The sequence below is a fragment of the Girardinichthys multiradiatus genome, chromosome 12 (genome assembly GCF_021462225.1).
Source record: "Girardinichthys multiradiatus isolate DD_20200921_A chromosome 12, DD_fGirMul_XY1, whole genome shotgun sequence".
Classification (NCBI taxonomy): domain Eukaryota; kingdom Metazoa; phylum Chordata; class Actinopteri; order Cyprinodontiformes; family Goodeidae; genus Girardinichthys; species Girardinichthys multiradiatus.
In genome coordinates, this window is record NC_061805.1 from 48,426,930 (window position 1) to 48,571,108 (window position 144,179).

General features: G+C 40.5%; 1 protein-coding gene and 1 long non-coding RNA gene across 2 annotated transcripts; one reads left to right on the forward strand and one right to left on the reverse strand.

The window, feature by feature from the left end:
• Positions 1–4,121: 4,121 nt before the first annotated feature.
• antxr2a (ANTXR cell adhesion molecule 2a) lies at positions 4,122–116,983 on the forward strand. The gene is made up of 17 exons (XM_047381668.1): positions 4,122–4,599; positions 14,732–14,803; positions 17,903–17,974; positions 18,746–18,827; positions 19,999–20,103; positions 20,264–20,332; positions 21,738–21,818; positions 24,933–24,993; positions 25,209–25,304; positions 29,267–29,336; positions 39,464–39,542; positions 43,824–43,919; positions 50,781–50,831; positions 51,971–52,060; positions 53,608–53,775; positions 54,748–54,828; positions 111,888–116,983. The coding sequence occupies exons 1-17, from the start codon at positions 4,427–4,429 to the stop codon at positions 111,945–111,947; spliced, it is 1,506 nt and encodes a 501-aa protein (XP_047237624.1). The 5' UTR covers positions 4,122–4,426; the 3' UTR covers positions 111,948–116,983.
• Positions 68,326–74,081, reverse strand: LOC124877977. Its single transcript, XR_007040639.1, has 3 exons — positions 73,900–74,081; positions 73,417–73,560; positions 68,326–68,590 (listed from the first exon to the last, which is right to left on the reverse strand). It is a non-coding gene; the product is annotated as an uncharacterized LOC124877977 (long non-coding RNA).
• Positions 116,984–144,179: the final 27,196 nt, after the last annotated feature.

Sequence of the window (144,179 nt, forward strand, 5' to 3'; positions counted from 1 at the left end):
GGTGCAGTGCCACATTCAAAGGGCTTAGTTCCCACTGTGGCTTATCGTCCAGGTTTGGGGATTTAACGTATCCAGAATAATGATAATGGAGGCACCTACAGCTCTTTAATGTGTTCGGACCATCTAGGCAAATACAGGTGCAGCTCAACAAATGAAAATATCATCAAAAGGGAATTTATTTCAGCAACTCAATCAAATCAGTTCACTCAAAAATGTTAAAACTGAAAGATCTGATTAAATAACATACAACTTTTACTAGAAAACATAAAACAATGTTTATTTAATAGGGAAGGGGGTCATAATGTAATTGGAAATATGAATTACAAAATTCATAGTCTCACTGCAAGGAGAAGTACAGGGGTTGACAATGAAACTGAAACACCTGTCATTTTAGTGTGGGAGGTTTCATGGCTAAATTGGACCAGCCTGGTAACCAGTCTTCATTGATTGCACATTGCACCAGTAAGAGCAGAGTGTGAAGGTTCAATTAGCAGGGTAAGAGCACAGTTTTGCACAAAATATTGAAATGCACACAACATTATGGGTGACATACCAGAGTTCAAAAGAGGACAAATTGTTGGTGCACGTCTTGCTGGCGCATCTGTGACCAAGACAGCAAGTCTTTGTGATGTATCAAGAGCCACGGTATCCAGGGTAATGTCAGCATACCACCAAGAAGGACGAACCACATCCAACAGGATTAACTGTGGACGCAAGAGGAAGCTGTCTGAAAGGGATGTTCGGGTGCTAACCCGGATTGTATCCAAAAAACACAGGGTCAATATACACGGCCGGGCTGCTAGAGCCAAACCTTTGGTCACTCATGCCAATGCCAAACGTCGGTTTCAATGGGGCAAGGAGCGCAAATCTTGGGCTGTGGACAATGTGAAACATGTATTGTTCTCTGATGAGTCCACCTTTACTGTTTTCCCCACATCCGGGAGAGTTACGGTGTGGAGAAGCCCCAAAGAAGCGTACCACCCAGACTGTTGCATGCCCAGAGTGAAGCATGGGGGTGGATCAGTGATGGTTTAGGCTGCCATATCATGGCATTCCCTTGGCCCAGTACTTGTGCTAGATGGGCGCGTCACTGCCAAGGACTAGCGAACCATTCTTGAGCACCATGTGCATCCCCTGGTTCAAACATTGTATCCTGAAGGCGGTGCCGTGTATCAGGATGACAATGCACCAATACACACAGTTAAACTGGTGAAAGATTGGTTTGATGAACATGAAAGTGAAGTTGAACATCTCCCATGGCCTGCACAGTCACCAGATCTAAATATTATTGAGCCACTTTGGGGTGTTTTGGAGGAGCGAGTCAGGAAACGTTTTCCTCCACCAGTATCACGTAGTGACCTGGCCACTATCCTGCAAGAAGAATGGCTTAAAATCCCTCTGACCACTGTGCAGGACTTGTATATGTCATTCCCAAGACGAATTGACGCTGTATTGGCCGCAAAAGGAGGCCCTACACCATACTAATAAATTATTGTGGTCGAAAACCAGGTGTTTCAGTTTCATTGTCCAACCCCTGTATGTGGTGTGAAGGTTGGGAACCTTCGCACTGCATGCACACCTTGGAAGTGGAGCAGAAAAATGCTCCAACATTTTAATTGAAAACAAATTTTTAGAGGCAGTCATCTCAAATTACAAGGATCAGAATTTTGCCCTGCACAAAATGCTCACAGATATAGGTAGAAAAAAGGAAATGGATGCAGATATTTAATAATATAAATGATAAATATATAAATAACTTTTATGAGTGTCCCAGGATCAGTAACAACTACATAGTGTTTAAGCAAGTCATGTAATAGGTTTAAAGTAAATGTTTAAGGCAAATACAGCATCTCACAACTAATTAACATGCATCTGATAAGTCACTGTGCAACAACCTAAAACGTTGTAAATAATCATTATAAAAATGTAGGCTGTGAAATTCACAAAATACATTTTTAGTCACTGTTTTCCTGCCTGGTTCAGCTTTTCTTGTTAGCATATTCCAAAGTTCATTGAATGCTTTGCGCAGCAGCTGATTTTCACTTTTTTGCCAAAGAAATGCATGTTAAAAACCCCAGAAATCTTCCCACATATTTGTCTGAACTTCACGTAGCCGACTTCACATCTGCAGTCTCTTCCTGCTCACAGTAGAGCTTTTTGCTTTCTTTACAGCGACTGGTTCCTCTGGAGGTGACATACAGTTCCTATCTGCCACGTCTTATGATCGTTTGCAATAAACCGTGTCATGGATGCTGCGCAAGCCAAGCTGCGATCAATATTTCCACATCAAACCTCGTTCTAGGATGTTATAAGGCTATGTTTTTGGAGGAGAGAGGGGATTGTGACATTGTGAGAAAAACAGAAGATACAAATTGTCATGTTTTGTGGATCATATTACTTGAAATCCAGCAAGATGGTTTGAAAATAGGAAATGGAAAAAATAAAAATCCCCTTTGTAAGGTGATCTCTGCTGCACATCAGGAGGTTTTGTTGTTTTTCAAGCTAAATACTAACCAAAAACATGCGGTTTTTGTTCCAACACAAATCAACTTCTTATTTTCCTTCTTTTTGTCAGAGGGAAAATCTGGCCTTTGGTAAAACTTTTCAACTTTTTTCTTTTTTCATAATAAAAATATAAACATTCAACACAAAAAAATTGAAATTTTTTTAATTTAGGAAATTCCAAATTATAAGAAGGCAATAGCTGGCATTATTGTTATTTTATGTTTGATTGTGAAGTTGGTCCAGATGTTGCTGGGCGTGTACATTTCACTGGGAATTCCACCAGGCATGCGCACCAGTGCAGAAACCCATGAGGCATTTGAAGGCTTTTGGAAATATGTGAACCAAAGCAAAGTTCAGCAAGCATCAACAAACCATCACCTTTCACCGTTTTCCCATCAAATTGCTGAGGTGAGGCGTTTAAGGACCTTTATATATGTCATAAAAATGGGTTGCAGACTGGGGTGAAGCTAATAAAGTGACTTGTAGTCATAAAGTACTTCCTGTTTAAGTTTGTTGGAGCTGTGACTCATTTTATCACCAGACTGATGTATGAAATTTGTACAAATGGAAAGAAACAGAGCTGATATTTGAAAGAGTTTAAGTTAGACTAAATGCAATGTCTCACAAGTCAAAGTTTTGTTTCCAGATTTTAAATCAGGCATGTTAAACCCATAAGGTTTTATCACAGTTAAAAATATTCTATAAATCATTACTGACTTCACACAAAACTTCAAGCAATGAAGTTTACCACCAGATTCTTGGGCCTTGATTTCCAAATGAAATACAAAATTTAATTTATTTCGGAAAGAGGACTTTGGACCACTGAGCAACAGGCCAGTCTTATTTTTTCTTAGCCCAAAATACTTTCGACGTTGTCACTGGTTCCGGAGTAGCTTAAGAAATAAATAATGCTACAGTTGGACCCCATGTCCATCTCCTGGATATATCTTTGTGTGGTTCCCCTTGGTGACTCTGACAGCAGGTGCACTCCATGCCTTGTGAATCTCCCCCAAACTCTTGAATGGGCTTCGCTTCACAATCAACAAATGAGCTTGTGCACCTTTTTCTATATCACTTTTTCCTTCCACTCAACTTTCCATTAATATATGTGAATTTAGCACTTTTTGGCGTAAATGAATTTTGTCTGCCGGACCAGCATTCCAGTAAGTAGTCTTCACCATGATTGTGTAGGCTGTAAGATAAAATGTTCAAATCAAAAATCATTTTTTACAGGTCTGATGTAACATTCTAAATTTCTGAGAAACTTTGTTTGGGATTTTTGTTAGCTGTAAGTCATAACCATAAAAATTACTATGTATAATATATATTCAGTTATATATTAATATATGATTGTTCTGAATAAGTTTGTAAAAAACATTATTTGAGTATACTCTACCTTTGGTATAGAGTGAAACACAAAGGCTGATGTAAATTTAGTTGACTAAATTAATTTGTTCTAAATCTTAAAACTTAAAGTTAATTCAACACGTGTATTTTTCGTTTGCTTATCAATAATAACAAAAGCCATAAATGAGTCATTTCGTAACAATAGCTGTTTCTCACTAACTGTTAACGAAGCTTAAAAACGCGAGCTTTCTGCTGGTCCTTGAAAGCAGCCTAACTTTTGCCCGGACTCTAAACTTCAGCGCCGATAAACTTGTGAAAAGCAGCTTTAATGTTGACTTTCTGAAGGTTTTGGGCCTGTTCGGGTTCGGGGTTTGGTTTTATTGAGGATGTGCTTGAGTGAGTCAGGAAGATGAGGACACCACAGCTGCTGACGTCGCTGCGGTAGTTTCCTTTATTTTGCAGCGCTATCACTGAACAGTGGAAGTTTTAACAAAGTAACAGCTGCAGTCTGCTTCTTTCTGCTGGGTGAGACTGTCCTGTTCAGCTTTCTGTGAAGGATAGTTGTGTGTGCAAAATGTTGGACAAGTCGTCTCGGTGTCCCACCGCGGAGGAGAACCTTCGTCAGGGGAGGAGGCTGTGGGTTGCAGCCGCTGTCGCGGTGACCTTCCTGGGCTTGTTTGCGGCGCCTGGGTGGGCAGAGGATGCCTCCTGTCACGGAGCTTACGACCTCTACTTTGTTTTAGACAGGTACGTTTAAAGGGGAAAAAATAAAGTTCTGACAGGATGGAGCAATGATCGTTATAAAAAGCAACAACTGAAGGCAGAAAATTAAGCCTTCCAATGTTATTTTTGTTCTAAATTGCTGCGTTTAACAGGGGCGTTTTTAGGGTCTCAAAACATTGGGGGCTTTAGCCCAAATACGAAATATTTAGATTTCAATAAGACAATTTATAAGTAATTTAAAGTTAAAATAATATAGGACATATTGTATCAGTTCCCTGTCTCGGGTGGTTTTAGATTGAATGTAAATTATTGTGAATCAAACAAAAAAGGTTTGCAATAATTTTACTTTTAATTTTTGTTAGAAGCTGAATGAAACTGAAACAGAGTTTAGGCCTGATGAAAAACCATTTTGCTGAAGCAAATAATGACACATTTTGAGGTATTTAGAAAAGAACATCATTTGAATTTTTCGGTAACAAAAGTTTTTCTTAAACTCAGAGATGTTTACTATTGGCCAGATAAATGTACTTCTTTTGTCATCTACATGAATTACCTTTTTAAACGTTATTCTCATCAAAGTGTTCCAATCCTGAGGCTCCATTGTCTTTATTCTTATATGTCAAAAAAGGAAAGTGGAATAAATTGGATTTTCCTAAATCTTAGTCAAACACATTTATTTTATTATGCCAAGAGCTTTCAAAACATTTTATTAAAATTGTTCCTTCTTTTATGAATCTTTTCAGCCCTTCATTCCACTTCTGGAGAAATTTGCCAAAAATAATAAATGAAACATTTTACAACAGTCTTTTGTTCGGCACTAAGAAAGTGAGACATTATTGTAGTTCTTACTATTAAACACTTTGAGAGGAAAGGTTGTTAAGTTGTGTTTAAAATATAGCATAAAGCCTCATCCTGGACCTTATCAGTACTAATATTACAGTTATTAATAACTGTATACATATGGTATGTATGTCTCACCTTAAGTAAAACTGTATCCTTGTTTAATGACTTTAGTTTATATAATATTACATGTGTAATTCAGAAAAATAAAATAGTTAACTAATCAATGGTCCGGTCCACCTGTGATTAATCACTATGATTTATTTCTTAATTATACTGCATCTTTAAAGCCAGAGCTGCATGTTTAGAATCAGCACAGAAGATATGAAAGAAAAGAGGGAGGCTTACTTTTATACTTTCTACTACGTCTTACTGGAACCAGGAGATATTTTCCTGGTTTATTTAGCAACACCTGGTTCTGTCTACATGTAGGACTGTAACACTGGCTGCTGCCATGAGATCAATGTGTTGATCTGAAGGACCTTTTAATGTGTTCAGATACGTTAGGATTAAATGCTTTTATTTTGACCAGATATTTTCACATTATGGTGCAAATCCGGCTAGAACGTCACAGTGAAGGTTGCTGCTGTTTTCTATCACAGACAGATCATTTAACTTCACCTGTAGCTCAGGTGGAAGTTCCTCATCATGACCCTGAAAAAGCTCATTAGAGTGAACCTCCGCCTCATGTCTTGCTGGGTGAATCAGTGATTAGCTCTAACTTACAATTAGCCCATTCCGAGCATTCAGGTTTTACCGCTATCTTCTCCTGGGTTCACCACTTGTTCCTGAACACACACCCACCAGGCTCCCACTCTCCGGTTGGCTCCGCAGTTGCTCTGAAATGAGCCCTGTTTGAGGCGCTCAGTGTAACTCTTCAGGGTAATGAAGGAGGCAGTTCGACCTGGAGTGAACTGCTGTTCTGGACTTCTCCAGAAAGGAGTCCGTCTCTGGTTGTGCGCGTAGTTGTGCATTCTTGGTGCTGTGAGTGCGCAAATAAAAAATTTTTGTCTTCTCCTTTTAACTCATTGTCAGGTTAGGTGGAGCGGGACCTGATTATATGGAAAAAATCTGATTGTTTTTAAATAAAAATGTGAAGTCCAATACCATTTTGTGGCTGCATCTTTTTAATACTTCCAAATTTCTTCTATCAAGAAGTCCGGGGCTATTCAGAAAACATCTGGGGCTTCCGCCCCAGAAGCCCATGTCTAACTACGCACCTAGCGTTTAAGTTAGAAAGCATTGGAGATGGGAGCTTCTGGAACAAATCCAAGGCCTCCTTTTCATGATTGTTTTGAATTATTAGGCTAAAGTCATGGATAAAAATGATTTGCGATTAAAATATTTGTATACTCCTTCCTGCACATAGCATACGGTGTAAGGCAAAGCAGGTTCATTTGTTGCTCCGTGCATATAGTGGTGATTTATGTTAAAAACTGCATTAAAAGTGTGAAATTAAAATTTAAGCACTTCATATAAAGAAAAACAGGGACAAAAGTTAATAAGTAGGTTGTTTAATTAGGCAGCATTTTTCAGTCCTATATTCACAGAACTAAGTAGTGTACCAATGCTGCCTTCAACCTCCTAGGTTGAAATCCCAGCCTGGATCCTTCCTGCGTGGATTTTGCATGTTCTTCCTGTGCAGGCGTGGGTTCTCTCTGGGAACTCCAGCTTCCTTCAAAGGCCAAAAAAAAAACATGACTGTTGGGTTAATTGGTCTCTCTAAATTGCCCTTCGGTATGTGAGTTTGAGTGGACAGTTGCTTGCCCTGTGTGTCTCTGTGTTGTTCTGTAACTGACAGAGGACCTGTCCAGGGTGTAGCCCACCTCTCACCCAATGGCCACTGGAAAAAGGCACCAGCCCCTCCACAACCTTGCAAGAATAAGTGGGTATAAACGATGGATGGATGGGTGGTCATATTGATAAGGAGGATAGAAACTAAATATCACCTCCTCTTTTTTTAGGTCTGGTTCTGTAAACACTGAATAAACATGTCTGATGGGCTTTGGGTTAATTCGCCCTTTACCCAATTCATTCCTCCACTTCATACAATAGCATTCCGATTTTGTACCCCCCAGTTAAATTTCATATCCAGAAATGAATCCTTTCATTCCCATTAATTAAAGTACCACTTTCTTTTTCTTTGTAGATAGGCATGTTTTCACAAATTTTGGAAATTAAATGGTCATCAAAATGCTAGAATCTAATATGTAGTTTAATTAACTGTATATTATTTGTTAAAAACTTTGTATTATACCCTATTTCCATATGTTTGGGTCAGCTAATAAGATATACAATTGTGACTTCTAATCGAACAATATGACGTTAAACTTAAACTTCCTGCTTATGAGTACCGTTTATTGGAATCATACTACAACTTGTTGTCAAAGCAGGTGTGAAAAGTCCCCCTGGTGGGTATGAACTAATGCATGTGTTATGCTATGCTCTTTAATCTGTAGAGGGGGAAACATTTAGGTATTTGATAAAATTGGCACGAGAATGTAGCCCTGAGGAACCCCGATGTGTTCTCTCAGAATTTAGCCAAATTATCCAAAGTAGTCAAATTCTGCTAAGATTTGAACAATTTTAATTCAGTTCAGTGGATTTATAAAGCGTAAATTCACAACACATATCATCTCAAGGGACTTTACAAAACAAAGTTAGTTCAATCAAATCATGCTGAATTGATCCTAGTTATCAAACAATGCAGTCAAGGTTAGTTTATAATTCAAATTATCTTAGGAAACCCAGCAGATTGCATCAAGTCAGTGACTTGCAGCATTCACTCCTCCCGGATGAGCATGTAGAGACAGTGGACAGTTGCTTGCATTGACTTTGCAGCAATCGCTCATACTGAGCATGCATGTAGCACATTGGAAAGAAGACTCTCCTTTAACTGGAAGAAACCTCCAGCAGAACCAGAACCAGGCTTTGTGTGAGCTGCCATCTGCTACGACCGACTGGTTTGAGAAGACGGAGCATACACACAAAAAGATTCAGGAGTGCTTTCTAGGCACTGTACCAGAGAATCCCACCCACTGTTCCAGTCTAGCAATCAGTACATTAGGATCTGCAGTCTCAAAAGCAGCACTGAGATCCAGTAATACAAAAACAGATGTTTGTCACGTATGTCATTTAAAACTTTTGGAAGTGCATTCTCCTTGCTGTGAAATGTCGTAAATCTTTCTGGAAGATGTTCTTCAGGATTTCAGCTGAATATTTCTTTATGAACATCCTGCTCAAGGAAGGATCTGACAGTCCCTAACAGAACCCTATCATCTGGTTATCCTCAACCCAGATATTGAATGGTAATTAGACTGAATTTATACAGTGCTTTTCTAGTCATACCGACCACTCAAAGCGCTTTACACTAGAGTTGCACTCACCCGGTCCCACTCACTAACACATACACACATCGGTAGGCAACTTGGGGTTAAGTGCCTTGCACATCGACATGTGAAGCTGGAGTCGAACTCACAACCTTTAAATTGCAAGACGACTACTCATTCTTCGCTGTCTGAAACATCTGAGGGATGGTTCCATTTCCCTGTGTTAAACCTTTTTCTCTCATTAGATGGGATACAAACCGGTTTCCTTAAAACTGCTCCTTACTGGTGTCTCAGCATAGGTTCCCCTTAGAAGCATCCAGATGTCAGTTTGTAGCCATCTAGCTGAACAATTAGAATGTTTTAACCTGATTGCAGCAAGAATCTGGACATGGTTTTTACAGACTTTTTCCAATCTTTAATTTGTTTTTGTGGAAAAGAACCAACGTGAGTGACTGCCCTTGGTTGCACCACTCTGGAACGTTGAAATCTGATTTCCACAGCTGCATATGAAGTATTTAAGTTTTTACCTAATTTTGCTGTGATGTTACAGTGAGTTGGGAATGATGCTGGCGCTGCTTTTAAATGCCAAACAGAACCTGAAATCTGTCTTCAGATGCAGGGATGATTGGTAGGGTCCACTGCCTCCAGGTTTTCAGAAGGTTTGTTCAGAAAGTCTTTCAAAATTGTTAAAATGTTGCCTTTAAACAGTTCACAGGTATGTGGAATACTGATGAAGATCTTAGGACCAATCTGATACATTTAGGCTCTTGTATGCATTGTTGCTGCTTACGACATGCAGGAAAGCCTTTTGAAATCACACAGGCTTTATCTTGACCTCATTCTAACCCCACTCAGAAGTTATCCAACCCCAACCAGCACTGGGTTTAGAGAACTTCTCTATTCTTTTCATCTGCATGTTATTGCCTTTATAAATGTGTGGTTGCATTTTTCTCAACTTCCATCTAGTTATTTGAAACAATCTTTTCAAATCAAAAGAAAGTTTGAATCAAGTCTGTTTCCTTTAACTTCTTTAGAGGAAATAAACCCCCACAGGAAGTGGCGATGAAGGGTGTGTTATTTAGATTGCTAATGCTGCATTACATGTATGTTTTAAGTCATATAAATCAACTGATACACTCCCAAAGCTGAAGTTTTATCCCCAGCCCTGGCCTCAGTATCCAGCATGGCTGCTGCATGTCTAAAAATGTTGGAAAAGCTGCAAAAAGTAAATGTTTCTTTGCACTTTAGGTGGTTTGTATTTCACAAAATCAGAAACATTGTGCTGTAAGCTTTTTTTATTGTGGCTTTGATTGGTTGAATGCATCAAATGCAGATACCGTACATGCACTGTCATTGGTTTGTGTTGCCAATAGTAGTTAGCCTGGAACACATTGATCACTTCTAGATCCAAGCGCTGATTTTCAAAGCAAATCAATTGCAGCTTTATTTTTACCTGGAAACCAAACTCAAAAATTAAGTTCTTTTCTCTCCTTCATGATTTTGCATTTCGCCCATATTTCCTCATCCAGATGTGTTTAAAGAGTAATGAGTAAAGTGTTCATTGTGTCACAACTTTACAAAAAATGTCTCCTGTTAAGTTTCTAAAAACAAAGCATGTAAAAATGTTCCTAAAATATAAAAAAATATATCTTGAACAGTTGAGGTGAAGATGGGAAATGAAATGGTGCTGATTTCTCATGTGCTTATCATTACAGTGTATGATTAGTCAAGTTACAAATGACAAAAAAATAAAAAAAAGTTTTGATCTAGCTCCGAATACGTTCTGGTAACGTTTAGCTGTGAATCTCTTTCTTTTGGCACAGCACCACTTCCTGTGTCTTTCATGCACTCTGAGTGCTGCTTCAAAGACTTCCCAGTCAGATTCAGTCAGGTCAGCAAAATGCGGCAGCAGCGTCATGTTAGTGGAAGTTTACAGCTTGACAGCAACTGTTTTTAATCTTGTCCTCCTCTGACTTGGAGACGTGCTATCAAGAGGGGACTGCCGAGTTAAACACTGCTCCCCTGACCCACTTCCAAAGTTTCTTGCTCTCATCTAAATTACAAAAAATTACTGGATGATGACCAAGATTGCTGAGCGTGTCTTAGTCTGACTTCGGTCTGGATTTCTTGTGTGAAAGGACTTGTTCTTCATGTTTGTCCTTCTTTGTGAGAGACTGGCCCAGCATTTCTGCAAAAAAAAAAAAAAAAAACGATGTATTTTTTTTACTTTCTGATACCATGCAGATGTTTCTCAATCTTGAACTTCCTGGCTTTTAATAACGAACAAAATCCTGCAAAGTTGTGCTTTACTTTATTTCAGATCACTCTGGATTTAATTTACATCCAGTTTTTGCGGCCCACAATATTTAAAATCTGCTGATTTCAAATGACATTTTGATTAGTTTTTAAAAAGTGTTGAACAGTACATCCACCAAATTTCATAGGGTTCTTCGTATACACAGGTTCCAGCCCCAAAATAACTTAAATATTACACAACTGAATAAACAAACAGCAAAAATACAGTAACTCTTTTTCATCTGCTCTTATCTTGTCAGTGGTTGGTTAAACTAATCAACTATTTGTAGTCACTGTTGACTTTCATAGTTTCTTTCTGGTGCAACCATAAATGCAACAACTAGGGATGCACCAATCAGGTTTTTCCTGGCTGAAACCGATTTTCTTTGAGGTGTACCTGCAGACTCAGTTTTCAAAGGCTTTAAAAGATGAAGAACGGTTCTATGATGGATGTAGTAGTTTTGCATCCCACAGAAAATGAAGGAATTAAAAGATCTAAGCAAAGTCCTGTATATTTATCTGATTTCTATGACAGTACCTGCTGTCGGTTGATGCATTTATTAAACAAAAATGGTGGCACTTCTTCAAAGTTTTCACTATTTGACCCACGGATTGCTGATCAGAGCAAATCAATGGAAAATTGGCCAATTTGGATCCACGTCAGAATTACTTGCGTATCTATTTCTGAAACTGTCCGTACCTGGATCCAATATCTGGTCAGAACAGGGGTGGTAGTTACAATGGTTGGTTGTACCTTCTCTGTCTGTGTTTGTGAAGCACTGATATTAACAAAAATTTCTCTTTAAAGCGAAATCTTGTGAGGTTAAATTATATGTTTGGTCTGTAGGGATGGCTTTACACTTGCTTGTTAGTATTCTGGCAGGAATGTGAATTGTTGCAGCGTTCTTTCAAGCGATCATACCTATGATTTATCTAAAACCAGGGGAAGAAAGAAAGGCTTCCCCACCAAATAAAATGTTCTTCACAAAACGTTTTAGGTCTTTATTACAAGTTCTCACCACTGCCATTAGAATGTCTAAAAGTGTAACTGTTGCTGCAACATAGCGCTGCTTTTCACAGACTGAAGGCTGTGTTTTGTCAACTTGTGGCTTACTTTTCCTTCACCTTGTCCACTTCCGTGACCTTGTCTTTACGGAGCGGGGAGGAGAAAGAGGTGCCATGAAAGATGAGCTGCCTAATAGTCAAACTCTTCTATTTTATGTTCTCCATGCATACAAGGATTTGTAATTATTGATTTAATTACCTCTCTGTCATTACACCAAGGGCACGTTTTACACACTGTGGTCAGACTAACACTCCATTGTTAGGCATCTAAATGAGCGCATTGTGGTCTTGTAGTTTTCAAGTTCTTATTGGTTTTAACAAGAGAAATATGTCTTTCTTTAGAGCCTAGCTACAGTTGATGAAGTAGTTATTCATACCCTGCTGATGGTAAATTAATTTTAATGTGGAGAAACGAAATATCACCCAAATATCCACAATAAAAGTGCAATAGTACTTTATCTCTACCAAATAAGTTCAGACTTTTTCTCTAAGGTGGACAAAAAATAAAACAATGCCTTTGGCTGGAACTTTGCATAAAAAGGAGTTTAAAATAATAAAGTGTACAATGCAAACAAAATCACTCTAATGATAATAATCACTCTAATAAATAAAAAGATAAACCCACATTCAGAGTTTAACACATTAAATCTACATTAGGAAATGAGTTCATTCAAAAAGTAAACACCTTGGCACATATTCAGACAAGACCTCATTTCAGCAAAAACCTTAAGGAATAAAGAAATCATATGTTGAAGGCTCAGGACAGAGCAAATCTGGGAAATATGAGGGGGATTTTGGAAATATCCCAAATTGGATACTATCCTTGGAAATCATGGGAATTGATGACAATTGACTCGAAATTGGCGGTAGTTTAAATCAACTATCATATCCAAACCTACACATATTGATCTGCATAGGCAGAAATGTATCTAATATTTGCATTAACATTAATCAATTACAAATTTGTACCTAATAAATATCAAAATTTGTCACTTTTTTTAGTCAATAGGTTGAAATGTGTGCCTTATTCGAAGAGGAATGCACAGTGCATGTAGGAGGCGGGGCCTAAATACCCCTGCCGTAAGCAGGTTTTCTTGTGCATTGGATGGAGGAAAGATATACTTGGGTGTAGTTGTATAAGGATTGGTTGTTTTACCAAAGGGCATGCCAAAATATAAACATTCCTCAACTGTATTTAAAATAGCAGCTTATTCCCAAATTGCTGTGAATTCCCATGAAAAGTATTAAAATTTGAAAATTTCGGAGTCGGGGTTCCTTTATTAGGGGCCATCCGCTCTCTGTACAAGCGAAGCAGGTGCTTGGTTCGCATTGCTGGCACTAAGTCGGACCTGTTCCCGGTGCATGTTGGACTCCGGCAGGGTTGCCCTTTGTCACCGGTCCTGTTCATAACTTTCATGGACGGGATTTCTAGGCGCAGTCAAGGGCCAGAGGGGGTCTGCTTTGGGGACCAGAAGATTTTGTCTCTTCTCTTTGCAGATGACGTGGTCCTGCTGGCCCCCATTAGCCAAGACCTACAGCATACACTGGGGCAGTTCGCAGCCAGCTGGGATAAGGATTAGCTCCTCCAAGTCCGAGGCAATGCTTCCCCCCGGAAAACGGTGGCTTGGGCTCTTCATGTTGGAGAGGAGTTCCTGTGTCTTCAAGTGTCTCAGGGTCTTGTTCACGAGTGAAGGGAGAATGGAATGGGAGCTCGACAGACAGATCGGTGCAGCTGTTGCAGTAATGAGGACGCTGTGCCAAACCGTTGTCGTGAAGCGAGAGTTGAGTCGAAAAGCGAAGCTCTCGATTTACTAGTTGGTCTACGTTTCTACCCTCACCGATAGGCATGAACTGTGGGTCATGACCAAAAGAACGAGATCCTGGATACAAGTGGCTAAAATGAGCTTCCTCCGAAGGGTGGCCGGGCACTCCCTTTGAGATAGGGAGAGGAACTCGCCCATCCGGGAGGAGCTTGGAGTAGCCCACAACTGACTCCTCCACATCGAGAGGAGTCAGTTGAGGTGGCTCGGGCATCTATACCGGATTCCTCCTGGACGCCTCCCCCTAGAGGTGTTCCACGCACATCCCATCGGGAGGAGGCCCAGGGGACGGCCCAGGACATGCTGGAGGAAGTGTCTGGCGGCTGGCCTGGGAACGTCTTGGGCTCCCCCCAGAGGAGTTGGAGGAGGTATCTGGGGAGAGGAAAATCTTGCCATCTTTACTAAGTCTGCTGCCCCTGCGACCTGGTCCTGGATAAAGTGGAAGACGGCCAGTACTAGTATTGAAATTTGAGATTTTATTTTGCAACCATTTTGCAGGGCTGTTTGTTGAAAAAGTGAGACATGTGGTATTTTGATCATGGAAATGACCAGAATTGAGGATTTTGTTGCTTATATTGCTGGAGCAGCTAACTGAATCTTTACAAATACAAACACCCCACTCATTAACATTTTGTAACAGCTGAGGTGACTGTGTTAGCGCAAAGGTCCACCAGTGCAATATTCCAGCATGTGGCTGGCTTTAATGTCCGACTGTAAGTGTTATACAACCATGTACAGTATTTGACCTACCAGCCCTCAGTCTTTAACTTGCTGTGTGCTCATAGCTGTTTTTTTTTCTTACTTCAGGTCTGGAAGTGTTGCCAGAGACTGGAAGGAGATCTACTCCTTTGTCAAGAACCTTACGGACCGATTCGTGAGGCAAGTATGGAGGCTCTTGTGCGAATGCCAAATATTTCAATAGGAAATGTTATTTTAACGTTTATGTCCTAAAAATAATTAGATAAGAAAAACTGACTTAATGATTAATGCACTAGGCTTAAATGTGCAGATAATGCATGAAGCAATAATTAATTGTTACTAGGTGGCATTGAGTCATGTTGAAATAGATGCAATAACATTAAAATGCAGAAGAGACGTCCCTCTCCAGGAAAAATAAAACTGTCATAAGTTTGGAAAATTGAGTACTTTAACAGATTTCTAAGCTAAGTGCTTTTATTGGATGAATGACATCATTATTTGCCGTCTGCCGCACAGATTTAAAGGACTTCTCACCTGCTTCCCAAACTATCTTTTCTCATCCTTTTCTAGTCCTAATTAATAAAAGACAAAAGCGTTAAAACGGACTTGAAGCGCTCAGCTTGTATAATGTTTGAGTCAAATGGCGCCTGCCAGCACAGTACAGACGGTGGCGCCGCAGCCAGAATGAAGTGGTTGGTTGAAAAAAATAGCAAAGGCACCAGGTGGGAGTGGGTGGCAGAGAGGAGCAGTCTTCTGGGCTGTGAGAATGGCCATTTGCACCGGGGGGGTCCAGCTCCACACTTATCCCCTGCTTCCACCACAGAACGGCTGACAGGCAGACAATGTACAGTAAAGCAAAAGAACACGGGAAGGCGACGGGGACAATCTGCTAAACAATGCTCGCTCACCAAGAGCACTTCTGTTCTGCCATGTGGAGCAAACTGGACTCCTTCGCCACCACCCCTTCTCACAGAGGAACAAACCCAGCACCATCCTCTGATTTGTCCTTGGCTTTGGCATCAGTACCTCTTCATCCCAAGTCTTTCTTAGAAACAGAAAATATCTCAGTGGTCATTTTACATCACGACCCCGCCCACGCTCTTCATCCGTGGTTTGTTTTAGGTCCACATATGAACGCATATACGTGCCTGTTTCTGCTCCTGCCTCCGTGATCTGGTCTAAAGATTGAGCGTGTGGTAGTGGGGGAGGATGGCGACTGGGCCATGTGTCATGTGGTTGAGAAATATCAGCACCTCTCCTTATGCTCCGAAGGCTTCACATCTCTGAAGGAAACACTTGTGTTACTTAATTATTCAAAGTTTTAACTCGCTCTGTTGGAGGCTGCTGGTGTCTGTAGCAAAGGTAGGGAGTTACTGAGGACAATTACCAAACTACTTATTGCTTATCGTACATTACATCATTAATTCTAGTTTTGGGGAACTTGCACAATTCTTGTTTTTGTAGTTTTTTTTTTTTTTTTGGAAAGACAAATCTGGGACTTGACATTTTTAGCTATTTCAGCAAATTAACCTCCCATTTTATGGCATATTTTCTTTATATAGCCATTCTTAGACAGTAGCTGCAGTGTAGAGCTGACAGGAATCAACTGTCACTTTAATAAGAAACTAAAAATAAGAAATTCTCTTATCAGGCAGAGATGTGGCTTTTCATGCTATGCTATTTCTTTTTTTTAATGCGCAGGAGATGTCCACTAGCAGCAGCTCTAGTGACTCATTCAGCTTTATTCTGAAATTAAATTGTTTGTGTTTTTAGAGCTTGAAAAACTGATGGCATTTTGTGTTTGTAATATGCATTATATCTGCTGAGGACTTTGCTTCTGTTCTACCTGGTGGTGCAGAAAGTGTTTTGAAACAAGAAGAGCTGATGTTATGCAGTTTTTAAGTCTCTCTTTGTGACTCGAACCTGGGACGTACCGGGGGTATATGGGTCGAGTGTCCCCAGTTTGCTTACATATCTATAATCCAAGACTTTTCCCTGTTTTGGGAATATCTTCCCTTTAAACATCCATATAATTTGGCTAAAATATGTTACTGTTATTCTTTGTTTGTATGGATTTTCCTCAAGTAAAGCTGGATATTTACACAGAAACCACTTGTTTTTGAAGCAGAAATCTGTGAACATGTTCGCTAATGTGACTGAGGTTTATTGAATGTAAACAGCGCTGGTGGACGGGGTGGAGGACTGAAGGCAGGTTCTGTGGTCAGTATAAAGTGACAGGTACAGGGTGTATAGATAGTGTTTGTCCAGCAGGATGTTTCTGTGACTCTTCATCATCACAACATGTTTCCTGTCTGATTAATCACTTCCTCAGTGGCTCAGAAACTGCTTCAAGTCATGCACTAAAATTAGCTGACATTAAAAGAGCTCCTCCTGTTTGCATCATTATTTGTGGTTTAATATCTGAACTTAAAATCCTGAAATAAATCACCAGCAACTCTACAGATGTTTGGCGATGGATGGATGGATAATAGATGGATGGATGGATGGATGGATAGATGGAGGATGCATGGATGGATGGATGGATGGATATTAGATGGATGGATGGATGGATAATAGATGGATGGATGGATAGATGGAGGATGCATGGATGGATGGATAGATGGATGGATGGATGGATGGATGGATGGATGGATAATAGATGGATGGATGGATGGATAATAGATGGATGGATGGATGGATGGATGGATGGATGGATGGATAATAGATGGATGGATGGATGGATAATAGATGGATGGATGGATAGATGGAGGATGCATGGATGGATGGATAGATGGATGGATGGATGGATGGATGGATGGATGGATGGATAATAGATGGATGGATGGATGGATAATAGATGGATGGATGGATGGATGGATGGAAAAGGCCAGACATCCCATCTCAGTTAGGGAGGGATGGATGGAGGGATGGATGGAGGGAGGGAGGGAGGGAGGGAGGGAGGGAGGGAGGGATGGATGGATGGATGGATGGATGGATGGATGGATGGATGGATAATAGATGGATGGATGGATGGATAATAGATGGATGGATGGATGGATGGATGGAAAAGGCCAGACATCCCATCTCAGTTAGGGAGGGATGGATGGAGGGATGGATGGAGGGAGGGAGGGAGGGAGGGAGGGAGGGATGGATGGATGACATTTAAGTCAGAATCTTGCTCTGATTCTCAGTCTGAAGCTTCATGCTTGGTGTTGTGATGAATTGAACCAGTTTCCAGGTTTTAACTGAATTTCTCGTGACTTTTGTTTTTCTCCCCAGCCCACGAATGAGAGTCTCATTCATAGTTTTTTCGGCCCATGCTGATGTTCTGCTTCCTCTGACTGGAAACAGGTAATGATGAAATAAATGACGATATTTCATCTAACTAAGTCAACTGTTTTAATTGATTTTGGAAAAACAGACACACATGAAAAGTAGCACTTTAAGTTTACAGTTTTTTAACTTTAATGCCTTAAAATGAAGTTATTCATTTAATATTAAACACTGACAGCTATCAGAACTTTATTTCTTTTTTAATGTGGAGGAGATGTCCAATAGCAGTAGCTTTAGTGACTCTTTCAGCTTTATTCTGAAATTAAAATGTTAACTCTTTTAGAGCTTGTAAAGCTGGCAGTATTTTATGTTTATAATATACTTTTCTCCAAAATTAACTCTCAAACCTAAAAAATGTTCACATAACCATGTATTTATTGAACTTCTGATGCAGCATACCTGCAAGTGCAGAGAGACATGTGAGCAGTGACGATTCATGCAAGTCATTTAACGTTTGTCGGATTGTCTTTTCCTGTAACCAGCAGAGCAAACACTGATGTATGATATCACATTTTTAAAAACAACTTAATTATTAGCTATACTACTATATTATGAATTACTCTTTACAAACACAATAGGAATTTTCTTGCAAAGCACGATGTGGCACAACAATTTTAATAATAATCATTTATTTTATTCCACTGTTGCAGTGACTTCAGCTTTCCACCGACCGTGCAAATCATTAAAACTAAAGCCACTGACATTGAATTTTTCATAATAAAACAGAAACAGGAACAACTTAGCTTTGGAAGAAAACTGTACCCACATTTGTGGCATGTGTCCATTCAGGTATGAAATAGAAGAAGGCCTGAGACGCCTGAGCGACGTAAAGCCAGCAGGTGAAACGTACATGCACGAAGGAATAAAACAGGTGGGTTCACCCTTCAGTTTTCTTGTGTTTAGTTAATTAAAACTGAGATCTGATTAACTCTTTAAAACAGCACAAATAACATTCTTAGCAACAAGAAATTTATTTTCCAATTTAAGAAGAATGGGGACATCATTTGAGAGCGGAACTGAATCCAATGTGTATTTCATCCTTAGGAATAAAAGGATGGAAAAATCTAACAGATGAATGTAAGCAAAGGAGAAAACATAAATCATTAAAGAAGGATATAACAATTTCTTCCATCCATTGTTTGTACTCGCTCTTCCTGGAAGTGTCGCAGGGGGGATGGTTCCGATGTGACCATCGGGCTAGAGGCGGGGTAAACCCTGGACGGGTTGCCAGTCCATCACAAGGCAGCACAGAGACACACAGGACAAACAACCAAGCACACACACTCATACCTACAGGCAATTTACAGAGACCCATCAATCTAACAGTCACGGTTTTAGGCTGTGGGAGGAAACCAGAGTACACGGGGAGAACCCACGCATGTACGGGGAGAACATGTAAACTCCATGCAGAAAGAGCCCAGGACCTTCTGGCTGCAAGCCAACAGTGGTACCAACTGAGTCACCAAGCGGCTCTAATGCAGAATACATATTTTAGGCATAAATACAAAGATAAAGAGCTGTATTTTAATCCTGGACAGACAGTAATGGCTCTGGGAAAAATATAGATATATTGCAGTTAAATTGTTGTTTTTGTTGTTACACTTTCACAAAAAGTTGTTGCTATTTTACATGTTTGGCAAAAACACAGCTAAATATTGTTTTGAAATCAGTAATAGTGTGAAATAGTGTAAATAATTCAGTAGTATTTGACTGAGTTTGTATTGAGGTAGGAATATACAGTACTGTGCAAAAGTTTTAGGCAGGTGTGAAAAAATGCTGTAAACAAAAAATGCTTTCAGAAATATAAAAGATGTTTGTTTATTTTTATTAATTTACAAAATGCTAAGTGAAAGCATTATCTGTTTACAGCATTTTTTCACATCTGCCTAAAACTTTTGCACAGTACTGTATATGTTTATACCTCCTCCTACTCCGTTATTTAATGTGGAAAAGAGAGATGTAATATGTGAAGAGGTGAGTTGTTAATAATGTGAATGTATTTGATCATGTTTGAAATAAACTTGCTGTATTTAACACTGAAGGCTTCAGCTCAGATAGAGCAGCAGTCCACCAAGTCCTCCAGCATCATCCTGGCTCTGACCGATGGGAAGCTGCAAGTTTATGTCCATGAGCTCACCGTGAAGCAGGTGACTGACGCACATTAAATCTTTTTGCCTTCGTTTCATTTAAACGGCAAACATATTTCACATTTCGACCAGAAGCCCTCTTTTCTCGTTTAATTTCACTCTGACATGCGTGTTTTTACATGGAGCTTTCTCTGTCTTTTTACCTTCACCTGAGCTGCAGGCTGATGAAGCCAGGAAATATGGTGCTCGTGTTTACTGTGTTGGTATCAAGGACTTTGATGAGCAGCAGGTAAGCGAGCTTTAGTCCTAATCTGCAGCATCAAAATGCCAGAGAAGCTTGTTGCTGAATGTGTGCACAGTGATTAGAGTTTTTATATAGGAGAACATTGAGAAAGGTAAACATCTAAACCTGCGTTTTACCTGTGAGGAAAAGCCTTGTTAAGTAGTTCTGCATTTAAAACTGTTAATATGTAGCTTTGTAGACCTTAACTTAAACCTTAACTTCATTCTAGTGAATAAGACACTTTATTTGGTTTTAAATATTCTAAAATAAGGGTGAAGGATGTTGCAGTTAGTGATTTTACAAAGTTTTTCTGGGATTAAAAATACACCTATTTACTGCGTGGGTAAATACATGTTTACACACCAGAAACAAATGAAAATAATAACCTAAGATAAACAGCAACACAGTTTCCTGAATAATTTCATAAACACTACATAAAAATGCAGCAGCAGTGGGTGGAATCCTACATCCTGAGCTTGACTGGACAGCTTCAGCAGCAGAAAGTGTCATCTGAAATTTATCTCACATCACTGTGGAGGAATTTCTCTCCTAATCTTTATTTTAATAAAAAATATCCATACAAAAGAAGATGTAGCTGTTTCCAGTTTGAAAAGAATCTCAGTCGTAACCCTACTTCACTCCTGATTGGATGACCTCAAGGACGTCCCAACCACACAAACACTGAAAAGTTCAGAAAAATAAGGAGGTGCGAGGCCGTTAAGACATTTAACTTTAAACTGAGCAGATACCTACCAATGCTAACACATTTCTGTCAAGGCTGGACTGTAACCAGGCCATTGTATCACCTTTACTGTTTTTGTATACATTCAGTCTGTTTCAGACTTGCCGCAGTTTTTAAGGTATTGTTTATAAATGAATAAAAACGAGGTAGAATGTGTCAACTGAGATATAATATATTCTTTATATGTAACACAGCAGTATATAAAGTACAATCTACATTTCACATGATGGTTACAGGTTAGATGCTCCGTCGTTGTTCCTTGCAGTTTATTCCGGATTTTTATGTAATTTCATTCACACTGTATCTTTAAGTGTCATCAGGCCATATCAGCGGTGCACAGGTCCAACTGTGTCCTCCTCTTGTCAGACATGTCTGGAGTTTCTCAATTTCTCTTCCAACGTGGTGGCCCATCCCTTGTAACCAATGGTAACCATCCTGCCACAAGCACTTATTAAGTCAGAAAAACAAAGGCAGTTTGTGCTGCAATAATTTTTTTTAATAGTTGAGCAAAGTGTTTGTCACAGTCCTGCCATCTGCTTCGTCTCCTCCTGCCCGCGATACGAGAGGAAAGACGGCGTTCAGTCATAAAGAGGAAAACAGAAAAAGGCAGAGAGCAGTGTTAGATCAGCAGCGCTCCTTGTTTACTCCTCTTTTCCATGATTCCAACAGCTTGCTGATATCGCGGACTCCAAAGACAACGTGTTTCCTGTCAAAGATGGCTTCCACGCTCTCAAAGGCATTGTCAACTCTGTAAGTTTGGCTGCTCTCTGTTTCTTTCTGAGTCTTTGCTTTTCTATATGAAGAGAATCGAGTGAGGTAAATCTCTCTCCACCCCAATGAGACACAACCTTTCCACAAACATTTAGATGAGCTGCATGAAAAATGCATGTTGAAATCATATCCGAATTAGACTATATGGAAAAATAAGAGCTGGGGTGACATAAAAACTCATTTAGTGAAGAGCTGTCAGAGAGTAAGAGTCCCTTACAGCGTTAACGACCAGGCTCCTCGTCCTCTGCCAGCCAATTAGTGATACTTTCCATTTGCTGCAGCATTCAGACTGAGTACTGACAGCCAAGGTGGAGCTTTGTTAGAACCCACTGCCCTATAGAGCACCTTGGCCCGAGTGAAGCTTTGCATTTGCAGACAAGGCCAGCAGTGTTTAGGAGAAGGCCAGAACTACACAGAGCTGTCAGACATGCAGCTGGGGGGACCCAGAGCCAAAGGGTGGGACTTGTTTCTCATGTATGGTACAGAAAGCGGTGAACTGTGATTTACTGAATGCTTTCAAAGGGACCCACACGTGCATACGGGTCTAAAATTGTTGCTTTCAATCCTTGTCTTGCAAGAGAAAAGTGACACTTGTTCTAAAAATTGAGAGCTTTTGTGCCAAGTGGTATTTTTAATGACTTTCAAGATGGAAATGTTTCTATAATCAATCCACTGATTTCTCATTACAATTCATGCAAATCTATAGGCATCAAAAATCCTTTTGAATGCACTGATTTTAGGTACTCTAGAACTCTAGAATATTGTGGAGCTGAATCTTGTGCTGCAGTTTTAACACTAAAACTAGGACAGTTAAAAGCTTCTCATAATCAACATCACCATCAGGGATAATAGTTAGTGCAAAGTTTGATCAGACAGGCTTTGAAGCCTTTTTGAGAACATTCAGAGCAACGGTGATAAAGACCAGCTCCCCCGTCCCGTTCCCTCTGTAGATGCTGAGATCTGGATTGCTTCCAGAATCCAAACGAAACAGGCAGCATTCCTCTCTGATTAGTAATCCTGGATTCCTCAGTTGTTGGCCTCGTCACTTCTCTGTTGGATTGGGAGGATTTGGGATCATCTGTGCTGCCTTTTGCCTCAGGATCCCCGTTGCCTCTGCGACCTGCCTAACAAAACTCACAGAATGAGATCAGCAACGTTTAAGGCTCTGGAAGGCTGTTTATATTTTGCTGCATTCTGTTTGACCTTTTGAATCTGAATTCACGACATTAGTTTTGCAACCTATGTGGATCTTAGAAAACTTTAGGCTATTTATTTTGGCTCTCTAAACGTTGCCACCCGTGATTATTGGTAAAGATGTGGAAAAAGTTAGAATAAATGTATCTTAAATTGCAGTGACAAAATCAAAACTTTCATTTGAGTACATGTAAAAACTCACATCAAGAAATATATATATTTTTTTTGATCAAAATCACCTGGAAATGTTCCTATAAATTAAATTTAACTAAAGCAAATTTTTTCCTGTGTACTTTTTTAAGTTTAACAGAGTGTCTTTAAGTTTAACTAGTAATTAAGAACTTAATCTTCAATGTTTACTGTTAGGGAACTGCAACAAAATGTAGCTGCTGTGGTCAAGCAGTCTCCATAACAATCATCAGATGTTGCCTACATGCAACCAGTAATTGTGAGGCATGACAGGAACACGTGTTTTCTGTTCTAACACCACAAATGTAAACATGTGGACTTTGCTAAATGCTACAGAGACTTTAACTGAAACCGTGAGCTTTGGTTCAGATTGAGCTTCCTTGCATTAAGCACTCCTGGAGGTCCTGACATGAAACAAAGGCTGACTATGTGAAAAGCTCTGAATGTCTAGTGTTAAGTACGGTGGAGGATCTGTAATGCTGTGGGCCTGTTTCTCTTCCACATTGGGTCTGTCAGCAGGATGATGATCCAAAACATGTGAATCATCATCTCAAACGAGACACCAGAGCAGACAGTAATTGGACTTTTCTAACAACTCTGACCATCGAAGGCTCGATTTTTTATTTCTTTTTCCAAATTTTGAAAGATTAAATTAACTTTAACAAGGGTGCCACAAATTGTTGAGGGTGCTGTAACGTTTCCCCTACATTAGTTTCCTATTCATCTGTCAAACAAGCCTAATTTATAAAGTGTCTTTAGTTACAACGCTGGCTGGGATGTTTGAATGACTTCTCCCTTTCGTAGCCCATAAATAATGTTTGCTGTCAGATCCTGCAGAAATGACACCAAACTGAGACGTCTAATTTCCACATTCAGTGTTTATTTTAATATCCCAAAAGGGCTCCCAGTCACATTCATTAATCCTCTAACTAAATGGTTAACTTACAAAAAAAACATGCTCTATAAATCAGTCGTATTTCTATTATTTTCCACCAAAAATGTTTTTACTCCTAAAGGGGAAAACGTCTCACAGTTTGAAGCCTAAGCAGGCAAACAGTTTTCCTATATTCACCCTTTTTATTCCCCTCTTGTACACTGCCAAAGAAGTAATTAGAGTGGGAAAATAGAGGCACAGAAGAAGAGCAGCAGATCCATTTCCTCCCAGCTGTCATACAACCCCGTATCAAACCATCATCCCTAACAAGGCTGCTGTAAACACTTCCATCTTCCACTTCTCAGATTAAGCTTCTGTCCAACATCAAATGAAAGGCTCAAATGTCCTCCACTGCCATTAATATGCTTCTTCTTACCCACCCTGAACTGGGATTTGCATAGTTTTTTCTTTGTTGATTTATTGAATCGTAGTGGGAAGTGCAGCTCCATGACAGTGCGCTCACACAGGCCTCTTTATATGATAATGCAAGATCCCTGAGAGGTTTTTAATAGAACTGAGGATCAGTAATAGTCTTGCATAATTTTCCCATAAAGGCTGACACAGCTGCTGTTTTACCTCCCGTTCTCCTCGCCGCTCTCCTCCTCCTGCCTGGAGCCAATCAGGAGCGGGACGTTTCTCAGGTGTTGCTACTTGATCTGTTTTCTAAACTTGACAGAGCCAATAACAGTCAGGGACTGATGTATTTATTCCTGCCATGTCCAAGCAACAGCAAATGCATTTTAAGTTTTTTGTTTTTTTATGTCTTCATCCCACAGATATTAAAGCGATCGTGCACAGAGATCCTGACTGTGGAGCCCTCCACCGTGTGTGTGAATCGTAAGTGGATCCTGTTGTAGAAGTTTGTTCCTCTGCTCTGCACAGACTCATTTATATTGGGCAAATATTCCACTCACCAGCACTCGCATTCAGACATTTTTCCAAGAAAACTTGCAAATATCTCTCAGAGATGAGATCATAGAAAAGGAGACTCTGAAACCCAGAAAGTGACTCCTCCTCCTCGCAATCTTATCTCACATTTGTTGACATTCCAGAGTCCTTCGACATCGTCCTCAGAGGGAACGGCTTCTCCGTCGGACAGAGCAGCGAAGGCGTAGTCTGCACCTTTATAGTTAATCAGCAAACCATCAGTAAGTAAATGTTCTCACGATCAACTGTGGATCCACAACGTTGCTTTACATTATATGTGCAGGAAGTATTGAACACTTTTTAATCAACAATTAACATTATTTATGTCTCAACTACAGCCTTTGTTCCTCTGGAACATTTAAAAACAGTACCATAATGACACATTACCTGTTCTTGCAAAATCTTTACTTCATCTTTTTTGTTCAGCTCACCAAATATAGTCATCCTTTAAAAGATATTTCACTTGTAAAGTCCAAAATTGCAGAAAACATTATAGCAGCCAGCCAGGAGCTGTTTGGATTCAGGACAATTTTTTGTTAAATAAGAACCGTTATTATTATCTCAGTTAATTCATATGATCCTAATTTATAAAACTTGTGTGTCTTTCAAAAGTATTTACAGTATTTTCCCTGACATTCATCACATTTAGTCATTTTAAAACCCAAACCTCCATAGATTTTATCCGACAGACCAAGTTGAAGGATAAATTATCCATAGTTTTCAAAATGTTTAGCAAATAAAAATCTGAAAAGTGTGGTGTGCCTTTATATTCAGCCCCCCCAGTCAATAGTTTGTAGAACAGCCATACTTTGCTGTAATTACAGTAGCGACTTAATTGATCCCTATCTACACTAGCTTTGCACATCTACAGATGTTAAATTTTGCCCATTTTTCTCTGAAAACTACAGCGTCTGTGAATATTAGTTTCCATGTATTGCCACAGGTTCTGAGTCATATTTTCGGTCTAGGCCGCCCTAACACATGAACCTCCTTCAAGAACATGCTTCCCTCAGGATGATGCTGCTTCCACCATGTTTCATGACCAGGACGGTGTGTTCAGGCTGTGTAATTTCTGTCACACATGCTGTTTTGTAATTCAACAATCTCTCTCATCCATAGAGGCCAGATTTGTTCTAGTAGTTGTTGAAGCAATAGATTCACCCACCCGAGCTGAGGATCTTAGCAGCTCCTCCAGCGTTGCAATGGCTGTTATCTAGAAGTAAAGGAGAAAAAGTGGCTGAATGCATACGTTTGTTGCATAGTGTTGTAAAATTGAACAAAACAATTTTTGAGTTGGTCAGTTTTAAAAATCCCAATAAAATGAACTGAAGTAGGATAAAGTATTCAAAATAAGAGAAACGGTCTGATATGTTCAAATAATTATTTAATTTAGGTCAACTAAGTGTATTTTCTCTGGATTGAAACAAACCTCAGAGTTAAAGGAATGTAAATAAAAATAAGCAGAGAGCTGAGGTGAAATAATCTCATGTTGGATCATCTGAGTTAATCTGGTTGAATTTTTCTCAGACAAACTTGGACAAAGGAATCCCCCTCCGTCTCCTCCTTCAGCACTGGTCTGTGGCTGCTTTAGTTTTCATTTATAGTGACAAAACTAAGTGGATCTATTGCCCCTTCATTTGATTAATAGTGTTTCATTTTCAGATAAATATTTGATTTGTTACAGCATAAAATGTTTTTGAGGTTGGACGTGGCTGAACGACGCCCCAATCGAGGCGTATCTACATCGTCTGAATTCATCAGAAGAAAAAGGGCTATGTAGGTCACTGTGCTCCTTATTTTGAGCTTGCAGTCTGTTCTGTTGAAAAATCCTTTTTCAGGAAGCAAACGGGATTTGGCACGGAAACCAATCTTTTAAAGCTCTCATTTGGCCGTGGGATCTGTGGGATCGGCGGCTGCCAATGACAACACTTCCATCCCTGACAAGTTATTTTTGATTTTTCAGCATTTCATCTCAGCTAAAATACTTGAACATATTTTCTTTCTCCTTTAAAAAAAAAACAGCCCCTTATCTGAATTAGGGAAGTGGCCATTAGCAGATGTCTTCCTGTTAGTCCTTTCTCAGTTTAGGCTGTCTCACATTCGCCCACTTGGGGCTATTTATTCCCTTATTGGCTTTTGCATGTGTTCAGTCCAGACCTTTTTAACAGTGGGGCACCTTATAATTATGGACAAGCTTCATGGCAACTATGGACCACACGCCACATATGTGAAACAGATGCTACGGTCTTCTCCATCAGCAAACCAGTTGGAGGCATGTTCATAAAAAACCCATCAGTCATATAAATAATCTCAGTGGCTGCCTTTGTCAACCTTTCAGGACACACACAAGGGAACACACATGCACACACACTCTCTCACATACACACACACACAAATTATAATCCAATCTGCCCTCCCTTTGTTTTTCAACCACTACTCAGAGCTTTATAAAACATCAAACATATTAAAAAAGAATTGTGTTGCACTTTTATTATTATATTGTCAGAGTTTAAAACAAGTTAAACTTTCATGTTATCAGTTAGATATTGATCACATTTTTCACACTGAGTACATTTAAGGACTCATAGCCTGTTGTGGTGATAAGATTAAGGTTCAGAACTGATCCGGTAATGATGTTTGGATCTGACATGTATTTTATATTGAATATAAGATGTTCAGGGTTTTTTTCTGGATTACAAGTCTGTATTCTTTATTTTTACTTTATTTGGGACATCTGAAATGAAGCATCTCCTATTAGGCATGGGCTGGGTGTGGGACTAGTCTGTTGAAAGCACCTAATGAACAAAAGTACAAATTTCAGACATAACTACATTAATGTTCATGACATTTTAAGGGTTAAAATTTAGGTTATTTTTCACAAACATCCCAGCCACAGTACTGAAACTGCTCTTCTACAAATCAGCAACGATCTTTTGATGGCAGCTGACTCGGGCTGACTCTGCTTTCTCTTCTTGTTCTCTGTCCTGGGACCCCTACTCTTTAACATTTACCTTCTTCCCCTTGGCAACCTCTTCAGAAAATTTTCCATCAGTTTTCACTGTTATGCAGATGACACCCAGCTCTATTTATCTAGTAAGCCAAACTCTATACTCCCTCCTTCTTTCCTCACTTCCTGCTTCTCTGAAATTAAATCCTGGTAACTTCCAAAAACCTAACAGCGACAAAACTGAGATCCTCCTTGTAGGAACTAAATCTGTACTTTCCAAAGCTGACAGTTTCTCACTTTCAGTTGTCAATTCCTTTGCCTCTTACTTATCTCAGTTCAAGGGCCTGGGTGTCATTGATAGCGCTCTATCTTTCACCTCTCAAATCAGTAACATTACCCGTTCTGCATATTTCAGCCTCGCGTGGTTAATCGCCTTTGTCCCTCTCTTTTCCAACCCTCTGCCTCTATTCTTATCTTCAGTCTTGTAACATCCCTCATTGAGTACTGCAACTCTCTTCTCTTTGGTCTTCACCAAAATTCTCTCAATAAGCTTCAAATGGTTCAGAACTCAGCTGCTTGTATCATTACCAAAACCCCCTCATTTCAGCACGACCCCAGTCTTGCAGCAGCTCCACTAGCTCCCTGTTAAATTCCAAATCCAATTCAAAATCCTGCTGTATGCATTCAAGGCCATCCACAATCTCGCCCCTTCCTACCTTTCTGATCTTCTCGTTGCTACTCCCTCTCGGACCCTCAGATCTTCCTCCTCCATCCACCTTATTGAGCCCCCTGCCTGCCTCAGCACCATGGAGAGCAGAGCTTTCTTGCGCTCTGCTCCCAAACTCTGGAATTCCCTCCCTCTGGACATTTGTAATACTGGCACACACATCCAGTGCCTCTTTACTCCAAACAGGCTTAAATCCGACTAAATACAGCAAGAAGAAATTTCTTGTTTTTTGTGAACCTTTCTTTTATTAAGAGAACCTCTTTCAGACTTTGAAAAAATTAGTTATTTTTTTAATATTTTATGTTTAATTTATTGCTGAATGGTTAAAAAGAGAAAAATTCACAGTAATGTTTTTTCTTTCGTTTTTTTATTGAAAAGTATGGCCCTTAAGCGCTTTTAACCTGCTGATTTTCACCTATGATGTAAAAAACGGTTGGACATCATCTTTACGATTAAAGTAGTTTAATAAAATAAAAGTTGGCCTAAAAAATGTTCTGTTTGTTTTTCAGACAACAAGCCGAGCACTGTGCTCAGCAACTATCTGCTGTGTCCTGCTCCCATACTGTATGATGCTGGACAGTAAGTAAAAAGTAGATTTCCTTTTTTTATCTTTATTGTTGGAGGAACTGAGTGATGGAAATGCTGACTTCAATAATCAGGATTTATTACTTATTTCTCAGCTATGTGTAAATGTTTAGATCACAGTTTGCATGAAAACTTGATCTTTTCAAGCCTGATCTAATGAAAATTGTAGCTTTTTTTGTTCAAGAAAATGTCAAAAATAAATTACAGTTGAAAACTATTCTCTAAATGACACGGAGGTTCCTGCAAAATATAGTTACAGACATACAGCACCACTTAAACCCAAAATTAGACATGAAACAGATTAGTAATAAACAGGTTTCTGAATAGTTGCACAAGAAAGAAGTTGAACTCACAGAAACTTTAATTCTTATTGAATTTCTGCATAGAGATCAAACGTGAACATGAAGCTATAAATGAGCATAGTATGTGTAAATTAATTTAGCCCTACAGATATGTTCAGAAGCTTGTATGTAAGGTATGATGTTGGCAAGTTCACAAGAGAAGTGTGAAATCTCAATCATAGACATCACATCAACAGTTAGAAAAGGGAGCCTGGATATAGATTCAATATGCTGCTCTATAAATTGCATTGTTTTTTATAAACTGCGAAGGAAAGTAGCTGATTATCATGTGCTAAAAAGCATGTCTCAGAATTTCTTTTTGTTTTCTTAACACTCCAGATACTTCCTCCTTCTTACATTACAACTATCCAAACTGTTTCCTAAGAAATTTGTTGTTTTGTTTTTTAACCACAGACAATTTTTTGCTGATCTTCCTTGGTTTTGGTTCTTTCTTCATCTCCTTCAGCAGTGTCACTCCTCCGTTTAAGCAACTTGTTTCTCTCTTCAGATTTCCTGCTTGCTTTCTTTCTGCAAACAAGCGCTGCCTAAGTCTATAAATCATCCTGTGTATGTTAAAACTCCAGCGTGAAGTCGCTGTAAACAGAAAAACACTGCAAGCATGGGAACCACAGAGATTGAAGAGAAAACAGTGCAAACATGCGTTATATTCTCGACTGGGTGGTTATTTCTTGTTTTAACGGCATCTTTCATAATCCCAAACCGTAGCAGATGATTGCTAAGGCATTCTAGATGGAACAACAGATTTTTAATGTCCTTGCTGACTGCAATCCAATCAAAAATGTATGAATATGGGCGCTGCTGGCTCCTCAAGGCCTTTGAGCCCTAAAAGAGATTATACATCATACGATGATGCCGATGCTATAGCTGTTCCAAACCCGCTTAACCTCACCTCTGTTAATCTGCCTGTCATTAAAACACAAAACAGCTCATGAGATGACATGTTGTTTCAGCAGAAGCTGAGAAAACTGCTGGAACATGGATGTTTGAAAGGATTTTAGTTCGGTATATTTGCTCTGCTTCATGCTTATGCAGGATATCATAAAAACACCCATAATTCAGCTCCGTTTATTCATATTGCTCCAAATTGCAGCCGATGTCTTCTCAATTCACTTTACCAACAGGCCCAATTCATGTTTAGTTCGACAGAGTCCAGTCTGGTTCAGATTTAATTCAAATCAATCCACTTTGTTCCGGTGAGGTCCAATAATATGGTCGCTATTGTCAAGTTTAGATTCATTTACAAACTACAACATTTGCTCCCAGTTCCAATACATTTAAATCGTATTTATGTCGAAGAATCAAAAGCGATCTACCTAAGAAAGCCTAGCCATTTGCTTTTAGTTGTTACTGTTGCAGCAATACCTCATTCTGGGCAAGCATCCACTAAATATATCAGCCAGGAAGTGGTTTTCTCATCTTTTAATAACTAGCAATGGTTCAGTGGAAGCATGCTTACTGTATCCTTTAAGCAGCAGGCCTGCAGGACCTGATGCCCATATCAAGAACTGCCCCCTCCGCTTACAAAAGGACCTGCCTAATTAACTGTTGGCTGCCGATGCTGACCCATTAAGTAGTTAGCTGCTATGGGTGGTGAGTAAACACATCTGCTGGAGGGGCTCTAAAAGGATGTGCGACAGATGCAGCCATTCCCTTTTCCACACTCCCCAGTTAAATAATTCACCATGCTCTGACAATCCCTGCACCCCGGACCACCTGCATGGAACGGCGGAGCACAGAATCCTCCGTCTCCGTCCATCTGTCTGCTTCTGCTCCAGCAGCACTACAGGCACGCAGGATGCTCCTTGAACACAGCTCTACTCATCCGGAAAAGAATCTCTCCACACATTCCTTCTCTCAGATTGCACTTTGCATCCATGTTTTCGCCACACATGGGGCACTTTCCAAAAACACAATGTTTCTTTTCTGTATTGGGATTTTCTGGGTAAAATATTTTAGATACAGCAGTCCCTTGAGTTTTAATGCTCAGCTGCAGCATCCAGTCTGCTTCCAGGGGAGCAGGAGCACACAACCTCCAAATCCACCCTGGTTGTCGTGGAATCACTGTCCTCTGTTGGTCATCGAGCTGTGTGGGAGCACTCATGGTAGAGGCGTCATCTGTGCTGACATCTGTGGCATCAGGCTTGAAACGCAGGCATCTGCTGACCCCCTGCCGCCTCCTCCTCCCCATTAAGAGACCCTACAGAAGATGCTGGGGACCCATTTAGAGGTTAAGTGGCTGTGCTCTGGCAGCAGCATGTCCTCACCTGTGTTTTCACAGTTACGATAATGTGGCGAAGAAATAACTTAAAGGGAGGTGACACCTGCTTTACATAGCAGGTATAGTGTCCAATGTGAACGCTTGTTAATATTTAAACAGGCTGTCCCACAGAGGTACCAACCCATATGCTCCTCTGGGGGCATTAAATGTTTACGACACAAGTGTCTTGTTGTTTGATTGTTGAAACACAGCATGTGCAGAGATTTGAGGTTCAATGATGAGGCTGGAACCATATCTGTTGGCTTTAGGGATGCAAGTAGAACCTCTCTACAACTACGGCAGTTCAACGGCAAAAAAGCTACTCCACCACAGTCCAAAGAAAACTACAAAAAGCCGAAAGCTAAATAGAAAAAGGGGGATGGTTTACACCATTTGTGCCGTACTATTTGGTATAGGAATCTGTCTTCCTCCAAAATATGTACCATAATCTGATCAATCAAGCTTTGCTGAGTCCAGCTGGACAGCTGAGTCTTGAAATAAGGACATGGTTCTTCTGTATTGTTCGATGCGCTCATGAAACAACTTTTTATTTTGTCTATTTTATGGTTCTTCTCACTGCAGTCTACAGAACTGGGACTAAACCTCAGAAACAAGTTGATTTCCTGAAGGCTGCAATTAGTTAACTTTAAAAAACTAAAATCCCTAAAACATTACAGAACATCAAACATGCTGACACCACCTGTGATTAGTTTCAAATTAATGCCTTTTCCTGGCATTTTCCAACTCAGCTTGACTTTGTGTTTATTAGAACCACAGGTCCTCAAATGGCAAACCGTCAGAATCCTGACCCAAATGAGGTTTTATGCAGACCGGTTCATCCATTCCATGGGTTCAAATCCAGACGACAAGGATCCCTGTTCAAGATGAATGTTTTCTGTGTTGTAAACATATTTACTATCTGAATGATAAGCAGATTAATGGTTATAAAATGCTGGTAGAACAGTTTAACTTATTTTCTTTTCTGTAGGTCATATTAGTTTAAATATTGTCCGATATCTTAGCAGACTATTAGCAGCTTGAAATATTGTTAGCCTCCAACCAGCTGTGAGTCTCAGTGCAGGGAGCTCTAATGTGTTCACCTGGGGAATCCCTCTTCTTCGCAGGCCTTGTGGAGGCAAAGGAGGTCTGTAAAAGAAAGGTCAGCTAATGCATGAAACTGCATTCATTATTCAGTTCTTTATCAAGGAATATTCACATACTGATCTCTAATCCTATTGTTTCATCTCAAGAAACAAACTATAGATCATTGTCATGTTGCTAGGTCCAGTTCTGCTTCAGCTTTAATCTTTCATAGATGGTCTCACATTTTCCTCAACCTCCCTTTTATGCGCGATAGAATTGATGGTGGAATTTATGATGGTGTGCTGACCAGGTCTTGTTGCAGCAAAGCATCCAGAAACCATGACACATCCATCTTTATACTTCAGTTAGTATTTGGCTCTTTTCCTGGAATACTGTGTTTGGTGTACACCAAACAGGGCCTTTGTTTTGGTGTTCAGATTAGTCAATTTCAGACGCATCTGTCCTAAGAACATTATACCAGAAGTCTTTATCTTTGTCTAATTAAAAAAAAAAACATTCAGTTTAGTCTGAATGGTTTTCTAAGAAAGTAAACATTTCCTCTTCGAACAGCTCATTGAAGTTAAAGTAATTTGGACAGCCAGACCTGGGTGTGTAGGCAGTTGTTTTCAGTGTCCTCCACTTGTAGACTATTTTCTCTGCAGTGGAATGACTTATTCCAAATTTCTTTTGAGTCCTCTTTAAATCCCTGATCAATCAGAATAAATGTGGCGTCTCCTAATTTTTCAGAAATATTGTTTTTTTAGAAGATCTTTTATTTTTATATATTTCTTTATATATATATTTTTTAGAAAATCTTTTACAAGGTCTTCAGTTTTGATTTTTTGGTTTTGGTATTTGAATTATTCTGTTTTTCTAAAGAGATGTTCAATAACCTTATGTCTAGAAAAACACTCTTTCATCGGGTTTCTTTACTTCACTGTGTGTCTCTTATACCAGAGCTATGGAGGCAGAGCTTGGCTTCAGACAACTAGTTTCAGTCTGTTAGTACCTGAAGGTTTTGTGCCCTAAGGAATCGGCAAATTTATGATCCCCAAGTCAAAAAACTGATGTATGGAAAACATATTTACCAAATAGATGAAAATAACTGACCTGGAATATCGGACATTGATGGTCCTGATCTTTGTGTTGGTATTAGCATTAAAAAAAAACCTCAACACCACCCAGATCCCCTTTGGTGATGTTCAACCCACTGTGACATCTTGAACTGAACTTTTAGGGACCACTGACTTGTACAAAATGTGTATAGATTGAAATTTTACTTTGATTTATATTGTAGAAGGGAGTTTGAGGACTCTACATTTTGAAATTGATGAAAAAACCACGAACAGTTTGATCACTTTTTTATGAAAACCTCTGCCGAGTAGCAGCAGTCAGATTTCCCTAGTGTCTTTCACACCATGATCGGTTTGGATACAAATTTTTTACTCGAGTGCTCATCACTCTATCCAAATGGTGGATGTCTGTGTCGCGGAGACAGTTTCTCATCTGGTCACCAGGCTTCATGGGATGGTTTCCTCCCTGCCATCAAAAACTTCTGCCATGCAAACTCGTCCAGAGTGATGGCTGCTGGATGCCAAATGACAGGCCTTGCATATGCTGCATCGTGAATTATTCAACCGCCACAGTTTTCACATCTTTAAAAGAAGTTTGAAAGCCATTAGCGTCTCCATTGTCGGGCCGCTGCAGCTGTGTGGCATCATCAAAGCTTAGCGTCATGCCGGACCTACTTTTTGACAGATCATAACAAGCGATGGGACCAACTTTTTCCAACCGGGATCTGGTTATCTACAATGAAAGGACCCGTCCCTGAGAACCACTGTCTCTTCCTATTAGAGTGTTGACTTATCTCTGGGTCCTGTAACAAGGATCTGCCATTTATTCAGACATCATCACCGACCCGCCAAGCAGCTCTGGCTTCTGTGTCACTCACTGGCTTTCACTGCAGGAAAGTTAAATGACAGCCAACTCTTTTACTTCAAAGCCACTCATCCTTTTTATTCTTTTAAACCTTGGAGTTCATTTGTGTGTGGTCTTGTTGGTGTGGTATGTTAACTTTAATAAATTATTATATAACTGGAAAGTTCATTAGCTTCAGTAATTCAGTCCCAAAAAGGCAAATTGTATGGTATACTATATAATTTACTTATTTACATACAAACTAATACATTTCAAGTATTTCTGTTATTTTTGATGATTATGGCTTGGAACTTAGCCATCCATTCATCCATCTATCGGACGAGAGTTGGGGTTACACCATCGACAAATCAGCAGTCTATCACAGGGCAACACAGAGACACACCACAAACAACTATGCACACACAATCATACTTGAGGGCAATTTTAGAGAGACCACTTAACCTAACAGTCATGGTTTCGGACTGTAGGACGAAGGCGGAGTACCCTGAGAGAACCCACGAATGCACAGGGAGAACATGCAAACTCATACAGAAAGACCCCAGAATGGGATTTAAACCCAGGAGCTTCTTGCAGCAAAAGCCAAGGTGCTACAAACTGCTCCACTGTGCAGCTCTCTTACAGCTTATGGAAACCCAAATTTGTTTTAATTTATATACTGCAATAAAATAACTGTTCAAGGATATTCTCTTGTGAGCCACAGATGTAATTGTGAGGAATTGTAACACTCTTGCAAAAAAGGAAAGTTGGTATTGGAGGTAAAAGTGCAAAAAGTCTATAAATGTTCACAGGAAAAAATTTCAGGTAAAATGGTGACTGAAAAGGCGATACATGACTTATGCCTTGATTCTGCCTGCTGTGCAGTAACTGAGCGGACGGTGAGTGTGTGGGGGGAAGCAGAGGAGGTCCTGCTCTCTATGGTTGGGTTGTGGTGCGTTCAGGATGTCCGGCGATGTCAGGATGAAGGGGGTGAGAGGGTGGGGGGGCTTGTCAGTGTAACTCGCTTGGGAGCTTTCCTCCTTCACACTGCAGGGTCTGCACCTCCAGCTTGATTAACAGCCTGCCCACCATTATTCCAGACTGAGAGTGTCAGCTAAATTAGTCTCCTCCCCCTCACCTCTCGCCTCACATTCAGCACTTAGTTAACATTCAAAGATCTCCAACACCTTGTCAAAGCAGCAGTGACATCCTGTATGTTTATTATCACAACACACTAAACCTCTTTTCTATGTGCAGCTTTTAAAATGGTTTGTTTCAGGGTTATTATTCCATCTTCAAGTAAATGGAAACCTGGGATTTGTCTTTTATATTTTAAGTTTGGTGAATTATGGAAATAATAAACATGGAGTATGAAAAACCATTTGTGCTTCCAGGGTCTTTCCAATGTTACATTTTCAACGAGTTTTTATAAGAGCTTTCTCTTTAGAAAATAAGGAAACACTTTCTTAAGGAGCGATCTGATTGCCACTCCTTCTCCCATTGTTTCCCTTCCTATGTAACTTTTTTACCAATTGACATATTTTTTTAATATTTTTTTATATTTATTAGTATTTGTAAAGAATTATGGAGAGAACTAACCACAATAAAGCTCAAATCTCTTTTAAAATGTATAGGGATACACAAATATGAAACTTTACGGTTGATATTGACATCCAATGTTAATATTGCGGTTATGGACAATATTTACCAGTATTAAACATATATATATTTTCCCAACTATTTGACCATGAAAAAACAAGCACACCGCTCACATTGCTGCTCTGCTTCAGGTAAACACCCCACAATCCTGTGGTACATCACTATCACTGTCACATGACCAAACAAAGACCACATGGCCAACCCCCTCCCCCTTCCAAAACACAAATGCAACAAGATGGAAATAAACATAAATTGTTTATCAGCCTAGTTTTACCTATGGGGTTATTAACATGGGCCGATACCAATGTTAATGCAGACATACACTCACCGGCCACTTTATTAGGCCCACCTTGCTAGTACCGGGTTGGACCCCCTTTTGCCTTCAGAACTGCCTTAATCCTTCATGGCATAGAGTCAACAAGGTACTGGAAACATTCCTCAGAGAGTTTGGTCCATATTGACATGATAGCATCAAACAAATGCTGCAGATTTGTCGGTTTCACATCCATGATGCGAATCTCCTGTTCCACCACGTCCCAAAGGTGCTCTATTGGATTGAGATCTGGTGACTGTGGAGGCCATTTGAGTCCAGTGAACTCATTGTCATGTTCAAGAAACCAGTCTGAGATGATTTGTGCTTTATGACATGGTGTGTTATCCTGCTGGAAGTTACCATCAGAAGATGGGTACACTGTGGTCATAAAGGGATGGACATGGTCAGCAACAATACTCAGGTAGGCTGTGGTGTTGACACGATGCTCATTTGGGACTAAAGGGTCCAAAGTGTGCCAAAAAAGTATCCCCCACACCATTACACCACCGTGGTGGCCTGAACCGTTGATACAAGGCAGGATGGATCCATGCTTTCATGTTGTTGACACCAAATTCTGACCCGACCATCTGAATGTCGCAGCAGAGATCGAGACTCATCAGACCAGGCAACGTTTTTAAAATCTTCTATTGTCCAATTTTGGTGAGCCTGTGCGAATTGTAGCCTCAGTTTCCTGTTCTTAGCTGACAGTAGTGGCACCCGGTGTGGTCATCTGCTGCTGTAGCCAATCCACCTCAAGGTTCAACGTCTTGTGCGTTCAGAGATGCTCTTCTGCCTGCCTTGGTTGTAAAGAGTGGTTATTTGAGTTACTTTTGCCTTTCTATCAGCTCGAACCAGTCTGGCCATTCTCCTCTGACCTCTGGCATCAACAAGGCATTTGCACCGAAAGAACTGCCGCTCACTGGATATTTTCTCTTTTTCGGACCATTCTCTGTAAACCCTAGAGATGGTAGTGCGTGAAAATCCCAGTAGATGAGCAGTTTCTGAAATACTCAGACCAGCCCGTCTGGCACCAACAACCATGCCACATTCAAAGTCACTTAAATCACCTTTCTTCCCCATTCTGATGCTCGGTTTGAACTGCAGCAGATCGTCTTGACCATGTCTACATGCCTAAATGCATTGGGTTGCTGTCATGTGATTGGCTGATTAGGAATTTGTGTTAACGAGCAGTTGGACAGGTGTACCTTTTGAAGTAGCCGGTGAGTGTATCACGCATTCCTGATAAAGTAATTAATTGTATTTCTTTTTTCTAAAGACTGCTTCCATTGATCGGGGTTCTGATTAACATTTGGGCCAGCTGAAATAAGGGGCCCCCATCCTTCTAAATCCGGCCCTGGTGGTTGCATTCAACAATATTGTCTTTGCATGCTTTACTAATGCCTTCCTTTTTAGGGTCTGTTGTTGTGAAAAATAAAACAATGAAAACCAAAACATTCAATGAGAAATAATAATTTTTGAAAAATGCTAATACTGAAACTGATAAGTGGAGGAAAGAGTCTGCATGTTGGGTGACTTGTCAAAGCGCATCCTGAACCAAAGTTCTTTGACCTGCATCTTAAATATTTAGTGTGGCAAACAAGGTAAAGTGCAAAAAAGTCACTTCAGAATATTTAAAATACTCTGCATAGTAATGGACACACGGTCTGGTTGCTCATCTGTTCTGAACCACAGGAGAATCGGTGGCCCAAGGCACTGCCTCAGGCTAAATCCACAGCAAACAGAGCACTCTGGTTATTATTCCACGGCAGCGTTTTTTTAAGGCAGGCCGCCCCTGTTCACCGCCGTGCGCTCACAGCTGGCCCCTCACAGTACCACTCTGCAGGCAAGCTTCTGTCTCTCCTATTTTTTGGCGGGGGGGCGTGGACCGTTTCACTGGCTCCACGTCCCGAGTTCTCATTAAACCTGTCGTAATTGGATTGGGCGTAACAGACATATGGAAATTGCGGTGCCGTTCATCATTAGTGTTTTAATTGTGCTCATTTTGGCCTCCGTATTTCTGCCTCTAAATAAGTCATACGTGTTCGCAGGCCTTGTTACTGCAAGTCAAGTTGGTTCCTCTAAACACGCCGACGCCTGGGATAATGAGAAGATTTCCTCCCTTCCTGTCTGATCATTTGTTTTGGTGCTGTTATTTTTTCGGCCAGCTTTAAAAATGTGTTTTATTTTACAGGTGGAAGTTGTCTAGCTTTAAAATTTAACTGCATTTTTGTGGATATGATGATATGTAAATGTCAAAACGGCAGACAGAAAAACCTGTAAAATTCCCACATACCTTTCACAGCACTGTACAATATTAAGAAGATAGAAAGGGCTTTTTGCATAGTTTGAATCTGCCTTTTTTCATCTTACTTTGGAATTTTAAAGAAAAACTCGCAGAAATGATTCAAAAGCAATGACGTGTGTGTGAGGGGCGAAGTATCCTTCTCTCTAACAAAGATTGAATCCATTTATTTTGTTTGCCTTTGTTGGACTAAGACTTACAAATAAGCGCTCTTTTGTTTGTGTTTTGCAGGACTATGGATGTTCTTATCAGCCTCAACAATGGCAAGACGTTTATCTCTAGCGCTTACACCATCACTGCATCTACATGTGTGAGTCTTAATTACTTGTCTGCTTTTAGCCCAACCAGTTTAAAGTTTTGCATAGCACTAATTCACAAAAACACCCTGAATCTCTCTGCAGAAAGTGAATTAAATGTGTGTCCTAATAAAAACAATACAATTTTTAGGGTGTTGTATTCTGATTCCATTCAGTTTATCAAAAGATCAAACCAGTTCAGTCCAATCTATTCCTAATTAGACCATATAAGTACAGCCCAGATCAATGCAAATTTATTCAGGTGAATCCAGTTTTACCTCTCATCACATAGTTCAGTCTAGTTAACTACAGTCAACTCTGTTTAATTAAGGGGTGGAACGGTACACAAATCATAGTTTGGTACAACTGCAGCTCGCTTCAATCAACAGAAACAAATACAAAGTGGTCACTATAGAACTGACTGGAAATTTGGTAAAATATTTTTAATAAAGCCACTGGACGGACGAGTTTCAAGTTGTTCGTTCGTTCGTTCGTCGTCTTCCGCTTATCCAGGACCGGGTCGCGGGGGCAGCAGACTCAGCAGAGACGCCCAGACGTCCCTCTCTCCAGACACCTCCTCCAGTTCCTCCAGGGGGAGCCCAAGGCGTTCCCAGGCCAGCCGAGAGACATAGTCCCTCCAGCGTGTCCTGGGCCGTCCCCTGGGCCTCCTCCCGGTGGGACGTGCCTGGAACACCTCCCGAGGAAGGCGTCCAGGAGGCATCCGGTATAGATGCCCGAGCCACCTCAACTGGCTCCTCTCGATGTGGAGGAGCAGCGGCTCTACTCCGAGCCCCTCCCGGATGGCCGAGCTCCTCACCCTATCTCTAAGGGAGTGCCCGGCCACCCTATGGAGGAAGCTCATTTCAGCCGCTTGTATCCGTGATCTCGTTCTTTCGGTCATGACCCAAAGTTCATGGCCATAGGTGAGGGTAGGAACGTAGACCGACCAGTAAATTGAGAGCTTTGCTTTTCGGCTCAGCTCTCTCTTCACCACAATGGACCGGCACAGCGCCCCCATTACTGTGGCAGCTGCACCGATCCGTCTGTCGATCTCCCGCTCCATTCTTCCCTCACTCGTGAACAAGACCCCGAGATACTTAAACTCCTCCACTTGAGGCAGGAACTCCCCTCCAACCTGAAGAGGACAAGCCACCCTTTTCCGGTCGAGTACCATGGCCTCGGACTTGGAGGAGCTGATCCTCATCCCAGCCGCTTCACACTCGGCTGCGAACCGCCACAGCGCATGCTGTAGGTCTTGGCTAGAGGGGGCCAGCAGGACCACATCATCCGCAAAAAGAAGAGACGAAATCCACTGGTCCCCAAACCAGACCCCCTCCGGCCCTTGGCTGCGTCTAGAAATCCTGTCCATAAAAGTTATGAACAGGACCGGCGACAAAGGGCAGCCCTGCCGGAGTCCAACATGCACTGGGAACAGGTCCGACTTAGTGCCGGCAATGCGGACCAAACTCCTGCTCCGCTCGTACAGGATGGCCCCTAATAAAGGGCCCCCGATTCCATACTCCTGGAGCACCCCCCACAGGGCATCACGAGGGACACAGTCGAATGCCTTCTCCAGGTCCACAAAACACATGTGAACCGGTTGGGCAAACTCCCATGAACCCTCGAGCACCCTGTAGAGGGTATAGAGCTGGTCCAGTGTTCCACGGCTGGGACGAAAACCACACTGTTCCTCCTGAAGCCAAGGTTCGACTATCGGTCGGACTCTCCTCTCCAATACCCTGGCGTAGGCCTTACCAGGGAGGCTGAGGAGTGTGATCCCCCTGTAGTTGGAACACACCCTCCGGTCCCCCTTCTTATAAAGGGGGACCACCACCCCAGTCTGCCAGTCCAGAGGCACTGTCCCCGACCGCCACGCAATGTTGAAGAGGCGTGTCAACCATGACAGCCCTACAACATCCAGAGACTTGAGGTACTCAGGGCGGATCTCATCCACCCCCGAAGCCTTGCCACCGCGGAGCTTTTTAACCACCTCGGTGACTTCAGCCTGGGTGATGAAAGAGTCCAACCCCGGCAGGATTGAGGAGATCCTCGAAGTACTCCTTCCACCGCCCGATAATGTCCTCAGTCGAGGTCAGCAGTCTCCCGCCCCCACTATAAACAGTGTTGGCAGAGCACTGCTTCCCCCTCCTGAGGCGTCGGACGGTTTGCCAGAATCGCTTCGAGGCCAACCGGTAGTCCTTCTCCATGGCCTCACCGAACTCTTCCCAGGCCCGAGTTTTTGCCTCTGCCACAGCCCGGGCTGCAGCACGCTTGGCCTCACGGTACCCGTCAGCCGCCTCAGGAGTCCCACAAGCCAACCACAGCCGATAGGACTCCTTCTTCAGCTTAACAGCATCCCTTACTGCCGGTGTCCACCACCGGGTTCTGGGATTGCCGCCACGACAGGCACCGCAGACCTTGCGGCCGCAGCTATGGGCAGCAGCATCGACAATAGATGCAGAGAACATGGTCCACTCTGAGTCTATGTCTCCAACATCCCCCGGGATCTGGTCGAAGCTCTCCCGGAGGTGGGAGTTGAATACATCCCTGGCCGAGGGCTCCGCGGCGTTCCCAGCAGACCCTCACTATGCGCTTGGGCCTGCCGAGTCTGTCCGTCTTTCTCCTCCTCCAGTGGATCCAACTCACCACCAGGTGATGATCAGTGGACAGCTCAGCCCCTCTCTTCACCCGAGTGTCCAAAACATGCGGCCGAAGGTCTGATGATACGACAACAAAGTCGATCATCGACCTCCTGCCTAGGGTGTCCTGGTGCCAAGTGCACTGATGGACACCCTTATGTTTGAACATGGTATTCGTTATGGACAATCCGTGACTAGCGCAGAAGTCCAATAACAAAACACCACTCGGATTCAGATCGGGGAGGCCATTCCTCCCGATCACGCCTCTCCAGGTGTCACTGTCGTTCCCCACGTGGGCGTTGAAGTCCCCCAGCAGAATAATGGAGTCCCCGGGAGGGGCACTATCCAGCACCCCCGACAGGGACGCCAAGAAGGCAGGGTACTCTGCACTACCACTCGGCCCGTAGGCTGAAATGATAGTCAGAGACCTCTCCCCAACCCGAAGGCGCAGGGATACAACCCTCTCATCCACTGGGGTAAACCCCAACACGAGACGGCTGAGCTGGGGGGCAACAAGCAAACCCACACCAGCCCGCCGCCTCTCCCCGTGGGCCACTCCAGAGTAGAAGAGAGTCCAACCCCTCTCAAGGAGATGGGTTCCAGAGCCCACGCTGTGCGTGGAGGCGAGCCCGACTATTTCTAGTCGATATCTCTCGACCTCCCGCACAAGCTCAGACTCCTTCCCCCCCAGCGAGGTGACATTCCACGTCCCTAGAGCCAGCCTAAGCATCCGGGGATCGGGCCGTTGAGGTCTCCACCTTCGTCCGCCACCCAATCCTCTTTGCACCGGTCCCTCACGGTTCCCCCTGCAGGTGGTGGGCCCACTGGAGGATGGCCTCGCGTCTCTCGTTCGGGCTTGGCCCGGCCGGGTCCCGCGAGGAGCAACCCGGCCACCAGGCGCTCTCCGACGAGTCCCGACCCCAGGCCTGGCTCCAGGGTGGGACCCCGGCTCCGCTGTACCGGGCGACGTCACGTGCCTCGATATTGTGTTCTTCATGAGGGGTTCTTGAACCATTCTTTGTCTGACCCATCACCTAGAACCTGTTTGCCATGGGAGACCCTACCAGGTTTCAAGTTGTTTAGATATTTAGACAATCCAGCACAGGAGATGTATTTGAAAGCACCATAAAAGCGCAGCTGTTGGGAAATCCCCTCTACTCAGAGGGTCTCGTCACCACAGTACCAGCGTGTTGTCGCATCTCATATTCTGTGCAGCGTCCTGGGCTGGTTGAATGCTTGCAGGCAGCTGAATTTTGACTTTAGCTGTGTTGTGCAATTATATGCTACAAGTTATTTAATATTTAATTAAATAACTTTCGGTCTGTCAAGTATTGTCTAGTGAATAAAATTATATTTTAATATATGTTAATAATAAAATAAAAATTATATGTTATTACATTTCTTGTCTTTTATTTTATACAAAATTTTGTTGTAAATTCATGTATTTTAAAAAATATATTTAAAATTTTCAAAGCAAAGAAGAAAAATCCATCCGTCACTGTTATGTTCATTAATGTTCTAATTTCTCTGCTTTATATGTTTAATAAACGTTTATTTCTGGGTTGTGTACTCTCTAATGGTATACATTTGTGCTCTGTTAAATGTAAAGTCCTGCATCTTGATAAATAATCTGTTTGTTATATTTTTCTCTTCTAGTCCGATGGGTCTGTTGTGGTGATAGTCATCCTGGTGCTGCTGGCGCTCGTGGCTTTGGCCCTCATGTGGTGGTTCTGGCCTCTCTGCTGCACAGTGGTGAGTCTTGCTGATCTGCTTGTAACCCACACACCCATCTTTGGTCAACCCCTGTGGCTTGTTTATGCACACAGGCTGACAGCAAGGTCTTGGCTTATAAAACATCAAATAAACCAACTGAAAATAGGGCAGGTTTGCATTCATTTGAAAGTAAATTGATCTCATAGTTACTGACTCTAATTTCACAACACACACCTGCAAGTTTCCTCTTTGTTCAGTTGTAGCCCATCATAAGAAAGCACATGTTTAAAATAAATCTGACTTAATACCTTGGTTTTATGGCCAACCAGCAAATAAGCACACCAAAACCACACAGCTGAAGAGTGTAGGTTGAAGTGGGTCTGTGCTGTTTGACACGGAGCATGCTCAGTATGGTTCAAGGTCATATTCTGAAGCAAAATGTGGCTAAATATCTGCTAAGCCTTTTACGTCATGCCACCACAATGGTTTTGCAACCTCAGAGAGGAAGTGAAGAGCCCACATCCTGTAGATCAGTTGATGGTGGCTTAAACATCACGTTCGATGTTCCGATAAATTTCCCTTATGCAAACAGACAGAAAAATGTACCAAACCTTTGGATTAGTGAGACAAATATCTCAGTAGCAGTTGCTGAAATTTCTGTTTAAACAATTTCAACTTTGGGCCTTCTCAGGGAAATGATTAATAATAATACCAGAGATTTTTTAAATCTGTTCCTGCTCCAGTCTAATCTGTGTTTCATGATCTTGTCAATCAGCTTGTTGAACTTCAGTTGCTCTTCTTCATTTTCTGTCTCCTGTTCTTTGTTCTGTTATTATTATTGTTATTATTGTTTAATGTAGCTAATAAAATTATCTTCAAACCTTTTTCTCTATAGTGCTTTTCTAACTAAAGTAACAAGTCTTACACAATAAGAGGGAAGGTGATTTTACTTTGTTTCTAATGTACCACCCAAGCAGCCTACTGATGAAGGTCATGTCGCTTGTTTCCTTGATTTCGTTCTTCATTTTGTGATTTATATCTCATGTCCACAGGTGAGTATTAGAACGTAGAGGAAACTGTAAATCAAGATCTTATCCTTTTTGGTCTATTTTCAAGGCCCTTATTACTGCAGACAAAGTCCAATTCTGTCTGTTCATCTACAAATTTTTCATATTGTTGTCAGGAGTAGAGCTGCTGCTCCTCCTCAATACAAGGAGCCAGGTGAGAGTTTTTAGACTCACAACCAAAATGCCTCCTGGTTGTGTCACTATGGATGTTTTTAGGAATGCTTCTTCTTCGAGGGGACCTCAGAGCAGACCTAGAACTTTTAGGAGGGGCTATGAATCTCCTCTTGCTTGGTGATGCCCAATTATGAGCTAGAGTTGTCAGGATTTAAAACAAGTTAAATGTTTAACTTTTTGGCTGTAAATTGTGGAAATCATACAGGGAAATGTTTTTAGTGTTTTTCAATCTTTTGAGTGTGACTTCGCAGTTTTTAATAAATTTGATATCTGAGAGGTTATCAGACTGAGTCTTTGACTGATTCATGATTAAAGGACAGCAAGACCAGAAACAAAGTAGAGCCACCAAGCAGAATGACATCTTATTTATATTCACTGAATTTAAAAAACATCTGGGCAACCCAGGACTAATTGTTAGAAAAAACCTGTAGTATGCAAAATTAGTGTATTATCTGGTGTAGAAATATTAGAATAGGATTGTAAATTGAAGATTTAGGGAGACCAAGGACACACCCCTGAGGTACACCAGAATTAAACTAAACTACCAAAGAGGTAAAATTGTTAGAAGTGACGTCCAACGTTATTTTGTAAGAGATACAAGCACAATACTTATCCTAATATCTGAGAAAGGACCACCCAAGGTTGGATAACCAGAGTAGAGGCTTCTGAAAGCACAGTCATTGATCAAAAAGCTTCTGAGAAATGACTTGTTCAACAAAATCTGTCTTAGAGTCTGATCATTAGCTACTTCCAAATTGTATTTGTGAAATTCGTCAGTTCTAATTTGGCCTTTTGGTTTCTTCAGAATGGATTATTGTTGAATAGTTACAAAAGTCAAGGCTGCTTGAGGATAAATCTGCCTTGTTATAACTGGACGTACCACTGTCGGTTAAAGAAAAGCTTATCACTTTCTCTACATAGAGGTTAAAAAGGTTGTTGAATAAACCTACAGGATGCCAGATATTTCAGTCCCACAGGCACATATTGTTTGTTTAGTGCTGAGCATTCATTAAAACTACTGTTTTAAAATCCGTCACCCTGCCTACACCCCCTTTATCAAACCATTCTCACCCACTTAACCAATTACAGAAATCCACAACAGACTATCGTTTGGGGCTATGAGAGAGGGGCTACAGATGGTGTGCACCACCTTTTCTCTGAGGCTTTTTTTTAAAACTGAGATCTGATGAAGGCACATTTACCCCCACACCCGCCTGCCCCCATCCCTCACCTCACTCACCCCTGAAATGATAGACGTCACCTGGCTTTGTGGACCTGAAGGGATCCCATCCAAGATGAGATGGAAGCATATTTTGGAAAACCAACAAAGGCATTAAAATGTAAACCCCCTGCAGCATGTCTGGCCGCGGACGTGTTTGTCTTGGTGGAGAGAGCTGCTGTTGCCTTCCATCGAGGGAGGCGGCAGAAGAGGAGGGCCATGTGTGGCTTGTTAATATTTAAACCCCCAGTCTGCCAGGCTTCAGCAGTCGGGATGAGGCCTCTCTTCCTCTGCCTCTACCCGCATGGCCTGGTGCCAGGCGAGAGGTCAGACAAGCTGTGGAGTGGTAATTTCTTTGTTTATCATTTGTTTGGAAATTAAGCACTGAATGGCGTTGCCTTTTGTTTCAATCAAAGGATTGGAGATGAAGTTTTGAAAGGCAAGGGAATTTATCTGAATTACTAATGAATCACTGTGAAGTTGGAAACACTTTTGGAAACATTTTCAACTCGTTTGGTGCTTAATATGTTGATAACTTCTACTCACTTTGCGTTATTTTATATACACTGCTCAAAAAAATAAAGGGAACACTCAAATAACACATCCTAGATCTGAATGAATGACATATTCTCATTGAATACTTTGTTCTGTGCAAAGTTGAATGTGCTGACAACAAAATCACACAAAAATCATCAATGGAAATCACATTTATTAACCAATGGAGGCCTGGATTTGGAGTCACACACAAAATTAAAGTGGAAAAACACACTAGAGGCTGATCCAATTTTGATATAATGTCCTTAAAACAAGTCAAAATGAGGCTCAGTATTGTGTGTGGCCTCCACGTGCCTGTATCACCTCCCTACAATGCCTGGGCATGCTCCTGATGAGACGGAGGGTCTCCTGATGGATCTCCTCCCAGACCTGGACTAAAGCATCTGCCAACTCCTGGACAGTCTGTGGTGCAACGTGACGTTGGTGGATGGAGCAAGACATGATGTCCCAGATGTGCTCAATCGGATTCAGGTCTGGGGAACGGGCGGGCCAGTCCATAGCTTCAATGTCTTCATCTTGCAGGAACTGCTGACACACTCCAGCCACATGAGGTCTAGCATTGTCCTGCATTAGGAGGAACCTAGGGCCAACCGCACCAGCATATGGTCTCACAAGGGGTCTGAGGATCTCATCTCGGTACCTAATGGCAGTCAGGCTACCTCTGGCGAGCACATGGAGGGCCATGCTGCCCTCCAAAGAAATGCCACCCCACACCATTACTGACCCACTGCCAAATAGGTCATGCTGAAGGATGTTGCAGGCAGCAGATCTCTCTCCACGGTGTCTCCAGACTCTGTCACGTCTGTCACATGTGCTCAGTGTGAACCTGCTTTCATCTGTAAAGAGCACTCGGCGCCAGTGGCAAATTTGCCAATCCTGGTGTTCTCTGGCAAATGCCAAGCGTCCTGCACGGTGTTGGTCTGTGAGCACAACCCCCATTTGTGGATGTCCGGCCCTCATACCATCCTCATGGAGTTGGTTTCTAACCGTTTGCGCAGACACATGCACATTTGTGGCCTGCTGGAGGTCATTTTGCAGGGTTCTGGCAGTGCTCCTCCTGTTCCTCCTTGCACAAAGGTGGAGGTAGCGGTCCTGCTGCTGGGTTGTTGCCCTCCTACGGCCTCCTCCACGTCTCCTGGTGTACTGGCCTGTCTCCTGGTAGCGCCTCCAGGCTCTGGACACTACGCTGACAGACACAGCAAACCTTCTTGCCACAGCTTGCATTGATGTGCCATCCTGGATGAGCTGCACTACCTGAGCCACTTGTGTGGGTTGTAGAGTCCGTCTCATGCTACCACGAGTGTGAAAGCACCACAAACATTCAAAAGTGACCAAAAGATCAGCCAGAAATCATAGGTACTGAGAAGTGGTCTGTGGTCCCCACCTGCAGAACCACTCCTTTATTGAGTGTCTTGCTAATCGCGAAAGATTTCCCCCTGTTGTCTTTTCCATTTGAACAACATCATGTGAAATTAATTGTCAATCAGTGTTGCTTCCTAAGTGGACAGTTTGATTTCACAGAAGTTTGATTTACTTGGAGTTATATTGTGTTGTTTAAGTGTTCCCTTTATTTTTTTGAGCAGTGTAATAAGCTGTTAGTCTTTTCTCCACAGCAGTGCAGAACTTGGTTTCCATTATTTCCCAAAGCCAGGTTGGCCTAAATCATTTTAAACTTTCAAACATGGTACCTGCCACTGATCCATCATAATAAACCTCCTGAAACAGCTTGACACCACACCGTGGGTTTTGGGAGTGAACAGATTTTCGAGCCCAGTTGGACGTTTGCAGAGACAGCCATATGTGGACAGTGCCCCGAGTGCTTCTGATTGGTCCGATACCCCGCGGTGCGGAGGCTGCGGTGGCTAGCTGCTGGGGCTGGTGTCAGATGGCTAAGCATCCCGCGGTTTAGTTTTTAATTACACCACTGCGCTGCAGAGAGCTCACATCTGTCCGTCAGGTTGCTGGGAAAAAGAGCAGCAGCACTTCGGCGTTTGTGTAATGCTTTATTTAGCCCACAACATGTGCGGCAAATCTGCTGCATAATTACTTAATAAAAAGAGATAATCTCGTCAACGTACGGTGTGGCTGGATTGCTGTTAATCAGCGTATGGAGAGGTCATCCATAGACCTTTACAGGATTTGTGTGCAGCCAGTTGCATGTCAAAGAGAAATTAATTAACCCTAATTGATTGTTTTTCATTATTCTAATGATGACACTGCAGCACCGATGGTGCAGGGTTACCGACAGTATCCCTGAGCTTAACAGGGAAGGAAACAGATGTTCAGATCTATGATAGAGCATAATTACATTGCTCCCTTTTCCCTCCAAAACCACTTTACCAAATGCAAAACCAGCTCTGACTTTAGTATCTGTCTCTGATGACTAATGAGCCAGACGGTGCTCTCTCCTCACCTCTAGCTGAGAAACGCTCTTGGTATTTATTGTGTTGGGTGCTTAAGTCCATAGCTGTGTAAGAAGGGAGCAATGAAAATCTCAGGAGTGTCAGGGTGGAAACAACCTTCATTTTCTTATCTAGCTGCTAATAAACCTTTTGTAAATACTTCCTTTTAATGATTGCAATCCAAACATGTTGCACAAAGCTCTCTTAGCTCTAAAATCAGTCTATGTTTGGTAACGTAGAATTTAGTAATTAAAGTTGTGGACGGGTGAAGCTGAAGCTCCTTATTTCCCTTTCCTATTGTTACTGCGATCCTCTTAATCAGATATGTCCAGCTATGTTTAAACTTGTTTTTCTGTCTGTTTTGAAGTTGTTTTTAGACCACATGGGATCGGAAGTTGAACGCTGTGTTCTGGTTACCTGGAAAGGGCTGTACTGCGATTTGAGAATTACATTACACTCAACATAATATTATTTCAGTTGCAAGCCATGCTCACTCCATCTAGATTACACAAACATAGACATTAACTCCACGAGAAACATTTTAATATTGCGAGATCTCGTGCCAACCTTACAAATAAGGTCATTATTACAAAAGACAGCTTGTCAACAGTTCAATCAGTGGGTTGTTGTTTGTCTGTCTGACTGTGATCTGTGACTCTTGAAATCTGAAAACACCAAGGAATCCCGTGTGTCTTTTCACGGCTGTGTTAGCTCTGAGTGAGTGTGGACGTGTCTCCAGCAACCCTTTGGTTTAAGGTGGACATCAGTATGTGAAGCGTCTGAGTGACACCTGACAAATGTCACCGCCAGGCTCCTCTTTGCTTTGCGACGCATGTCTGAAAAACCTGGTCCAGGCATCTTGTCCCTGAATGGAATCACATTGTGGACAACCTGCTCCTCAGGTGCCATGTCATTTCACGTTGTCACGGAGACTGCCGCCGGGCTGGTCAGTAAGCTGTGTCATGTAAATCTGTGCGTGAATGTGTTTTAAATTTTTTTTTTGTTGTTGTTGCCGCCACTCATCTTCCCTGCAGACAGGACTTGGAGTGGAGCCTGAGCCTCCTTCTCCGCATCTCATTGGAGCTAATTAACTCCTTAGGACTTTATGATTGGGGGGATCGCTTCGGAGCACTGAACCCCATCCAATTAATTAGAAACTAAACGGGCTACAGCGTCGCCCCAAAGACTCCCCTGTCAACAAGTTTTTTTTCAGCTTTTCTTTATTTTGCACAGGGGGGCCCTAATGTTGGTTTACAAGCAGGATCCCTGTAATCAGTAGTCAGCGGGGCGATGGGGCGGCAGTTGTCGCTTGTGAGGCTGGCAGCGATGGTGTTGCCATCATGAGATGAGCTCAGGGACGTCTCTGTTAGGCTGTGTCACCTGTCACGAATCAGCCCCGTCAGCCTCGTCTGTGTCTTGATAAGGTTTGAGAGTGCATCCTCCCGCTGACCAGCTTTTGTTTTTTTTTATTCTGTTTATTCAGGTCATCAAAGACCCACCGCCGCCGCCTCCACCTTCCCGTCCCCCTCCACCTGTGAGTATGTCACTGCAGTGCTGCTGCAAAGAGACGCAACACAACTGTCTGCAATACAGATTAGATGCCTATATTAATTCATTTTTCAATTGAAAAATAGATTAGACATATTTACTTTCAAAATTCAAATATGTTTATACATTATTATGCCTTTTATACAGATGAGCAGATTGAAAAGACATTGATTAAAAACAAATCTGCCATCTTGTCTTGAGTTGTGTAAGATTTTCTTCAGTAGAGTTTAAGGAAATAAAAACAGTTCTGACAGCTTTTTAAATAATTTCTAGTGTAAAAAAACAATAAAAAAGAATCTGAATAAACTGATAAATAAATTAAAATAAAATGAATAAATGCAGAATAAATAAATAAATTGCAGAGGTACATTTTAAGAGCTGAGTGTTTTTGATGTTTTGAAATCTGGAAATGGCTACTTGCCTTAACGTTCGTTCCCTTACCAGCAGACAGAGCAATATTTACAACGACTGAATCAACTGGAACTGTGACAGGGGATGGTAAGAGAGGTTAAAAAAACCCTCTGAATGTCACTCTAAATGACCTGCAGTAAAGTCTCCATAACTAAACCAACAGATGCTGAGTACGTACCAGCTGGTTGTACAGGAGTCAGACCAGGAAGAAGCCTTTTCTGTCCCACCATCACAAATGTAAACGTAGAGTTTAATAAACTCTACTGGGACTTTAGCTTGAGAAAACAAAACTGTGAATGGTAGGTGGCAGTAACTGTGCCAAAAAATAATTATGTCTTAATGTGGGATAAATTTCCACCTGTGCACAAACACAGAGATGGATTTTTCCAAACCTTGCAGTGAATGGGTATGTATGCTACTGCAATAAAAGATGAAATTATTTTGAGCCTTTAAATCATCTTTACCAGGAGTGGAAGTGAGTGTAGAGGCTAAATCAGACTTTTAATGGCTAATTCATAAAATTAGACTTTTGCAGTTCCTTGAACCATGTTGACCAAAAGCACAGTGGAGGGACATATACCATCTAAAGTGCCTCTTCCTTGAATGAAACAATATGAACAATCTGCTACTTCCTTCTTCTGTCATCCTGCTGCAGCTGTTATCATTAATGTTGTCATTTATAGAAACATGTGAGTTTCCTGACTTATTTCCCAGGAACCTGAGCCACTGCCAAAGACGAAGTGGCCGACGGTGGACGCCTCGTACTACGGAGGAAGAGGAGCAGGAGGAATCAAACGGATGGAGGTCAGACCCTAAAGATTATCCTGAAGCCAGGTTTTGTTTTGCTTTAAAGCAGAGCGGCTAAAACATATTTCATGAAGAAGGAAATAAAATCGTACAAGATCCGCTCCGCATGAAGACGTAACACACATCTGACGGGTGTTGTCCTAAACCTCCGGAAACCTGCTGACGTTGGTAGTTTTCCTTGATGGTAGAAGGTGGTGGAGTTATGGGAAGGCGGCAGGCAGAGCAGCAGACTAGCCTTCCTGGCTGCTGTCCTCGTCACTCTGCTGATGCTTCCAACATGACAGGTCCCGCTATCTCGTCCTGATTGGATCAAGTCGCTGCTCAGTTGGAAGATTGAGTGCTGCTGTCAAGTTGACATGTCCACCTCACTGAGTTTCTATCTTCACTTCCCCCTTCCAGAACTCTGAACACCCTGTCCTGCTTCTTAGCCCACAGGATTGTTGTGGCATTCTCCAGTTTTCCCATAATCCTCTGAGATTGATTACCTGCTGCTTGGTTTCTTGAGTGTTACTGAGCTGCAGGTATTCTGAGTATCCATTTTCTGTTTTCCTTCTTTAGCAACTTAATTCCCAATCGACAGCCTCCTATCCATAATCTTTCCCCCTCGAAGGTGGAAAACGAGGTCCTTGTTAATGTCAGCCTCTCTTTTGCATCCACATTTAGGGCACCAAGCTGAGAGAACCTCCACTCTGCCTACATTTCAAACGATTATTGAGCTCTGACATGTGAATGTATCTTTAATTCATGGCAGGGTTCTGTTTTTTTCCTGATGAAGCACCAGGCCCGGGATGGATCCCGGGGATGATTCTGAGAAGCTGTTCTATATTGTCACGGCTTAACCTACAGCTTAGAAAATGTGTCGCTAATTAATCACCTCTCCCTGTTCATGTTGCAGTGGGTTTTTTTTTTTGTCTCTTCCTTGCAACAGATGTGATGATTTCAATTAAAAAGCAGGACAGCTTGACTAACACACAGACTCCCATCGACACACTCATATGCACACACACGCACACACATACCTGACAGCACATATACAGTCACAGGAAGAGGTTTTGTGGATTGCTTCCAGAGTTCTTGCTGCTTCCTTAGGATGTAAGAGGGAACGTTGCCACCAGGTGCTGCTAATCAAATGACTGATTGATTGACTGAGCATCTTAACAAAAGCTGATACTGGTCTGGACTAAGTGGGTATGAGTTGGCACAAAGTGGAGGCGCAGACACGTCGATCTGGGAAGGGTTGTCGGGCCATCTCCAGACGATTGGACGATCCTCATTCTACAGAGCAAAGAGGATTCCCAATCGAGACAAACATGAAACAGAACTTAATGGATTAAGAGAAGTACTGAAATGTGATAGTACAGAAGAACGCTGGACAGAGAGTGGGCCAAAGCAGAAAACCAAACACCAAGATAAACACTCAAATCGTAAAAGTAAAAAGGGCCAGAAAGGGTAGAACATTATGCTTTACCGGACCCTACCTGATCTCATATGTAGCTGGTATAGCACTTCTTCATATTCTGTATTTCTGTTTTTGTCCTGTTCAGGTACGATGGGGAGAAAAGGGCTCAACTGAGGAGGGGGCCCGACTGGAGAAGGCCAAAAATGCTAAAGTTTCTATAATAGAGGATCTGGATGAGCCGATGATCAAACGTCCAACTCCTAAACCTCCCGGCAACCGGCAGGCTGAGAGCAAATGGTACACTCCTATCAAGGTATGTGTTTCTCACAGTTATCCCATTATGGTTCCTTATAAAGCTCACCAAACACAACGGGGAGAGTGAAGAAGAAAGCTAAATAAAACCAGGAGAAAGCCAAAAAATTAAGTAATTATTCAATTAATTTGTTTTTAACCCCACAGCTGGAAAAGCTTTATTGTTATGAATTTACTTCACATAATTGAGGAAGTCAGGTGTTTTTGTTTATGCTTGTATTTTAAGATGCACCAATCAATTGGAGCAATTTCTGAATCAGCAGGTTTTCTTTTGATTGGCTCTGATCAGTGATTAGCAGGTCAAGTCAAAAAAGTCAGAATTAGTTCTCCTCCATTCCTCAAATTCAATAAAACTAAGAACTAAAAACTTCCACCAGTTTTGGTCTTTAAATGCATTTTCTGTTGCATTTGAAACTGTTACCTCTATCAAGGTAACCCAGCGCATTGGTTTGTTGTTTTATGTGCTGTGGGCCTTACTAAGAGTGCACTGATATGAACATTTGGGCAGATATTGATTTCCGTAATTAATATTGCTGTTACGGCTGTTTATAAATGTATCATATTTCAAAACCGTGAAAGAATTACCACACCACCGACATTGCTTCTGTGCTTCAGTTAAACACCTCTCAATCCTGCGTTGCATTGACTGTTAATATTGGCCCAGTTTTACACATGAGGCTGATACCGATATGTTAAAAGGTGACTAACATTGGCCGATACCGATGGTAATGTCGATATATTCTGCATCCCTTCAAAAAAAAAATCTGAATCATTAAAAATCAGACTCGGCAGCTCCAACCTCTAAGAAAACAGAAATCGGTTCTGGCCAGGAGAACCCTGATCGGTACATCTCTACTTGTTTTTGATACTAATATTTTAAAAGCTGTAGTCTTGGTTAAATGAAGGTTGAACTGTATATATTGCTTTATATTCCTGTCGGTTCTGCTAATATCTCATGTTTGTGTGTCATCAGGGTCGCCTCGATGCTTTGTGGGCTTTGTTGCGGCAGCAGTATGATCGAGTCTCCCTCATGCGTCCCACCTCAGCAGACCAGGTAGGACTGAGGAGAAAAGACTTTGAGGCTTTTCAAAATGTTTCTGATAAAAATCTGTAGACGTACCGCACCAACACATAACAGGTTTTAATAATGCAGCAAATATTGCGGTGGCAAACTGAAAGAACAGCAAAGTAAACATTTCTATGTTCCTCCTGGACAAATCTACAGCAGTAGAAAAATAGATCTCAATCAAATGGAGTAGGTGTACTGTCAATTGCAAATACATAATGAAACAACATTGCGTTTCTTTTCTTGAGAGGATATCAACGAAGTAGTCTTACTTCAGATGTAAAACACCAAACAGCACTTTGAGATGACAGCACCTGATTGATGCTGAACAAGCAGGAGGACTTGACTAAGAAATTAGTGGGATTCCTTGCTCAGCAATGAGTTTTCTTTGATTCGTGTTTAGTCTCCATGGTAATCAGCTGAGGAACTGGCTGATGGGTAGTGGTAGTCTCTTTATTGTTAGACAGAAAGATGTTAGTTGTCAACACTGTAAGTAAACCCAGATGGATTCAGAGGTTTTACAGTGGAGGGGGTGGGGTTGTGACCATTTATCCAGTCATTGGGTAAGAGGTGGGGTACACTCTGGACAGGTCACAGGGCAACACAGTGACAAACATGTTCTGTAACAAAATACAGAACAAACAACTGAAAGAGACCTGTTAACCAAAGAGACATATTTCTGGACTGCGGGAAGAAGCTGGAGTTCCCAGAGAGAACTGGGAGAACATCCAAACTCCATCCAGAAAGACCCCAGGATGGCATTTAAACCCTGGACCTTCTTGCTGCAAGGCAGCATGGTGAATCCCTCCTGCACCTTGCAGCCTCTGTGTATTTGCAGATGAAAACAAGTCATCGTTTTTTCCAAGGAATGAACATGAGTTGCAAAAAGCAGTAGTAAATTGCTTCCTGCAGGTCAGCTTAGAGACGTCCCCGACTAACGGCTTTGGTGCCCAGTCTCCGTCTCTAAGAACACAGCAATGCCTGCTCGAAGGCTGGCTCAGCACTTTGTCATGCAGATCCTCCTCCGTAACAAGCTATCTGTTATATTCCATACAAAAAGAATAAAAGAACTTCAAAATTATGTATCTATTAGCAGTTTCTGCCTTTTACTTTGTTGTATTTACATATTTGTTAAGACTTTAATCCATTAAAAATGAGGTTATTTTGTGTCCATGTGGTTCTGATACTGTAGATATGTCTGCCGAAGTGCTCTGTGTTAACCCGTTTATTGTTTAGAACATGTTAATTCATGTCTGTTTTGTGTTGCTGTGAGTGGATTCACACGGCTTCCTCTCAGGGGAGGAAGCTTCTGCTTCATGTTGTGCATTGTGCTGTTTATATTTCAACATAGTGACGTGAGCTGCAGTTACAGCTGCAAAGCCTCACAGAAGAAAGCGGGACATTGACGGCCTAATATGGTCAAACTGTTGCCTTCACGCAACCTCCGTCAGAGAAGAGGAAATGAACTGCAACACAGAAACCCAACTGTACTCAGGCGGTTACCGAAACCGCCACCAAGTCAGTTAACCAGATGTTTTGATATGTGTTAGGCACTCTAATATGAGTTTCTGCAGCATTCATTTCATTATTTGATCTAAACCAGAAACTAAAACATACACGTCTGCATCTCTGTGGTGGGTGGTTCTGTTCAGGTCAGAGGTCTGAGAACAAGAACCATATGGGTTTGGTTCAGAGAATGATGTCAGGCTGTAAATCTGCCCGGTGGGATAAGGTCGACTGCTGTAAAGAGAAAGGAAAACTTGAGGGAATCTAGCAGCTGTCAGCCTGCCAGTCGTTACTCAGGGTGTCTGCTGCTCTTTCATAAATCAGATCAAAAATGATCAAATCTTCCGTTTTTGCAAATGATTTTACAGAAAGATGAAAATGTTATGCTGTGGAAACATTTTTGTATTTGGAAAAGCAGTGAGTCCAGCCCAGACTCTTCAGGTTTCAGCATGTTGATTCTTAAAGTTTAATATTTAACAATTAGAAAACTAGGGAGCCTTATTAGAAAAAAAAACATTTTCCCTAAAAAAACCATAACATCATTGCTTAGGTTGGTAAAGATGCATAGCGACCAACCTAAAAAAGTCCTATAGTTAACACCTGTATGTCATAGTTAAAGAGACTAATTATGTTCCATTTTGCACAAGTTTGCACAAGACCCTGCCCTGTGGATACAAATAATGAGGTAATCTGGTCAGACTAGTTTTAGAACTAGGCAAGAAGAGGTTTCTGTCTCTGTTTCCACATCTACAAAACAGTAACAGTTGAAAAGAGACCGCAAGACCTTTTCTGCTCTGCACATCTCTGTAGACCTGCTTTTATCGTGATAAGACAGAATCCTCCTGTTCAGCATCTATCCAGCTTTTCTTTTTTTTTTGTTTAAAGACAAGTTTTGCATGAGGCAGCAGCCTTGTTGCCTTAGTTGTGATGAATATACAAGATCCTCCCACATATGAAGGCACCTCCAGGTCAGGAAGCCTGTTGATTCTTAAACTGGTTGGGTCCCATTGTCATTCTGATCACTGAGACAATCTCAACTTTTAATTCTGTGATCAAGACTGTAAACGAGAGACTCTAGAGACAATCAGAGAGAGGGGACGCAGGACACTGTGTGTTTGAAGTGACACCATAGCTGAGCAACAGCAGGGATTCAGGAGTTTTGTGCTTCCCGCCGGATTGTTAAAAACCAGGACTGTTATCCATCCATTCATCCAGTTTTAATTTATTTTGTTTATTTGTGAATCCTCCCTAACGTGCCCGGCAATATGGCAGCTCAAAACTGGTGGTCAAACAAAAGAGACAAAATTTAGAGTTCAGTTCATCTAAATAAACCCATTATCATACAAAAAAAAAGCTTTGCCAACTCACCACAACAACATAACCAATTTATCAGCTTGATATTAGATCAGTTATGCAGATAATTCGTGAAACAGCTTATTTTGACTTTTTTTATGATTCCATAATATCTCTATCCTCTTGATAGAAATAAAACACGGGGCTTGTTTAGTGGTAGAGCAGCAGCTCCATAGACGGAAGTCATAGTCCTCAACAGGGCCATTCTGGGCTTGATTCCTGGCCTTAAGACCTTGCTGCATGTCTTCTCTGCCCATTTCCTGACTGGCTACTGTCAAAAAAGGCCACTAGTTCCAAAAAAAACACAGAAAAGGAAAAATAGAAAGTTACTCCAAAATCCCAAATGGTAAGAGACTGGACTGAAAGGAAGTCTGAACTTACTGATCTGCATTCATGCTGGAAACCTGATAAACTTTGAGGATTTCTGTCTTTAAAAGTGTGGGAAAGTATGGAATTTTTATGCTGTTCCTTTTCCACGAATTTCATTTTCTAAAATATAGGCACATAGACTGGAAATAAATGGTGCTTTTCATATACTCTATTATCAAATATACTGAAGATAAATCCTCTATGGATGATTCAATGATGCATTCAGTTTGATGCATTCAGTTCTGGTTAATAAATAAAAAAAAAAAACCTCATTATTATGAATTATTAAAAATAAATATTCGTAAGTAAATGATTCAAAAGAAAAAAAGAGATAAATGTAAAAGAAATGCATAGACACATATATTTATAAATAAATGCATGATGAATAAAATAAATGTTTAGATAAATAAACAATAAAAACATAATATTTTAGCATAAATTGATAATGAAATAAAATGGAACTTTGATAAATATTCAAAAACATAAATAAACTGATAAATAATGGAACATAGTGTTTTGTATAGTGAATTGTAAAAAATAAATATTTATATCTTAAAAATAATAACGATAGTAATAGATGGAGAATAACAGATGAAGTAAATATTAGAAAATAAATTGATAAATAAAAATAAATAGGTTTGAAAAAATAAAGAAATAACTATATAAAACTGTTTACTATATAAAAGTTAATAAACAGATATTAAATAATCAAAATAGTGAAATATTTGGAATTAAATTAACATAAATAATAAAAAATAAATACTAACAAATAAACAGAAAGATAAATATAAAAAAATACGTAGAAAAATAATCAAACATAAATAAATAAATCATAAAAATACATAGGTTAGCAAAAATAACCAACCAACCAAAAGCAAATAAACAGATAATAAAAATAAACTAATAATATATTTTGTATTTGCCTGGTCTTTTTCAAAGAAAGGCTTCAGACTACGCCAGATTTACTGAGTTTTAGAAGAGTGTTGAATTCTTTACCCTGAAGTTTGAATGGTAGTTGTATGGTTGGTGGTCTCCTCCCTCCCGGGCCTCTGACTGCAGGTTGGTGCTGGTCTGAACAGAGAGAGTGAACAAAGCTGGGGAAGGCTGCACTGTCCTGTGGCAGGTTCAATGTAGATGGCAGAGAGCACAGCAATGCCGTCCAGAGGGAGGGAGGAAGGGAGGATGCTGTCTTTGATGGCGGACAGGAATCCTCCAGGGTCATAAATTTTTCAGCAGCTTCCATCCGTTGGGTTAGAAGGACTCGTACAGGTGTGAGGAAGCAGGTTGTTGCAGACATCTGTTCAGCACAGGGACCCGGATGTCCTCCCCGCTCCTTACCTATCACCCAGCTTCCATCGCCACCCTGTACCCCCCCACCACCCGTTTGTGATTGCTGCTGCCTGGAGTCAGACCACTGGATTGCCAGCAGATGCAGAGGAGAGACAGAGAAAGAGAAAGAGAGTGAAACACTTTTATTTATATATATATATATATTTTTTTTTTATTTATTTTTTTTTTTTTCATGGTCTCACATTTAGAGCCCGAGGGCCTCCGACACCAAAGGTAGAGCGGGGGTGGACACAGCTGCAGTGCCGAACTTGCCCCAGGCACAAATAAAGAGATCTAATGTGGTTTGACTGTGTTGTGGGTGAGAGCACGGAGCCGGGGAGGCACTTCAGAGCCAGCTTAGCGCAGCAACATCTGCCGCCAAGTTTTCCTCGGGATTGGCTGGGGACAGCAGGTGGAGGAAGGTGGCAGGGAGCGGAAGGAGGCTGGCCTTGTTTCTGATGCTCTCTCAGGCTCTGTTTGAAGAGGCGTCGGTTTGAATGCGTGCAACGTTTTCTCTTTTCTCTTTCTCATCTGCCACCTCCCACCTTCACATGCAAGGTTTTGTTTTCTGAAAGCAGCTGTCCGCAAAATGTCAAAACAAGGTGTGCGAGGAATGATACCACAACATGCATTAAATCCTCCTCTTCCTCTTCCTCCTACGGACAAGCGGCCGAGCCAGGAGCATAGAACAGGCGCTAAGAGTTGTTCCTGCGTGTTTCCACTTGGATTTGTTCCTCTCGCTCTCATCTGTTCCTCACCAGGGGACGTGTGGGCTGAATGTGCTGTGTGTATGTGTGGAGCTTTATAGTATTACATGATGGACTCCTAAACTATTGCTGAAATACAGTCAGCCTTTTAGTGACTGAAATATGTTTTTATAATGTAATAATCCACTAAATTTCCTTAACAAAGTGACCCGAGGAAAGAGAAGAAGGCAGCAGAAAGGAAGCTGCTTGTTTCCTCTTGTTGCTCATGATGTAACTTCAACACAATCTCTGCAAACATCAGGCTTCGACCACATATTTGTAGCATCTTTCACAGAAATAAACTAGTAAAAGCATCCGTGGTTGGTGGTTGTGGTTGGTGTCGTGGGAGTATTTAATTAAGTGTCTGTGAGCCTCTATGATGGAGGGAGGGGTGTGAGAGATGGATGGAGGTGTAAAATCAAAAGAAGAAGACTGGACTTGAAGGAGCCGAGAGCTACTGAGGGTTGAGGTGACAGTCTGTGCATGGCATGGCTGAGCTGTCTGCAGAGCTCATAGCAGTGTGTACTTGGTTTTATTTGTTCTTTCCTCTGTGCTTCATCAAAGTGTGTCCTGGATCAGCCAAAAACTGCTGCTTCACGGGTATTATTGAGATGAAAGAGCAAAAATCCATCTGGCAACAGTTTCTTTATATTTTACCTCCAAGCTTTCAGATGTTCTTATAATGTTTTAAAGCGGACTTCATCAATAGTTCTCTTAACCATCTGAAGGTCTTTCAGAGTTTTTCTTTAGACTGTGTTCACTTTTTCATTCAGTTGGTGTCCTAGTTCTATAGTTTTCTTATAAGCCCACTTAAATCGGACCTCTCCCTCCAAACACTGGACGACATCTTTTTTATTATTATTATTGTTTGAAGTCGGCCTGTCGTTATTGTTGCCCAGGAATATGTTAAATTTCAGACTTTTTTACCATCTTCAGGCTCGGTTAGCACTTTTTACGTGGTCCAAATTTTGCCCTGACTCTTCCACCACATTATCAGATGTCTTCATGCAGATGTCTTTTCACCTTTCACTTTTTATACACATTTACAGGTTATTTAGACTGTAATGAATTGTTTCTAACCCAAACAATTCATTACACTGTCCCCCAGCATCAGAACCTCTTTGAAGTGCCTAGGTAAATTTTATTTTTCATGGAAATGTTCCCACATCAGTGGGGAGATTCCTCCGTTGGCGTGAAGCACTTCAAGGTCGAGTTCTTCAGCAACCTCCACCAGGATCAGTAAGGATTTGCTGAAAGACGTCCTCTAAATAAGGGGCCAGTTCCTTCTGTCTATGGAAACGATGGAGAATAGCAAAGCGGTGAGCTGCAAATAATGCTAAAATGACAACAAAATTTATTTTAGACACGAATTTATGATGTGTTGATATGATGTCCTGGCCATTGGACTGATAGCAGTAGCATCGTGTCTTCTGCTGATGTAAGCGATGTGTGCTGCTTTTAACTCCTAGAGGACAGAACTGTACTGCGTGTTTTCAGTATTATTATTATTACATAAACAGTTTAGCAATGTGTTTGCCATTTGTGTCTTGTTTCTGCAGCGCTAGATAATTGTTATCAAACTATAATAATGGCTGAACGTGGTTGAGTGGAACGCTCTTTGACCTGGAGGGGCGCGGGATGCGAAGCTCCTCAACAGCATTTAAAGAGACGGCACCAAAACGAGTTGCTCTCAGACGTACCTCAGAACAGGTAAAAAAGGAGCCTGTGGAGCTACAATAACAAGGAGTTCGGACCAAAGCATACCTCAATAACTTATTAATATTTCACAGCAGTAAAAAACTGATTTTTACATGATGAAACAAATGTTCTGGAAAAGATAAAGATGTTAAATGTTTGTGTGCTACATTCGGCTTTAGGAAAATGATTTCATCTCCTTACCTAGAGCATCCCTGGGTTATAGGCCGAATAAAAGACATGTATCCCATGTGAGATTTCTGTCATTAAAAACAGAAAAATTTATAAAAACTTGCAAAAAAGACTTTTGATCATATCACATGGGATCTTCTGATCAAGACCACTAGAAAATTACAAAAATATCTGACTACTTGGATACAAAATGGAGAGAAATTCAGGATGGTTTAAAACTTTTGCACAGTACTGTATCTTGCTGACACCATTAAGTTATCAGTAATTACCACTTTCCTTCTGAGGCATGAGTGTAATTACTGTAAACAAACAGAGCCGTGGCTGAGAGGATTGGCAGCCTCTCTCTGGCCTCTTCGCTGCATTTTTACATTGTGGAGCAACCGGGTCACATTTTGTGGGAAATGTTCTGATGGTGCAAACGGAGCTCAAGTTTCTCTCATAGTTTCTCTCAATAGCAGATGGTGGATGGAGTGATGGTGGGAAAAAAAATATTTCCAATATGTTTATCATCTACAGATATCAGCCTCAGAGGAAAGCTCTGAGCATCATTTTCAACAAGATTGTGGAAGTTGGTTCTTTGAGAAACTCTGGTTTTATTCTGAGTCATGTCAGAACCAGTCCAGTTCCCAGCCCTTAAGACACCATTTCCACTCATTGACACTATAAATAAAAATCTCAGGTTGGCACACCAAACTCACCTGTGACTGTCGTTGTGATGTTGTGCTGTTGCTGTATAATACTACAAACAAACCTATCATAGAACATTTGTCTTTTGTTTTGTTTTTACAAATTAATATTTCAGACTGACTAGAAATGAGCATTTAAAGTTTAACAGCGTACAAGTACACACTAAAAATACTAATCTTTATGTAAACTATTTACATAAAGATTATGCGGGGGGTGTTATTCCAGTTATTAAAATGTTTACATCATTGTGAGCAACGTTTTTAGGGTGACCTGTAATATTTAATTAGCTTTGTTTTGTTTTATTTTGTTATATCTTGAATTTATTTTGTTATACATTTTTTTTTATATTTTCTGTTGGCATTTCTTGGATTTTTATTTAGTCTTATATTTCATTTTATTTCATTTTTCATATTTTAGGTAATTATATTCATTTAATTTTTTACTGCCTGAGCGGTTAATCTAATTTTGTGGAGGATCAACAGATTTTTAAGTGCTTAATTATTTTTTTAAAAAGAGCCATTGCAACATTAATTCATTGAAGCACCTCAGTCAAAAATATAAATAATACTGACAATATTTCAGAATAAGCCATGAGGGGCTCATTATACTTCACAGTAAGTTGATGGTATAAAATGTAAAGATGAACTGCAGGATTTCATAGCAAATAAAATTTTAGATTAGAAAACAGTTTAAGATCATTCAGAGCTGCTGCTTCTCCTCATCGATGGCTGAGGAGATCCTGGGACCAACCCAGAACTCACTGGAGGGACTATTTACCCCTTCTGTCCTGGGAACACCTTGGGATCCCCTGTGAGGAGCTGGGGAATGTCAGTTAGATGTCCCTTTATTCACCTAAACGATCCAGGTGTAAGGCCTTGGTGTCCACCTAAAGTGTTTGTTTCTCTGCTCACAGGAAAACTAATGATAAGTTCAGTGTTTATTTAAAACACTGACTTTGTATTTAATTTTTACCCACTTTAAAAAGAAGACATATTGTTTGTGTAAATCTTGGCTTTGGATCAGATTTAACCAGTCTGGGGAGAATTTTGGCTGATTTAAAGAAACAACGAGTGGATCTGAAACAAACTGCACGAGTAACAACAGTTACAGCAGCAGTAGATAAATGTTGGACACCACACCGAGGGATCAGCAGTAAACTGGCAGAAACAGTGGCTGCACGGGTGGATCAGTGTATACTGGGCAAGCTGGTCACATGGAAGGATTCCAAGAGAAGGAAAACTGGGCAGACTTGTTCAAGTTTGAGAAATCCACAGCGACTCGCTCTGATAACATGAGCATTAGAAAAAAAAAATGTGCAGCAGCTGAAAAGATGGTGCAAAGCGGTGAAAATGGATGATCTCGCACATGTTGCAGAAAAGTTCACTCGACAGACTGTTCGTTTAGTCTCTTAGGTAAAGGATGTTTTTAGCAGCTTCTTTCCTTGCATATTTTGTCGCTTGATCTCAGTACGTAAAGCAGAGCAAACATTTGCAGTATGAAAAAACAAACCGGCAAACAGATGCACACATACTCATCTTCTCACACATTTGTTTGCTTTTGTCTCGTTGCATTACAATGCTGCACCGAATATGGTGAGAACATCTTTCTTGAAACTAATAAAAGCCGTCAAACTGTATTGTTTTGTGCCTCTTTGGAGCCAAAACGTGACACATCCTCGCAGGTTTTTCAGCCGCTTTGCTCTTTCCACAGCTGTTGGAGGGAATATTTTGGTAGCTACATGTCTGAGGAGACAAAATGTTAATGTGCTATTAATATATGCTAAAACAAAGGTTTGACAGTAACATTAATGCAGAACAAAAACGTATCCACATCAGTTAGGATATTTACCAGACAAACACCGCCATGAAGCAAATGTTAACTCCAAAATTTCGCAAATGCAATATAAAGCTTTAATTAAAAGTAAACACCCTGACAAATGATGTTAAGTTGAAACAAAGCTCCAGTTCAGAGAGCATGAGATTTTCTAATTAACGGGAGTAATTGGAATTAAACCAGAGCATTGCAAATAATGAAGTGCTGCAAGAAGAGAAGGATGAGTGGTTCTGCAAACAGCAGTCGTTACTAATGCTCCACATTTAACCCCCTACCAGCCTCTAATTTACCGCTCTGTTTCAAAAGAAATTATGGTATTTATTTAAAGGCTTTTCTGTAGCTGCAAAATGAAAAAAGATTGAACTAAAACTTGCAGAGCTTAAGACTTTTACTCTTTTCAAATAAAGCTGTAAAACTTAACTTATTTATTCCAGTTTCCCCTGAGTAAAACGTCTTCATATTCAGCCAGAAATTACAGCCAATCCAGAAAAAAGCAAAACCTTTCAACCTTTCATTTTATATTGAAAATTATTTACACCTCTGGCAGATTTTGGTTTTTAAAATAATCTTTAAATCTTTCTAGTAACAGAAAGTATTGCTGACATTCCAACCTGAACAAGAATACCAGTAGGAACGTGCAAAACAGAACTGACCAATTATAAGCAGTTGGTTGCCAATAATGGCCTTTGTTTTGTTATTGAGAACGGTATGAACAGTTCTGACATGATAGTTTTGTTTAAATGTAAATAGACAGAGAAATTATTTTATTTCTACAATTATACCCTTTGTATATTGTCTTATGTTCCTAGAGATGACTGTGTCATTTCCAAACAAAAAAACAACTTTATGGTTGAATAAAAATTAGCACATACACATCATCAAACGTGTGTGTGTGTGTGTGTGTGTGTGTGTGTGTACTAGGCAGGTATTTAGTTTCAATTTCCTAAGTAAGGTAAGTGCACATCTGCCTTAATTAAATTGCCATGTTGTCTTGTCTTTCCCATTTTGAAGAGTTCAACAGAAACAGGCCTCTGTGCCATGTTAAATTTACATCCCAGGGTAACAGAAAGTCACAAATTACTTATTAAATTATTAAATGAAAAGTTCCTATGCACTGTAACTAATATCAAATCAAACTAATAAATATTTACTTAGGTGTGTTTATTTTAAAGTAAATGTCAGAGTGCAATAGTTGTGGCATCACAGAGTTATTTCTATTTTTTTTTTTTTTTTACTGAAAGCTAAATTAATTTTAAGATTCTTATGATAAGCTTTATTGCTTTTAAACTAGAACACATTTTACAAATAGAAATATTCCACCCAGAACACATCTTTTTTCCCCATTTTGGCACTTTAAAACTTGTTGCATCCAAACTATGTGACTTTTCTGCATTTTTTGTGTGTATTTAGTGTTTTTCCTCTCAAATAAAATGAAAAACTCTTCAGTTAAAGCTCTTTGCAGGCTACAGAGCAGATCATGCATTAGCAGCCGTTGCGGTGGTGGCATCGGCGTGGGGCTGTGCAGGGGGGAAGCAGCGAGCCCTGGGCCTCATTAGTCCTATCAGTGGACGGCCTTGTTAGCCCTAACAAGTAGCCAGCTGACAGCTCCATTCAGACGCCGCTCACACCCTGCCACCCCCCACTGCAGGAGTGACAGCTTTAACCGCACCGGAGAGCGCCGCTGATTTACGAGCCGCGCCTGTGCTCTCTTAACCAGATTAGTTCTTTTTACATTGAACGAGGAAAAGTAGGGCAGATGTCCGTGGGACTGGTTGTAAATTTGATAATGACCGCCATGCACGTCCCCTCCCCCCGTTCGTATTCTCTGCCTGTCCACATCTGAGACCTTGCTGTTAGAAAAAAAGAGACGAGTTGACCCTCTTCGTGCTCGTCTCTGTGCTTCTCTGACCAAAAACATGGAAGCTAATTGTTGTTGGTGGCGGCTGGTTGGAGGTGTAAGGAGAAAACCGGCCTAATGTGGGGGAAAATATGAGGGCATGACCAGTGAGGAAACAACTTAGCTTGTTATAGATCAAATATTTATAAGTCTGAATCTTTAAGGTTGTTTAATACCTTCTTTTGTCTTAGTAAAAACCAGGTAAAAAAACTCTGATATATGACATTTATGCTCAAAGTTTTTTTTTTCCTTTTTTTTCCTGTTTAAGGCTGAAGTATTTTCCACAAAAATATGGACATATTGTATTATTATTTTCCCCGATATGTTCGTTTTCTAAAAACATAGTTTTTACTGAAAAGTAAACAAGCTGTTTGTTGGGAATTTTAATATCCGTGCAGATTTAATGTAATTTTCCTCCACGTTAAGATGCGGCCTCTGACCTCCTGGATTAGCTCCTGTTTTTCCCCGTCGTTCCAAATCTCATTTTGCAAGGAAATCCACTTTGAACACGTCTTCATGAGCTCAGCTCTTGAACTGTTTTCCAAAACAACAATTTTTTTTTCCCTTCCTTGCCGTTTAAAAATGGGCGGCGTCCCTCCAGTCCGTGGGTGGGTGTTCCCTTCTCCTCTCCATTAGCTGATCGGTGTTGTTGTGTCTGGGTGGCCGGGGCTGGTACCTGCACCCTCCCCCTCGCCTGATAGGATCTGAACTGATGTCCTGCCGGTGCCTTTTTTCCCAGCATCCCTCAGACCGGTCGGAGCGGCTGACGGTGTCGCTGCGTGCCGGCCCTTTTCTTCATCACCTATTAAAATCAAAGCCCCTCCCCCGGTCGCTGGGCGAGGACCGCTGGGATCTCGGCTTTAATTAAATTACATTATTGTTAACGTCAGCTTTGCCGAGGCCAACTCTGCCGCGTGCACTTTGCCCTCCTCCTCTTCCTCCTCTTCGACTCACCTCCTGACAGACATATAGAGGCGGGGGAAAGAGATGAGAATGTGTGCGTGTTTGGGGGGAGTAATGTATTCTAGCCCTCCCTTCCTCTCCTCCCATCCATCTGAATTTTTAAAAAGATGTAAGCAGGGAGTCATGTTAAGCGGGGAATATGTTCACAGTGAATATTCAATTAGCCTGATCGTACTTTGTATACATAAACGTAACCTTGTGACAGTGTCGGCTAATACTTCCTGAAAGGCCCTCGTGAAGATGATCCCCTCTAAAATGTTGGCCTCTGATAACGGGCGCACCTGATGAATAAACATGTAAACGTTCTGATGTTAAACACCACGGCTTTATTTTCCGTACATGTTCAGGCTTTTTCCTAATCTCCAGGGAATTAAAACAACTCTTCTGAGCCAAACTCTGCAGCCGTTTTATACGTAGAGGCTTTTATTTCTGTACTTAAACAATCTGAAGCTCTTGTGGAATATCTCACCCTGTTTCCTCTGTTGTAAATAGAGTGGTGAAGCGTCACTAGTGTGGCTCTTCTCATTGGTTCAGAGGCTGGAGTTTTTGTCTTCCTGTCCTCCTTACTTGGCTGCCCACAGCCTGTTGCTCCAATAAAAAGGTCGGGTCCATTTTAAATGATGATACCATCTTCAAGGATTCCAGTAGAGCTGCTGTTGGGCGGTACTTCAGTGCCGCAGCTGCAGTTATTACCGCATTCTCACATTGTATGATAATAAAACATTAATTTCAGCTGGCTTATTATTTAGCACTAATTTGCAACAAATTTCACTAACAGGTCCAAATCATATTTAGTTGTATATAGAATATAATTGCATCAGATTCAGATGAACCCAATCACAGAGTCAGATTCACATCCAAATACTCATGGTCCAACAAAGTCTGCATAGATAAAAAGGAGACATGATACAAACACAGAATCAATGAGTCAGGATTACTTTTTATGGGAAACAAGGGGAGAACACAAATGACATGGTAGTGCCATATTTGCCCATGGCTCTGTTGTGGAAAGATACTAAGCTAAAAGCAGAAGCACTGGGCCAGGTGTACTTTCTATGGTACAGAAAAACAGAGTACACAGCTAAACACAACTTTAATGGTTTTAAAAAGTCTGCCAGAGACTTTTTTTTTAAGGAAAAGTGGAAAGACAAACTCTGTGGCACTCAGCCAGTGGCACTTTCTGTAGAAAGAAAAACAAAGAACACGAAGTTAACAAGAAGAATGAGTGAAAATGTATAAATGGAGACTTGCAAGAAAAAACAGCAGAATGAGAAACAATGTTAAGAATGTTTTTCATAAACCTAAAACTATATCAGCCTAACTATAGAAATGTTCCAGGAAACACTAAGTTTAATCTACTTAGAGAGTAAATTATAAGTTTCCTTTGCTGCTGGCTGAGTAAATCTTGGCTGGATTGTGACAAAACGTACATTTTTGGAATCTTTGAGATCGACGCTGGTTGTGTTTGTAGAAGCCGTGTGGTGAACGGCTGAGAATGAGTTTTGGGGTGACACCATTTTGTTTACCTTCTGATTCATCTGCTTGTAGCTTTACCTTTGTTTGTAAAAGTAGTTTTTATCAGATTTGAGCCAAGATTCTCATGTTTCTGTGGGTACCATGTCTATGTTTCACTAAGGGAAGTTACAGTAGTGAAAGTAGAAATAAAAATGTTTAATTCTTCCCAGAGTGCCGGACATGGGGGCTGAAGACAACCAGATCCTTCAAATTATAAATGCTCCTAACAGAGGCAGGCATACACAGTCTTCGTGTGCCCTCCTTGGCTGTTCTAACACTTCTTGTGCACTGACTGTCATAGCCTTTTATATCCATTATAAATATTTTTACTAATCAATTCAAAGTCCAATATGGAGGTTCAGAGTGGACAGGGATCGAATCCTGATTCTTCGCCTTAAAATCCCACTGAGCTACAGCTTAGCTAAAGCCACTCCTGATCTTTCAAATCATTTGCATAAGATGATATTGATGCACATTTGGTTGCGTGTGCCCAGGTTTCTACAAAATTAACCAACTAATCAAAGAACATTAAAAGGATTTCCTGCTGGATGTAAAAACACAAATCCTCTCGACAAACTGGACTTCACTACAGCCAAAAATAACTTGGAAAAAAGCTCTTTGAACTCATCCTGTTTGATGTTTTTCAACCTTTGCACTACAGTGTGCCAGTCTGGCCAAACATTTGACTCAAGAGACATATCCGAAAATAGATTGTTCTATTCTAACATCAACTCTAAACGGGAAGCCACTGTAAACAGAAATGCCCACAGACTAACATCCTGACATATAGTTCCTTTTTTCCTGTACAGTAATAGAGCCCTGAGTACTAATTATACCCCTTCTGATTTAAACGTTTGACGTTCAGTGACCATTTAAGGCAATTAGCAGCATCCCTGTCACCGGCTGTGAAAGGGTCACTCTTATCCAATTACTGGCTTCACCTCGTTAACTCCTGCAATGCCAAGCTTCAGCCATTTTTTTCTTCCATGTGATCTTAATTATGCTAATGAGTTTAAGCATTAGCTCTTTAATGGTAAACTGTGGGCCCACGCACTCTTTAAAGCGATTTAAATTTGTATTTGACCTCCTAATTAATTTCACTGCCTGCGTTAAGTGACCTCGTGCCTGCCGTGATTAGCCCTGGCTGTGGATCTGGTTCCATTGGATGTTAAATATTTGATTGGAAGCGGAGCATTTAGGCTGTTTCCATTTCAGCTCTGACGTTGTGTCTCAGTCTGGCTGTTAGGAAGGTTTTAGTTAACTCTGTGGGAGATTCCAACTGTATGTCCTCTGATGTAAACAGATGTCTTCTTTAAGAAGGCTGCAGAAAGCCTTTTTCCCGTCATTCCCTGGGTCTGAATTTCTCATTCATTCTCACAACTGCAGCCGAATGTCCCATGAATAAATGACTCTGTTGTATTATTGATTGGGGGGGGGGGCATTTGACAGGAGTTGGATAAACAGCACAGCCACTAATTGAGAGTATTCATGAAGGGCTTCCAGATGCGGTTGTCACGTCTTGGCCCAGACCGACCTCCTGGGCGTCCTCGGTGCGGCGCTCGTGAATCGGAAGAGTTTGATGCATCTGTGTCATTTGTCCCACCCGGCCTGCTTTTTTTTTGCACCATCTTGGGAAAGGAACTCCGACTTTTACCACATATTCTGTCAATATGTCGTTCATCATTATTATAAATCTATCTGATGGTAATGACTACAGTTTATAAAACAGCTTATTAACCTTTACTAGAGTGTGATCTTTTACAATTGATAGGTTGTCTCCCCTTCAATTATACTGAGTGATGATGATACAGATTTAATTAATGCTTAAGTGCTCTAATGGCTTCTTTTAATCACTGTTTCAGCAGTTCTCGGCTTCAGCTTTCTTCTGTTTGTTGCTGATATTCACCACGATGTTAAAAGTCAGGCCCAGTGGTTTCTGTGATGCAAATCATGGAGTGTTGTGGAAGTTACCATCCAAATGCAATCCAATGAGTCTTGGTATTTTTCAGCCTTTTCAGTGATGTTTGCAGTGAAAGAGAGACTGTATTGGTCGCTATAGTCCCCTGTCTGTGGATGTGACCGGTTCGGCCTGGTCACATCCATGTAGTAGAAATCTTAAAGTTATGTCTTTTTATTTTTTACAAAATGGGAAAATTTTATTTATCTATGAATGGAGTTCCTATACAGTCTGGAAAAGTTTGGAAGTATTTTCCAAAAAAAAAAATTTAACATGGACAAATTTTACTATGTTGACTATATTGTTAGCGTCATAGTGAGCCTGTGAGGCTAACGATATTCATATTCCCATTGCCTAGACAGGGCCTTCCAGAAGTATTAATACACTTTGAAGTTTTTCACATTTTTTTAAAAATAAGAACCACAAACATAATGTATTTACTTGGATCTTATGTGATGTACCCACACTAAGTGGAAGTATAATTATTATTCAGCTGCTTTTACTGGAGCCCGGTTGCCTATCTCCAGTGGTGAGAGGCGGGGTACACCCTGAACCGGTCTGTCCATCACAGGGCAACACTCGCACCTGAAGGCAATTTGGAGACCAGTTAACAGTCATGTTTTTGGATTGCGAAAGGTAACTGGAGTACCCGGAGAGAACCCATGCACGCACAGGGAGAACATGGAAACTCCCCAGGCTATTTTTCAAACCCAGGACCTTTTTCCTGCCAAGCAACAGTGCTACCAACTGTGCAGCCTGTTGGGTTATATCTAATTAATAACATTTTATTCGAGGTTTCATGGAGAAACCAGACTTAGAATAGTGGAAAATTTACAAACTTTTAGAAAAAGCCCATATTTTTTACAGATTTTGCAGGGCCCTAGACAGTATTGTAATAGGTAAATGAACACGCTGAACCTTCTGTGATTATAAACATTCATGAGATCTTCATGTTAAAGCCGTGTTTGTTGATGGGCTCCACAAAAGATAAAGCCTTCATAGAAGTGCAGACAGAAAAGAAAACAAGAAGAATCTGTGTTCATCAGCCGACTCCTCTGCGTCTCTGCGCTCCGTCTGTTTATGTATCTGTGTCTCAGAGCGAGCGCCTCCAACGCTGCCTTCAATCCCGCTGTTGTGGAGCACAGATGCACGTTCAGTCCTGCGTTCTCTGCAGTCTTAATAGTGTTAACCCGTCAGCTGTCCCAAAACTGAGGACACAAGCGTCTCCAGTGTTTTCGCCGATAAGCCGGATTTTCACTCTTTCTCACCAAGCAAGTCGCCAAGACACTTTTTCAACACTAAATCTTCCTCCTCCTTCTTTTTTGCTTGTGAATTCTGTTTACAAGCTCATGTGGAAAAATATTTTTGCTGTTGTTGAAAAATTAGGTGTTAGTTGCAGAAAAGAAACGTTATTAAACACTAAAGAATAAATGGGAACAGCAGCGTAGCTGGGAAGCGGTTTTATGATCCTTCATCACACTTTGCGAATTCAAACGCCTGTTCCCGCCTCTTTGTTCACACAAAAGAGTTGCAGTTGCACAAGCGTTCGGATATTAATACCTCTCAATTGTAATGACAGCATAGCTTCCTGATAAATATCGCAATATTTACAGATCTTTAAGACACAACAGCGAGCTTCGACATCCATACCACCCATCGCCTGCAACACAACCACAAACACAAGCTAGAATATATTCTAATGTTGTGAGCCTAAAACATAATTTAATGCATCAAAAAAGCTAATTGGTTGTTTTTAAGATGGGATTCACAATGAGGTTCACAGTCTGAAATTTTTTACTGTATTCCCTAATTTCTTTATGACTTCTTTAAAAGCTGACAATCTGAATTTATAAAAATATATAACAGATTGTTCAAAACACATACTTTAAATAATTTACAGTATACAGTAAATTTATAAAAATCCAAACTTTAATTTTCATACACATATTCAGTGTAAAGAAATTCCAAAATGAACCAATAATTTAAAGAAAATATCCTGTCTCACAGTTATTGGTATCCCTAACTGTTCCTTTTAAATTTAACTTAAGCATTTTTGAATTTTCTACTTTAAATGGACAATTTTAACGAGTAATCAGTGATTTTCTGTCTCCCTGAGGTATTAAAGGGGTCTGAGACAGAGGTTCGTTTCTCTTAGCCACTCTTCAAAATTGAAAAGGCAGGACAACATCCAATTGGAATCACATCCATGTGTTTTAATGTAGATGCTTTAGGAAATGGCGACGAGAAAAATAATTCTTGCTTAAACTTGCTTATATCTAAGATCGGAACAATGATAAAACATTTAAAAAAACTAAAACTGTATTTATTGTGCTGCCGCCACCACACACAGTGAACAGGATGGTTGGGGAGGTAAAAGCTGAAGTTTGAAGAACTGCAAAAACCATAAGATGCTATCCACATACCAACTGGTTGGTTGGAAAGCACACCATAAAAAGTCATGTCTTTCCTACCATCACAAACGTAAACATGGAGTTTGCTAGATCTACTGAGATCCAGCTGAAACTAAGACTGACCTTTATGCCACAAACAGTCCAGGTGGGTCCAGTATGAAAGAAAAGATGAATATGTGAAAAAGCCCCTCATGCACACTGTTAGCAACAGTGGAGGATCTGTGATGCTGTGGGCTTGTGTCTCTTCCAAAACCCCTCTAAATTCTTCTGTGTGAAAACAGACAAATAATAATCCACAACGTCAGGCTAAATCAGCACAAAAGTGGTTCAACAGACACTAAATCAACCTTTTGCAAGGAAATTAGGCGTCGTATCTCAATAACATAATGAAAGATGTCTTTTATTTCTATTTAAACAATTTTGTTTTCTGCTTCGAGAACTTTGTCAGAACTTTGCTTCTGTTAATCTTTTCTGCACCACAGAGTCAATTTCCTGGGTATTTTATTTTTTGTCTTTTCATCACAGCAAGAACAAATTTTCCTTCATCACATATTTCCTCGCACACTTTGTCACATGTTATTTAATTCTAGCTCTCAGCCTCCTCACCTCGTAAATCCTTCGTCTTCTCCATTTTTTCTTCCCCCCCCCTCACTCACTCGCTGACTTTGTCCTCCTTAGCATCCTTCACACTCCCTCTCCGTCTCCATCCCTCTCTGTCCCTTCTGATTGGGACGAAGGTTCTCCGGGTGCCTCTGACAGTGCTCCTAATTAAGACGTAAAACTGCGGGCAGCAGGTTTCTGAAGGTTACACTGTCTATAGCGCAGGAAGTGATAAAGAATGGAGCCACTGATGACATGTGACGTTTTCAGCGGGGATGATGCAAACCACGGCTAATGAAGCCGAAGCTATTGAGGAGAAAGCGAAGGGGACAGGGGGCCTCTGTGTGTGTGTGCAGAACGTTTGAGATTCGCATGTGTGTGTTTGTGTGCAGGCTTTGCTCTCAGTGCCTTTGGGAGTTCAGGGGCAGAATATTTAAGTTAATTAGACAGGTCAAGTACACGAGAGGCTGCCCTGAACTTAGACTCGTTCACGGTGTGATCTTCTTGCTGTCTGAGGCTTGACTCAGGGAAGATTTGCCTGTGGCAGGAAGTTGATTCAAGTCAAGATTTACCAACTTCATGGTAATTTTTTAATGAAATATTTGCATACACTGTCAAAAAGTTGCAGAAGGTACGTTCAGAGGGAATTTTGTTAGAACGTGTTGCTGCCAAAGGATTTTAGTGTTAAACTAACTAAAGAAACCACCTTATTTCACTTTTTTTCTTTTTCTATTTCATGTTATGCATTGTAACATTTTATGATTAGATTATAACAATATATTGATTTCCTGCCGCCTTTCTCCATACTGGAAAGTGAAACTGGGGAAAACATCCTTGAATCTAGAAACCTTTTAGTGAACCTACTCAAGTTGAGACAAATAACCTTTACGTTTACCTCAGACCCCTAAACGTCTTTACATATAAGACGGTACTTACTGGTACTGAAAGTGCACTACAATTTGTTTCTAGTAACCAGCAGTGACGTTTGGCTTGGGACAAATGGGCGCTTGCCCAGGGCGACATTAGAAAGGTGAGTGCACGAGAACCAGATAAAAAATATAACTTATCTCAGAGTCACACCCAAAACATATTTTCTGTTGCTTTTAACTATGTGCTGTCATTGGATAAAATTTGTGGAATTCATTAAACCATGAAATATAAATTCCTATTGAAGACAAAAGTATTTCAGTCCTACAAAAGTGAGGTAGAAATGTCAGTGGTGATGTTTTGTTGTTCATTTCCTTATTTCATAATTTGATCAAACTTATTATGGAGAATGTGAAATTATAAATTGACACACGTAACTTTATTTTCTCTATCAAAATATACTCTAGTTGGATAAAGGGAAAAATAAGTACTGCCCCGACCCACACTATTTCAATTACTATGGCTTGTTTCCTGATGAGTTGTGTTTCCATGTGGGAAAATGACAATTGATTGTAAAAAAAAAATGAAATTAAATGCTGAGTTGTTGAGTTAGTGCTCTGTATTTGATGCTTTGTGAGGGACTGCTGTGAAATAATCCTCCCTCCCTCCCTCCCTCCCCCCCTCCGTACCCCACAGTGTCAGATAGTTTTCTGCACATTAATTGGTTAGGAGGCAGCTGAAGGAGGCTACCATTCATGCCAGCACCACCGTTGCTTGAAGATCAGTCTTCCTTACAGTCATGGTAATGTGTATCAGAATATGACACACATATTTTGAACACACAGCAGATTCCACTCTGTAATTATTTATTAAAAAAAGAGAAGGTCAAAATGGAAACGCTGAAAAACTAAGTAAACCCCACAGTCCTGCAGCTTGTAAAACCACCTTCGAAACCAACAACTCTGAGTTGTTTCCTGTCTCACTGGAATTTTGGCCACTCTTCTTTTATTATTATTACTTTATTGAACCAGGAAAACTCATGTCCAAAGGCGAAATACTGCACTTAAATGCTTTTTCCCCAACTCTGTGCGAGCCCTTGGCATCCTCAATAGGAGCAGATTTTGGGAACGACTGAGAACCAATAATTATGTTGTTTCATAGCTTACATGAGCCAATATGATGTTTTTATAAAGATGTAAGCTGTGTCCATCCCACAAATTTCCATCTAGATGCTATAAAGGGGTGGTCTCTTCTGTAGACGTATGAAACCTCAATGATGGAAACATAAAATAAAAAAACTGAGGTAGGGGTCGAGCCACTCTGTCCGAAAACTGAACCAAAAACCGGATACATAGACCATGACAGGTGGTGTTTTGCTTCAAATGAAATAATCTTGACACACTGTGCATAATGAAAGACTACAAGACAAGGCGTTGCTGATTAGCATGCATGTCGCCCTAACAGTACAGCTTTACTGTCTGAAAGAGAACAAAACAACGAGAAAACATTCACCGGATCGCTCCTGGTTCTTCTAGCTCACATTTCCTCCCGAGACATTCTGCATGCAGATCTAATGAAGTACATGGCTGCTAACCTCCCCATTAGGAGGAACAGTAGCAGAGTTTTAGCTTTTATAATGCTGTGCAATGCAAAATGGAACTGCTCCAAACTGTTGAATAATTACACCCAGTTTGGAGTGTTTGAGACGGGGCTTCAGGCAACTTTGAACGGCTGAACTCTCTCAGCATATGCAAATAAATTAACATAATGCATACTGCACTCAGTTTTGCGCTCATGGCAGCAGTGGAGGTGGAAACAAGTGTTGACCCACCGAAAAAACTGCTTAATTAACAAGAGTTAAAGAGGAGAGCTTTAAACAGTAAAACGAGCAACAACAAACTGCCTTTTCTCATTCGGAAGTTGACATTTAGAGATTTTCTGGAGTGTTTCCAACTAAACATTGGATATGAACAGCCGATTTCTGGCATTTTTAGCTGTTTCGCATTTAGGTGTACATATTTCTATTTCAGTTATCTTAAAATATATCAGTTATATCATTTAAAGCTTTGTAACAAGTAGATGTTTATCGTATTTGTTTGATAAAAAGTAACTTTTTTTGGCGGCGTTCAACATTTTACCCCCAGTCATCTCAAAGGAAATTTCATCCTAGCAGACAATACATTTATTTTGTGATCCAGACCTTTGTCCAGTCAGAATTTTGTGACTGGCTGTTTTCTTTTTTTTTTTTTTTTTTAATATAAGTTCTGGATATTTCCAGTCCTTTTCTTTCAGAAGCACAAAAGATTATGTGCTGTATCAGCCACAGGAAGTGTGCGCTGGTTAAACCTTTTAGGTAGAACTATAGAAACATGAAGTAATTTGGGGCATTCCCAACAGAGTTTACCTTTGTTGCAGAAATGCGTGTTTCTTGTAAGCTTTGTCATTCTTTACATTAAATTTGGGTTCTTGTACAGTATGGATCATTGGTTGTCAGGACCCACTATCCTTCATGTTTTGGCTGCAGAATCCCCCCAATCATTTAAACCAGGTATGTGGCAGCAGGGAAAACCTACAATGTGCAGCACAGAGAGCCCATAGGATGACTGTTACTATTTGAATGATGGGATAACAGCTGCCTCATACCAGCGACCTCAAGGATAGATATTATCATTTTTCTTCTAGCAGAGGATGAATTCCTTACCACAGAGGACTTAATGAGCTAATTACCTCTATTAGAAAGATTGGATTAGAACCAGTAAACTCCAAAGGATTATTAATGTCATTTGATTTGTTTTTCTGTGTTTGATTTTTCTGTATCATTGTAATGTTTTTCCTCATGTACAGCGCTTTGCGTGCCTTATTGCTGAAAAGCGCTATATAAATAAACTTGACTTGACTTGACTTGGTATAACAGGTGTTGTTGGGACGGAAAGTAAAAGAGCGCCATTGAACCATAGTAAGGGGATGTCAGTGTACATACAGCGCAGTGTTTTCCTAAGCTGCTAAATCTCACATACGACAACTCGACAATCCTCGCAAGTTCATTGGTGTGAGCATCTGAGCCCAATGTGAACTCTAGCCCAAATGTGACACAGTGGCTCTGGCCATATGCAGGCTTTTCACCCCTCCTCTCTGCGCTCGTGCTGGTGTTGTGAGTACACGAGTCGTGCCTGTTGGCCATGGCAGCGCTCTGACTCACATAACCCCTCACAAAAGATCGGGCCAAGCTCCCTCAGCCCAGGCCGAGCCAGACCATCTCTGCGTAAGACTCTAATTGATTTGATGGACTTATGTGCCGTTCACACCCCTTCCCCAAACAAACAGCCTTCCCAAGACTCATCTCCGCTGAGACAAAGAGGCGGCGTACGCCCTCCTCTTGCGAAGCAGCATCCTGCGAGCGCCTGAGAAGGCAGCGCCGGCCTGCCAAACTTGCTAATTTCACTGCTGGGCCTCAGGGAAGGCTTGAGTTTGCTGTGAGACGATTCATCATACTGCAAATCAGAGCTCCCACCCCCATCGGTGTACCAGCTCACAGGTCAACTAGAGTAGACTGAAGTTCAGAATAATTTATTCAACACTTCTGTTGATGAAGATCATTCAGGAGAGCAGCAGATCAGGAAGGTCTCCAACAGACTGCAGCTGCTTCTTATCTCCACTGATTTGGTTGCTGCTATTTCTCCAGTGTAAATACAGCTATTTTTTTGTTATTTTCATGGCACTGAATCGTGTCTGCTGTTGCATAAGTCAATACTGTTGTGTCTGTGGGCATATAAAGAAATATTTCAGCAAAAAACAAAATGTTTTGGGTCAAATTATTGCAGCCTTATCACATTTTAAAGACTTTTTTGGTGTGTTGATGTGAGCTTGTATCATGCACATTCCAATGGGAATGAGGTATTATCTTGCATAGTTGACAATGGAGAAAGATACTTTAATCTGTTGTTATTAGTCCAACATCTGTAGGCGAACCAAACTTCTCGCAATACGTAAAAAAAAGATTAGCTAAAAAGTGTATTTTCTTTTCAACAACTGAACAGTATGTGTATAAACAGCAAGATTACAAACATTATGAATCACCAGTGAAGGATTTCACCTAAATACGTTTTTCATAACTAAGCTCTCTGCTGGCAGAACCACATTTTTACCCAGTCAGAACCCGGACTCAGGGGGCGCTCTAGCTAAAAACAGTCACATAACTGAACCAGAATATGTCTCTGACAACTAACAAGTTATGATGGATGCTAATGTAGAGGCTGAAACAAGCAGCAACGAGGATAAACTACCAATGAATCAGAACCTGTCACTCCGAACCATGTGAGATTGTTCAGTCTGTTTATTGGTCAGATGCATCTGTGGCGGGACAACCAAATGTAAATACAACAAGCAGATGCTGTGTTCTGGGCTGGTAGAAAACACAGACAATATATCCATATCAGGGTGTTCCTGGGTACTATTTCAGGAAAAACTATCTGAGAAGTATGCCAAATGATTTAGAGATGATTTTCAAAGTGGCTTTATGCTTTACAATAAGACATGCCGCCGTTGTTTATTATTTTGTTTACTCTACCGCACCCCACAATGCAACCTGGCTACAGGAAGGCGTTTGAAGGTTGGCCTCTGAGGAACCTTCATGAGTGGAGTCATCTTCTCCTTAATGGCTCCAGTTATTGTTGTTACTGGACCTACTGCCTCCTGCCTTTCATCCAAGAAACTTTATCATCTCTAAAATTGATACTTTTCCAAACTCAGCAGCTCCAACATTTCTACAAGTGAAAACAGATATTGTCAAACACTGTTTAGGATATGTAACCTTTTTTATCCTCGCTGTCACACGTTAAAAAAGACTGAACCTTTCCTGTATTAGTTCAGGGTTTTATATTTTTTATTTTATTTCATTTCAAGACCACAGCTTACAGGACTTGAAGGATCTGCTGCTAACATCTGTTTGCCAAATACCACAGGGCTCCAGGAGAGTCCACACCTTGATGGGTCAGGTCTTGTATGGCAGCCAAAAAGGTTACAACCACACTTTTTGGCAGGTGGTCATAATATTATGCCTGATGGGTGTATGTGTCTATTTGCATTCTACCTGCAATGTAATTTAGCACAGGCTGAACATGTGTTGGTACATGCTGGCTTTCTAAAAATATGCAGAGACTTGAAGAAACCATTAAAAGATAAAGGCCTGCAGGTCTTTGAGAATTCACCCGATGTTTCTCCATGTTGTTTTTCATGTCATTTTAGACTCACTTCTTCATAGTTTGTTGTTTTTTTATTGAAATTCATAGCAACTGATAAGTCAGCTATCATGTAATAAGTGGGCATCCTCCTCCACCATCTCAGATGTGCTTTTAACCAATCAGTAGGATTTTTTCCAGCATACTTGCAGCATATTGTAGTTCCAGTTGTGAGAACACAGCTTACTCCAAAAAATGGATTCTCCTGATATTCTCCTCTTCTAAAGCATGACAAACAGCTCCCTTGTTTTCCAGTGAGCAGACTGCAAGAAGAATTTAAATTTAAAAGAATCAACAACCTCACAAAACAACTAAAAAGAAGACATTTACTTGCATTATTTAGACTGAAAACATATTTAAAACCTCCCATTAGGAGAAGATCGTGTCATGTTTTGAGCCCAACTGTGAAGCTCTCAAAGGTCTCATGCTGTCTGTTCTTCCTAAACGTCATCACCAGACTGCAGTTATCTGCATTCAGAGATGATAGCTGGCATGATGAACAGGAAAAATAAGTTAGTGGTGACAGAAGACAAGAAGTGGTGCTCCACGAATCCAGATAAAAGATTTGTTTCCTTCCTTTTATTATCTGCTGTTCTGTAATTCCTGAAACTTCAGGAAAACTCTAGAGACTACCTTATGAAAACATGTGCAAGATGTTGGCTGAACATTTAGAAAAGCAGGAGATGATGCAGCAAATACAATGTTTCTTTTCCACCGCTTCCAGACGTGATGGAAGCCGAACAAAGAGGAATAATTAATAGTGATTTATATAATACAGTTTTCAACAAATACTTTAATGTGTTGTACATGGGGGATGATATCTAAGAGAAGATACAGTTGTAGTGAGAAGAAGAAAAACGAATCATCGGCATGACTGTCATTTATTTTAAGATTTTAAACACCTATTTAGGGCTGCACGGTGGCACAGTTGGTAGCACTGTTGCCTTGCAGCAAGAAGGTCCTGGGTTCAATTCCCGGCCTGGGGTCTTTCTGCATGGAGTTTGCATGTTCTCCCCGTGCATGCGTGGGTTCTCACCGGGTACTCTGGCTTCCTCCCACAGTCCAAAGACATGCCTGTTAGGTTAATTGGTAACTCTAAATTGCCCTTAGGTGTATGAATGAGTGTGTGCGTGGTTGTTTGTGTGTTGCCCTGCGATGGACTGGCGACCTGTCCAGGGTGTGCCCCGCCTCTCGCCCATTGACTGCTGGAGATAGGCACCAGCTCCCCGTGACCCACTATGGAATAAGTGGTAGAAAATGACTGACTGACACCTATTTAACTCTTCTCAATGATATTGTTAAAAAAGAAAATTGCACCAGTTTAAATTAATTGTAAGTTTTCTCTAATCCTCACAGGATCAAAATTACACATACAGGCTCAGATATATACATACACTCCCACTAATATTTGGTCAGATGTCCCTGAAAACGTTCCCTGTCGACCACACACTTATAAGCGTTGATATAAATGCGTTGGTTTCCTGCCACAGAACTGGCCTTTAAGCCTATTTTCCAAATTTCCAGCTCAGGCCGTGGCAGGACCTTAATGATAGCCTACTTTATCTGGGTCATTGCTCTCTTGGAACACCCAGTTCTGTACAAACATCAACCCTTTAGCTGCTGATTTGAGGTGACGTTGGAGAATTCGGATGGTAGTCCTCCTGCTTTACTGTTCCATCCACTTTGTGCAAAGAACCAGTACCACATAGTATACAGCCACATAGCATGATGCTGCCACTGCCATGCTCAAAAGTTTGTACATTGTTCTTTATAGAGTCATGGTGGCTTTTCCAAGCGAGCAGCTGCAAGTTTCAGTCAGGATTGAAGGTGTTGATTTTAAAGCGGAGGCTTCTTTCCTGGTCAGCATTTTTTCAGATATTTGACCCGTCTTCTGGCAGAATAGCCAGAAGACGGGTCAAATATCGGAGCAGAATTATATCAGAAGCGTGTTATGTGTAGCAGAGGTGAAGCTTGCCTAGAGACATTTAAATATTAGTAGGGGTGTATGTATAAGTGTGAGCCTGTATAAAAGCCTTATTAATAAATTACATTTATGCCTATAATGAGTACATGTAAGCTTCTGGGATGAAGGGTTTTAATGTTCCCGAGAGTTTTAGGTTGAAATGTAAAGAAGAAGTGTTTGTCTTTTTCTTACAGAAATTTCAAACACAAACATGTTTGGACTTTTTCTTACATTTTTTTATTATTAATGTAAACAATTTCTTTCTTTCAATACGATCTTCATCATTTTGACAGATCATTCTTTTCTCGTCTTGTCAACTTGCCTCCTGTGTGTGGGCTGCTTAAATCCTTGTTGTCTTCCTCTCCCACTGTGCATGTTTTTGCTCATATCTTTGGTGCTTGGGTCACATTAACCCAGTTCTCGCAGTTCAAAAACAAAAGGATGGAAAAACGCCCTCCTGCAGCCCCACCATAGCTCCAGGCTCCTTCACGCCGTCGTGAAGTTCCCAGCATCACTGACTGACCATCACTTTATTTACTGCTCGTATTAACATGCAGCATGATAAGCATATTTTCCTCAGCGGAGCTAACAAGATGCTTTATCACCAAGCCTTTCCACCCAATGCAGATTCCTCCCTGTTAGTTTACTGCCACATAAATAACAACAGTTTTTCCCAGATGAGATTTAATGCCCAAGTTTCTGCTGCAAAATCAGGTTCGACTTTCAACAAGAAGGCACATTTTGGTTGTGAAATATTTCCGTCAGAACGTTAAATCACGCCTTTGCTTAATAAGCAGAACACATTCAGAAGATGCGGCATGACAGCTGAGTTAAAAGTGAAAATTATGAACTGGATCCCAACAGAAGAAGTTTGGTTTGAAACTTTTAAAGACAGTTTCCTCTCAGAAATCACCTGCTACACTTGTATATTTTCACTGAATGATAAACAGGTGTGGTTATAATTATTATCCGAAAATATCCCAAATCACTGGGAACTTCTCTGTCTGAAAGAGGCCGACTCTAACGACGCAGCTACAGATGTTTCTGTGCTGACAAAAGAGGAAATAACCCCGAAATTATCAGAGCAACTAATAATAAACTAATTCATCGAGCCACCCCGTAATTATCTCCTTTGTGTCTGTGATTACACCCGATTTCCCATTAATGCTTTTGTTTTACCTTTGCTGTAATTGTGGTTAATCATGTCAGCGGCGGAGAAGCGTTGCATGTTCTTGGCAACTCGCATCGGCGCGTCATTATCTGCAAATCTGCATCTTTAATTTGTTGATTCCCTCTTTAAGGGAGAAAAGAGCTGTGATCTCCAGCTCGATAATTACGTCTGAAGGAACAGTCTCTGATGGAGCCGGGAAGCCCTTTCTGCTTCTTAGAATTGAAAAAGTGAAGCCTAAATAAATAAAGCCCAACTTTCTCCCCTTTGAGCTCTGGTGCAGGCGAGATGCCAAATCCATTTCCTCCTGCATTAGCCTCATCAGGGACTTTAATATGTGGCACCATGTAGGAAGGGAGACGCCCTGGCATGTGCAGAAAACACACACACACACCCAAACACAGCGCCCTATCTTGACAGCTCACTCCAATTGCAGGCCCTCCCTGTCGCATGCCCTGCATCTCCACTCATAGCAGATCGCTTGTGACCCTGTCCTGCATGCCGCTGGTGGAGGGGGGAAATGGGGGAACCGCGCAGGGAACAGGAGCACATTAAAACCTGCGTTTCCCAAAAAGTCAGGCCAATCAGAGACCTTTATTCTACAACCTGTTATTAATGGGTCAAAAAGGGAGCTCCGTTTAATAAAGATGGTAAAGATTCAAAGTAGCTGTCCTCATGTACTAGCAGACGTACTTAATTCATTTGTTGTTTGTAAGGAAAAGATTTGCCTTCGTCTCTGAGCAAAGTGACAGACAGCGCCCTCTGCAGTTATTGGCGCCTCCAATAAAGATCCCTTAGATGCCCCTCTTTGCTGCAGCTCTCATACAGTAAGGCCTTTGTGTTTCCTGTCTGACCGTCCTCCTCTCTATCCATGCTGGTAAGAGAAGCTCATCTCATTCAGTCTTGTTAGACACCGTTCTCGTTGTTTTAAAGGTTAATGTGTCCGTAGATATGGACAAGTTTAGGCTTCCTACTTTTACTCACATCTGACTTACTTGAATACCATGTTTTCTTGTCTTTCCCATTTTGAAGAGTGGTAAACGTATGGCCACTGTGTCTCATACTGTGTCTGTAGGGAAACAGGAAATCATTGATTTATAATTAAAGTTCATATTAATTACACAAAATTTGTGTTATATTTATTATACACAAATTGTAAAATTCTTAACAAGGAAATGTTTTTCCCATCAGACTTATTGTAAAATTAACGTTTTCTTGTGTGCTACTGCAATAAAAAATGAATTTGTTTTAGGGATTTTGCACATCTTCACAACTGATTGCAATAAATGTGGGGGGTGCTTTGAAAAGACTTTTTGTTGGGCAGATAAGGGGGCCAATTAAACAAAAAGTTTTATTTTGGTGTTGGGATCATGGGCTCAAAGCTCTTTAATAATTACAAATTATTAACCAAACCACGAACTGTCAGTGTTTATTCAACCACTTCACCGAAGGTGGAGGATCTTCGACCTTGTTTTGACAGATTAATCACTCTGGCACGAAATAAACACAAACGCTTCTCTTAATTATATATATGAAAATTTATTGAAGCCACATAATCCTGATATACCATTATTCTGGTCCAAAATCCTTCACCTGACTAACAAGCACCATTCTACACAAAGGGAATAAAAATGATTACCTAACAATAATAATAAAGAAAAATATATATATGCATTTAGTGTCTATGAAGATCAAACCAGTAGTTTTATGGACAAAATGTGTAATTTGGGTTAAATGGAAAGAGAAATCCTCCTGGTGTTGATGTCTCGATCGCAGCGATGGTGGGGCCACGCCCCTTTAGCCACAACCAGCTGATCGCCCCAAATCTTAACAAAGAGTCAAAACTTTGAGGCAGGAACTCAGTGGAAAATCTCCAGCAATAAAACTGGAACAAATAGTGGTCGCGTGAGACCCAGACCGCAGTTGCTTTGAATGAAAAACTTTCATTACTTCACTTTCATTATGCCTCATCCTGCCCAGACCTCTAAAAAGAACGAAATTACTTTGACGTTGATTTCTTCTCTCCACCGGTTGAGGATGGATCAGGTCTGAAGAAAAAGGAGGGGGGGGAATCACGCGTCAGTGATCAAATTAAAGAAAAAAAAAAAAGGTAATTTCTCATCCGTCCAGGAGGGGAAAAGATGAACCGTTAGTCGACTGCATTACACAAGGAGGAAAACTCATCTCCTTGGACATAGAACCTCTGTGGGTTTCCACCTGCGCTGGGTGTCGGCGCGGTCTTCAATCGGTAAATAAATCTCCTGATCTTCTCCTATCAGACAGATTTCCAGCTTTCAAGCTCTTCCGGGAATGGCCTTGTGGAGCAAAAGTTTGCCTGCGAGCTTTTGTCTCTCCAGATATGCGCCTCCGTTGCACTGTCCTGTGAGACAGGTGGGAAATGGCACCGAAACTCTGCATCTCAGCCGGTTAATGCTCCCAGTGACTACAGAGCTGCGACGTCTGTTGAGCTGCGCATGTCAAAATGTGCGACCAAAATGGATGGCCACAACAATATAATATGTATATTATATATAATATAAAATGGCGCTGCACGATGGAGCAGTTGGTAGCACTGTCGCCTTGCAGCAAGAAGGTTGGATGGATTGGCAACCTGTCCAGGGTGCACCCTGCCTCTCGACCGTAGACAGCTGGAGATAAACACCAGCACCTCGTGACCCACTATGGAAGAAGTGGTATAGAAAATGAATTAATGAATATACACTGCTCAAAAAAATAAAAGGAACACTCAAATAACACATCCTAGATCTGAATGAATGAAATATTTTCATTGAATACTTTGTTCTGTACAACGTTGAATGTGCTGACAACAAAATCATACAAAAATCATCAATGGAAATTAAATTTATTAACCAATGGAGGCCTGGATTTGGAGTCACACACAAAATTAAAGTGGAAAAACACACTACGCTGATCCAACTTTAATGTAATGTCCATAAAACAAGTCAAAATGAGGCTCAGTATTGTGTGTGACCTCCACGTGTCTGTATGACCTCCCTACAACGCCTGGGCATGCTCCTGATGAGACGGAGGGTCTCCTGAGGGATCTCCTCCCAGACCTGGACTAACGCATCTGCCAACTCCTGGACAGTCTGTGGTGCAACGTGACGTTGGTGGATGGAGCGAGACATAATGTCCCAGATGTGCTAATTGGATTCAGGTCTGGGGAACGGGCGGGCCAGTCCATAGCTTCAATGTCTTCATCTTGCAGGAACTGCTGACACTCCAACCACATGAGGTCTAGCATTGTCCTGCAGTAGGAGGAACCCAGGGCCAACCGCACCAGCATATGGTCTCACAAGGGGTCTGAGGATCTCATCTCGGTACCTAATGGCAGTCAGGCTACCTCTGGCGAGCACATGGAAGGCCATGCGGTCCTCCAAAGAAATGCCACCCCACACCATTACTGACCCACTGCCAAACCGGTCATGCTGAAGGATGTAGCAGGCAGTAGATCGCTCTCCACGGTGTCTCCAGACTCTGTCACGTCTGTCACATGTGCTCAGTGTGAACCTGCTTTCATGTGTGAAGAGCACAGGGCACCGTGGCGAATTTGCCAATTCTGGTGTTCTCTGGCAAATGCCAAGCGTCCTGCACGGTGTTGGGCTGTGAGCACAACCCCTATTTGTGGACGTCGGGCCCTCATACCATCCTCATGGAGTTGGTTTCTAACCGTTTGTGCAGACACATGCACATTTGTGGCCTGCTGGAGGTCATTTTGCAGGGCTCTGGCAGTGTTCCTCCTGTTCCTCCTTGCACAAAGGCAGAGGTAGCGGTCCTGCTGCTGGGTTGTTGCCCTCCTACGGCCTCCTCCACGTCTCCTGGTGTACTGGCCTGTCTCCTGGTAGCGCCTCCAGGCTCTGGACACTACGCTGACAGACACAGCAAACCTTCTTGCCACAGCTTGCATTGATGTGCCATCCTGGATGAGCTGCACTACCTGAGCCACTTGTGTGGGTTGCAGAGTCCGTCTCATGCTACCACGAGTGTGAAAGCACCACCAATATTCAAAAGTGACCAAAACATCAGCCAGAAAGCATAGGTACTGAGAAGTGGTCTGTGGTCCCCACCTGCAGAACCACTCCTTTATTGAGTGTCTTGCTAATCACCAAAGATTTCCCTATTGTCTATTCCATTTCCATTCCAATTGTTTGTCAATCAGTGTTTCTTCCTAAGTGGACAGTTTGATTTCACAGAAATCTGATTTATTTGGAGTTACAGGGGTTGGACAATGAAACTGAAACACCTGTCATTTTAGTGTGGGAGGTTTCATGGCTAAATTGGACCAGCCTGGTAGCCAGTCTTCATTGATTGCACATTGCACCGGTAAGAGCAGACTGTGAAGGTTCAATTAGCAGGGTAAATGCACAGTTTTGCTCAAAATATTGAAATGCACACAACATTATGGGTGACATACCAGAGTTCAAAAGAGGACCAGCTACCAGGCTGGTGGACATCTTGCTGGCGCATCTGTGACCAAGACAGCAAGTCTTTGTGATGTATCAAGAGCCACGGTATCCAGAGTAATGTCAGCATACCACCAAGAAGGACGAACCACATCCAACAGGATTAACTGTGGACGCAAGAGGAAGCTGTCTGAAAGGGATGTTCGGGTGCTAACCCGGATTGTATCCAAAAAACATAAAACCACGGCTGCCCAAATCACAGCAGAATTAAATGTTCACCTCAACTCTCCTGTTTCCATCAGAACTGTCCGTCAGGCGCTCCACAGGGTCAATATACATGGCCGGGCTGCTATAGCCAAACCTTTGGTCACTCATGTCAATGCCAAACGTCTATCATGGCATTCCCTTGGCCCAATACTTGTGCTAGATGGGCGCGTCACTGCCAAGGACTACCGAACCATTCTTGAGGACCATGTGCATCCAATGGTTCAAACATTGTATCCTGAAGGCGGTGCCATGTATCAGGATGACAATGCACCAATACACACAGCAAGACTGGTGAAAGATTGGTTTGATGAACATGAAAGTGAAGTTGAACATCTCCCATGGCCTGCACAGTCACCAGATCTAAATATTATTGAGCCACTTTGGAGTGTTTTGGAGGAGCGAGTCAGGAAACGTTTTCCTCCACCAGTATCACGTAGTGACCTGGCCACTATCCTGCAAGAAGAAGCTTAAAATCCCTCTGACCACTGTGCAGGACTTGTATATGTCATTCCCAAGACAAATTGATGCTGTATTGGTCGCAAAAGGAGGCCCTACACCATACTAATAAATTATTGTGGTCTAAAACCAGGTGTTTCAGTTTCATCGTCCAACCTCTGTATATTGTGCTGTTTAAGTGTTCCCTTTATTTTTTTGAGCAGTGTAATATAATTGCACTGAGAGACAAAATTCTGCAGATTATGGATGCACGATATATCTGCATTAACATCGTTATCGGCTGATCTTAGTAAGTTTGTTTACTTATCAGTATCGATCCCATAGGTAAAAAAGGACCGATATTAATAACTGATATTTATTTACATCTTGTTGCCATTTGTGGATGTGTTTCGGGAGGTTGGCCATGTGGTAATAGTTTGGTCATGTGACCAAGTGACAGTGATGCAGTGCAGGATTGTGGGGTTTTAACGGAATCAGAGAAGCAATGGTAGCGATGTGGTTAAAAGGGTAGGGAAATAACAGCAATATGAATATATTGATATCGGACAAAATTTTCATATTGGTGCAACCGTACTGCAGATAATCAAAATATGTTTTCTGTGCTTCTTTCAAATTGTTGCTGCACTTTTGTCAGTATGTTGTTGTTTTTTTCTTTGCAAACCCTAGAATCAAAAAGATGTGGATTCATCCACCATCTTTGTATGATTTTGTCTGTAAAAATGAAATTTGTTGCTGCGCAGCACATTTTGCCTGAGAGATGCTGTTTAGATTATCAGCAGCTTTGTTTACTTATAGTATGAAAAACCCTGATGTTTAAGCAACGGCGAGCTTTGGTTCCATCTGCATAAATGAGAGAAACAGAGGCTGAGCACGCGATGCATTAAAAGCTGCTTGTTGATGGCGCCGTGGCCTGCAGACATGATGTGAGCTTATGTTTCTGGTGCAGTTCTAACTGTTTGTGGCGTTTCTGCCGGCCACTCTAGGAGGACGTTTGTGCCGAGGACACGTAATTTAAAAGTACAGATGAGCCCACTGGCTCTCTGCGGACGCTGATACTCTGTGGCACCCAGAAGGGAAATTAGCAAATGGCCTCTTGTTTATTTTTGGTTCGTGTTCAGGGTTCTTGCTCCGAAGTGTTGCACATGTTGTCTGAGCTGTTCCACCGCAGAGCTGAGCTTCTGGGACATAAAACAGCTGCATGTCTGCTGCAGAGCTGCTCTTCTTTCTGTGTTTTTTTCACTTGGATTTGAGTGCTGCTGCAGTTTGCTTGATCTGATCTTTAGTTCTCGTTATCAAAAGCAACCAAATGTAATAATTCATAAGGGGTCTTGAGTCTTATAATCTCAATTTTCAGCTATAAAAGTCTTAAATACATCCAGATTTTTCAGATTTGGTCTATAAGTAAAGCGAGTGAGGAAGAATTTATTTGGTTTGTGTGCTGTAGTTCTAGTGGAACTACAAGGCCCATGATGCAGTGCAGCAAACGGCTCATAAGGAGGCCTATAAGTGTAAAAATAGTGGAGTGAACTTGGGTTGTTATATTCTACTTTAGCATTGATAGGAAGCCAGGTACATGGAGTGGGACGAGGGTAGACAATTTCATGGTATGACAAAACTGTAAAACATGATCTCAAAACAGAAAATCAACAATTGTTGCAGCTGCTAAAATTATTCACGTATTTATATTATGATAAATACATTAATTTATAACAGCTGTCATGTGATTCTCACTCAAGATTTTATATGTTTTTGTTGTTCTGCTCTCTAAAGCTCTAAGAAGCTGATATGAGCAAGTTAATTATTCAGGCTCTTTAATCGGCCAACAAGCCTGCAGTCACCTGCTTTACAGATATACTGCTCATACGTTGCCGTTTTAAACCCCTATTACCTTCAAAAATGTAATTCTTGGTGGTGCTGAAAATATTTCCAAACAGCTGAATTTATTCCTTTTAAGCAACATGTGAGGGTGGGGCTTTTCTGTGATGCTCCATGAGAAATCTCAGGTCACTCCAATACTTTTTCTGGCATCTTGTTCAAGGGACTTTAAACCATTGAATTGGTTTGAGGGTATTTGTAAGCATAACTTTCTAAGACCTGCAGGTATGCGTAAATACAGAAAACCAGGTCATGCGGAATACTGATCACTCAAACACGGCTTCACCTGGAAATCCCAACTTTCTTTAAAGGAAGTTTTAACACTTATGCTCCGAAGTGCTGTACAAAATAACAGGCAGAAAGAAAAACAGGTAAAACTGAATTGAAGGCAAAACAAAATGGACATCCAACACGAAGTTTTGACACATTCTGTAAAAATAAAAAAACACTGAATTTGATTTTATCATTTAATCCAAGTCTGGTTAGGTGTGGAAGAGATAAATATCTTTTACTTCCAGACTTTATTCCCTGTTAAGATAGAAATTAGTTTTCTTTTTTATATTGACTTTACAGTTACACCTTAAAACTAATTAATGACCTTGGCTTTTAAATTACTGGGGGTTTAATTGTAATTAAAGTGTAATTATTGTAGAATGAAGCAGTCCACATTAGACAAATCTAGGTGTGATCTTAGAAATAAAGTTGATCTGAGGTGGTCTGGATGCCAAAAAAGATGTGAAACAGCCTTTACCATTGTACTGAATCAGAGGTCAAAGCCAACATTTTGTTTTTCCTTGAAATAAAAAAATTTGAATCTGAAAAAGGGCTTCAGAGTGGTGCATTTGGTACCACTGCTGCCTTGAATCAAGAAGGTCCTAGATTTGATTCCTTACCTAGTCTTTCTGCATGGTGGTTACATCTCCTGCCTTTGCATGTATGAGTTGTCCGTATTCCTCCCACAGGCCGAAAACAAAACTGTGAGGTTGATTGGTTGCTCTTAATTTTCCTTAGGTATGAGTGTGTGCAAGTTTGTCTGTCCTGTGTGTCCCTGTGATGGACTGGTTGACTTGTCCAGATGTACCTCGCCTCTCGCCTTATGACTGCTGGAGATAGGCACCAGAGTCGAGTCAAGTCAAGTCAAGTTTATTTATATAGCGCTTTTCAGCAACAAGGCACTCAAGGCGCTGTACATACGGAAAAAAGTATTTTAAAGTCTATTCTCTGAGCTACAGGGAGCCAGTGTAGGTACTTCAGAACCGGGGTGATGTTCTCCACTTTCTTAGTTCTAGTGAGGACACGGGCAGCAGCGTTCTGGATCCACTGCAGCTGTCTGATCCACTTTTTAGGCCGACCTGTGAAGACACCGTTGCAGTAATCAATTCTACTAAAGATGAAAGCATGAATTAGTTTTTCAAGGTCCTGCTGAGACATTAGTCCTTTAATCCTGGAGATGTTCTTTAGGTGATAGAAGGCTGACCTTGTTACTGTCTTTATGTGTCTCTGAAGGTTCAGGTCAGAGTCCATCACTACACCCAGGTTTCGAGCCTGACTGGTGGTTTCTAGCTGTATTAACTGAAGCTGTGTGCTAACTTTTAAATGCTCTTCCTTTGGTCCAAAGATTATTATTACTTCAGTTTTGTTTTGATTCAGCTGAAGAAGATTTTGGCCCATCCATGCATTGATTTCTTCTAAGCATTTACCCAGCGCTTGAATGGGTTCATAGTCACCTGGTGACATCGTAACGTATAGCTGTGTGTTTGGTAACCTGTTTGTTAACCTGTCGACCGTGGCAAATAATACACGAGCATTGTTAATGTTTTTGCTGATGATCTCAGAAAAGAAAGATTCCCTTGCATTTTTCAGTTGTAGGTTATATCTGTAGAGTCTATCTTTATAGATAATATACAGGTCCTTCTCAAAATATTAGCATATTTTGATAAAGTTCATTATTTTTCATAATGTAATGATGAAAATTTAACATTCATATATTTTACATTCATTTCAGGTCTTTTATTGTCTTAATACGGATGATTTTGGCATACAGCTCATGAAAACCCAAAATTCCTATCTCACAAAATTAACATATCATTAAAAGGGTCTCTAAACGAGCTATGAACCTAATCATCTGAATCAACGAGTTAACTCTAAACACCTGCAAAAGATCCCTGAGGCCTTTAAAACTCCCAGCCTGGTTCATCACTCAAAACCCCAATCATGGGTAAGACTGCCGACTTGACGGCTGTCCAGAAGGCCACTATTGACACCCTCAAGCAAGAGGGTAAGACACAGAAAGAAATTTCTGAACGAATAGGCTGTTCCCAGAGTGCTGTATCAAGGCACCTCAGTGGGAAGTCTGTGGGAAGGAAAAAGTGTGGCAGAAAACGCTGCACAACGAGAAGAGGTGACCGGACCCTGAGGAAGATTGTGGAGAAGGGCCGATTCCAGACCTTGGGGGACCTGCGGAAGCAGTGGACTGAGTCTGGAGTAGAAACATCCAGAGCCACCGTGCACAGGCGTGTGCAGAAAATGGGCTACAGGTGCCGCATTCCCCAGGTCAAGCCACTTTTGAACCAGAAACAGCGGCAGAAGCGCCTGAAGTACTTTTTTCGGATGAAAGCAAATTCTGCATGTCATTCGGAAATCAAGATGCCAGAGTCTGGAGGAAGACTGGGGAGAAGGAAATGCCAAAATGCCAGAAGTCCAGTGTCAAGTACCCACAGTCAGTGATGGTCTGGAGTGCCGTGTCAGCTGCTGGTGTTGGTCCACTGTGTTTTATCAAGGGCAGGGTCAATGCAGCTAGCTATCAGGAGATTTTGGAGCACTTCATGCTTCCATCTGCTGAAAAGCTTTATGGAGATGAAGATTTCATTTTTCAGCACGACCTGGCACCTGCTCACAGTGCCAAAACCACTGGTAAATGGTTTACTGACCATGGTATCACTGTGCTCAATTGGCCTGCCAACTCTCCTGACCTGAACCCCATAGAGAATCTGTGGGATATTGTGAAGAGAACGTTGAGAGACTCAAGACCCAACACTCTGGATGAGCTAAAGGCCGCTATCGTAGCCTCCATAAGACCTCAGCAGTGCCACAGGCTGATTGCCTCCATGCCACGCCGCATTGAAGCAGTCATTTCTGCAAAAGGATTCCCGACCAAGTATTGAGTGCATAACTGTACATGATTATTTGAAGGTTGACGTTTTTTGTATTAAAAACACTTTTCTTTTATTGGTTGGATGAAATATGCTAATTTTGTGAGATAGGAATTTTGGGTTTTCATGAGCTGTATGCCAAAATCATCCGTATTAAGACAATAAAAGACCTGAAATATTTCAGTTAGTGTGCAATGAATCTAAAATATATGAATCTTAAATTTTCATCATGACATTATGGAAAATAATGAACTTTATCACAATATGCTAATATTTTGAGAAGGACCTGTAGTGAACCTGAAGTCCAGTCTTTCTCCTCCTGCGTTCAGCTTTTCCACACTCCTTTTTTTCACTTCTGACTGGTGGAGCACTTCTCCACGGAGACATTTTCTTCCCAGAAACGACTTTCACTTTAATTGGAACAATTGAATCAATGATGTCCGAGATTTTAGAATGAAAGTTATCTACCAGCTCATCTAATGTTACAGGGCAAAGTGGAGGTAGAAGAGTAAATCTGGTTAAAGGTTTCAGCAGCACCGTCCTTAAAGATGCATTTTCTTATCATGTCTCTTTGGCAAACTGAGTCATTGCAGATGATGGTTTTAAAAATAACAGAAAAGTGGTCAGATAGAGCAACATCAGTTACAGACACCTTGGAAATGTTTAGACCCTTAGTGATGATCAAGTCCAAAATATATCCCTGTTTGTGCGTTGCTGTTTAACATGTTGAATTAAACCAATATTTCTAATAGTGTCACATAGATCTATTGTACTTCTGTCTTAAGGATTGTCCATGTGAATGTTGAAGTCTCCCACAATAATTAAACAGTCATAATCTACACATATCACTGATAAAAGCTCATTAAAATCACTGATAAAGTTTGTTTTAGACTTAAGACGCCTGTAAATATTCAAGAACATGGTTCGGACCGGGCTCTTTACCTGGAGACCCAAATATTCAAAAGAGTCAAATTTGCCCAGAAATACTTTTTTACACTCTAATAAATCTTTAAACAAAGTGGCCCCCCCTCCACCTTTTCTTTGCTGTCTGCTCTCACAAAGAATATTGTAGTTCGGAGGCGTCGCCTCTATCAGAATGGGAGCTTCATTAAATTCATGTAACCATGTTTCTGTTAAAAACAGAACATCAAGATCGTGGTCAGTAATGAAGTCATTGATTAAAAATGATTTTCCTGACAGAGATCTAATGTTCAGTAAAGCCAGTTTATATGACTTAGTTGTTGATATTAACTGTGTCTGGTTGTACCTGACAGTTTACGGCTTTTGTTGATTGTTTATTACTGTCTCTTATCCTTTTGGCTTTGCTCTTTCTGTCACGTATAAGCATAGAGATTTTACAACTATCTCCTATTAGGGGCCCAAGGTTTTCCTGGACATGTTCATTTCTGATAGTTACCACTGGGGCCCAGACTGTATCACAGAGAAGTGATTTGAAGGTCCTGATTAGGAGGTGGTGGAGGTCTGCGGCATTTGGAAGATGTTGGTTTAGTAGCAGGGCCTCGGCCAGAGGGGGTGTTGAATGGAGAAGATGTCAGAGCCATTTGGGTCCCGATTTTAAGAGCTCCTTTCATGTTATCAGAATCCAGTAAAGCAAAAAGTGGGCTCAGTGGGGAGATGGGAGAGCTCTGTGCGGTCTGGGTCGGGGTCTGGGGTGAGGGGGGTTTACCAGGGGTGACGGTCTGGGTCTGGGTTTTGGGGGAGGGGGGTATAACGGGGGGTCCACCTCTCCTGTGGATTTCGGCGGGGAGACCTTTTGTGATGACTTCTCTTTCTCAGCCAACTGGCTGATTGTTTCTGCTGGAGTTGTTGGAGGCAGCGTTATCATTGTTTTTGATACTCCATGTTCTCTGCTGAAGGTCGAAGCTGCTGGCGGATTATTTACTGAATAGAAGACATTAGATGTGAGACGTCTGGCTCCTGGCTTGTTCAAACAGAAACCATCTTGCCTGAAGAGTTGTCTTTTTTCCCAAAAAATATTAAAGTTGTCGATGAAGTTCACAGGTGTGGTAGCACATGTTTTTTTCAACCACTTATTAATCATCAGAAGTCTTGAAAAAATCTCATCTCCACAGAAAATTGGTGCGAAGGGTCTGCTGAGAAACACCTTGATATTGAGATCTCCAACAATATTCAGAAGACGAGTGAAATCCTCTTTCAGTCCTTCTGATTTTTTCTGAGCTACGTCATCCATGGCTCCACAGTGTTTTCTAGAGACGGGCGCTTTTCTGTGATTGCAAGAATATTCTCTGAGATATCGAACACCATGTTACTGGTACCAATCATAACTTCTGTGTTTTTCTTGTTGCAGAAGTTTTTAATCCCATCCACAGCTGTGTTGCCCACTATTAGGGTTCTTGGTCCGGTGGGGCGCTTTTTCTCTGGCAGCTTAGGAGAAGACTGTTTAGACTGAAGGTTGTTCTCAAACCTTTTATTGTTCTCAGAAGATGGATAATTTTCCTGGTTTTCATTCTGTAGTGGAGCAAATCTGTTCTGGAGGGAACTCCATTTCCAGCTGTCTCACTCCTATCAGTTGTTTTGACAGCAGCTCGCTGTCGAAGTCTCCTTTTCCCAGGGGAAACGGGGGCATTTCTCTGTAATTCTGGCCATTCTGATTTATTTAATTGCTGAGATCTTCCAATGAGTCATCCACCTTGATATTTTGGGCATGCCCCTAAAACATGCCAGGAGGGTCTGCTGGTAGGTTTATTCTTAGTGTTCTGATTTCTGGCTGAGTCGTTGAGCTGGCTGTCACTGTTTGGGATCACAGGCAGAGTTGAATCATCGTTGTACCCGATATTCACCTCCACATTCACTTCTAGTCGATGGATTTTCATCTCCAAAACAGCCAATTTCTGTAAAAGTTTGTTGAAGTCCTCTGTGGCGAAGGGAGGCATTTTGTGCTGATTAGCTGGCGTCAACTTGTCCTTCTTTCGAATTCTATTATAAAAACATCAAAGTCCTTTAGAAAAAAATAAAATAAAAATAATAATAATCCTTGGGAGTCACTGGTTAGAGTTAAGTTTAGTCCAATATTTCCGTAATTTTGGCTAAGAGATAAAAAGTTAGGAGTAAAAGAATGCAAGCAAGCAGGGAGCTTAGGAGAAAAGCGTCTGAGCAGGCAGAGAGACGGAAGCAGAGCCCCAATTACCCTGCAAGGACCACTGGATGTAGATGATTGATGGATGAATCTGAAAAAGAATTGAGTTTTACACGAAAATTAAGCAGGAGACCTGCACACAATCTCAGAACCTCACAGAAAAGATGGAGATTTGCAGCATGTGAGTCCAGACTACCAGCTAGGAAGTTCTGTAGGGCTCCAAATGGCGCATAAGAAGTGAACATCCACTAGTATGTGCAGGATTTTGATGGTTTTGTTATGAACCCTGAAGTTCATTATCACCCTTCGTAGAGAGGTGCGAGTCAGAAGTGGTCTTGGTTTATTTTAAGCCAACTGTAATAAATCTATACTTTGTCAGGATTATAGATTACCTCCATTTATTTCTGCTGCCTAGCTGCACCTTGGCCATTAGATTCAAGATTTGGTTATTGGAGTTTTAAAATGTCACTCTGCAGTTTTCCCGTTCCAATCTGCCCACCTATTTGCTTTTCTACTCAGGTTCAATCAGCACTTACATTTTTAGAATCCACGCAGAAGGCTGGAGAGGAAGTATCGCACAATTATTTTAACTTTTATTAAAAGAACACAACGCTCCAAATGGGTTTTCAGATGCCACCAAGAGCTGTGACTAGTTCTTCCTACAAGCATCTGTTTAATGCTACATGCTCTAAAATTAAAAAAGGGGGGGTTTGTGAATTTGTGTCACAATGGACGTTAAAATCTGCAGCATGTGGGCATCATGAGGAAACGGAGGGAGGGGATTTGGGTTTCACAGGTTGTAAAATCTGCTGGCTCTCAGCAGGGGATGGTGCACTTTCTAAACTGGCTCCATCATTGACAAGCATGCTGATTGAGTCAGTCGATTAGCTGTAAAGCCAGTTGTCTGAGTGGAGTGGGTTGACTTAGGCAACACGTCTCAGCCTGAGAACAATCTCTCCTCTGTCTGATCCTGCTGGCACCGCTCCACGCTCATCCTCCCACGGTCTCCCTCGCTTATGATTATTTTATAATTTTTTTTAATTCTTCATGCCGCATTGCCGTGGCACCGGCCCCGCTCGAGCAGAGCGGCGCGTTGGCCATACAGTACATTCACACTACAGCTATTTGGATGGCAATGTGGTGTGGCTCTGTCCCGGTCCCTCGGTTGGATTCTGCTCGTCCATTAGTGCCATCTGTGCCTTCATGCGCCGTCTGTGAGGGCCCCGCTGACGCCAAAACGATTGGCATTTCTCTGGAACAACCAGAGGGACGGTGCCCAGAGCTTTTAGCTGCCAATGATGTGCACTTACTCTGACAAAACCAGAGGGTGGTGGTGTTGGTGGTGGTGAGGGGTGTGAGGAAGCAAACAGGAGGCCCGAGCAGAAAACAGCTGCAGCTTCAGTCCTGCTGCTTCCATATTTAAGCTTTAGGAGATGCTACTTATCCCTGCATCAAAAGACCATTTACATTCAAGACATTTAGCTGGACTTAAAGGATATCTGCTCAAGTGAAAAGGTAAAATGGTCAAACCCCCTGTTGTCCTTATCGGCAAATTTTCAGTTTCAAACTTTCTCCATGCAGACATAGAGCAGTACATGCAGCCACTGCATTTAGAGTGAGCAGAGTTGTCTATAAATGAAAAGGAATGGAGCAGAAGCTCAGATCTTATCCCTGCTGAGATATGCAACTAAAAAGCACCTCAAAGTCTTCCTGAAGACTTGATTATTCAGAACATGTTTATTTAATAGGGACAAATACAAACTGCAGAAATGGAAGTAAAATGCTCCTGGACACAATAATAATCATATCAATAATAGTCAGGTTTTTATAAATTTTAATATTCAACCCATGTTTAAGAAGGGATTTAATAAGGTTTCATAAAATGTATAAAAAAAAAAGATATTGACAGTAATCTAAATGTTTGACTTTTATATTGTTGACCTGGTACAGCTACTGTCCAAAATCTATATTCATAAATCCAAGTTCTCCAATCATATTCCAAATTTTATTTAATTGATTTAGCATATAAAGCACTATATGTTCTTAAGAACACAGCAAGAATTAAAAAAAAGCCTTAAAAACATGTAAGCTCTTGAAACATTTTAATATACTTCCTTAACTTTTGTGTTGGAATAATTTGAAACTCTTGGCATTTAATATTAATGGTATGCATTACAATGAAACATGGTATGCAAAAGAATAGCTGTATGCTTTCCTTTTATTTCCCTCATAATGTTCTTGTCAACATGATGTGTGCCACGTTCCGTTTTGTTCGAAAAAAAACAAAACAGACCAGAGCGTTGCACTGTTTTGAACTGTGCACATTGGAAGCGCATCTTGAAAGAGGAACACGGTCATTTTGCTGTTTGTGTCCATTAAGATAGCATTAAAACTTCCAGCGGCATCTCTTGTTTTGGTCAGATGAGGCTACAGGGAGGGGAGGGGTCTCTGTTGTTGCAGCACTGCTGCTGGAAGAACTGCAACAATTTAAGCAGAATGGGTCAGTTTACAGGTCCTTCTCAAAATATTAGCATATTGTGATAAAGTTCATTATTTTCCATAATGTCATGATGAAAATTTAACATTCATATATTTTAGATTCATTGCACACTAACTGAAATATTTCAGGTCTTTTATTGTCTTAATACGGATGATTTTGGCATACAGCTCATGAAAACCCAAAATTCCTATCTCACAAAATTAGCATATCATTAAAAGGGTCTCTAAACGAGCTATGAACCTAATCATCTGAATCAACGAGTTAACTCTAAACACCTGCAAAAGATTCCTGAGGCCTTTAAAACTCCCAGCCTGGTTCATCACTCAAAACCCCAATCATGGGTAAGACTGCCGACCTGACTGCTGTCCAGAAGGCCACTATTGACACCCTCAAGCAAGAGGGTAAGACACAGAAAGAAATTTCTGAATGAATAGGCTGTTCCCAGAGTGCTGTATCAAGGCACCTCAGTGGGAAGTCTGTGGGAAGGAAAAAGTGTGGCAGAAAACGCTGCACAACGAGAAGAGGTGACCGGACCCTGAGGAAGATTGTGGAGAAGGGCCGATTCCAGACCTTGGGGGACCTGCGGAAGCAGTGGACTGAGTCTGGAGTAGAAACATCCAGAGCCACCGTGCACAGGCGTGTGCAGGAAATGGGCTACAGGTGCCGCATTCCCCAGACCTGGGCTACAGAGAAGCAGCACTGGACTGTTGCTCAGTGGTCCAAAGTACTTTTTTCGAATGAAAGCAAATTCTGCATGTCATTCGGAAATCAAGGTGCCAGAGTCTGGACGAAGACTGGGGAGAAGGAAATGCCAAAATGCCAGAAGTCCAGTGTCAAGTACCCACAGTCAGTGATGGTCTGGGGTGCCGTGTCAGCTGCTGGTGTTGGTCCACTGTGTTTTATCAAGGGCAGGGTCAATGCAGCTAGCTATCAGGAGATTTTGGAGCACTTCATGCTTCCATCTGCTGAAAAGCTTTATGGAGATGAAGATTTCATTTTTCAGCACGACCTGGCACCTGCTCACAGTGCCAAAACCACTGGTAAATGGTTTACTGACCATGGTATCACTGTGCTCAATTGGCCTGCCAACTCTCCTGACCTGAACCCCATAGAGAATCTGTGGGATATTTTGAAGAGAACGTTGAGAGACTCAAGACCCAACACTCTGGATGAGCTAAAGGCCGCTATGCTGCTTGGAAGCAGTCATTTCTGCAAAAGGATTCCCGACCAAGTATTGAGTGCATAACTGTACATGATTATTTGAAGGTTGACGTTTTTTGTATTAAAAACACTTTTCTTTTATTGGTCGGATGAAATATGCTAATTTTGTGAGATAGGAATTTTGGGTTTTCATGAGCTGTATGCCAAAATCATCCGTATTAAGACAATAAAAGACCTGAAATATTTCAGTTAGTGTGCAATGAATCTAAAATATATGGATGTTAAATTTTCATCATTACATTATGGAAAATAATGAACTTTATCACAATATGCTAATATTTTGAGAAGGACCTCTATATTGATTTTGATGTAAATGAGTATCTTTGGATAATTCATTTCTTCAGTATTGATTATACCAATATTTTGAGTATTTTGAAAACCCTAGGATGTACAGACTGCAGTACGTTTAATAAAGGTTGGTGAAAAATGCAGGAAAAGCGTGGAAATTTAGCCAAAAAAAAACAAAGACATGAGTAAAAGTGCCATATCTAATTGCATTTACTAAAAGCAGACCATTTGCATCTAGGAATCAGGTAAAATCAGAGAAGGTTCAGAACCACTGCAGATTTTAATAGAACCTGTTTTTACACTATAATATGCCACAGTAGGTCTCTGCTAGACATGAAAAAACAAACCGCTTACATCAGGGACCAGGAATTGGATCAAAAAGACCAACTAGCCTGAGAGTGAACTTGTTACCACCTGTTTAAAATCCAGAACCACAGAACATTCTAGGGAAGGTTATTAAAAACATCGGCATAGACACGAAATCAAAGCAGCAGCAGAGGATGTTTCCTGCATTTTTAAAGATTCATATTCAGGAAGTCTTTTGGGAACTCTTCCCAATTGTTTGGGAGGAATTGTGGCAGGAGAGCAAAGTAAAAGTCTCAGCATCTCCTCAATAGCTGCATGGTCAGAGTAATCACAAACCACTGTGGATTTTGACATTTTCAGCACTTACATGGTTGGTTAGGCAACATACCCATTGGTGTATAAAAAAATATAGTATAATATAGTCATATATGCAAAATAATAATGAATTATAATTACAATGCATAAATAAATGATAAATTCATGGATGTACTTTGAATTAGTGGAAGTTGCTTTGTCTTGGTCTAATGGGAGAGAATCTTTCCAGCGTTCACTGCTGACTGGTTGAGTATTCATAGCAGTCTGTTTCAGCCTTCACAGCCTAAACTAGCTAAACTCCACAGCTAACACATTTTCTAAACTTCAAATTGTACAACTGGTTTTAAACTTTCTAACTCGACCTTTTCGGTCCATTTGCTCATGTGCTTTGGTTTCCTTACGTCTTCTAATGCTACCGTGTCCTCCGAGGTCGATTTCACTTAAGTTTTAGTGTTTAACCGCTTTGTAAGATTCACAAGTTAATGTTTCCTAATCGGACAACATCAATTACTAATCGTTACCGGAGTTGCTGTTTGTTTCTCTGCCATGAATGAAAGTGAAGTCTGAATTCCATGTCGGGAAATAAATTCAAATTTCACACTGTTTCAAGGAACTTTGCCCATTATTAGAGTGTAACCACAGCAAAGAATAATAAGTTATTGTTGCTGTAAAACACAGCTTCTTATTATTTGACTGGAGCTTATTTGCATCTTATTTAGTAAACTCTAAAAGAATAAAGAAATTGTAGAGATGAAAAGGGCCAGGAGATCCAACCTTCTTTCTTTTACTTCAGTTCATCTTCTGAGAAAACCTTCTTTCATCTGCAGTAAGCAGGAGCCAATGAGCCTGTGACAGTCTGCAGACCATATGCTGCTGTCTGCTTGCGTAACATTTTACTGCAAGCTGTCACTCAGTCCCTCTGAGCTTCCAGGGTCGCTCAACTAGCCATCAAAACCTGCTTACCCATCATCGTCCTTATTTTCTTCACAGGACGCTGCCACATTTTTGTTTCTGGTTATGAGTGTTCTGATGCTAAATACATTCTCCTTTTTAAGTTTACAATCTGCACACAACTGCTTGGTGTTTTGACTGCAGTGAGGTGGTTAGTCTTGCATGCAGACACATGAAGGAATATCCCAGCACTGATGTTAATGTGGCATTCATCCTCCATTTTTAGGAAGACCTGACACATCATGCTCCATCGCAGGTAAAACTATATGACCCCACAGCTTTCCCTCTAATCTACTCTAACAAATATGACAGCTTACAGAGTTTAGTGCAGCAAAAAAACGTTTCGGAGTGAAAAACCATCCTTATTTCCTTTTTATCAAGGTTGGACAAGAATAAACCTTTTTTTTCATTCAGCAAGAAAACATTCAAAATAAGACAATCTTATGGTTGTTTCTGACCCTGCTTAGCTCACACAAAGTCCTAGTCTGTAAGAAATCGGCTTAGAAATGGCATCAGCTCTTAGATGCATGCAGAGGTTGTTTTACATGTGGGCTTTATGGCCCTGTGCCCAGGGCTGCACTGCCTGGGGGTGCCTCAATGCACAACACCAAAAACAAAACCTTAGTTTGAGGCAATTATAAGAGGACAATATATCAACTGGCCAAACCTGGACTAAATTATTCTAATGATATATTATAGTGATTACTGATGTTATGATACACAGTTTACTTTTCAACTATTTTATAAAAGAAGATTCTTCTTTATTCTCAGAAATGTTGTTAAATACAATCTTTAGGCTACCTTGAGATTCGAAATTAATTGATTAATTTTATTTAATTAATTAAATTAAATTAAATGTCTTCTTCCATCTCAGTGTGGTTTGGCTCATCCACAAACCAGGACAGGTCCAGACTGCAACGCACAATCAGGTCTGAAGAGAGAATAATCAGGGCTGACTTTCCCTTTATGCAGGACTTATACAGGTCTAGGGTCAGGAAAAGGCCAGCTAACATCTCTGCAGACCCCACACACCTTGCACACAAACTGTGATGTCACATTAAATTTCATTGTAAAGTCAATTGTGTATATATGTACTTTAAAAAAAGATATTCTTTATTTCCACTGTTATATATACAGGGGTTGGACAATGAAACTGAAACACCTGGTTTTAGACCACAATAATTTATTAGTATGGTGTAGGGCCTCCTTTTGCGGCCAATACAGCGTCAATTCGTCTTGGGAATGACATATACAAGTCCTGCACAGTGGTCAGAGGGATTTCAAGCCATTCTTCTTGCAGGATAGTGGCCAGGTCACTACGTGATACTGGTGGAGGAAAACGTTTCCTGACTCGCTCCTCCAAAACACCCCAAAGTAGCTCAATAATATTTAGATCTGGTGACTGTGCAGGCCATGGGAGATGTTCAACTTCACTTTCATGTTCATCAAATCAATCTTTCACCAGTCTTGCTGTGTGTATTGGTGCATTGTCATCCTGATACACGGCACCGCCTTCAGGATACAATGTTTGAACCATTGGATGCACATGGTCCTCAAGAATGGTTCGGTAGTCCTTGGCAGTGACGCGCCCATCTAGCACAAGTATTGGGCCAAGGGAATGTCATGATATGGCAGCCCAAACCATCACTGATCCACCCCCATGCTTCACTCTGGGCATGCAACAGTCTGGGTGGTACGCTTCTTTGGGGCTTCTCCACACCGTAACTCTACCGGATGTGGGGAAAACAGTAAAGGTGGACTCATCAGAGAACAATACATGTTTCACATTGTCCACAGCCCAAGATTTGCGCTCCTTGCACCACTGAAACCGACGTTTGGCATTGACATGAGTGACCAAAGGTTTGGCTATAGCAGCCTGGACGTGTATATTGACCCTGTGGAGCTCCTGACGGACAGTTCTGGTGGAAACAGGAGAGTTGAGGTGCACATTTAATGCTGCCATGATTTGGGCAGCCGTGGTTTTATGTTTTTTGGATACAATCCGGGTTAGCACCCGAACATCGCTTTCAGACAGCTTCCTCTTGCGTCCACAGTTAATCTTGTTGGATGTGGTTCGTCCTTCTTGGTGGTATGCTGACATTACCCTGGATACCGTGGCTCTTGATACATCACAAAGACTTGCTGTCTTGGTCACAGATGTGCCAGCAAGACGTGCACCAACAATTTGTCCTCTTTTGAACTCTGGTATGTCACCCATAATGTTGTGTGCATTTCAATATTTTGAGCAAAACTGTGCTCTTCCCCTGCTAATTGAACCTTCACACTCTGCTCTTACTGGTGCAATGTGCAATCAATGAAGACTGGCTACCAGGCTGGTCCAATTTAGCCATGAAACCTCCCACACTAAAATGACAGGTGTTTCAGTTTTATTGTCCAACCCCTGTATATCCCAAAAAAATTTATTTTTAAATCCTCACTGAAAGCAAAGTGTACCGGAGTCAAATTCCTTGTTTGTCTCTACAAACTTGCCGATAAAGCTGATTCTTATTCTCATTCTGAAATACTTTTTAGTGCTTAATGTTTCTGTTTTTTTGCACAACAAAAATTATTTTGTGGTTGTGTTTGGATCAGCAGAAGGAGGGGTACCATTTATGTAAAAACTGCCACTGACTCTTTAGGTTTGAAGCATTGCACATTGGTAAAAGTAATAACAGGTCTTTCATTCATCAGACGGTAAAACAACAAACTAAATTTACTTCACACACTAAAGTACTTTACTTCTGTGTGTGAATTCTGCTTTACAACTTAAATGAACAGATCCTGAAGGTAGTTTGTTTTCTAGCATTTTCCAAGATTTCTGCTAATATTCACAGTTGTGTGGAGAGTTTCTTTCCTGCACTACACCTTATGTGCTTGTATAATCTTTATTCATCTCCTTACAATCCGCAGCAATGCCCGAGTTGTCAGTGAGCATCGTGTATTTGGCTGAGTCTCAGGTGGCTCTGATTTCCCAGCAGGCCAGATGGCAGTGCTGTGTGGGCAGTGTGTGTGTGTGTGTATGTGGACAAGGGGCTTCGAGATGAGGGCCAGCAGCCTCATGGAGGGAGGATTGCTCACACTCTGGCTCTCTCCTCTGTTCCCTGTGCAGCTGTGCCTCTTCCTCCAACTTGAACTTTTAATGTGTTCAATATGTGGCCGAGGACACAGAGTAAAACAGAACACATGTCCGGTGGCTGAGATTCGGCAGGCGGGGAGACTCCAAGCAGACGGAGACACTGCGTCGACTTACTTTTTATTAACTTGTCAAAATCTCCTGGCTCCATCAGACAGTTGATATTTGAAAGGAATACTTGGCACTTGGCATACTTGATAATTTCACTTCTTCTGACTTAAATAGCGCCTTTAAATAATACATGGTCTCACTAAAATCCTGAAGGGCTGAGAGTTTAGGTTATGGTGACTGGGTGGAGTAAAGGAGAGGGTACATCTGCAGACTATAAAGGGAAAGTTTAGGCGTTTGGTCTGCACAGACATCGATTAGATTGTTCAATTATCTGTTTTCCCCTCCATTTCTTTCAAGTCTTTTTTCTTACTTTCATCGGTTGCAAGGGGGGACAAAGGAAAAAAGTATATAAAAGTGATCCTCAGTCATGAAGTTGATATTTCAGAATGATATGTAAATTGATGTCCATTTGTGTTATGTACGTGTATAAATATATGTATTAAAGTATCCTTTAAAACTTACAGATATGCCCATAGTGACATGCTTATCCAATCACGTTTTTCGCTTTACTTAGGTTACGCCTTCCGTTGTTGCAGATGTACTTACTTGGAGTAAAGGGCCAAATTTTCTTCTTACATCCCACAACACATAAACTCTTACAAAGTTGAGTTCTATGCAGATATCATGGATGCAGTCCAACTTTCTGTGATTGTGATCAGCAAGGAGGAGGCTGGTTTTTCTACCAGCATTGCCCTACACCAGCTCAGGTGGACTGGACATGTAACTCGTATGCCTGTCTTTCCCTTCCCAAACCACATTCTACACTTACAGTTCGTGGTGGGAAAACGTGGTTTAGGAGGTCAAAAGAAAAGGTATGAACATCCAAAGGTGTTACATTCACCCCTGGTTTTTGGTGTTTCAGTGACTGCAGCCTGACATACGAAATAAACAGAGTGTTGACGGCTTCATTCAAGTACAATCCATTTTAAATTAGCTCTTTATTTCAATAAGATGTTTCCAACAACAGATAAGAGTTAGAATAAGTAGTGTGGAGTTGTGCAGTCGTCCTGTTGCTGTTGGATTAAGTAAAACCTAGATTAACTAAGATACTGTATGGGCTGCGGAGCTCCAATGTGGGAAAAAAAACTCTGTTCTGGTAATAAAGTCTTTCAAAGCCCGAAGCTTATCACTGCAAAATAAGCATCTTGCAACTGGATTACAACTCTCATGCTTGCAAGTGTTTTCACACTCCAGTCCAGATGGGAGATTCGTTCTGTAACCTAAATAGAAGCTTCTTTCCTCCATCTTTTGTCTTTGATATCGTAAATGTGACACACTATACAGTCGATTAATACGCTCAGCCAGTACAAATATTTGGAGAGGAGCTAATACTCCATCAGCTGTGTTTATTTCCTTGTATTTGTCTCCCAAAAAAAACTGTGAAGGAGACTCATTTCAAACTTGCTCTGAGCAAACAGACACAAAATGCAGATTTGTTGAGCTCCTAGATAATTCATGCATTTTGATTTATTTATTAATTGGTGAAAGAGACCCAAGAAGAGTTATTTTATTAGTTGGAAGGCTTAAATCCTGTGAGTTGTGTATGAATATTTTCTCATTTTAGAAGGGAAGTAGTTTAGAAATCAGATTTAAGAAATAGATTCAGGTGGAAAGCAAAATATCTTGTCTCTAAGTAGAGGACTCGTTCAGATGTTCATGTTCTGTTTTTATAGCGCTTTTATAGTTTTTATAGCGCTTCAAAACTGAACATTTTCTAGAGGATTGGTTGAAGGTGTTTTAGGCAGCAACTGAAGTCTGCTCACAGTTTGGTGAAACCCAGAAGCTCCTGAGACCCCGTGAGTTCTCCTGAAGAGATTCCACATTGTTCCTGCTAATTTGACTTAACTAATCTTTTTCCCAGTTTTGTTCTGGAGGAGTGGGATGAGGCAGCGCTTGGACCTGGAGACTATACAGTTGTAAAATTTGGGAGATTATATTCATAGTGGTATGAGGGCAAACATTCTGTGACTGGAATGTAAGGAGAACCAAACATATTTCTTCTTCCCAGAAACCACCTCAGGAAGGTTTTAGACCTTCACTGATCATTTTCACGTGGTTATAAAGTTGCTTACAATTATTTAAAAAAACAAGAATATTTAACTTTTTAACTATTTAACTCAAGTAAAACATTACACATGATTAAAGACAAAGTAAATTACATAAAAACCAGTTAAAATGTCTTGTTCTTCTGGAACAGGAAACAAAAGAGATGAGCCATGTGATAATTTTGGATTGTCTGAAGTTATGTTCTGTGAAGTTAATATTTGTAAGCCCAGCTAAGCCAACTTTCTTTATAAAAGGCTTTCAAAACAGCAAGCACTGACCAAAGTCCTGAACATAAAAAAAACAGTTTGAATGCTTCCGATGTGTCTTCAGCACATCCAACAACAACTGGACAGCTGATCAGGGAGAACGAGAAGGGGTGTGCACTTGCAGTAGCTCAGAGGACTCTTTAAGGCATTTTAGTTTTATAAATCAACTCTAAAGTGGACAGGTAGCCAGTGTAGTGAGGATAAAATAAGAGTTATATGCTCCCTTTTCCATGTACCAGTTTAAAGTAATGGTTCCCTTACCTGAGTTTGTAGAAAAGTGAAGAAATCCTCAGTGGTGGAAGGCTAACAGCTACTCTGTACTCCACTGTTTTGACTTATTTTAGGAATTTACAACAACTCAAACTGAAAGTGTGTCTATCAGTGGGATCAGTGTTAATAATTAATGGTGGGGGGGCACTAGAGGTGGGGGATTACAACACAACAAGAATCTCTTAACTGAACAGAAATCCATCCACGGTCACGTACCTGCTGCTGAATGTTTAGGTCTGGTTGGTCCAGTCCAAATTCATTTATCAGCTTTTTCCCCTCCAGCAAAGTCCTCATGAAATTATTATTCAGTAAAGAAATGACAGAATTTTCTTCACTGCGCCTTTCCATCCTGTCTTGTCTGACTCCGTTTGCATCTGTATGTTTAAATGGCATTCACACTTATGAATCTAAGCTGCCAGGGTGCGACCCTGATTGACAGGTATCATGAATTTAGAGCAATAAAGTTGCTAAGAGGTGATAAAAGGATAACTTTAAACCTTAAAAATGACTTAAGATCTCTGTTGAGATCTGCATGGAGCTGCAGTTCGAATGGTCCTTTAAAATCCCACAGACATATCAGCATATCTATCAGGAGCGCTGCAGTGCTTCCTGTCAACTGTTGCGCATCATTTGGCATCTTTAATGCACATTAGAGGTGCTGAAATGTGGAGATACAGGAGAAATTACTGATCTCCTGCTTTGCATAGTCTCATCAGATACATTGACGCTTCTGAATAGACCAGGTTTGAAAAAGATCGGCAGGGCTTGGAGCCTGGGTCACCGCCCAGACGCAGTCAGTGTGGGTTGTTTGACACAAAATAATAGGGGCATATTTTCTGACGCGCACCCGACCTCGCTGATGTGGGTTTCCCCTTGGAAGCCTGGAAGGACGTAGGGTTGGAGGCAGCTAATGTTAAAAGTAGAAAAAGAATAGAGTAGAATAGAATAGAACTTTACTGTCATTGTTTCACTCAATGAAAAACAGTTTAGCATCTCTCATTTTAAAGTGGGAAAACCTTCAGGCTCATATTTCCTCATCTGAATGTAAACCTGTCAAAATCTTATACTTTTATACATAAATAAAATAAAAAGGTTAATGCTTTCTTGAGAAATCACGGTATTTAAAGCAGTTTCACACTTTATGCTTCGTTTGCAATGATCTGCTTTAGGTGTCATGTTAGAGTAGAGGCGGCATTAATCGGTTTAATTTGATGTCGCCATTCAATATATTTCCATTAGATCCAACAGGAAGCTAGAGGAGTGTCTGTAATGAACCTTATTAATCACAGCCCTCATTTGGAAAAGTCCCTCTGACCCCCACCCCCTCGCTGTCTTGTCTTTCCACCTGACTCATCCACCCGTCTACCTCCCGTCACGCTCCCCTCCGTCCGTCTGATGAGATTCCTCTGATGCTCCACTCTGACATATTCAGACTATTGTTACGCTGCTCTGGGCAGCACAGGTGGGCCTCCGTCTTCTCCAACATGGCCTCGGCTACAAAGCAGCTCTCCCTGCCAAGTTGAACCCCAGTTTGTCCCCGGAACAGGGAAGCTGGAATTGGTTTGACCGTATTGTGGCGCACCTGCTTCACCCCCTCAGCAGATACTCCCGCCTCGCCTGCCGGTCTGCCTCCGCTGAGCCCCCACCCCGCGCTGTTAAACCCGTAAAATCCACTGAACTTAGCCGCTCTGATGGCCGCAGCCAAAACAGCATCTGATGTGCCTTATTTGTTGACTGTGCGAGATTAGTTGCAGAGGGTACACGTCGAAGGGCTTAGCATGCAGAGATGGAGCGGGCCCCCACCCCTCCACCAAACACCCACCAGCCTTGCCAAATAATAAGAAATGGAAAATACTCCAGCTCATTTAAAGCCCTCATCACAGTCGGTCCGTACACATTTGGCTCCCGAGCCAGATTGTCGAGCAGAAACTGTCGGAGCACCAGCATCGGAGGATCTTACTTTAACCCTCAGGAGCCCAGCCTCCGGACGGTTGTTGTCCTCAATAACTCAACAGGAATGTGCCCATGTGATCTGGGAGGTTTATACGTGCAAGAATGTGCTTTTGTTTTCTATTTAAAGAATGAATCAGGTGTGTAGCCCAAATGTGTGCACACACCAGATGAGCAAACGAGTTATTTCAAATCAAAAGCAGTGCCAGATCAAACTTTTTCAGTCCCTTCAATATCTGCAATCACAATTAAGATCTACTCTTTCTTATTCTTTGTCTTCAACTGTGGCAGATGGTCCCGCAGAATCAAGTTCCTGTTAAAGAACAGTTTTAGAAAGTAGAATCTGTGAAACAACAATCTGCATGATTTCTTCCCAGGATCAAATGTCCTAATTATTAAATGCAAACACATTTGAATGATTACCTGATTAAGATGGGGCTCAGAAATATTCAAACACTCACCTGATTTAAGATCCACTAAAAGTTCTGAGTCCTCATAAAAACCAAAGAACAAAGCTGCTGCATATGTTTAACCTTTTATGCCTGAAGATCATGTGGATTGTTGTGCAAGGATATTCTCTTCATCTGAAGTCATGCACAGGTGCATGTCTGAATTTATTATTAATTGTAATTTCTGTGTTCTAGCTTAAGTTTTATAACTTTTATCTATATATTTATCTATTAACGGGAGAAGTTAAATTCTAAAAGATGCACAAAAATGAAAAAGGTATTAATAATTTTATTTCTATAGCTTCATCTATTATGAGCCATTATAATAAATGCAAAATCTATATCCCAGTTCATGGTCAGATACCGGTCAACAATACCTGGATGGAAATTCACATTTTACGTCTATTTTGGGTTTCCTGCACATTTTCTGTTTCATTTCTATTGAGGGTTTGATTAAAACCAATTTAGGTTAATCCAATTTATTGCAATGTAAATTCTATGCAGAACTTTTCCACTATTGTTCTGCAGATTTTTGGACCTTTTGGGGTCTTATTGGATCTACATTAAAGCTTATCTAGTTTATTTATTAAATATGTTTCAAACACAAATCAAAATGATTCAGTCACCTGAGGCACGGCAAACCAATAATTCCTGTAAAACTGTACAAGAATCGACCAGTTTGCTGTCAGAAACCAAATAATAAGATACTGATGGATAAAATGCAGCGACAACGTTTCTTTTCAGTTGTTTATATTCTCAAAAGACACTTTTTCAAGACTTTCGTATTTTGAATGAAAGATTTGCATGTTTTCGTTTTTCCATAATTAATCACCCAACCCATTGAAACTGTGTAGGACCCCTGATGCTTGAAATTATTTGTGTGACACCTTTCCGGATTATTTTTGCATATTACAGTAAAATTACAAGGCAACATGTGCCTATACATAAAATGTATGGATCTTTTTATCTCAGCATTCGGCTAGATTTTCCTCACACTGCCTTAAAAGATTCCCATTAGGTTCTTCTTAAATCCTCAAACAGGCATTAGTGGCTATAATTTGGGGTTAGGTGGGTTGGTGTTGTTTGAAATCAGGTCACAGTAAGCATGCAGAGACAGAGTAGCGGGATCGGGGTGTGTGTGTGTGTGTGTGTGTGTGTGTTTGGTTATGAGGGTGTGGAGGATTCGCTGTGTGAGAGCTCCCTCTTGGTGTCAGTCAGCCTACTGTTGGACGAGCTGCAGCGAGAGGCAGAGATACACGGCAGCAGCAACCGGTACTTTACACTTCACCAGAACCTCTGGTGGTTTCTGCAGTGAGGAAGTGAAGGAACAGACGGTTATTAGTGATGCAGCAGGGTCAAAAGTCAATGCTTTGTTTTGAACTGTTTGGCTTGATTTAGATCGGTTCCCTTCCATTTCTGTGGAGTCCTTAGAGTTCCCATGAACATGGAAATATTCTGTTTGCCAACACAACTTTTATGCTTTATGTGTTTTTCTTCTTTTTGTACTAAAACAAATAAGGAACCAAAAATGTAACATATACTAAGTTATGTCAAATATGTGTTTAGGGAATAAATTAAAACTATGAATAAATAAATACGTTAAATTATAAAATGAAACAAAACTTTAATGCTCTTTGTGTGTTTTTTTGTGTCATTTTCAGGGCCGCTGTGTTAATTTCAACCGTGTGCCGCATCAGTCGAGCAGCAGAACTACTGTGTGAAAGCCGATGTGTGCGCATCGCTGTGGACGAGACAACAAATTCAGGGTTATTATGGTTTTTAAAACGTTTCTTGCAGCTGGAACCACTGCACATTTACCCGTCCTCACAAAGTTTCCTCTCTCCTCTGTACACCCGTTGATCTTTGCAGCAGACAGGGTGAAACATGTAATATTTTAATATGCTATTTTATTATTCCTTAAATTATTTACTGCCTTGTTCTCTTTTTTTATTTGTTTTTATAAAGAAAAAGGGAAAAAGAAAAGCATAAGAACATAGTGCCTTAGAACTCAACACTCAGACTTTGTTAGCTTTTTATGTGCACCACAGGCTTAACATATTCTGACCATATTGTACCTTCTGAAAAAAAACACATTTCATGGACACAGACGGAAACTATCTTTAAAAAAAAAAAAAAAAAAGGGGCTGTTTGCCTTTGGTGTGGAAGTCGGAATAATCCCAGCGGGCCTCACGAGTGCAGAAGTCCGTTTTCCTTTTAGCAATGTCTCATTTCGACTCTCCTCCAACTTCAGCAGTGCTGGATGCCCAGCGGCTGCCCTTTGACTGGCTTATCCTGTCATTTTATCACTGAGAACTGCACACGCATGACAAATTGTAGACAGGACGCCCCAAGGTACTGGAAGGCACCAAGACTTTGCCCTTTAGTTTTTTTGTTTTGTTTTTTTTTCCACATATACCTTCCTTTCATTATGCACTCGGGACAAGGAAATTAATAGAGCGTTATCCGACCGCAGGACAGCCCTCTGAGCAGGACCATCTCCAGCTACGTTTGAGGGATTGATGCCTTCAAGACCTTGACATGGCGCTTGGTGTTTTTTGCCCCTTTTTTTGGTGCAGTCTGCTCTCTGCTCAGTAAGGCGTAGCACATCATGGCCGATAAACAGGCCTATCAGTTAGGACTTAAGCTACAGATACGGCCGTACTCTCTGACGCTCTGTCTCTGTCCTCCGAGGGGCTCCCGGGCCTCGCCTGTTTCCCCAGCGCCAGAATATCAAAGTTTAATTAAAATAATTAAAGGCAACAGCAAGCAGCAGCCTGTGAAGACTTGGCTGTCCCTTTTTTATGCCTTTTGACTTTGAATGACCTATAACTGTGTTATCCACAGCAACAAAAAGAGGACACCTCGCTGTGGTGACGGTCCACCATGTCCAAAACGCCAAGCCAAAGCAACGGATGCGACGGACGGATAAGTATTGTTCATTTCCAGAAATGATGCCCACCGCCCCCCACCCCTTTTCCCCTCCATCCCAACATCCCAAAAATCTGGGTTTATATATTTATATTTACTGTGGACTTCTCAAGCGCGCTGTCATGACGCCAATCCTAAATGATGTTACTGTGAGCGGAAACACTGTGGGGGAGGAATGGGGGCAGCAGCTGAAGAAAAAGGCTCGAATGATCCAGTCACTTCGGATACCGTACTTCAGATGCAGAATGGATATTCGAGTCGAAACCTGACAAAGCGTGCCGGGTTTGACGGGAAGCGGTATAGACAATGACCAGTGGCTGGGTCAGTGGGATGTCTCCGTGCAAGCAGGGAAGCTTATCAAATGACACTAAAAATAAGTTCAACAACCATCAACTTTAAGGGGGAATGGGTGCGCGTCTCACATTCGGGAGGCACGAGAGTGCGTGAGACGGGCGGCGGGCGGCTAACCCGGTCTAATTATTTCTTTGTTTTCGCTCCTTCCTGATTGGAGGGACATAAATTATTCCATATCGAATCCTCGGGGTGCGCTGGTATTTCTGTCTGATTTAACCGCTTTTAGCTCCTTGCATAATTTTACAGGTTGACATTTAGTCCATCGTCACACTCTTTGTGAAATTTTAACACGTAGACGGCGTCTGCTTTATGTTGCCACTAAGTGTGCAGGAATGCTATTAACCTGGACTAATGAGGTATATGCAGTCACAACACAACCGGCCCTGCTAGTAACATGTCACCCACTGAGTCCTCTGTGCACATTATTACACATCGTGGTTACACCTAGTGCTGTTCATAGACAATTAAAAAGAAACATGAAGTTCTGTGTTCTTTTTAAAAAACTGATGAAGTGATTAAATATTTTTGTGTAATTTTTCACCTTCATTCGTTGGTCAAATGATCAGATTTCATGATGCAAGTTTTATTTTTTATTTGCAGTGATTCTTAAATTCAGATTAAATTGCATGTTTTTTGTGTTTTTACTGCTTCATACATCAAACAGCTCATTTTAACATTATAACATCTGTAAAAATTAAGCTTCATGTATTATTAGCACCTTAAAATCCAGATTTGAGTCACACAAGCTTCATATGTGTGAGCCACAGACCAAAACACCAAAAAACTTGTTTTTCTTTTTTTTTTTTTTTTTCTATTGTATCTAAAGTTTAATTCTGGGTGTTACACTGTTTTTTTATATGCATTTCATTGTGGCAATTTTTTTACACTCCAATCTGTTGTGTTAAATACACAAACAACAAAAAGCAAACAGTGTTTAGTTTTTTGTTTTTTTCTGTGTCACTTTTATTAACACATGTGCTGGTTGGGGTGGACACGCTGAAGGCAATCTTTAATTGGGCCCTTAAAGATTTATAGGGCCCGACAGTAAACGTGATTATACTGTGCACATATTGTGTGTGTGTGTGTTGACGGAGGAGTGGACAGTGTGTAGCCTCTCCCCCGGTGAAGTCAGTTACCAGAGGCACCGAACAAACATAAAATATCCAACAGAAACCCTCTGAGGTTTTCAGCGCACCAACGAGCTCTTGCACCACATATATGTAGTGGTGCAAGCTGTGACAACATACAACCTAAGGTGTTTCTGCATTTCATTTACCTGCAAAGTGACCCCTCTGCAGGACAAGATGGGCATGATCTTATGAAAATCCCACCGTTCATAAAAAAACAGGGCTTTTAGGTCAAATAATAAAATGATGTGTAGCTTAAAAGAATAAAATAGAGTTTTCTATGTAGTCTTGAAAAATTATGGAAAGCGTGGAGTTTTCTATGTAGTCTTGAAAAATTATGGAAAGCGTGAAATTGTTTTTAGTATTTTGAAGGTTTTGTATTTGTTGACCTTGGCAGACACAAGTCAGCTTCAGGGTGGAGCACCTTTGAACTCTGTGATTAAGACCGAAAACCCATAAGAAAACTTTATGTGCACACATTTGCTACTGCCGGTCTTAATTTTATTAAATCTTTGTAGCTGTAATGAAAAGAAAAAACTCACCCAGTCGAAACTTAAGCCTGGAAAAGACTGCTGAATATTGAAGCTGAAGCATTTTCAACTGACATCCATGCAGTACCAAGCATGTCTATATTGTTTTTTAAATACAATAAAAGAAACAAAATTCTCTAATTAATTTAACATAATAATGGTCAATAAATAAGTTCTACAGGTAATATAAATGTATTTTGTTAAACTTCTGTAACCCTAAATGGCTGATTCCTCATAGAAAATACATAAAAGCAAAATTATTCAATTTTAAAATGTCTATAAATATTTAATATTAATACCTAAAATGTTTAATTTAAACCACAATAAATATGACTCACAAAACAAGACGGTATTAAAAAGGAAATAACAGCAACACTCATTTGTGTTCTCTTGTGTTCAGGGAAGAATGGTTTAATGCCCTTCTTTTTGTTTTAATTCACCAAAAACAAGATTCTGCTTAAATTTTACAGTAAAAAAAAGAACTATAATACAGGATACAGGAGTTAATAACTGACATGTAAAACAGCGGAGGGAGACAATAACTTGGAGCATTTAGTTTGTTTCTACATCAACATTTTTTATGTTTGACATTAAAAACAGATTAAAGGGGGTTACAGGTAACTCGGTTTAGCAGTTTTGTGCATTTTATTCTTTATATTTATCAGATACACCTGCAACCAGTCTAATAAAACCAGAAATAAATACGTTGGTATGTGTGTCAAATAAAAGCGGCTCTAATACTTTCTTTTGAAATTGTTGCACTTCCAATGACAGACAATGAATCGTTTTAGTCCCACACAAAGAAATAGCAGGAAAACGAATTTCATGTGTCGTTCTGGGAAAATAAGCAGTTGGAGGACGAAGTCTCTGTGGAGTTGTGAAGAAAATCCGCCTTGATTATTTTCTGAGAAAATTGAACAGTTTTTTTTTTGTTTGTTTGCAGGACAATGATCCAACAACTGTCATGCACAAAAATTTGGTCCAGTTTGTCATCTTGACAGCATTTTTTTAAATAACTTGAATCAAACACTTTGGCTGGTTTTAGTTACTGATTACTGAGGTGGTGGTTTGTCTGAGAGAAATTATTGCGTTCTAGTAAATATAATTCTGAATGATCCATCTGCAAATATGCAACAATTGGGAGCTGATTTAGTTAAAAACCTTTATTATTCTGACAGCATGATTTTATGATTTACCTCCTATTTGTGATTGACCAGTCCACTTAAACCACTGACTGGCTTTTACAGTCAGCTTAATTAATTTCCACCTGATCTGCTGTGTTTACGTCTCTGCTCGGATCAGCAGCAGTTTTGGGTCGAGATCAGTGGGTAGAAAACACTCAGTGGATAACAGAGTTTAGCTTTCATCCGACTAAAGCTGTGGACTGAAGTGTAGTGTGTGAAGCAGAAGCGCCTATTAATGCTTTTTTCTGTCATTCTGCACGTGTAGGACTTTATTTTCAAGATTAATTATAACATATACGTTAAAAAAATATATAGAAGTGGAAATTGTGCTGAACTGAATGAATAGATACAAATACTGATGTATCTACACAAAATATTCCACAAAACGAAAAAGGATTTGATAAACTGAGTTTTAGAGTCGGGTTAAATCTAACTGATTTGGTATTTGCAGAGTAAATTTTCAAATAACCAGGATTTAACTGTAATATGATCAAATCTGACCTTGTTCCTTGTTTTTCTGTAATGCATCATTTTATTCAAGTCAAATTTAGAATTATCAGCTCACTACTGTTCTTTATCTATGTTTTATTATGTTGTTTACACTTTGTTTAATAAAAAGAGAATATAAATTTTAGTCTTACCTTGTAGGAACGATAAATTCCAGGCTGATTTTTTCTGTGTTCACGTGTGCTGGTATGTGTGACTGTGCTCACAGTTAAAGCGGGATTAAGACATGGTATTTTTACTTTACTTTGCTAAAAGTTGGAAACATCCAGTCTAAAGCACACCACACCAAAGCAATGCAAGATTGGCAGGTAAGAAGTGCCAGAAGGGGCAAGTTTTTAAAATAAATTTTTATTTTTGTATTGATAGAATTTATTCACCTATTCCTTTTTAATTTTTATGTTGTTACAGATAAATTCAATGAAACAAATACTCATTTTGTCTTCTTTTAAAACATGTTTTTAAGTCAACTCCAGTTCCAAGTAGACGAATACATTCTGAACGATTCCATTGTTGCTGTTGTAAGGTAGGCATGGGTGGGCTGACAGTACCAAGAAATTCAAAAGTTTTAGAAAGTTATGGTTAAAAAACTTGTGAAATTTCTGTCATATCGTTCCTATACTTTGAAATGCTTTGAATGAAATGCCAGAGGAAAGCGCTGAAGGGACCTGAATTTTCTTTGGCTGGATGGAGCACAGAGTAAAAACACACTGTCCCTCACCCACCTGTTGCTGTGCATTGCCAGCCAGCTGGCTGAAACCCGACTAGAAATATTTCTAGTGTCGAAACACACACATGTGAAAATCTAAGGAGTGTTGTTAAGCAGCTGACTGCAGACTATCTAAGCAGGATATCCCCAGAAAATAGTCAACTTCTTTATAAAGAGCAGAATGACAAAAAGGCATAACATTCAGCACTGTACACACTTAAAAACTGCTACTAAATGTATAGGTGTTTACTGTACATTTTTCCTTAAGTCTATGCATCAAAATAATAAATACATGGTATAAATAGCATTATTACAAATGTAAAAGTGTGTGTTAAAGTAGGTATAATTGTTGCTTTTCAGTTTTTATCTTTTTATTTTCGTTTAATTACAGTGAAACCATGGTTAATATACAGTGAGAATCTGAAAAGTATCTGAAAACCATCAACTCTGACCGAGTCGATAAAAAAAAAATGTAAAAAATCAAGCAAAGGACATTAAAAGAAAAGGCTGAACAAGGCTCCTTAAAAGTATTCATGACGAGTTCATAGCAAAACAACATATTTCATTTATCTGTCCAGTAAACAACTACATAAAGACACAATGTAACAAAGAATTCTTAAATGAGCAATAAATAGAAATATTTAAAAAGTTTGTCAGAACTGCAGAGAAGCTCAGTTTATCCTCCCAAAATGTTCACCGTACACTTTCACTGTTGTCTAATTTCAACACATAAAAGTCACTTGTTTGTTTAATTGCTTTACACCAGAGCCTGTTCATATACCATGCTGCCACTCAAGCTCATACGTCAGGCAATATGTAAATTCACTCCGTACAAAGAAACACATCGCCATGCATGAACAAACAGAACAGTTTGGAGATGAAAAAAACATCTGAGAAAAAATAAAGGAGCCGACTTACCCCAAAGATGTCATGTGTTGAAAAAGCTTAGGTGCTGCAAATATTCCCCTTTTTGTCTCCTGCAAAGTTATCTTAGAGGAAAATTCACAAATATGATACAAAAGACGTACATGGTGGAAAAAAAATCTGGGAGAGTTATGGCGAAAGTTGGCAAATTCACAGACCTCCAGTGAGTGGATCTGACTTTTTAAAGGGAAATTATTCGGTTTTGTCTGGGGTGAAAAAATAATCAAAAATCCAGTTTGGCATCAACATCACATGACCACAGCAGAACCAGAAAGTCTTTACTTTCTTCTATTTTTATGACAAGAAAAACCACAAAGCAAACTCCTAAATCCACCGTGAGCTGTGCCACAAGGTTCTGTTTTCACAATTTGATGGTGGCGGCTTAGCCGCCATTAAATTTCAACCTTCACTTCCCCTGATAAAGTTTCTCTGGCAGCCAGGGAATGGGATTATGCAGCTGTTGCCCCTCCGAAAGCTTCATCTGGCTTCCCAGGTTATCCCAATTTGCACAGTTGTCTCTGAAATTTGGGTAACTGTAGGATCAATTGCTGAACCGCTCTGCAGCCGCTAACCTCTTGAGCCTGAGCCTGGACCCCTTCAGGCGAACAGGGCAGACAGGCCAGCCGGGAACAGCTTGTTAGAGGTGACACTTGATTTTATGCATTGTATTTCTGAGAGCATTACAAGTAAATCCCCCTCTCAGGCGATATGGAGAGGCTGCTGTTTAGTGACGGCTGTGGAAATGCAGGTGGGAGGATTAGGAGAGCTCCACGCTTCGGGATTTCAGAGCTTTATCTTGATGCTCTTTCCTGCCAGCTTCCTATGAATTTTAAAGCCCAAAATACTATATGTGCTGGTAAAGATTTAGGACCTCTGTAAGATGATTAGGCTGTCTATTTGTGACGGTTTACAGATATTTCAAGACAACAGCAAGTTAGAGGAAACCAATACGTTTCCTCTATCAAATAATCCATAAAGCCAATATTAGCCAGGAAACAGTCTTGTTTTCTTTCTCTAAAACGCTTGCTCTCAACTGCTTTTTTCCTCTACTTGATTGTAAAAAAATGACAAACATCTAATCAGCAGCAACAAGGTTCTGGGTTTGGATCCTGCCTGTCTCCTTGTGCATGCCTAGGACCTCACTGGGTACTCCGACTTCCTCCAACAGTTAAAAAACATGACAGGTTAATTGCTCTTTCTAAATTGCCCAAAAGAGTGAGTGTCCAGGTTCTCACCCAAAGAAGCAGGAATAGACGGATATGTTCACAAGGAATTTTTTCCAATACAAATCTCAAGTCTTTTCCCGCAATTCAGAATGAAGCCTAAAGTCTCCAATGAATGAAATAAACATTTTCTCATGAAATTATCAAATTATCTCATTTGATAATTATCTTTAAATCTTTTAATCTCTATTAACAATTATCTTTTAATCATTTAATTGACCATCCAAAGAACTGCCAATGGCAGATTTATATTATTTTGCAGTTTGATCAAATGTAAGATCTATAAATATGCATTTATGAGAGAAGTAATTGAGATTAAAATCTGTTAATATTGAATTTCTGCTTTTTTGTCTTTGTAAGTTATCACCTGTTTATCCCCATCTTTATCTTGTCCACTTCTTCATTATTACTAAATCTGGTTTGGAGGGGTTTCTTCTCCTCACTCTGAGCTGGAGACGTTTTAATAATATTCAGAAACTTTTTTTCTAAATCCACATTTTAAACCTTTGTTCTCAATTCTAAATAATACTAATAATGAAAGATGTTTAAATTTAAGGTAAAAAAAAAATTACAACATAATGAACGAGAGAAAGTGGAGTGAGTAAATAAATGATTTTGGATGAATAGAACAGGAAGTGCTTTTATTTTTGATATTTTCAGACCGGAGTGTCCTTGTAATGTTAGCTTTTGTTTTCTTCTGACTGGTTTTAGAATTCTACAGAATATAAAAAAATATTTTTTGTCCACCAGAGTGGACAATTGCCTTTGGCTGACCAACATGCAAGACAACCTGACAAGAATTTTAAGAAGATCATGATACACACAAAAAATAGGAAAATTAAAAATCAAAACATATCAGCATAACGTGAAAATAATGTCAAATACAACTTCATTTTGTTTCTGTGGACTCTTCAATGAATGAAGGATGCCAAAAGCATTTGGTACAGAAGACTTTCTGAACAAACTGGTAAACAGCGAATTTGTGGTATTGTATTTTTGTAATAAAATAGGTATAAATGAATTCAACGTGTTGCCCTGCGATGGACTGGCGATCTGTTCAGGGTGTACCCTGCCTCTCGCCCATAGACTGCTGGAGATAGGCACCAGCTCCCCCGCAACCCACTATGGAATAAGCGGTAGAAAATGAATGACTGACTGAATTCAACGTAGCTTTTGTCTTGTTGTCATTTAGAAGGTAATCGTCTAATCTTTCAGTTTTGTGTTTGTTTTTCTGTAAATAACAAAAAGACAGTTTTAATGCATTTTACCTGTATTAAATAAAGCCAAACACATTGTTAAAATAACAGAAGGTTAACAGACGCACAGTGTTTCCTCTCCCACTTACTGCTACACATGAAAACAAACCCTCTTTTTTCAAAGCAGACTGCATTTGCACCTGAGTCTAAGTTCAGTGATGTTGCTGCAAGGTATGAAATAATGATGGCACAATATGTGTGCTGAAGCTCCACAGGGTCGTATGTTGAGTTAGACGGCCGAGCGAGCTCACCTGTCCGGCCGGAGGGGTCGGCAGGCCGTCTGGAGCCTGCTAATGATAAACCTGCAACATGATGGCTGTCATCTTTTAGCATGGACTGACGAGGGCAGTCCGTAGCCCGGCGGATGGACAACCCTTTGAGCCAATGGCGGCAGGCTGTGTGGGTCTGGGCTGACCCAGTGGGGGTGGTGAAGCTGCTGTGAACCCGGGTTGAGTCACCTTGCCAGCGGCGGTCTTTAATGAAGCCAGAAAGGAACATTGGCTGGAGGTGTTTGTGTGTAATCATGTCACATTTCCAAAGATGCCCGAGTAGAGGAGGCAGCAGATCGCCTCTGACTTCTCCAGCAGATGTTTGGAAATGGTGCTAATGTAGTGGATCATGTCTGTTGGTGAACAGGCTGTGAGGGATTCTGATGCTAATAAGAACTGAGTTAATTCTGGTCAAAAGGCGCTTTAGATTTTCTACAGAGACACAAATATGCAGTCAAAACATGTTCAACAAGGCACGATGAAGGAGTGTGCTTTTATGTGGGACAAAATTTAAACTGTTGTGGAAATGCAGATCTAAAGGCAATTTTACCAAGTACTAAACTTCAGATTCTGAAGAAAGTAAAACAAAAAACTTTAAAATAATTCAATTCAGTTGTATTTAGATAGCGCCAATTCAAAACACGTCGTCTCAAGGCACTTCACAAAGTCAATTCAGGCGAATCATACAGATTTCAATTAATTGTAACTATCGAACAGTTCAGTGAGATTCAGTTATTTATTCAAGCTGGTTAAAACGTTTTTCTATCTAAGGAAACCCAGCAGATTGCATCGAGTCAGAGATTTGCAGCATTGACTCCTCCCGGATGAGCATGTAGAGACAGTGGACAGTCACTGGCGTTGACTTTGCAGCAATCCCTCATACTGAGCATGCATGTAGTGACAGTGGAGAGGAAAAACTCCCTTTTAACAGGAAGAAACCTCCAACAGAACCAGAACCAGGCTCAGTGTGAGCGGCCATCTGTAACGAACGAGTGGGGGTTTGAGAGAACAGAGCAGAGACACAAAGAGAACAAAGAAGCACTGATCCAGGAGTACTTTCTATGGGAAGGAAAATTAAAATGTTAATGGATGTAGCTCCTTTAGTGGCTTCATCTAGGAAGAAAAAACAGATAAACTCTGATCCAGTTTTCAAGTTTAGAGTATGAGAGAGAGCACATACTTTCTAATTTCTTTGATTATTTTCGCATTTAGCAATTAGAATGGTTCTCTTTTGTAATCCCAGCTGACCTTAAACAGGAAGGGTTTGTTTGCTTTAATATCAGAGTTTCTCACCATTTTCCATCCATGTTTCGGTAGGAACCTTCTTGTCCTTACAACAGCAAAGACGGTAACCAGGAAATGAGCCAGGAAATACAGAGGAACAAAAGCTTTTTACAGATATAGAGGAGAGACAGAAAAACCCCACAGGAAACACAATCTGCTGTGAAAAGTATTTACCCCTTTACAGGTTTTTCTGTTTTTGCTTTTTTGTCACACCTACATGGAAAACACTTTCACAGCACTGTACCTGGAGGCGCGGAGGTGATTCTGATATTCCACGGCCATCAACTCATAACCTCTATTGCTGCTATGAATGAAAGGAGCCAAGGACGTATCTCTGTCCACTGTAGAGCAGTGTTTCAACCTGTATCACTCAACATGAAGAGTTCCCTGCCTTCATAAATTCTAGTGTTTTGATGTCGTTCTTTCATTTCCTAAAGATAACCTGAAAACAAACCACCAGAAGGATCAAATCTAAATGGTTACTCTTGGCATACTTATGGGCTGTACCAGCCGTCTTGCTGATATACAGTACCAGCTTTGTTTTAGTAGCGAGTATTTTCCTGAATTAGCAACGTCGCTTATCCAGGAGAATACACCTACCCACAGTTGATTCTGAATGAAATACAGACAAACTTTGACAACAGAATTTTATTTAACTATGAGTTTAATGAAAAAGGTAACAACACATACAATAGTACATTGTTGTACATCCCCCAGCTTCAATACCATGTACAGTTACTTTTGTAACGTCTAACAAAGGTTTTCAGTAATTGCCAACAAGCTTTTTACACCTGTTGATTTAAATTGTTGGCCAAAAGACTTCAGTGTGTTGGCTTTTTGTTCTGCAACTGCCTTCTTTAAATCTCACCAAAGATTTTAAATCGGATTGACAATCTGGTGGCCGAGAAGGCGACACTGAGATGTTTGAAGATGGGTCGTTTTGTCTCAGCCAAGCTTTGGTTGACTTGAAGGTGTTTTGGGATCATTGTCTTGTCGGAAAGTCCAATGATCCCCAAGGTTTAATTTGTCATCAGTAGGCATCTCGTTCCTCTTTGAAAGGGCCTGGTGTTTCTGGGAATCCATGATGGTAGGTACAGGATCAACACCTTGATGTCTTGCAGTCTTTGTTTAATTAGTGCAGATCCTACAGTTACCATAGATGCACTTGTGCCTTCATCAGATCATCCTGCAGATGTCCTGTAGTGACAATACTTATTTGTTAAGACTAAGCTTCTAACAACCTTTGATGAAATTTTGATCTTTCTCCAATAGGCAAACAGATTGCAGCTTTTCAATGAGTTTTAAACCTTCACATAATGCCCTTAGGGTGTCTCTCAGAATGTTTGGAAATCTTCCTCCTTGAGGACCCCAAGAAGGCAACATAATATCTCTGTCCGGTTCTGGTCTGACCCACCATTGTTTCCTCACCTTTTCCCTAAGGCAAAACTTGTCTAGAGATGAAATTCCCTTCATCCTTTTGTATCTAAGATCTTGTTCTTCTTTTAGTTCTTCCACATCTGAAACCATAGGTGAGAACCATAACGAAGCATTCCTAGACAGTATGCATGAAAAGTTAGATCAGAAAATATATTTGACTTGCAGAAATTTTATTTAAATCTCATTTCACCCTTTTGCATGTCAATATTAGCAACGAGGACATCATTTTGCAAAGCAATTAAACAATGTTTGCATTCATTATTGTAAGTGTAATTTTCTTTCATAACAACCTTATCTGGTTGAATGTTAACATTCCCATTCCCAACTGAGGTGAGTAAAAACATCTGAACCTGGGGTTTGTGATCTGTTTCTTCTGTAAAGCTTGAATGAACTTCAGATTTCTGTAATCTCTGTCTTTGTTTTAAATGTTCCTTCTTCTTGAACTGTCCACTCCTATGTGTCAGCCCTATAATTTCCTCCGGACAGCAGATCACCACTGATGTTTACAACCTGAGCTGCTGTGCTTGCTGGGCCGAATAAACACAGCCCTCCCACAAGCCTGGTGCCACTTCTCTCCATGGCTGGCATCATTTAACATTATGATATTTTCTCGGTGTTTGCCCACGGATGATGAGGCTCTCATTGCTATGCATGTGCCAGATGAATCATAAACCTATACCATATGCCATTGCAATTTGCTGATGGGCCCAAGCTGTTTTGGTGGATATAAAATCCAGGGATTATGGAGGCTTGATCCTCTGTGAATGAGGGGAAACAGGGATGGGGAGTTGGAGAGAGTGGAGGAGGGAAAGGTGCTGGGCGGCATGCCCTCTTCCTGCTCTTCTATTGGTCTACAGGTCAGTGACAGTGGAAACAGTGGTGGGCAGGGCTAAAGGCTGATGCCTCCCAAACTGTCTAATCTACCAAAAGGCTGTGAGGTATTAGCTCAACCTGGTGGTTGTTGAAAACAAACAATTTCATGTGCACACAGGCAACAACATGTTTGTCACCTTGTCCCCAGAGTCATATGGTAGTAATTGAAGTATCTGTCAAAAACAACGGGACAAAAGCCTTCAGGAAATAACTGCTGTTGCTTTTTCTCCTCAGAAATCAAGAGTATTACACAGAGCCAATCGGCTTCTCTGTTAGTACTAAATAAAACCTTGTTTATTAACAAGAGGTGAACATTTTCCTGAAAGGAAAATCATTTTGATTGTTAACTAAAAGCAGGAATTAAAAGCTCACATTTCATTAGTCTACCTAAATATGTTCAGCTTTAGGTAGGAAGGAGTCATTGCAGAACACCTGAAATTCTCCTTAAAAGCAGCTCCACACAGAATGTGGTGAATCCTGGGCACTTTTACAGTGCTTGTAGCCAATCCTCATAATGTTACAAATCAGACTGGCTTAGATAAAATTTTAACACTAATATGTCATCTTTTAAATCGAACTTTAAGTCACTGAGGTCAGATTTAAACTTTGGGATCAAACTTCAGAATGGTTTCAATGGGGGCCTAAAGCAATTTCTAAGCATACAGCAGCTTAAATTAAAGATATGGTGTTTATGAGGTACAAGTGTGAGGGGGCATTATGACAGTTACAGGAGTTTACAGAGGAGCTGTGCATTTAATATTGGTTTTGGTAATATGGGTTTCTTTCCTCACTTTCTTAAAAAAAGTATAACAATTATTATATTATTTTCTATTATTTTAATAAGGGGCTAATTCATCACACTCCTTTCTAAAATGTAAAAAAATCAAAGAGTTAAAACCAGATGTTTACACTGTATAAAAATAATCTTTTCTTTCACCGTGACATTAAATCATATTAAACTTCCCCAATTTTAGACCAGTTGGAATAACTTAAATTAACATTAATTTATCATACCCGTACTCGTCGTCTTCCGCTTATCCGGGTGATTAAACCAAATGTTTAATCATCAAACCCTACCATATTAATGCTTCTTGAATAACACCCATGACCATATTTTTTACCGTCAGATAGACGGCTCACTTTTTTAAATGCTACAAGCATGAAATCAAGTTACTAGAAAACTTAAACACATTCTTAATTAATAGCTAATAAAGCATATGGTTCAAATGGTGAGACTGTAATGTTTTAACATTTTTAAAGACATATTTTACAGAGATACTTTCTGTCTTTTTTACCATTACAGTAAATGTTGAAATCACAATTTCCTAAGAAAATATATCATGCTCAACATTAAGGCTGCACAACATGTTGCAGACATATCGTCACCGCAGTATCAGTGTGTGCAATGTTCATATCGCACAGGACTGTTTGAAGCTCAGTAAATGTTGTCTAATATATTTCAAGTGTTATGAACTTGTAGTTTTTATGCTGATGTAATGTTTAGCCAGTTGGAGAGTCTCACAGCAGCAGATGCTCAAACCGGACACCAACGACATTCTCCGTAAGAGTGATGGAAGCACAGATGAGAAAGAGAGGAAAGAAGAAAATAGGAAAATATTGCAGCTTAAGTTGCTTCAAAAAGATCACAGAGTCCAAAGATCTTAAGCTGAGGGGTGACAAAGCTCTGTCTTCTCTAGTCTTTAGTCTGGTTTGGTGCACAGCCACCAGGCCGTGATCACAGGATCTCAGGGACATGTTGAGGACATAGAGATGTGAAAGTTATTTGCTGGTGCTTGTTCATGTAATGCTATAAAAGTTTAAATGTGGATCTTAGAGCGGATCCTGAAATTGATAGGAAAACGGTGTAATTGGAACAGCAGCGGAGTGAAGTGTGTATTTAAATGCTTTAGTCAGACTTTATATGGTTGTTAAAATTGATGCATGAGGCTATATCACCTAGGTTTCTTCCATACTCTGTGGTTGTTCACCTCCATTAAATTCAGCTCAGTTCTGATTCCTAACTTCACATTTTTGGGACTAAAACAATGACTTCAGTCTTTTCTGCATTAACTTGGAGGAAGTTCTGTCCCATCTGCTCCCTGTTATTTTGGACACACTGACTGTAATGGACAGCTGTCATAAGGGGTCATATTAAGCAGCTAAATAGGCTGTAAATTGTTTTTCTTGTTATACGCGGAAGCATTTTGTTGTCTGTCATAATGATCATGTTCATTCTGATGTTCTTCATTTTTCAAAACAATGTTGAATAAAATGTGTGTTTATCCTTTTTGATTTCTGCAGAGAAAGCCAGTTGGCAAAATGGGATGCTGGGAATTTAAAGATATAAAAAAGCAAGCCGTAAACAAGGAAAGAGGCTTAATTCGTTTTCAGGTTTTGATTAATATCAATATTTATCTCAGGGACTAAGAATTCATGTCATGCTGCTGACAGGATGGAGGCTTATGGATTAGGTTCAGCAGCAGCATCTGAGCATTTTATTGGAAAACATTTTCCAGTCCAACTTTCTTTTACTCGACCGTACTTTGAGAAGTCACCTGAACTTAAGCCTGTAATACTTTTAAAGGTTTCATATATCATTTCTTAAGTAATTGCACAGTAAACCGAGGAGCACCGGTGGAGAAGGACCTCGCTGAGCATCATAACTCAAACTAACAGCATGTAGAAGCGATTAGCTCGTACTTTTTAATTGAGTGGGTTCAGAGAAGCTCTACCTTGCAAGTTTTACGACTCATAGGGTCTCTTAAAGGCTCGGCCACCGTAATTTCATAATCATTTTCATTTGGTAGAATGCTGGCGATCAATCTGATGGATGAATTCATCAGTCCTCGTTACACAGTCACATAGGCTGCAGAGTCTGAGTGCAAGTCGTGAATCGTCCCTTTATGAAACACATTCCAAGTAAAACTTGATGAGTGAGCTATCGCAGCAGGGGAATACGGCCGCACTTGATATTAATTAATATAAGACCTCACTACAAGACTTCCATGGTTTGTGACGATAAACGTCCCCCATTTGCATGAAAATGGGCTCCAAAATTTAAATGGCAAAACTAAAGTGCTGCTCTATGTGGTGCAGTTTGGCAGCAAGGCTTGAAATAATTTATTCATGAGGCTGGCAGGATGTTGGGTTCGACCATCTGAGGTATCTGCAGAAGAGTTGTGGTAGTTTCAGTCAAAATCTAACTTGTTTTTCACTTTGTATTTTTTCTTCAAAACTTAATGAAGATTTGATACAGTTGCCAATTTAAATCAACATTCCAGTCCTTTGTAATATTCCATAAATGGTTTTTAAATTGGCAGTTCATGTTCAACAACAAAGACGCCAAATAAGAACCAAATATTAGCAAACAAGTCAGAATACTGATCCCAGCTTGATCAGGTACATAAATACAGAATAATCCATCACCCCTCCTCCCCTAAATCATATCTTCCTCCATTGTTGTGCTTCAGACAACTGGTCAATACATTACAATCATACCATACAAATAATAATTTAGATTATCCCTCATGATTATCTTGTTTTTCATTCAACACCAAAAATCAACCGGATTTTAGCTAAGTAGTTATAGTGGAATAAGGTGAAACTAATAAACAGGTAAATAACGGGTTTCTCATGATTTTTGGAGCTTTGAGGTTTTAGTCACTCAGGTCAAAAACACTGAACATAATCTGTTTTTATACATTTTTTTGCTTGGATTACTTTTACTGTTTACAACATGAACTATTTAAGGAAAGCAAATGATAAAAATGAGATTTTCTTTCTGAAACTAAAAAGATATATGCAAAACTGTATGGGATAAAAACAGCTGCATTTTCACACTGTTTCTTTTCTTTGCCATATAGCTGCTGTTTAATAAAATCAAGTCTTGTAGCATAGTTGAATGTTTTGTTTTTGACACATTTCCATTCTGAGTAGTATGTATAAAATGATATCAGTGGGGTGGAATTCAGTATTCTGCTGTGTCACAACCGGGGATGTTACTTTTCCATAATGTTACCATCTCGCTTTATTACTATTTTTTATGAAAGGAAAATGACCATCTAGGCATGACATTAAAATGCTCTTGGTGCCCCCAAGTGGTCAGATGATTATTAGCCGAATAAGCAGACAGTAATTTTCAGTACACACCACACACACCAAGGCTTTGTACAAATCTGTATCAGGGGTGCTAATAAATATGGAGGGTGGTGCATAATGATGTCATGATCATCTCTCAGATATCTTGCTGAAAATCAGCAGCAGTTTAAAGGAACCACAGGTCCAACCTTAAGCAGCTCCATTTATCAGTTTATCCTCTGATTGTCACAGTTCATTCCTCCTCTTCATCCTCATTGACTTCTCTAAAATCCTCATCGGACTATTGATTCAGACAGCCTCGATCATCTCATTCTCCTTAACGGATGAATGAGAGTGATGCTGAGATGAAGTGAGAGTGGCCCCTGGAGGCCTGTACAGCTCTGCTGTAAAGAAATTCATCTTTGGCTGTGGATTCCTTTGACGTTTTCTCACCTGAGGAAACCCCCGGGCGCATGTTGACCTCCTCCCTGCACCTCCTCTCGGTTAGCCACCAAAACCTTATCCTTCCAATCTCTACAGGAAATGAATACAGGCATTGATACCAAGGCTTCACTTCAGCCCTGGATTAAATCTGACACCAGCAGCATCACTGTGTCTCGTCTTCTTATTGGAGCAACAATCAAGTCAGATTGACAGCTTTCAGCAGCAGCAGAAGTCAAAAAATGAATATTTTTTGATCCAACTATGGAGCTACTTTGTAGCCTTGAATCTGGGTTGTATTTAGTGTTTCTTCAGAAGGAAGAGGATAATGCAAGAGGAAAGGAATCCATACTGTGTTTGTAGAATAGAAATATCTTTTTTTCCTCAGTGGGGTAATTTAGGTGCACCAGCTGCAAAGTGACAGGCAAATTGAAGCATGCAGATTCAAACAAAGGTAAATATATAAAACCAGAAAATAAGAATAAGAAACTGTACAGTAAGGGCAAATTTACAGCATAAGAAAAAATGCTAAATGAAAAATAGATATACATTTATATTTGTGCATTAAAAACCACCGACTGTTTACAAGAATTGGAAAAAAAACTGCAAAAACAGCAGGGATGTAAACACTTATTTAGTTTGTTGGGAGCAGTGATGGTTATAAAGTCTTACAGCTGCAAGAAGGAAGGATCTTCAATAACACACCTTTGTGTACCTAGGATGCAGCAGTCTGTCACTAAAGGAGCTCTCCAAATCTGCAACAGCTTCATGGGGTAGTAGACATTGTCCAACAGTTATTTCAATCTGAAAAGACACAAAAAGAAAAGGGACGGCAATTAGAAAAGTTTTAATGATGTGAAATTACATGGTTATTTCTTTGGCGCTCGGACCTGGGAGGAAGAGATGAATGCTGAGAATGACATGAGCTAAGATGAACATTTGTAAGGTTTATATTTAGAGATGTCTTCCCCCCTGATCCGACACTGGTGGTGGATTGGCGGCCAGGGAGCGAGGAAGCCGGGAGGAGATGGGAAGGAAGATGGTGGAGGTGGGGTGGAGGAGGGATGAGCTCAGCTGACAAGCGAGGATGAACACAGCTGAAAGTCCTTTAAAAGCAAGGCGTCGGAAGGTGATTGGAAGGAGAATCAGGCAGACAGGATGCTGATTGGAAGGCCGGGAGACGCACAGAAGAGTCATTGGAAGGTGGAGACGATGAAGGTGAGTCTTTCATTCTGAATTTTTGTCTAAACTCCATGTTACAGTGGCAGCCGGCCCCTAGGATAAAAGAGGGGAAAATGTAAAATATATTTTTACAAATTCTGTTATACATCAGTTTTACTTACTAAATTGTGCTTCTATGTAATATGAAATATATATAAACTACATTTCCCACCTACTGATATTCATTCACCAGTGACTTCCCACACACAGACTGATATGTTTCTATCATAGGGCACTGTTCAGAGTGCCCCAGTGGTGCAGCCGAATAGCCAATTGTGTACAGTAGCTTGGGCAAATGAATAAATATATGACCAATCAGTGTTGCAGAATTTCATGGCTTTGGGGCACTGGAAATATCGCCCCTCGCAGGTAAAAAAAAAAGAAAATGCTTGTGCTGTGCAGTCAATCAGATGAATGATGGTGAACTTAATGAGCGAGGTGCAGCTTCCAATGAATTTGGTGAGATCCTTATTTATCTACCCATTTGCCCAACAAGCCCGACATTACATTCAACCAGCAGACCAAGGAGAAAAATAAAGTCTACAACCTGAGTTTTTGCAAGAGAAGGTTCGAGTGCTGGTTGGTTCGAAGTCGTGGCTGACCGGCTGTGGAATAGTCTATGCACTTTTCTGTTTACCCTGCATTCTTTTTAAAAGTGCCAAATATGATTTAATTTGGACTAGTGCTGACACCGCCCAAACCTGAATGACCCAAGCCCTGACCCCGACTCCCCGCTCCAACCCAGGCCCCCAATGACCCCCCGTCCCAATCTGGAAAGGAGGCCACGAACAAAATGGGCTTTATGTGCCTTTAACAATTTGGTAAAATAGGAAGGAGCCTGACCAAGCACGCTAGTCAGGATTTTAAAATAAACTCTAAAGAAGCACAAAGGCAGTGCAAACACAATAAAACAGGAGTGATACATGCTATTCTGTTTGTTTCAGTTACGTGTTTTGGATCAACTGAGGGCAATTAAGGGCTTTGCTTTTCAGTTCAATTGGGTTTGATTATGTAGTGCCAATTCACAACAAACGTCATCTCAATGCATTTTACAGAACAAACAGATCCAATTTATATACAGAAATATAAAGTGAATCCAATTCATTCATACATTCAAAGTCAATAACATCATTCCAAATCAACCCTAGTTCTAAAACAATGCTGTCAAATTCAATGTATTTTTCCAATCCGTGAAAAGGTTTCTAAGTAAACCTAGCCAACTGCAGAGAGTCACTGACTTTGCAGCAATCCCCCATAAAACTCCCCTCTAACAGGAAGAAAGTCTGCAGTCTGAGAATAAACTGCTCTGTTATATATATATGGAACAATCAGATATCTGATGTATGATGGAGCTAGATCATTAAGGGCTTTATATGTGAGGAGGAGAATTTTAAATTCTATTATGGATTCAACAGGGAGCCAATGAAGGGAAGCTAACAGGATAGCTGCACCATTTTCAATCAGCTGAAGGCTTTTAACTGTATTTTGTGGTCATCCTGATTGTAAAGGATTACAATAGTCCAGCCTTGAAGGAAGAAATGCATGGACTAGTTTTTCTGAGACAGGATATTTCTAATTTTGGCAATATTGCAAAGGTTTAAATTTGAACAGAACACATAACATTAAAGGAAACAGGGGAGTAACTAAACTAACCGTTAACCTTTAAACATACTGAGAAAAAAAAAAAAACGATTCCCAAATGTCAAGTGCAGCCTTAGAAAACAACAGTATTTAACCTGCTTACAGTAGGCATAGAAATAGTGTCACAGTAAAGAGAAATTAGGTTGAGAGAATCAGCGATAGCAACCGGTTCAGCTGTGAATAGCAGCCAGGCAGGAAGTGACGCGACGCGGTTTACCCTCGGCTAGTTGGTGATGTAATCATGATGATCAATCAGTGGAATGGAAATTGGCTCATTCACAGGTCTGACTAGATCGCTCCAGGTGTGTGGCTCCAACAGTCCCATCTCTCAGCTCAGACGAGGGAGAGCAGATTGTAACTGACTGGAAGGTTTTTGCTCGGTTTATTGGATTTCTTTGTGGTTCCTCAAGTTGGATTGAGATTATTCTGATTTTACACAATAATTAAAATAACGTTGCAAACTTCACAAAGCAAAGAAAAATGATCTCAACAAGTTCATCATGGTCGGACAAAACGTTTGGAAGTTTCTCTGGTTCTGTTTCCCTTTCAGCTTTTATTTTCTTCTTGTTCTTTTGGGACCTCCTCGACCAGTCCTCTTGCAATATTTTTACTTGATCACCCATTTTTGGGAAGTCGGTTTTCTCCATTTGTGGATGATGGTGCTCACTGTGGTTCACTGCAGTCCTGAACCTTAGAAATGGCTTTTTAACCTTTTTCAGATTATTAGATGTCAGTTACTTTGTTTCTCATCTATTTTTAAACTTCTTCAGATTGGGGCATTATGTGTTGATTTTTGAGGTCTTCTAGCCCGCTTCATGTTGTTTCTGTTTTGTTTAAATAATATCTGGATTCTACAGGTCAGACAGGAATAAGGCCTGGATGTGGATAACACACACCATGAGTTAGGTGTACTGTTACACCCTCACTTATTATCTTTCACTACCCTGCAGTTTACACATGAATGTGGTATAAAGCAATGAAAGCTGATTTATTGAATTTTCCACAAACAGACCTTGAGGGGATTTTAAAGCGGGGAATCCTTGGAAGATCCCAAGTCTTGATCGCATTACGAAGCTGTCTGTCTCATCAGAGAGGACGTCCAGTCCAGATCTGAGGTGTCTCTTGGGGAATTATCTGTGACGGCATTGTGAAATAAGAACACATATGTGTTTTCATTTGGAGTGTCTGTCCTTCATAATCCTCCATATTTCATTTCTCTGGAAATAATACTGTAATCTCTAATAGCGTGCAGTTAAAGTCGAGGATCAGTTGCTATCAAGTCACCCTTGTTTTCATGACAGACAAATAAAAGGCCAGTTGGGAATTTGTTAGGATATTACACAGCTTAACTCCAGTGGTTCCTCTTGTTTCAAGCATTCAGAGACCTAAGGCCAGGGCAGCTATTCAGCTTATGCTGTCTTTACTTGACTGTTAATACCAAAACGCTTAGAAAACATACATGAAATGTCTTTAGACACTTAAATAAGATTAAATGTGGAGCACGTTTGTTTATATGAAAACAAACTTGCGACTGCCCTTGTTTATGCACCTATTTCTAACTAATAAGAACTCAATGACTTCATTGTGTGTAGCAGCTGTGATAGAAGTATTTAAATCCCCATTGAGTAAACGTACCAATAGATCTGTTTCACTTGGAATAGCCCTATAATATTTAATGTATGAGAAAGCAAATGAACACCACACTACTGTTGTTGCTGATTAAGATGAACTGACCACTACAGTTTTTTTTTTAGGACAAAACATAAATTGTAAGATAATAAGCAGAATAGAAAAAAGAACCACCAGTCCACTTTCTATACCCACTCCTTCTGTACAGGTTCACAGGGGAGCTGCTGCCTATCTCCAGCAAGATCCAACCATTGACTCAACCACAGGGCAAACAACCAAGCACCCATTCACACCTAAGGGCAATTTACAGAGGCCAGTTCACCTAACATGTTTTTGCACTGTGGGAGGTGTAGAAAGACCCTAGGCTTGGAGTCGAACGCAGGACCTTCTTGCTGCAGGGCAACAGTGCTACCAACTGCACCACCGTGCAACTCTCTAAACAGCACCTTTAAACTAAAACTGCTTTACCTGCTCATCTAAACAAAAGCGAGAGCAAACGAGAACCAATTTCACTGACATGTCTCAGTCTGGAAATGGTAACAAAGCTGTTTTTCACGGCTTTGGGACTCCAGTGAACCACAGTGACAGCCATCATCCACAAATGGAGAAAACATAGAATTGTAGTGAACCTTCCCAAGAGTGACTGGCCTCCCAATATTGCTCCAAGAGGGCATCATCAACAAATCCTGTATGTCTGTAGGTATTAAGTATTTTTTTCTCAAGTTCACAATCTTTCCAGGGTGACTGGACTGCTAGCCACTGCTAAACATTTGGACGCTGGTGGCACTAAACCAACGTTTGGAGGTTGGGCTATCTTTAAGTTACTTGATTTAACTAGCCTGTTGTTTTCAGGTCCTTTGCGTCACCCTAAAGCATGTTGCACTACTGTAAATATTCCCAACCAGCTCTGAAATGAAACCCTGCATAGCTAATTTAGTTACCAGAGTATACACAAGCCACTGCTAACTAAAGCCAGCTTTATTTTAGCTTTCTTCTAGTAGCTAACATTAGCATATTTAATTAACTGCTTTACACCACTGTTTTCTTCAACCCAACTATTAATACAATTCAGCTTCATTATCTAAAAAGCTTGATTATGCAGAAGGGCTTTTGTTTTGAAAGTTTAAATTAAGCCGTTTAACTAAAATGATTTGTTGTTGAGTGTGCTGTGCGTAATCCATATGTAGTGCTGCATAAAACATTCAACAGTAGATCTGAATGCTCTGACCTGCATGTAATCCTTTGTTGACTTTATCATATTTTTGACTGGTTGCCAGCAACAAACACTCAAAATGAATAAAACAATCAAAATATATGTTCATGCTTCCCAAGACCAGTAGGGTTTTTATTGTTTTACTCTAAATAAATCTCATAAAAGCACAAAAACAACCAAAGTGTCCAGCTTCTCTTTGTTTTTTGAGATGATAATCTCCAACAAACACACCTGCCAACCTATAGCAGAAGATCAACCTGATCTTTTAATGTACAATGGAAATGTTCATGATAAAGGTACATGTCAGTATGATGATTAATAATGACATGTCAAAAATATTGCTTCACATAATCCAGTCAAGGTTTAAAAACAGGAGTAAATCAAGTACCAGAAAGTTAAATATATAGGGTCCTATGTAATCAGCTGTATTATTATTTAAATTCTGTTTTAGTTTTTTCATTGCTAACCATATTTATTAACCTGAAAATGCCTAATTATGGAATCAATAAGAAATAATTGAACAAAGACTTCCACATTTAACTTTCAACTTTCACAAATATAACAAAGTGACGTGTTCAGCAGAACAGTGTTTTTGCAAGAAATTTTAAACTATTTTTAAAACTTAAACTTGACACCAAATTGTAGAAACCTGCAAACAGTAAAAGCTTTTGCACACTTGTATAATGATCAGAACCTATTTCTGTCACAGACGTCCTCACTGCAGTACATAATTGTCAGAAATATCTCAGTTAGCACACTAGGCAACAACATCTTGAATAAACTCATGCCTAGTTTCTACTGAGTTATTTTTTATTGTCATGTACAAGAGTTTCCTGGTGTGACTGGCTTGCATTGGCTAGCTTGTTCTCCTCGTTTTCTGATGTGATTATTTAGGTTTACATGTCCAGTCAATCGGGTACTGACAAGATTTAAAGAAAAATTGTTTTCCCGATTCATAAAAATTGCTAGCCCTAAGCGTTGAGTTTTTACAATTTTTTGGAGGAGTTTTGTAGAAGATTCCATTTTGCTGAACCATTTGCTCAACTCTGTGTGCGTTATCCGCATTGTGAAATTGTAGGGCCCTAAATATATACTCAGATTATAAAGATAAGCTATGAAATTCATCATAAAAGCAAAAAGACCAATTATTGTACCGTGATTTGGAGCTCGTTACCCAATAGAAAAAGTTCATGAAAACCAAGTAGCCCTGGGCCTGGGAGAATAGAGAATGAGATTGGTGACAGGAGTGATGAGATCTTTAATGTTGGACACCACTTTGCCATTAATGGCTTTACTAGTGATAAATAGGATTTTGAATGTGGTTCTAAGTTTTACAAGTAGCCAATCAAGGTAGATTACAGCACTATTGTAATTCCGTTTTGGCCAAGACTCTCGAGTGACTCTCAATCACAATGGAATTGAAATGAAGGTTAAATAAAAACAGTAAAAGGTATTTAAAAGATATCTTTACAAGAAGGGATCAGAAGTATGGTGGTACAAACATATACAGGACTTTATTTATCTCTAAATCTGTTCAAGTTAAATTTACAGCTGGTATTAGGTCGTGTAAGTAAAACAAATTGTGAATACACTGCATGCATAATCTATGAACTAAGTATTTAAATAGGACATGAGGTGTTTCAATCAAGCCTTTAAAGTTCCTGTTTGAGAACTCCTCTCATCTCATGTCGTCAAGACTGTGCACATTAATTACGCAGCTCAGTCTGAGGCTCTTTAACACAGCCGCATTAACGCAGCATGTCATTAATAAGAAAAGGAGAGTGACATGTGAAGGTCTCACATTAGGACTAATTGAAAAGGCATCAATCATCTGCAGCCATTTCACTTGGCTCAGCACCTGCTGCTGCATAGATGAGGTCACACTTTAAACAGGATCAAGACGACTTAATCTAGACAGATTAACACAGCAGAATGTGCCATGCTCGTCATGTCTTTCTGCTCTTTTAGAAAAATTTTATTTTCGTTAAGACTGGCTCCTTTTTCAGAGAACGAAGGGTCCAAAACAACAAAGTGCCACTAATCTGATTTGTCACTTTTTTTTAAATGGACGAGGTGAACGGAGTTAAATTAAGCACGATGAACACTAAAAAACAAAAAATAAAACCAAATGGAAGGTTTAATCTTAAATTTAAAAAAAGGAAAAACAAAGTAAAGCTAGAATGACATGTAATATATGCAAACTAAAACAAATATCTTACAAATTATAGCAAAAAAGTTTAGAAACAGCAGGTGAGTTTTTAAGAAGGCGAAAATAAGGTCAAATTGTGGAAATTAGAGACAATATCAGGGAATGTGAGGAAAAGCATGAAATACAACAAAGAATCCAAACTCAGATACTGAACCAAGATCTAGAAAGAACCTGATAAACAAGGTATCTGATATCAGTTCAAACAGAACAAAAACTAAAACAGTGTTAATTCTTTTTAAAATAACAGTTAAAAAATTTTATTCACTCATATTAAAACTTAATCAATTCAGATGTTTGTTCCCCACTTCACCACAGCTCAGACTTTCATTTATTTAACTTTAAATTTTACCACAAAACAAAATCTTAAGAGTTGGTAGTTGAGATTAGATGCTAAATAGAATATTAATACTGCATGATGATGCAGTATTAACAAAATAAACTGTGACCACAGTAGCGCTGGTACTTCTAGCCACCATGTTTTCTGTTTTAAAGGACTCCAGCAAATTGCTTTAAATCTAGCCTTTGATGGACTCTTGTTTCCTGAGCAAGAATAAGGTGACAGTGGAGAGGAATGACTGTCCTTTAACAGGAACAAACCTCCTGCAGATTTAGAACCAGGCTTGGACTAATCGAGCAACAGTTCCAAAGACCAGATGAAGAATCTCCAGAAACCCGTTACCCAGAGCTAACTTTCTTGTATTTTTTTTCTTTCTGCCCCTGTCATTTTTCTTTTCTTACTCTCATGTCCCACCGGTTTCAGACATGTCACCCTGCAGCACCGCTCCTCTGTGGCTACAGCTGAGCAGATGTGGGGAATGGCAAATGAGCACAACTTAGCTGCCACATATGCTGCACAATCAAGAAAGGGTTTTGCAGTAATTTATTCATAGCAGTGAATAATGTAAACATGCTTTTTTTAGCAAGTGGGGACTGTTTCGGGTGTGTGCATTTCAGTTCAGCTTATGACAAACTGATGTTGGCGTCACAAGGAATATCAGTCATGGTAAGTATAAATGTTTGCACAGATGGAGACGGGACTCACCCTTTCCAACTGTGGAGGTGTTCTTAATGCATTTTCCAACTTCTGGAACAGGACTGCGATGAGTTCTGATCCAATCACAGTCATATGTAGTTATGCTCTAAAGATAAACCTCTGTCTTAAAACAAAGAGGAACCAAGGACACGTGACAGCAACAGAAAATATTAAATATGTGCATCAGTAAGCATTTGTAAGGAGAATTAAAAAATCCCTATGCTCCATGACTGTAATCAGATTGTTGAAGTTCACAAAATGTTCTCTGAACTGAAACTTTTTTATGACATGTAGCTGCTTATTAGCTCTGGGAACAAATATACAACTCCATCTCCAAAAAAACGTTATATTATCCCTCCGAGGAGCCAGACTACTAATCTGTTTAAAAAGTAATGATCTATAGTTTGTCATGTTCTCTGAAATATTTGACATATATTTAGATTTTTGACAGGTTTTTCATTTGACAGTCTTGTCTGTCTGCCTGACCATGACGGTATATTGGGAAGTCTGTTGCATTAACATGAAGTGGACTAGAGGAGGGTTATAGAGAGAAGCTGTTAAAGATCTGGCAACGAACCTGAGAGATGCATCCTCTTTCAGTCGATTATCAACTGTTTATCTAGTTATCAGTTTGTAGCTTCTAGGAATCACCTTGATGGGACTAGAGTCATATTTCCTGTGTTTTTTGTAGGTTTAGCACAAGAATCGGGTCTGTGATGGACTGCTGGTAACAAAAAGCACAATGATCCAATTTGAATTTGCCTTTTGTTGTCCTGACAGTTTGTGAGAACCAGCTTTCTGGTTTTGTTACATTTAAATGTTTCATATAATCAAACTAATTTTATCAGACTAAGATAATTTCAGTAAATACAAAAAGCTATTTTTGAAAGATTGCCTTAATAAACCATTATTTATTAAGTGAATTACCAACCTGGCCATTGTAAAAAAATCTACAAACTGAGAAAACATGGAACAGTGGAAAACCTTCCCAGGAGTGGCTGGCCTACCAGAATTACTCAAAGAGTACATCAATGACTGTGGACCATAATCCAAAGGACACTAGCAAATTCTCCTCTGGATGTTTAAAGAAAACATAAATTAAATATTGAAATGCCAAGTCAAAGTCTACACTAAAATCCAATTGAGATGCTGTGGCACAATCTTAAACAGGCTGTTCATGCACGATCATGTTCCACTGTGGCTGAATTAAAACAATTCTGCAAAGAAGAGTGGGTCTTCATTGCGATGCAAAAGATTAACTGTTGTTATTGCAAACTCTTGATGGCAACTGTTACTGCCAAAGGTAAAACAACCACCTATTAGGTTTAGGTTGCAATTATTGTTTTCACATAAGCCCAGGTTGGCGTGGATAGATTTTTTTCCTTTAATTAAAACTGCTTTTAGTATTTGTTCAGGTCACCGTTTTCTGTCATGAAAGTTAGTTTGAACGTCTTATATTAATCTGAAGAAAAGCACCCACTTTTTCCTTTTATGAATCGATATGAATGGATTAATAATAAATTACCTATTTATAGAGAATAAACATCAAATGAAAGCAGTTTTTGGTTTTATGCTGATATTTGTGTAGTTCTTGTTAAAAGTTTATTTGCTTTGGATTTTATTATTTTTGTTTTAGTTTACTAATGTTGTATTTGTAACTCCATAGACCTGTTCTTCTGTTTAAGACGTTTTTACTCCTGACCTGTCACACCTGCTCTCTGCTGATTACAGCACTCACCTGCTGTTAATCTGTCATTAGCTTGATTTGTTTCCTGTCAGTTGGTTTTCTCTTCATCCTTCCTCACTCAAGTGGATTAACTGTCTGGATGTTTTCATCGAATTATTTATGTAAGTTTCAGTGCAATCGCTTTGTTTTTCTCAGTTTACAATGTGCTGCTTTGTGCCTTATGACTAAAACATACTGTTAGTCCTGTAGTGTATTTGAAGCCAGCATGGTCCTGTTGTGCGTGATTGTGAGTGTCTCCATCCCACTAGCTGGTTAGATTTCCTCCTTTATATCCAGAATAATAAAACCGCTCTCTCTGATGGAGGCAGCCGACTCTGAAGGAGTTAATTATCTGCCCCCTGTCCAGTGAAGAAGATTGTGATGGTGAATTAGAAACCTAAAATGACCAGTTTGATTATAATGACAGTTCTTTGTAAGAATCATTTCATCTGCTTACATTACTTTGGAAGACGTGATTAATGAAGCGCAGTGTCCTTCTCGTTTCCCCCCCTGCTTTACTGATCCCTTGACATTTACTTTAGTTTGGGCTAATGTATTAATTCCAAAGATAATTATTCAATATACTTTTGTCACTGTTGATATAGCTCAGCGTCGCCCCTCGTGCTCTGTGCTGAGAGCTTCTATATGATTTTGCCAGATGGAGGACAGGCTCCTGCAGAAGTCTTGTTCTCTGAAGAAGGCCATATGTGTGAAGACCAGGGAAGAGATAATCAGGCAGGAGAAGGCAGCTCTCAAATTTACAGTGTGCATCCGATGTGTCTCTCTGATTGACTAGGCATCTAATGGAAATCAGACGTCTGGACTCATGTCTGCATATTGAGACAATTGTAAGCATGGGGACGTGTTCAATGTTTACAGTAATGATAGTAACTAATATACCACAGTTTAAAAGAACAACAATATAGGCAAAAATATAAAATGTCAAAGTTTGTGGTGTGTGCGTGTATACAGTCATATTCAGTAAATTTGATTATTGTTGACAATAATAATAGATTAAAATGTACTTTTAATCTAAGTGAGCCTCATTCTGATTCATTGAATACGACTACATGTTGCTGTTGTTTGAAAATATATTACTTCTCCTAAAGCTTTTTCAATATTGCTCATTGAAGTTAGCTGAGAATTTCATAGTTATATAGAGAAACATAAGATGATAGCGAAAACCGTTCAGTCTGACATTCATTATTTAAAGGGCATCAATCATTTTTTTTAAATAACTTCTCCTTTTCAATTGTTTTTGGGCTTTCCATGTCCAATGTCAAGAAATATGTTAAAACAAACATGGTATAAAAAAGAATCCGACCACAAAGCAGCTTAGAACGCAGTCGATTTTGGCATCATTGCACAACTCAATAGTCACCAAGACAATAGTAATGAAAGTGAAGTGTCTAGCTTACATCTGAGTTCATAAAGTGAAGATTTATATGTGATTTATTCAAAAGGACAGAGAAGGTCAGGAGAAATGTCTCACATGTAGGCAGTAGCATGGACATGCTATCTCTAACACCATCAAACTCAATGTACATATACAGTTAGTTTTCCTACAACTACAGGTTGTTTTGCCCTGAAACTTCAACTAAACCTAATACCAACCACACAATGCATGAGGGGAAAGTCTAAACACTGATATACAATATGTAATTCATCTGGCTTGAACACAAAGAAGGAAAGTTGCTGGTGCAGCTAATTATAGTGGATAAACATACAGGAGGTGCTTCACAGTAAATATTTTCTTACCTGAGAAACTTTATGCTCACAAACACCTGCAGTTGCCTCGATGGTATGTTTACTTGTCTGAAATAATTGTCATGGCAAAATATTATCTCTTCTGTGCCTTTTTATGAGAGAACTGTTGCAGCCCATAAAAATGTGAACGATTTTATTTACAAGAAACCTAGCATGTCAACAACAGGCACCAAGGTTGCAACCTAAATTTTGTTTGTTACTGACGTGGCTGCTGTCATGGTTTATTGCCTTACTTTATAGGGAGATACAGGTCCTTCTCAAAATATTAGCATATTGTGATAAAGTGCATTATTTTCCATAATGTCATGATGGAAATTTAACATTCATATATTTTAGATTCATTGCACACTAACTGAAATATTTCAGGTCTTTTATTGTCTTAATACGGATGATTGTGGCATCCAGCTCATGAAAACCCAAAATTCCTATCTCACAAAATTAGCATATTTCATCCAACCAATAAAAGAAAAGTGTTTTTAATACAAAAAACGTCAACCTTCAAATAATCATGTACAGTTATGCACTCAATACTTGGTCGGGAATCCTTTGGCAGAAATAACTGCTTCAATGCGGCGTGGCATGGAGGCAATCAGCCTGTGGCACTGCTGAGGTCTTATGGAGGCCCAGGATGCTTCGATAGCGGCCTTTAGCTCATCCAGAGTGTTGGGTCTTGAGTCTCTCAACGTTCTCTTCACAATATCCCACAGATTCTCTATGGGGTTCAGGTCAGGAGAGTTGGCGGGCCAATTGAGCACAGTGATACCATGGTCAGTAAACCATTTACCAGTGGTTTTGGCACTGTGAGCAGGTGCCAGGTCGTGCTGAAAAATGAAATCTTCATCTCCATAAAGCTTTTCAGCAGATGGAAGCATGAAGTGCTCCAAAATCTCCTGATAGCTAGCTGCATTGACCCTGCCCTTGATAAAACACAGTGGACCAACACCAGCAGCTGACACGGCACCCCAGACCATCACTGACTGTGGGTACTTGACACTGGACTTCTGGCATTTTGGCATTTCCTTCTCCCCAGTCTTCCTCCAGACTCTGGCACCTTGATTTCCGAATGACATGCAGAATTTGCTTTCATCCGAAAAAAGTACTTTGGACCACTGAGCAACAGTCCAGTACTGCTTCTCTGTAGCCCAGGTCAGGCGCTTCTGCCGCTGTTTCTGGTTCAAAAGTGGCTTGACCAGGGGAATGCCCATTTCCTGCACACGCCTGTGCACGGTGGCTCTGAATGTTTTTACTCCAGACTCAGTCCACTGCTTCCGCAGGTCCCCCAAGGATCTTGAATCGGCCCTTCTCCACAATCTTCCTCAGGGTCCGGTCACCTCTTCTTGTTGTGCAGCGTTTTCTGCCACACTTTTTCCTTCCCACAGACTTCCCACTGAGGTATCTTGATACAGCACTCTGGGAACAGCCTATTCGTTCAGAAATTTCTTTCTGTGTCTTACCCTCTTGCTTGAGGGTGTCAATAGTGGCCTTCTGGACAGCAGTCAGGTCGGCAGTCTTGATTGGGGTTTTGAGTGATGAACCAGGCTGGGAGTTTTAAAGGCCTCAGGAATCTTTTGCAGGTGTTTAGAGTTAACTCGTTGATTCAGATGATTAGGTTCATAGCTCGTTTAGAGACCCTTTTAATGATATGCTAATTTTGTGAGATAGGAATTTTGGGTTTTCATGAGCTGTATGCCAAAATCATCCGTATTAAGACAATAAAAGACCTGAAATATTTCAGTTAGTGTGCAATGAATCTAAAATATATGAATGTTAAATTTTCATCATTACATTATGGAAAATAATGAACTTTATCACAATATGCTAATATTTTGAGAAGGACCTGTACATATTTCACTCTTGAGTATCCAAGCCATGACTGTCTGAGGCGAAAACCAACTGATAGAACGCAGCACCAGGTGGAAGAGGAGGAACTTTATTCAGCGCCACCTACATCCACAAAAACCTCTGGTCAGTCCTGTATTCTGTGACATCTTCAACCGCACATACAATGTAAGAAACAATTTTTAAAAGACAAAGAAACTTTCTGGGAGTAAATGGTTAAAGCCAAATGTGCAATATGTATGGACATTCATGCATAAATACTAGCTTCAGTATTCTGGCCACTGTATGACCCGTGTGCGGGATAGTACCATGATGCCTCTGAACCTAATTGAAACTCCATGGAGTTCTGGTAATGCTGTCTCCGAGGCAGCTTTGGGTTGCAGACCTGCTAGGTCCTTGCAGTTAAATTATTTAGATACTCATCAGTGGTGTGCACATGAACCAAAACAGACCATTACTTTTGTTGTCTGTCCAGCTTTTTGCTTACTTGCTGTTGGTATCATTTAGTGCAGATTCTCTGATGTTTATACATGGAGATAAATTTGATTTAATGAT

Excerpts from the sequence above, each read along its gene's own strand:
- antxr2a (XM_047381668.1), top strand. The coding sequence starts at position 4,427 with ATGTTGGACAAGTCGTCTCGGTGTCCCACCGCGGAGGAGAACCTTCGT. Across the intron at positions 20,104-20,263 it reads ATGAGCTCACCGTGAAGCAG|GCTGATGAAGCCAGGAAATA; the intron begins GTGACTGACGCA and ends CCTGAGCTGCAG. Across the intron at positions 54,829-111,887 it reads GTCCCACCTCAGCAGACCAG|GGCCGCTGTGTTAATTTCAA; the intron begins GTAGGACTGAGG and ends TGTCATTTTCAG.